This window comes from Triticum aestivum, chromosome 6A, assembly GCF_018294505.1.
Source record: "Triticum aestivum cultivar Chinese Spring chromosome 6A, IWGSC CS RefSeq v2.1, whole genome shotgun sequence".
Taxonomy (NCBI): domain Eukaryota; kingdom Viridiplantae; phylum Streptophyta; class Magnoliopsida; order Poales; family Poaceae; genus Triticum; species Triticum aestivum.
Window position 1 is genome coordinate 296,498,074 of NC_057809.1, and position 144,179 is coordinate 296,642,252.

Sequence of the window (144,179 nt, forward strand, 5' to 3'; positions counted from 1 at the left end):
GAGATGGTGGCTATCGTTTTTGTGGGAGTCGACCTTGACGATCCGACTACGAATGTGCGAGACGTCGCGCCTTAGCAATCGCTAAACCAACTTCCGAGGGGTTATTGACCACGCCGGAGCACGATCAACCTGGCCACGAGGGTTTTTTTCCTGCAAGCAAACGAAGAACAAGTAAGAAACTGAGATTGCAATCTGGATATTGTGAATATAAGATGATAGCTTTATTGATCAAGGTGGGGTTCTCTGACGTCTTGGTCTGGTCGTTGGACACAAACGAAGTACGAGAAGTTTCTGCTATGGCGAACTTTTAATCTAAACAAAACCCAAAGTCTAAACGATACCCTAAGGGCTGTATATATGGAGGAGAGAGGGGGAATTTCGTGGCCCTTGGTGGAGGGGTCCTAAACCAACCCTAATTCTTATTTCCCCACACATACGGACTCTAAAAACAGCCAATACTTAAGTACTTCGAAAATACATGGGCCTAGCCCAATAATAAGGTGACGCAGCACCTAGAATAGCCTCTGGACGAAATTTATGAAGTGGCATCTTGTATATTTCGTCCCATGCTTCATGCACTCATTATGGTGGCTTCGGAGTCCTGGAATCATCACTTGTAACTCCGTTCTTGTTCCCCTTGCGCATGCCATCATCTCCATGCTTGAACTTGCTCGAAGGTTCATCTTTCTTGTCCAAGCTAGGCCCTTCATTTGTAAGCAAAACAAATGTATCCAATTTAGGCAGCATCATATTCTCATGAACATTAGAATCGTTACCAAGAAACGAAAGTACCTGATAATTCAATTAGCGTGCGCGAGCTCTAGTAATTGGTCCAGTATCTATAGCAGCAGGGGCTGTGGGTGTAACAATGGTATTGATGTCCTCATCACATAGCATCCACCACATTGCATAAGATTGTCATATCCGATCATCTTGGATCAAACACTGGGAACCATACATACATAGCATACTTGGGATAGAAAGTTTATCCATTTTGCATCTTATAGGTTGTGCACAAGTGTCGTATCCGCCTAGTGAGCAATCATGCTATCGCCTCTCTTGAGTTGTGCAACACGAGCGTTTTCCATGGATTCCACATTTTGTGCTCATCCTTGGTTGCACGACCCCATTTATCTATCCGTTTGTGTGTTTCCGTGTGCCACATATTGCTATTGGTCTATTTGTTACACTTGCGAATTTGTGAATCTCTTTCAACATTATTGACTCTTGCTAACATTTTACATCAAATTTTTGTGCCACTATCATCATCGAGCTCCACCATAAGCCTTATTTGTGTAGATGTGAGAAACCGGCAAGAATTGGTACCAATTGTGCTATTTCCTTGTCCACATTGGAGTGATCATTGATCCACTTTCAACTTCGGTCAAGGTACATTTGGTATTCGTTCTTCTCTTTCTACCACTCACATTTTTCTCTTGGAGTGATGGATAGGCAAGGCATTTCATCTTCGGTCTACAACAACAACGACGAGTTCGATGCCGCGATCAACTCCACCGACGCCAAGATGCAAGCTCAAATGGAGGAGATCAAAGCCCTCATCAAGTCCTACAAGCGATCTTCCTCATATTCGAGAAGACGCTCAAGAGCACATGCCTCCAAGTTACCATCTCCAGCAAGGTCACATCGGCATCGACACCATCACCACCACGAACGTGAAGGTCACGAGCTCAACACCAACAACCGCTCAACGACTTCACCATCTCCCTTGGCATCTTCGCCAAGTGCTATCAAGGCATCTTCGCCTTTGGATATACGGCATCTTCGCCAACAAGCACCTCAAGACTACGCTCAAGAGAAGCTCCCCAAGCTCAAGTCCGCGACTTCCACAAGCTACTACGACCTCGACACCGACCATGAGATTCCTTTCTATGGGACTCTAGAACCCGAGGAGTATCTCGAGTGGGAGCGTTTGATGGACGACTACCTCAAGCTACATCAAGTTCCTCCCGAAGATCAAGTGACGTGCGCTACAAGGAACTTCCACGACTACGCGTCCACATGGTGGTTTCACGCATCTTCGGAGACCTACAACATGAGTTGGCCCAAGACAAAGAGAGCTTTGCGGCGCGAGTTTGTGCCTCCAACCTACACGGAACAACTTCAATGCCAATTGGAGAACACCATCCAAGGATCCAAGTCCATCGATGAGTACTTCAAGGAGATGAAGAAAGCCTTGCGACGAGCCAGCGTGGACGACCCCATTTCGATGAAGTTCCACTTCAAGATGGCATTACACAATGACATCTCCAAGACAATCTTCCTTGAGAACTACAAGTCCCTCGACGACAACTACATTGGTGCTCTCAAGGCGGAACAAGAACTCAGGAAGGCCAAAGCTTCTCCACCCCAAGCTCACTTCACGATGATGAAGCTCCATGAGAACGAGCATGAGGCTAGTACCACCAAGATGTCCAAGCCCGACGAGCTCCAAGACGATGCTCCCAAGTCCGACTTCACCGCCATCCCTCTTTGTGGCATTGATGATGCCGAGTCCTCCATGACTATTTTTCAAGACGGTGCGGCGACGAGTACGACTACGGAGACACTCAAGGACCAAGCTTTGGAGGCGAGCGACATGGTGACGAGCAAGGATGATGCTTCCATCTTAGGAGGCGAGAGTGATGATGTGCCATCTTCGGCCTTCATCCACGGCGACAACAACGGGATGGTTGAGCATGGGATTTTCCCTTCGACCACGGCGACGTTTGATGACTTGAGTGACTTCTGCCACCATATTGAGAGTGAGAGTGACTTCACCACTAGCCCCATATATGATGTGTTGCATCAATTCCCATGTGAGGAAAGCCACAATCTCCACCACTTGAGTGACATGAGTGACTCCACCATACGTGAGATTGAGTGCACCTATTTTGAGGGAGTGCGTGAACCACCACATAGAGAGAGTGAGATAGTTGATAGGTCATGCGAGGCCACTTTCAACACTAAAGACTTGACCTTTACCTCTATTGTGTCTTCTCATTTCGTGCTAGGTCCCATCTATGATGACGCGCTGATTCACGACGACTACATCCTACCTTTGGACAAGATGATGGCCATGGTGGAATATGATGCACCCCCACATGGTTCCATCAAGATGAAGATGACCACCATTTGGTCTTTCCCACCTCACCTACACCACTTGAGTGGAATGAGAACGGTAACATAGGTGATGGTGATGCTCTAGTCCCACTAGTGGATATTCTTGGCAATGATTGCTTGCATGATAATGATCCACCTAGTACCATGATTCATGCTAATGCGACTTCCTCATGTGATGATTTCTTGCCCATTTATGATGAGTATGATGATTTCCATGTGGAGTCTATTAGTTGTGATGCCATGTTGCATAGGATCTCTTGTGACAATTCCTTAGGTCACATCATGTTTGCCAATCCGCTTGACTTGTCATATGCTATGCATGAGATCAATCATATGTCATATTTGCAATCTCTTCATAGTGACTATGCATATGCCATTCAAATTAACCCAATTTGCACTTATGGCATAAATGACAAGCCCATGGTTATTGGCATTTGTTTCTCTTGTGATGATATTGATATGCTCCCTTTGCATCATTTATCTCATATGCCATGCCATGACCACCTAGCTTCGGATATGCATTGTTTTGGGTGTTGCCCATTTTCTCCGTATGATGTTTCAAATATTGCACATGAGGACACCCCCATGGTTTCCTCATACATTTTAGGAGATTGTGATCACTCCCATCCATTGCATGATCCTTATACTTGTATGCTCAATTTGCATCTCCATCGTGTCATACACAATAACTATTCTTTCATGATGGATGACATGTTCTTATACCATGCATCAAATTTCTTTGAGCAACGCTTATCTTGTGCTAACTTTCATATGCACATACACATCATGATGGATGAGGTGTACATTTACCATGCGCACAATTTCTTTGGTTTGTGTCTCTTTTGTGTAGGTACCCATGAACACTTGTCAACCTCGCAATCCCACGAGTTGACAAAACGAGCTCTAGAGAGCAATGATGACTTGGGATCCCATGGATTGCATTTCCCACTGCTCTCTTCACGCGAAGTCTTCGCGCATTTATTCTACATAACCCTCACTTGGCTATGGGTTATTGTCCATTACATATTATATGCCTATCTTGCCATGTTCACTATGCATGATATGCTTATTACTATGCCTTTACCATGCATTTCTGACCCACGCTTTGCATTACAGATGATGATTGATTCTCATACTTGTATGTGTATTTGCAAGCTTGGTGGAGATATTTCTTGTTCTTGCCATATTTGCTTTGTGCCCCATGCCTATGATTATACTATGATCTTGCTTTGTCTTCGTGCTTGCGATATGTCATGTGCATTGCCTATGCCTATTATTTGCTCACATGACATGATTGCCATGATTTCCTCTAGTATGTTGCATCTTCGCACTACTAGCTTACACGACTTGTTTCCTATGATTGCTTGCCTTGTTGCATCACTGATGACTCATACTTGCTCACTTCATGCGGTTGATGACAACCATCTACATGCTTTGCACATGATTATTATTGCTTCTTGTCATATCTTTTGGTGTTGTGAATGATTCCTATGCCTACCATAGACCTTTCATTGAGCGCTTTGCTCATGTTTGCTATGAACTTTAGGTAGATGCTTCTTCTCTTGCCACACATATTTGCATCACTACCTCACATTCACATGCTTGTTCCCATGATATATTTACTTGTGCTCAGTTTATGTTCTTACATGCCATGTCACTATCCTTTGTCAAACCATATGCTTCGCATGATGACGACACTTGTTTGGTGAATCACCTCTTGAATGCTTGGTTTTGCACTAACGCTAACCACATTTTTTTCCAAGTGTTTGTTGTCTTTGCTCCTTTTGAAGGAATCCAAAGATGGTGCGACATTGGAGAGTGCCCACGTCAAGCTTGAAGATGATGACTACTTGGTGAACGTCCACTCCTACACGGCGAAGCCATCTCTTTCCCGTGGTGATTTGGTTTTCGATCCGAGGCCGGATCTTTCCCAAGGGAGGGGAGATGATGTGGAGCATCCTACAGACATCACCATGTCAATAGTCCATTTGGCAAGTGACACGTTCAACATCCACTTCACATACACAAAGGTGAATCATCTCCTTTACGCGTGTTCACTTGACCCCTTTGAGGATTGTATACTACTTGACACTCCACTCGCGTACATGCATAGGTATTGTCGGAACACTACGGATGATGAGGATGAGTGCAAGTGCCAAGGAACACCTACACTATCCGCGAGGGAAGCGTGGAAACAAAGACGCAAGAAGAAGCGCTATCGAAGAAGCTCCAGCCACCGGATGACCAGTCGGGCTCGGACGTTCGGCGCATGAAGATCCACCGGACGACCAGTCCCGACCAGACGACCGGTGTCCCTGCACCCGAGCCAAACGAGCGGACGTCCGACGCCACCAGACGACCGGCGACCGGACGACCGGTCCAGACCGGAAACCGCTACACCAGCATCCAAGCCAGAACGAGCGGACAATCGGCCCCTACCGGACGTCCGGCCGCCCACGAGCCACCGGACGACCGATCCCTAGTGGACGTCCGGTACCTGGCTGTGTCCAGTTGCGGGTTGAGGCCCATGTACCCCTTCACTTCACCCCCATTTGCACTAAGACTATAAATAGACCTCTCCCTCCTCCTTTCCAGGGTTAGCATTGTGATAGCTCATTTGAGAGATAGAGCTACGCTCATCCATATTGGATCTCCTCCTTGCGAGAGACCCCGGCCTCTTCGGAGAAGATCCCTTGGATTCAAGCCCCCTTTCTAAGGGAAGATCCCCCCGTGGATTCAAGACCTCCTCACGGAGAAGACCGGCTACCCTTGTATCGTCCTTAGTTGTCCGTGGATCGTGTATCTTCTCTTATGTATTCGAGGATCTAGCACATGTGTGACTATTTCTTGTTGGTTGAGTGATTCTCTCATGTTTCCCCCCATGATTTCCCTCGTTTTCCCCTCGTGTTCCTCGTGTTCTTCGCGGGATTCGCTCCTTTCGTGAAACATCGGGCGATTAGGGTTCTACCCTACATCATTTTCCCTCCGTTCTTCCCCGCGTTCTTCATGATTTCCCCGGGATCCGCTCCTTTCGTGAAAGATCGGGCGATTCGGGTCTCTACCCTACATCAGTTGTGGATTAGTAGAAATACTTGTGTTGAGGTTTGTGATTCCCGTAGCATTCACGTATGGTGAACCGTTATGTGATGAAGTTGGAGCATGATTTATTTGTTGATTGTCTTCCTTATGAGTGGCGGTCGGGGACAAGCGATGGTCTTTTCCTACCAATCTATCCCCCTAGGAGCATGCGCTTAGTACTTTGTTTCGATAGCTAATGGACGTTTGCAATAAGTATGTGAGTTCTTTATGACTAATGTTGAGTCCATGGACTATACTCACTCTCACCCTTCCATCATTGGTAGCCCCTCTAGTATCGCGCAACTTTCGCCGGTACCATAAACCCACCATATATCTTCCTCAAAACAGCCACCATACCTACCTATCATGGCATTTCCATAGCCATTAAGAGATATATTTCCATGCAACTTTAATCATCATCATATACATGACTTGAGCATTCATTGTCATATTGCTTTGCATGATCATAAGATAGCTAGCATGATGTTTTCATGGCTTGTCCGTTTTTTGATGTTAATGCTACGCTAGATCATTGCACATCCCGGTACACCGCCGGAGGCATTCATATAGAGTCATATCTTTGTTCTAGTATCGAGTTGTAATATTGAGTTGTAAGTAAATAAAAGTGTGATGATCATCATTATTAGAGCATTGCCCCAGTGAGGAAAGGATTATGGAGACTATGATTCCCCCATAAGTCGGGATGAGACTCCGGACTTTACAAAAAAATAAAAGAGGCCAAAGAAGCCCAAATAAATAAAATAAAAAAGAGTCCAAAGAAGCCCACCAAAAAAACAAAAAAATGAGAGAAAAAGAGATAAGGGGCAGTGCTACTATCCTTTTTCCACACTTGTGCTTCAAAGTAGCACCATGTTCTTCATATAGAGAGTCTCTTGAGTTATCACTTTCATATACTAGTGGGAATTTTCATTATAGAACTTGGCTTGTATATTCTGATGATGGGCTTCCTCAAATGCCCGAGGTCTTCATGAGCAAGCAAGTTGGACGCACACCCACTTAGTTTCAGTTGGAGCTTTCATACACTTATAGCTCTAGTGTATCCGTTGCATGACAATCCCTATTCACTCACATTGATATTTATTGATGGGCATCTCCATAGCCCGTTGATACGCCTAGTTGATGTGAGACTATCTTCTCCTTTTTGTCTTCTCTACAACCACCATTCTATTCCACCCATAGTTCTATATCCATGGCTCATGCTCATGTATTCTGTGAAAGTTGAAAAGTTTTGAGAACGTCAAAAGTATGAAACAATTGCTTGGCTTGTCATCAGGGTTGTGCATGATGTGAATATTTTGTGTGGTGAAGATGGAGCATAGCCAAATTATATGATTTTGTATGGATAACTTTCTTTGGCCATGTTATTTTGAAAAGACATGATTGCTTTATTAGTAGGCTTGAAGTATTATTGTTTTTATGTCAAATGATAGACTATTGCTTTAAATCACTCATATCTTAATATTCATGCCATGATTAGACTACATGCTCAAGATTATGCTAGGTAGCATTCCACATCAATTTTTTTATCATTTACCTACTCGAGGACGAGCAGGAATTAAGCTTGGGGATGCTGATACGTCTCCGTCGTATCTATAATTTTTGATTGTTCCATGCCAATATTCTACAACTTTCATATACTTTTGGCAACTTTTTATACTATTTTTGGGACTAACATATTGATCCAGTGCCCAGTGCCAGTTCCTATTTGTTGCATGTTTCTTGTTTCGCAGAATATCCATATCAAACGGAGTCCAAACGGGATAAAAACTGACTGAGATTTCTTTCGAATATATATGATTTTTGGGAAGAAAAATCCACGCGAGACAGTGCCCGAGGTGGCCACGAGGCAGGCGGCGCGCCTGCCACCCCCCCTTGGCGCGCCCCTGACCCTCGTGGGCCACCCGTAAGGAGGTCGATGCCCTCCTTTCGCCACAAGAAATCTAATATCCGGATAGAGATTGTGTTAAAATTTCAGCCCAATCGGAGTTACGGATCTCCGGGAATATAAGAAACGGGGAAAGGGAAGAATCAGAGAACGCAAAAACAGAGAGAATCAGAGAGACAGATCCAATCTCGGAGGGGCTCTCGCCCCTCCCATGCCATGGAGGCCAAGGACCAGAGGGGAAACCCTTCTCCCATCTAGGGAGGAGGTTAAGGAAGAAGACGACGAAGGGGCCCCCTCTCCCCTTCTCTTCTGGTGACGCCAGAACGTTGTCGTGGCCATCATCATCATCACCGCGATCTGCACCAACACCTCCACCATCTTCACCAACATCTCCATCACCTTCCCCCCTCTATCTACAACGGTCCACTCTCCCGCAACCCGCTGTACCCTCTACTTGAACATGGTGCTTTATGCTTCATATTATTATCCAATGATGTGTTGCCATCCTATGATATTTGAGTAGATTTTCGTTGTCCTATCGGTGGTTGATGAATTGCTATGATTGACTTAACTTGCTTGTGGTTATGTTGTTGTCCTTTGGTGCCCATCATATGATTGCGCACGTGGATCACACCCTAGGGTTAGTTGTATGTTGATGTGACTATGTATTGGAGGGCAAGAGTGACAGAAGTTTCAACCTAGCATAGAAATTGATGCATACATGATTGAAGGGGGACCAATATACCTTAATGCTATGGTTGGTTTTAACTTAATGAACATTAGTAGTTGCGGATGCTTGCTAATAGTTCCAATCATAAGTGCATAGAATTCCAAGTCAGGGATGACATGCTAGCGGTGGCCTCTGCCACATAATACTTGTTATCGGTCTAGTAAAGTAGTCAATTGCTTAGGGGCAATTTCACAACTCCTACCACCACTTTTCCACACTCACTATATTTACTTTATTGCTTCTTTACTTAAAACAGCCCCTACTTTTTATTTACGTAATCTTTATTACCTTGCAAACCTATCCAACAACACCTACAAAGTACTTCTAGTTTCATACTTGTTCTAGGTAAAGCGAACGTCAAGCGTGTGTAGAGTTGTATCGATGGTCGATAGAACTTGAGGGAATATTTGTTCTACCTTTAGCTCCTCGTTGGGTTCGACACTCTTACATATCGAAAACTGTTGCGATCCCCTATACTTGTGGGTTATCAGGGCCTCTATATCGGGCCGTATTGTGACGCAACTTTGATAGTCCGTCTGCGGTGTTCGGCCCCCGCATGACTGGGTTTGTCATGTCTGAATAGGTGGCCGTGGTCACATGTCAAGGTGCGTCCTCGCAATCCGTAGATTGATCTTGTATGTCTTGCTTTATTATTCAGGTTCTGCCGGAGGTCATATGTATGGTCGTGGGCTAATTTACCTCTGCCTGAGTGATGAGGCAGGGCGGGCTGGTGTTCGGCATGAGTTGCCGTTTTGTCTCGACCACGTGGTTGTCGGTCGGCCGTATTGTGCGATGGTGGTATGTACTCTGGCGCCTCCTCGTCGAACTGAGGTAGTAATTTGCGCTTTGGGTAGCTTTTGGTTGGGCGCTTGAGGACGTATTCTTCGGCTGCTAGGAAATCAGTCCATTTATTATTGAGCAGATCTTGGTCAGTTTGAAGCTGATGCTGCTTCTTTTTCAGGCTCCTTGTCGTGGCTATTAGCTGGCGCTTGAAGTGCTCCTGCTCAAGAGGTTCCTCGGGCATGATGAAATCTTCGGTGCCGAGGCTCACATCATCTTCGGAGAGCAGGAGGTAATTATCATCCTCGTAATATTCGTGTGTGGCTTGTTTAACATGGCTAACCTGCTCATCTTCCCGTTCATCTTGTTTGTTTGCTTTATCGACGGGGTCTTCGTTGTCTTCGGCACCTTCCGGAGTGTCATCTTCTCCTGTGCCGGTGTTGTTGTCTTTACTACGGCGTGACTTAGAGCGGCGCCGCTGACGCCGGTGCTTGGACTGTATTTCGGAAGGTTTATCCTCAACTGGGTCTTCCTTATCGTCGCCGATTTTCCCCTTTGGTGCATCCACCATGTATACGTCATACGAGGAAGTGGCCGTCCAGCGTCCGGTGAACAGCGGGTACTGGGCCTCTTCTTCTCCGGCATCGTCGTCCATACCGTCGATGTCCACGGAGTCGTAATCAAGTTCGTCGGTCAAATCCTGGATCATGGCTATAAAGTGGGTGGCGGGTGGGAAGTAAAATTCTCCATCTTCAGCCCCTAGTTCGAGCCGGATATAGTTCGGCTGAGAGTCCTCCGCCAAGGACAGGTTTTTTAATGAGTTTAGCACATTGCCCAAAGGCGACTGCTGGAAGATGTCGGCGGCACTGAATTTGAAGACTGATGAACGATCAAGCTCGGCATCCACGGGATCGCGTGGTTCGGAACCTACGGCCGGAGACGAGTCCGACATTCCGGTGGCATAGGCCTCGTGTGAGACTAGGTCCATGAGACCAGGTGGGGTTAATCCTCCCGTCTTTGGATGTCGTGGCCTGCTCCAGCTCTAGGGCCAGAGCGGTTACAGGAGCGATCTCCCGGATGCGGCCCGATGACAGATTTAGGTCATGATCATCGGGGTGACCAGGAGCGGCCACCGCTGTATCGAATCCGGCGAAGATCAAGTCTCCATGGAGGTCCACGATGTAGTTCAAGCTCCCGAATCTGACCTGATGGCCGGGGGCATAGCTTTCGATCTGCTCTAGATGGCCAAATGAGTTGGCCCGTAGTGCGAAGCCACCAAACACGGAGATCTGCCCGGGGAGGAAAGTTTCTCCGCAGACAGCGTCATTATTGACGATTGAAGGGGCCATCAAACCTTTCAGCGATAGCACAGAGGAACTCTCAATGAAAGCACCAATGTCGGTGTCAAAACCGGCGGATCTCGAGTAGGGGGTCCCGAACTGTGCGTCTAAGGTTGATGGTAACAGGAGATAGGGAACACGATGTTTACCCAGGTTCGGGCCCTCTATATGGAGGTAATACCCTGCTTCCTGCTTGATTGATATTGATGAATATGAGTATTAAAAGAGTTGATCTACCACGAGATCGTAATGGCTAAACCCTAGAGGTCTAGACTGTTTGACTAAGGTATTGAGTATATCCTTTCCAGACTACACCCTCTGGTTTATATAGACACCGAGGGGATCTAGGGTTACATAGAGTCGGTTACATAAGATGGAATCTTCATTGTTGTTCACCAAGCTTGCCTTCCACACCAAGGAGAGTCTCATCCAGACACGGGTGCAGTCTTCGGTCTTCATATCTTCACAGCCCATTAGTCCGGCCCATAGATAATAGGCCTGACGCCCGAGGACACCTTAGTCCAGGACTCCCTCAGATGACCCAGTCTATCGTGTGTACCGGGAGCGTCTAGCAGACTCAGTGTGTGAGTATCACGCAGTGGTTACTCTGCGCACCAGTTCCGATTCCAGCACTTACACTCGTACATCCAGGAGCGGTTTTGCTTCTACCGCTTCTCAGGCTCTCCAGTTTGCTACATTCGAGGTCCTTGTCGAGCTTCGTTATAACGAGGTCCGGATGGAGAACCACCTAGGTTTCTACTACTATCCCTCTTTGCACGACAATGGTCGTGTCCATTTCCCTATCATTGATCTGGAGTCTGATAGTCTTGCTAGCCAGCTTTCCCATTATATCACTGCTAGCTATCTTATGATCCACGAGCTGGCTCGAGAGCTGACTCGTGCTCGTACTAATTTAGCCTCTACTAGATCTATCACTGCTCCATCCTCTACGGCATTTACTCCTTATATTCCAGCCAGTTCTAGTTCCCCTATTTCCCCGGTTACTCCTCCGAGTAGCTCGGGCACCTCGACCGTGAATCCTCTCAGTGCTCCTGCCGAGTGGGTTTCACTTCTCACTACTCCTGTAGCCCCGATGCTTCACCATGCACCTGCCCCAGAGGGAGAGCCCTCGAGGCAGCGTCATCGTGTTACCTTTAACCCGGAGGTTTCAGTTAACCTCGTCAGTTCAGGATCCGAGTCCGCTTCAGGAGAGGACCCCGTAGCACCAGCAGAGCAGTAGAGCTTCTGAGTATCCATAGTTGTCAGGATGATGTACGGATATAGTCATGGTGTTCTGTTTCCTGTATGAGAGTAGTTGTACCTGGCATGATGTTTATCTTTCATGTATGAGTCTATGTATAATTATGTTCGAACTTTATTTTATTCGTCGTATTTTTCTTCGTTATTTCGTTTTCTCTCGGGATTTGTTGCTGGCTTTTCCATAATTTAGTTTTGGATGTTTCTCATCTCGGTTGCGTTGTATTGGGAAAAATCCACAATAGGATGACGCGGAGAGGCAGCAGTAGCGACGCTCATGAGGATGTTCTTGTTCGTCGTTCTGCACGACAGGCAGGACACTCCCCCCAAGCCGTACGTTCCACCATCGCCTCCACCGAGAAAATCCTGTGTATGTTTGAGGAAAGAAGGAATAATGATCTGATTGAAATATTAAGTAGTGTGCAAGCTATGGTTGGACAAAATGGAAATCAGAACGGTCATCACTCCAAGCTGTCAGATTTTCAGAGAACCAAGCCTCCCAGTTTTAGTCAGGTTATTGATCCCTTGGATGCAGATGATTGGTTGTGAACTATTGAGAGGAAGCTCGAGATTGTTCGTACTGAAGAAGATGACAAAGTTCCATTTGCAACCCATTATCTTGAAGGCGCTGCTGCCATATGGTGGGAAAACGCAAAAGCCATGTGGCCTGCTGATGAAGAAATCATCTGGGCAAAATTCAAGGATCGGTTCTGGAAATATCATATTCCTACTGGAATTATGAATGTTAAGCAGCGTGAATTTATCACGCCCCTTCAAGGAAATCAGTCTATGGGCGAATATTTGCAAAAGTTCAATCATTTGGCCCCTTACTCCCTTTATGACGTGGCCACCAAAGAGAGAAAGATTGACGGATTTCTTGGGGCATTAAACCCGCAACTTCGATGTACCCTTAGTATGTTTGATTTCCCAGATTTCCAAACTCTAGTAAACAAGGCTTTCATTGCTGAAAGGGAGCACAAGCTCGTATTAGACAATAGGCCTACCAATAACGATCACAAGCGCAAGTTTGAGCCAAGGAAGGAAGGGCAGCCAGTGCAAAAGGCTCGTACCTGGCAGCATACTCAGGTGGAATACAAGCCCAATTGGCAATAGAATGTTATAAAGACCACCACACAAGTCAAGAATGTCGTGACCAACCTGGTGCGAGAGGAGTACTAGGGCAACAATTCTTGCTTCAGTTGTGGCCAAACCGGACATTATGACAGACAGTGTCCCAAGAACAGTAAGGCAAGTGCGCTAATCAGGCCACAAGTAAACTTTATGGAGTCATGCCCTACCCAGCAAAACATCACTAGGCACGTTCATCACCTCTCTGCAGATGAAGCCCAAGAGAACCCCAAAGTTGTCATTGGTATGTTTTCTGTTAATAGCATACCTGCCGTAATTTTATTTGACTCTGGGGCTTCCCACTCTTTTATTTCGCGGAGTTTTGTTGCCCAAAACAAATTTCCTTGTTTGCTATTGGGCAAGAATATGCTAGTACAAACCCCGGGATCCTTAATCAGGATCAATCTGGTCAGCCGTAATCTGGAAATCAATATCAACGAAGCTCGTTTTCCATCTTCCTTGATAATCATTGAGTCTGTAAAGTTGGATGTTATCTTGGTTATGAATTGGTTGACCCAATATCAAGTATGCATAAATTGCGCGACCCGAGAAGTCACTTTGACCAGTCAAGAGGGACAGACTACCAAATTCTATGCTCGCAGAAGGATACCCAAGAAATAAATGGTTTTCATCGCTAGGGTTTGGTGAGTTGGAATTAATTCCTGTGGTCAGTGAGTTTCCTGATGTGTTTCCAGAAAAAATTCCAGGCATGCCACCCGATCGAGAGCTTGAGTTTGCAATAGATCCTGTGCTTGGAACCGCACCGTTATACAAGAAGTATTACCGGAAGCCCTCATCAGAATTAGTGGAGCTAAAGAAACAGCTTGATGAAATTCTCTAGAAAGGATATATCTGTCGCAGCTCTTCACCATGGGGATCGCCTGCTATCTTCGTGGATAAGAAGGATGGCAGCCTCCGCATGTGTGTGGATTACCGTCAACTGAATGATGTCACCATCAAAAATAAATATCCACTGCACCAAATTGATGACTTGTTTGATTAGCTCAGTGGGGCCAAGGTATTCTCCAAGATTTATTTAAGGACATCATATCATCAACTCAAGATTAAAAAGGAAGATATTCCTAAGACCACATTCACTACTCGGTACAGTCTTTATGAGTACACAGTTATGTCCTTTGGTCTCACCAATGCCCCTGCCTTCTTCATGCACATGATGAACAAAGTATTCATGGACTTCCTTGATAAATTCATGGTAGTCTTTATCGATGACATACTTATATACTCAAAAAGTGAAGAAGAGCACAAAGAACACCTCCGAGCAGTGCTACGACGACTCCGCGACCATCAGCTATATGCCAAATTCAGAAAATGCGAGTTTTGGCTCAAGCAAGTTGGATTTCTCTGACATGTGCTATCCGCCGAAGGTATAGCCGTGGACCCGAGCAAAGTAAAGGATGTGCTCGATTGGTTGCCACCCACAACCATATCACAGATCCGGAGTTTTCTTGGATTAGTCGGATATTATCGTTGTTTTATTCAAGGGTTTTCCAAGATTGCCAAGCCCATGACGGAGCTGCTCAAGAAGGATAAGAAGTTTGAATGGACTAAGGACCGTGAGAAAAGTTTCAATGAGCTAAAGACACGGCTGGCGACTGCACACGTGTTGACTCTTCCAGATATCTACTACAGCTTTGATGTGTACTGCAATGCCTCCAGACAAGGACTTGGATGCGTACTTATGCAAGACGGCAAGGTGGTAGAATATGCATCGCGACAGCTATGACCCCACGAGGTAAATTATCCTACTCATGATCTAGAATTGGCCGCGGTGGTTCATGCTCTAAAAATTTGGAGACACTACCTCATCGGGAAGAGGTGCCAAATTTTTACCGACCACAAAAGTCTCAAGTATATATTTACTCAGCCAGATTTAAATCTCCGTCAACAAAGGTGGCTTGAGTTAGTCAAGGATTATGATCTTGGAATAAAATACCACCCGGGTAAGGCCAACGTGGTTGCCGATGCACTCAGTCGAAAGCCTGTCAGCCTGAATGTAATACTGAAATCCTTGCCTCCTGAACTTCAAGACGAGATTGCTCGGCTCAACCTAGTCATAGTTGATGCTGGTCTTGCTAATATTTTGGAAATTGCACCTACACTTGAGGAAGAGATCCGCAAGGCCGAGCTAGCTGACACCGTCCTGCAGAAACATGTCAAGCGTATGATAGCAGGACAAACTTCAAATTTTTCTAAGGATCAACTTGGTACTCTCTGATTCCATGGAAGGATTTCTATACCCAGTCAGGCAGATTTAAAGAGGAAAAACCTGTCGGAAGCACACGAATCTTCATACTCTATTCACCCTGGAGGTACTAAAATGTATGAAGACCTTCGACAAATATTCTGGTGGGATGGAATGAAGAAAGACATTGCCTATTTTCTGGCTTGTTGCGACATATGCAACAAGGTGAAGGCAGAGCATCAGAAGCCAACCAGACTTCTCCAACCACTGCCAGTTTCACAATGTAAATGGGATGACATCTGCATGGATTTTGTCACAGGGCTACTTAAGACTCAGCGAGGCAATGATGAAATCTGGGTCATGGCGGACACCTTAACCAAGGTAGCTCACTTTATCCCGATCAGAACCACATATCGAGTAGATCACCTTGCACAACTGTATGTATCCAGGATAGTCAGTCTGCATGGAGTACCCCGAACAATCACTTCTGAACGGGGGTCACTTTTTACCTCCGCTTTCTGGTCACGTCTCCATCAGGCCTTGGGGACAGTGCTAAAATATAGTACCGCTTATCATCCTCGGACTGATGCACAGACTGAGCAGGTAAACCAAATACTCAAAGATATGCTAGAAGCATGTGCTTTGGCCCAAGGATCTAAATGGTAAGACTGCGTGCCATATGCCGAGTTCTCATACAACAAGATCTTCCAGACCAGTCTAAAGATGTCACCATATAATGCTTTGTATGGCCGTAAGTGCTGCACTCCTTTGAATTAGTCTCAAACTGGAGATAGCCGTATTTTTGGAACGGATCTCATGATGGAAGCTGAGAAGAAAGTCAAGGAAATCCGAGAAAGATTGCAATTGGCCAAATCGCGACAAAAGAGTTATTATGATGCAAAGCACCGACAGATCAGTTTTGAACACGGAGAACATGTATACCTCCGAGTCACTCCTATGAAAGGAGTCAAGAGATTCCAGACTCGTGGAAAGTTGGCACCCAGATTTATTGGTCCATTTCCAGTTATGTCTAGAGTGGGTACTATTGCATATCAACTGGAACTACCCCCTGAACTGTCAGAAGTGCACAGTGTGTTTCATGTTTCACAGTTGAGTCGATGCATATCGCCACCAGAGAAAAAGACTGCTATGACTGAAATAGAGTTGGCAAAGGATTTATCATATGAAGAGAGACCGGTCTGAATTTTGGATCAGATGGAAAGGGTCACTCGTAGTAAAGCAAGGAAGTTTTACAAAGTTCAGTGGGAGCATCACACAGAGGCAGAATCGACTTGGGAACGAGAAGATTTCTAAAGGCATAATATCCAGAATGGTTTTCCCAAACAACCGAATCTCGAGGACGAGATTCATCCTAAGTGGGGGAGATTTTCTGACAGTCTGGTTTTTGCCCTTTTCTCCTTGCCTGATTTTCAGTTGGTTTGGTTTTGAAATTTGAAGTTTTGAATCTTTTCAGATGGACTTAAACACTTGGGTACCCCTTGACTTTCACCCAAGTGTATCATTTCCCTCTCTACCTATCATTTCCTCTCTGTTTCACCTCAAAATAATATTTTGAATACTTTTCTTAAAAGGAAAATATTCATTTCCCTCTCTAAAACCCTAACTAGCTCAATGTGATCTAAAGCAACCCCAATTTTTGTTCCCCACAATAATCTGAGAAAATTCCCAAATATTCTTTGAACCCAAGGGCACCTTCCTGAGCAATAATATTTCATCACTTTTTGGAATATTTTTGCTATATTTCGGAAGGTTTATCCTTAACTGGGTCTTCCTTATCGTCGCCGCTGTGCTCCTTTGGTGCATCCACCATGTATACGTCGTACGAGGAAGTGGCCGTCCAACGTCCAGTGAACGGCGGGTTCTGGGCCTCCTCTTCTCTGGCATCATCGTCCATACCGTCGATGTCCTCGGAGTCATAATCAAGTTCATCGGTCAAATCCTCGATCGCGGCTATAAAGTGGGTGGCGGGTCAGACATAAAATTCTCTGTCAGCCCCTAGTTCGATCCGCATATCGTTCGGCTGTGGGTCCTCCGCCAAGGACAGGTTTTTTAATGAGTTCAGCATATCGCCCAAAGGCGAGTGCTAGAAGATGTCTATGGCACTAAATTTGAAGATCGATAAACAATCAAGCTCGGCGTCCATGGGCTCGCGCGGTCCGGAACCTGCGGCCGGAGACGAGTCCGGCGTTCCGGTGGCATAGGCCTCGTGTGAGACCAGGTCCCTGTACGGCTATAACACCGTGGAATCTGCGGTCTCCGAGGTGGGGTTAATCCTTTCATCTCCGGATGGCGCGACCTGCTCCGGCTCTAGGGCCGGAGTGGTTACAGGAGCGATCTCCTAGATGCGGCCTGGTGACAGATTTAGGTCATGATCATCGTGGTGACCGGGAGCGGCCACCGCGAAATCGAATCCGGCGAAGATCAAGTCTCCACGGATGTTCACGACGTAGTTCAAGCTCCCGAATCTGACCTGATGGCAAGGGGCGTAGCTTTCGATCTGCTCCAGATGGCCAAACGAGTTGGCGCACAGTGTGAAGCCGCCGAACATGAAGATCTTCCTGGGGAGGAAAGTTTCTCCGCAGACAGCGTCATTATTGACGATTGAAGGGGCCATCGAACCTGTCATCGACAGCACAGAGGAACTCTTAATGAAAACACCAATGTCGGTGTCAAAACCGGCGGATCTCGGGTAGGGGGTCCCGAACTGTGCATCTAAGGTTGATGGTAACAGGAGATAGGGGACACAAAGTTTTACCAAGGTTCGGGCCCTCTTGATGGAGGTAATACCCTACGTCCTGCTTGATTGATATTGATGAATGTGAGTATTACAAGAGTTGATCTACCACGAGATAGTAATGGCTAAACCCTAGAAGTCTAGCCTGTATGACTAAGGTATTGAGTATATCCTTTCCGGACTACACCCTCCGGTTTATATAGACACCGGGGGGATCTAGGGTTACATAGAGTCGGTTACATAAGAGGGAATCTCCATAGTTGTTCGCCAAGCTTGCCTTCCACGGCAAGGAGAGTCCCATCTAGATACGGGTACAGTCTTTGGTCTTCATATCCTCACAGCCCATCAGTTCGGCCCATAGATAACAGGTCGGACGCCCAAGGACCCCTTAGTCCAGGACTCCCTCAGCAAGGCGCGGCTCATTTACTAAGTGGACTCGGGTCGTGGCCATCATGGAGACCGCGCCCCATGATCATGGGGCGGGAAATGGCCGTTCCACTTGCCTCTTGAATCCTGGCTCTCTCGCCATGTGTCCCCCATGCCTCAGGGAGGGTAGGTGGTGGACACGAAGGGCACAGGCTATAATGCCGAGGCGGGAGGCCGGGCGCCGCTGATTGGAGCAGCGGGTCGGTCTTGTTTCCTCGCGCCTCTAGCGGCTGGATTGGTCGATTGGGGCGGCCGCCCTCGGGTTGGGGGGCCGAGCCCGGGCCCCGCCCCTATATAAAGAGGGGAGAGGGACGGTGTCCTTCTGCATTCGTCTACTCCTCGCCTTGTCTCTTTCTTCCCTTCGCCATGGTGAGAGGGTGCGTCAGTGCTCCAGCAGCAGCGACGAGAGCTTCTTCTCGACAGCGTGTCCCACTCCTCCGGAGCACATGGCAGAGGAGCCCGCTGCGAGAGGAGGAGGAGGTAGGGGGCGAGACCGGGGCCACCGTGGCGCTCGGGGGAGAGGAGGACGGGGGAGCGCACCGGCCGCGCTTCCGCCAGCGACCCCTCCCCCAATGGAGGGCCATGCCGGAGACCAGCCCCGCAAGTTCTTCATCAGGCTGTACAAGCCGGTGTGTGGTCACCTCTGCCTCCCCACGCCGTTTGCTCGGGTAATGGAGCTTAACCCGCCGCAGGCTTTGAAGCTGCATATGAGGGGCTACGGGAATGGCAGCATGCGGGTCGACATTGAATTCCCCACCCATCATGTCATGTATCTCCGTCGTGGGTGGAAAACCTTCACCCATGCCCTTAACCTGTCGGAGGGGCTCGTCCTCCACTTCAAATTGACGGAGAACGGCCTGCTCTCCGTCAAGGTCTTCGAGCACTTGGGAACTCGCCTAAGGTGTTGCGCACAGAGCTCCACCGACAATGAAACCTCCTCCTCGGGCGAGAGTGACGAGGAGGACAGCGACGCCGAGGGTATCAAGCGAGAGGATGATGATTCCGACTCCTGTTGACCATTGGCGGCAGCTCCATCATCTGAGTCACCCTCCTCCGTCGGCCACGCGCCCCGCCGAGGGTCATTCCATCCATGCTCTCCATTGGCGCGTTCCCCATCGCCCCTTCTTGGCCTTCACCTGCCGCACCTGGGAGGAAAGGGGCAAGAACACAGATCACGGGGCAGTTATCTTTTTTCTAAGCTTGTAGGCATTTGCCGAATTTTAATTTCTAAGTAATGTAATCTCTCGAGCCCATGCTTATGTTCCGCAACATCCGTACTTATATCAGCATGTTAATGAAAAAGACTAGCCTTGCTGGGAACTCGTGCACGGATTCGCTCGTGCAGAGGCAAAATGCCTCTTTAACACAAATAAACGAGTTCTCCCGGCAAGCCGTCCTTTCGATGCCCTCTACGCCTGCCGAAGAATCACATCTGCTGGGTTACAAACAAAGGGTCAAGCCCCCCATCCATCTCCTTTTAGCAAGGTCTACTACGACCACTCCGACCGAAGCAGTGCTCGGGCGGAATGGGAGCACCAGAGTTTTTCAAAAGAGAGTGGCGAGGTTTTCTAATACACAAGTGACATGTTATGAACATGGATGGGCAAGAGGTAAACTTTATCTGTTTGGTTTGCCGGGGATCGTCGTGCTGGGCGGTCTTCTCAACTTCTTGCCGGAGCCGGGTCCTTGGCGGGACCATGCGTCCTTCCCGTGGCCGGAAGGAAGAGAGGGCAAGAGCATGGACCCTTGGCAGTCCGTTAATATTTGTTGGAATCAAAAAGCAGTACAATACCCTTGATAAGCATGCATATACGTATACACATAATCATGGAAATCAATAGGAAACTGTACATACTAAGGGTTTCTTTCCCTGACTGCACGCAGGGTTTGTGCCTGGCTTTGTACATAGGGTTATATGCCTTGCCGACAAGCCTAGTACAAAAAGGGGGTTGCCAGGGCTCCTGGGAACCGCGCCTTAGGGGTTAAACTTGCGAAGATGTTCGATGTTCCAGGAATTGCTCACTGGAATGCCATCCTCGGTCTCCAGGCGGACTGCGCCAGGCTTGGTGACTCGTATTACCCGATAAGGGCCTTACCACTTTGGTGTCAACTTGTTTGAATTCTTGGCGGATTGAATTCGCTGAAGAATAAGGTCGCCTTCCTCAAGGCTTCGGGCATGAACCTTGCGGCTATGGTAGCGGTGCAAGGCTTGCTGGTAATGAGCGGCTTGCATAGCATCCTGAAGACGATCTTCCTTAAGGAGTGCCGCATCATCTTGGCGCAACCGCTCTTGCTCAAGCTCATCGTAAGCGAGCACTTGAGGTGACCCGTATATGAGTTCTGTGGGGACAACTGCTTCTGCCACGTACACCAGGGCAAAAGGTGTCTAGCCAGTGGCTCGATTTGGTGTCGTTCTGATTGACCAAAGAACCGTTGGCAACTCTTCAATCCAGTGCCTTCCGCACTTGTGCAGCTTGTCAAAAGTTCTGGTTTTGAGGCCTCGCAGCACTTCCGCTTTCGCCCTTGCAGGCTGGTCGTTGCTTCTGGTATGAGCAACAGAAACAAAACAAACCTTGCCACCGAGGTCTTGAATGTACTATATGAAGGTGTGGCTCGTGAACTGCGTGTCGTTGTCAGTGATGAATCTATTTGGCACACTGGAACGGCAAACTAGTCCATTAAAGACCTTGATGGCTGATTGTGTTGTCACCTTTCTCACCAGTTCCACTTTGTGAACTTGTCGATTGCGATGTACAAGTACTCAAAGCCCCCGACAGCACGTGGAAAGGGGCCCAGTATGTTGAGCCCCCAGACCGAAAAGGGCCAGGAAAGAGGGATTGTTTGAAGGGCTCGGGCTGGCTAATGAAGCTTCTTTGAATGGAACTGGCACGCTTCACACTTGGTTACTAGGGCAGACGCATCCTGGAGAGCGGTGGGCCAGAAGAAACATTGCCGGAACACTTTGCCGGCAAGGGCACTTGACCCTATGTGGGAGCCACACATGCCCCCATGTATCTCTGCCAATAGCTCCAGTCCGTCCTCCTGAGGAATGCACTTCAGTTTCACGTTGTTCGATCTCCTTCTGTATAGGGCATCATCCACAAACCGGTACATGCTGGACCGACGGGCTACTTTCTCTGCCTCTTCCTGTTCCACAGGGAGTTCCCCTGTTTGGAGGAAACGTACGGTGCATTGCACCCATGCCGGAGACTGGAGCTCAACGGCAAGGAATAAAAGCTCATCTTCGGCCGTAGGGGCAGCTGCCTCTACGGTCGGGGCTTGGGGCCCCGCCGAAGGTTTGGTGTAGGGTAGAACCCTAGTAGCCCGATCTTTCATGAAAGGAGTGGATCCCGCGATGAACACGAAGAACACAAGGATGGAAACGAGGGAAAAACACGAGAGGAACACGAGAAACCAACAAATATGATCACACATGCACTAGATCCATGAACACAAAGGAAGATACAAGATCCAAAGTCAACAACGGACAATACAAGAGGTAACGGGTCTTCTCCGTGAGGAGGTCTTGAGTTCTTCTCCAAAAGGAGGTCTTGAATCCAAAGGGATATTCTCCGTAGAGGCCGCGGTCTCTCTCGTGGAGTAGATCCGATGTGGATGAGTGTAGTTCTATCTCTAAATATGAGCTAAACCAACACTAACCCTAAACTGGTGAAGGTGGAGAAGTATATATAGTCTAAGCCACGAAGGGGTAAGTGGGAAAGGGATACATGGGCTTTGGCCCGAGTCTTTGCACGCAGGTAGGCCAGAAGTTCTGGGTGGGGCTAGAAGTTCCGGGCTCCAGAAGTTCCGGGCAGGTTCTGGCCTAGTTCCGGGCTATCCAGAGAGTTGGCGCGCTCGGGGCTGGTCTGGACTCCGGGGGTCGGAGGTTCCGGGCTGGCCGGAAGTTCTGGGCTTTCCAGAAGCTTGCCCCTGCTTCTTCTTCCTTCTCCTCTTGCATGCTTGGCCTTGGTCCTTGGATCTTCCATGGTCGTCTCGGTTGTACCTAAGTATATGAAAGGTCCATGCATGAGGTAGTAGCCATGTCTCATATGTGGAAAGTGACGGTTCGAATAGGAGTGAGTTCACCTTGTGTCCAATGGCATATGGTCGAGGTCTCATTGTATGTCCTCTTGGGACTTGGGGAGTAGTCGAAGTGTACATGGGGATGATCGTAGGATGCTCCGCATCATCTCCCCTCCCTTGGAAAAGATCCGACCTCGGATCGTGATCCTCATCACCATGGAAACGGTTGTTGTGGATGGACTTGTAGTTGGAAGGAGTTGAAGACATTGCGCAATCCAAGTACTCCAAGGTGTCACCGGAGTGGTATACATGCAAAAAGAGAAAACACAAACGACACTCGGAAAAACAATGGTTAGAGCACACAAAGTGTCCATCATGTAAGAATGAGTCCGTGCAACAAGATTGAGCATGACAAGGGGCATGAAGCTTATCCAAAAGAGATGGAATGGTATGCAAAGCATTCATGGGAGCAAAAGCATTCATTGCGCATAGAAATGTGTTGTGAATATGATCAATGCAACCACGGTGCAAAATTATGTCATAGTGAGACGGTTTAGCAATAGCATGAATATGGAAATGGATGCTCAATATGAATGAGTTATCATGCAATTGATGGTAGGCAATATGATCATGATGTATGAATATGCCATCAAGAAAGATCACAACAAATTTGCTAAGGAAGTGCACAAGCTCATATATCATGGATGACATCGAAATACAAGATGCAACAAGGCAATCATAATGTGAGTCAATCCATGCATAAGATGCAAATTTGTCATGTGTATGATATGTCCATCGAGCATGACATGGGTGAGCACAATCAACAAGTATGGAGGTGTTGGCGTACCAATGCTCGATGTCGTTGCATGAGTGGAGGTTCGAAGGTGCTTCCGATAAGTCCGAGCACTCAATGTGAAGGTCCATAGAGTCAATCTTCAATGTCGCTCCTCCATTCGCGAGATGTACCATGTAGACAACTAGAAGGAAACAACAATGAATGAGTGACCCATCCAATATGCATATTTGAGGATGGCTCAAAGGGAAGGAGTTCACCGTTAGGAGATTCTCGCAAATGTTGGTGTTGCACATCGGGTATGCCTTCACATGAACAAATTGTCTCATGATGGTAGCGCCTTATGAATCCTTCAAAATGAAAGAACATGGCAAACACTCGGAAAAACAAATGAGGTTAGCGGAGATGCAAAACCTATCATTCATGTGGTAAAATACCCAACAAGTGGATGTATCATAGTCATCATAAGAAAGGACAAGGGAGAATTTCATAGTATGGAGGCATATGATGCGAGAACAACCAAATAGAATAGGTGCAATCAAGCAAGCATGCATCACAAGTAAAGTGTCCAAGTCTCCAAGATTAATAATCATAGATACAACAATTGGAGGCAAGCGACAATGAACAAAATATATCATGTGAGAGGCATGAACATATACGTCATCAACCCAAGAAAGAAAGTAAGAATGGAACATGGGTGACGAGACAAAGCAAGCAATCATAGTGATCAAGTCAAGCAAGCTAGTAGTGCGAAGATGCAACGTACTAGAAGGAATCATGTCAAGTATGTCATGTGTGCAAATAGTAGTCATGATTAATGCACAAGACACATCACAAGCATGAAGGCAAGATATGAGCAAAATAGCATCAATAGCATGAGGCACATGATAAACATGGCAATAGTAACAATGATCTCCAACAAGCATGCAAATACACATAGGAGTAGCATAATGGTGAATCATGGGTAGATGCAAGCAAGGGTCACAATTGCATGGCAAAGACATAGAAACAAGCATAGCATGCAAAGTGAACACGGGAAAATGGGCATAACGTAACAAGTGATATATAGCCCATAGCCGTGTGAGAGACAAGTAGAATAGATGCACGTAGTCATTGCGCGAAGAGAATGGTGGGAAGGGTAGTTCACGGGATCCCAAGTCATCTATGCTCTCAAGAGCTTGTTTCGTCAACTCTTGGGATTGAGAGGTTGATGAGTATACATGAGTACCTACACAAAACAAAGACAAAGGGAAAATTGTGTGTGTGTGGTAGATGTACACGTCATCCATCATGATGCGCATGTGCTTGTGTTGGTTAGCACAAAATATCCAATGCTCGAATAAATGAGATGCCTGATATAGAAACATGTCATCCATCATGATAGGTTTGTTGTTATGTATAGCATAATGGAGACTCAAATTGTGTAATGCATCACAAGAAATATGTAGAGCATTGTTATTCATGGAATGCATATGGTGCAAGCAATTATGGGAATCATGCCAAATACGGAATGAATCAAAATCTCCTAATATGAATGAGGAAACTACGGGGGTCTCCTCATGAGCATTAATGGAAACATCTTGTCAGGACCCCGACTCAATGCCACATCGATCTAGCATGTAACACCTCATATCACTTTGCGGCCTCACGCACGGTATTCCCACGGGTGTCGCCTTACCTTTGCCCGGGACCGTTTGCGTCTTTTGGCACACGTATATGATAGTGTCGCTAGCATCCATATGATAAGGAGCCCGGGCTGACATGGCTAGTCGTAAACCCAAAGTGGCACAAACTTACAGGGACAGGCATCCATGACCCAACATCGAACGTGTCGGTCATCAGCGAGTGAATCCGGGCTGTAGCACTGGGCTAGCAGGACTCCGGTGAACCGGGCTGTAGCGGGCTAACAGGACTCCGGTATTCATCGCGTGACATTTCCCCGAAGGGACAGACACAGGAACGAAGAAGGACACATGCCGGCCAGCCTGAGTGTTCCGGAGCAGTAGCAAGCTACCATGGCTCAGTGGAAACACTAGGAGACATTTCCCGGTAAGAGAGGCTACCAAGGATAAACAACTAGGTTGTCAGATCCCACACATACCAAGCATTTCAATAACATACACACAATATGCTCGATATGTGCAAATACAACATGGCATCACAACATGACTCTACAACTCAATTATTTATTCAATAGGCTCCGAGGAGCGAGATATTACAAACATGGGTCTCATGACCCAACACTCAGAGCATACAAGTCAAAGCACATGCGGAAGCTATGATGTCTGAGTACAGACATCTATAAATGAAAAGGCTGAGAAGCCTGACTATCTACCAGATCCTGCCGAGGGCACAAGATCGTAGCTGAGGTAACAAGCTAAACGTCGAAGTCCACGAGGTACTACTAGCGAGACTGAAGTCTCTCTGCAAAAACATAGATTAAGCAACGTGAGTACAAATGTACCCAGCAAGACTTACATCAGAACTACCTACATATGCATCATTATCAACAAAGGGGATGGTGGAGTTTGACTGCAGCAAGCCAGCTTTGACTCGGTGGCTATCCTAAACTACGACTGCAAGTAACTCTTTTGAGGTGGCGCACACGAGTCCACATATTCACCATATCAATACACCACTATGGATCCGCTCCCGTCTCCCTACGAGAACGCCATCCATAGCACTCACGCTTATCTTGAGTAATTTTGAGTATCCACTTCCACTTGTCTATGAACTATGCAAGGGGTCCAAGTTTCCATATCCGAGGAATCCGGCTATTCGAATAGATAATGATAACCCTGCAGGGGTGTACTTCTTCACACACGCTTTCGCCACTTATCGCCCTGTACACGTCATGTACCTCGGCAACCTTCAAGCGGAAGCCGGGCGAGGGAGTCGGCCACGACCTGACTAACCGAACAAGTCTCTAGTCCAGGTTTATCGCCTATTCGGGTTCCATCCACAAGGAGATCCGGCCGGGGTGTCGCTCACGGCCCCAAACGATGTGAGCAGGGTTCCCAAGCCCACCATCTGGGTGCTACTTGGTACACCGGGCCACTGTGCCTAGTCTGTCCCAAGCCCACCTGTACCGGGTGCCACTTGGTAGACTACTAACACTACCTACAAACACCAGAAACTAGTTGCAACTCCTGGACAGAGATCATGTTGATTAATAAGTCGAGAGGGGTCGAGTTACCGGAACCCAATGTGTGGTAGTAACTGGTCATGGATCACAAACACAGAACTCAGTTCCTGAGGACGGCTGCAATGAGACAACCCACCATGTATTCCTACATGGCCTCTCTGTTGGGGTTATGTACCTAGGGTAGGGTCACGGACCTGTCCCAAGTAACTTACCCTAGGACATCCCTAGAAGAGGTCGCCTTCCAGTCGACCAACGAGGATCCAGTCGACTAACGAGGACACACTCGACTGGCCTGAAGGACTCGACCACGAAGACGCACTCGACCACCAGGAGGTCAAGAGGCACTCTGCACCGCAACGGCCTGTAATTAAGTAGACTTTATGATAGTAAAGGCACTTTATGTGGGGCGTTACCAGTAACGCCCCAGACTTAACTCACCTTAAACCTTCTCCTACGTGGGCTGGCTGGGGTCCTGGCGCACTCTATATAAGCCACCCCCCTCCACAGGCAGAAGGGTTCGGCACCTTGTAATCCATACATTCATAATCCACTCGACCGCCTCCGGGCTCCGAGACGTAGGGCTGTTACTTCTTCCGAGAAGGGCCTGAACTCGTACATCCTTTGTGCTTACAACCTCTCCATAGCTAGGACCTTGCCTCTCAATACCTACCCCCCACTCTACTGTCAGGCTTAGAACCACGACAGTTGGCGCCCACCGTGGGGCAGGTGTTTTAGCGATTTTGTGGAGAAGTTGCGATTCTTCCGAGTATTTTCATCATGGTGTCTGCTGGAGTTTTGATCGAGGGTCAAGAGATCCGTCTCGGCACTCTCACCTTCATCGCCGACGACTCCGCATGGCTCCAAGAGGCTCCGCTCGACGTTGATGCGCTCCCCGTCCGCGGTGCGACGCATTTCCGCGCATGTGTCCGCGGCGTTCTGCTGCGGCAACCGTCGACCCAGTATCGGTCGGTTCCTTCCACCCTCTCGATCTCTCGCCAGCGCAAGCGCTCGGGCCGGTCGAGGCTTCAGCGATGGGTGAGTCACGCGGTGGCTCGCCAGTCGACCACTACGCAAGTTGCGGCAATCGAGCCCAACGAATCTCTCTACGGCTTGTTCGATCAGTCGACTGGCTCCGGAGAGACTGCATCCGAGTGCGGAAGCAGTGATCCAGCGGCGGAAATCCTGATGGTCAACGGGCCTCATAGCCCTCCCGGCTTCGCCCGCGGTGGTGGAGCAGGCGACGGCGGCGACCCTGCTCGAGGTTACGAAGAGTACCAGCCCGAGCCACTCGACTCTCTGCAAAGAGAAGAGCTTCGCCGCAGGAACGAGGATCCCCTGCGTATTCCTATCGCAGGAGAAACCCCCGAGGCTCGCGCCTTGGAGGAGGCGCGTCTGGCCAATTTGGCCGAGCGCACTCGACTGGAGAACCTTCAGCGAGCACTCGACGAGCGCGCGCGGCAACGAGTTCCCGACACCAGTCAACGTCAACTCTTCCCGCCGACTCAGGTATATCGAACCCCAATTCAGAATTTAGCAGCTGCGACCCGTATAGCAGAGTCCATTCAGCCTTCGCAGTCAGAAGCTGGCAGAGGTTTGCTGCAGATCAGAGATCTGCTCCGGGCAGCAGGAGATCAGAATTCAGCCGTGTCTCAGTCGCGCAACAGGATTCACAGTCGATCTGTCACTGTGAATACGGTACAGTCGGCTCACAGCCCCAGATCGCCTCCGCGGCGCGAAGGGCATGAGCATCGGTGAGATCAATATGGCGACAGGCTCGACCGAGATGATAGGCGTCGAGTGCCCTATTCCCCTCCGAGGGGTGGGTCTTACGCTCCTCGGCAGCCAGATGATAGGCGTCAGTACAGTACAGGGCGTAGAGTTCCAGTTGACCCCAGGGAGCCAGGCTTCGACGCGCGATCCATTATCGTGCAAGGGTTGGTCGACCGGAACAGAGCCCATCGTGGTGCACTCGACAGAGAAGTGCCCACGAGCAGTCGAGTACATGTTTCTGGTCCTGAATGTTTCAGCAGGGCTATCAGAGCCGCTGTTATTCCCCCCAATTTCAGGTTGGCAACAGGAGTCAGCAAGTTCACTGGTGAGTCTAAGCCTGAAACTTGGCTTGAAGACTACCGAGTGGCAGTTCAGATCGGTGGTGGGAACGACGAGGTGGCCATGAAGCATTTGCCCCTCATGTTGGAAGGTTCTGCCAGGGCATGGTTGACCCAATTACCTCCTAGCAGTATCTACACTTGGGAAGATCTGTCCCGAGTGTTCGTCAGAACGTTCGAAGGGACTTGCAAGCGACCAGCGGGATTGACAGAGTTGCAAGTCTGCGTGCAGAAAACCAATGAGACTCTCAGAGAGTATATTCAGAGGTGGATCACTTTGCATCACACAGTGGAAAATGTCTCTGATCATCAGGCAGTGTGCGCCTTCAAAGATGGTGTCAAGAACAGAGAACTCAGCTTGAAATTTGGTCGAACCGGTGACATGACCTTGAGTCGGATGATGGAGATTGCTACCAAGTACGCCAACGGCGAAGAAGAAGACCGACTCCGAAGCGGCAAGCACAAGCCGAGTCAGTCGGAAAAAGGGAATTCCAGTCGGAAACAGAAGCGGAAGGCTGAACCGGCAGCTCCTGGAGAGGCTCTGGCCGTGACTCAAGGAAAGTCTAAGGGGAAACCAAAAGGATCCTGGAACCCCAAGAAGGTGAAGGATAAAGAAGGGAACGACGTGATGGATATGCCGTGTCATATTCACACGAAGAAAGATGAAGAGGGCAATATCATTTACCCAAAGCACACCACTCGCCAATGTCGACTCCTGATCCAGCAGTTTCAGGGAAAACAGTCTAAGGACAAGGAGAAGGAGTCGGACAAAGCCGAAGACAAAGAGGACAGTGAGGGAGGATACCCGCATATCAACTCCACTCTGATGATCTTCGCAGATGTGGAAAGCAGAAGTCGACTGAAAGTAATTAACCGAGAGGTTAACATGGTTGCCCCAGCGAAGGCAAATTATCTGAAGTGGTCTCAAACACCCATCACATTCGACCAATCTGATCACCCGACTCATATTGCCACCCCTGGGAGGCAAGCGTTGGTGGTCGATCCAGTTGTCGAAGGCACTCGACTGACAAAGGTGCTGATGGACGGTGGAAGTGGGCTGAATCTGTTATATGCAGACACGCTGAAAGGTATGGGCATTCCGATGTCCCGATTGAGCACGAGTAACATGAGCTTCCATGGAGTTATACCAGGGAAGAAGGCTGAGTCTCTCGGCCAGATAGCTTTGGACGTAGTATTTGGCGATTCAAAGCATTTCCGCAAAGAAAAGTTGACATTTGAGGTCGTGGATTTTCAAAGTGCATATCATGCCATTTTGGGGAGGCCAGCCTATGCACGGTTCATGGCTCGACCATGTTACGTGTACCTCAAATTGAAGATGCCCGGTCCCAAAGGTGTGATCACTGTCACCGGAGATAGGAAAAAGGCAGAGGAGTGCTTTCAGAAGGGCTCCAAAATTGCCGATTCCCAAGTGACAGCGGTCGAGTTCGAAGAGTACAAGCAAAACGCAGATCCGAGTGACTTGCTGCGATCCAAGAAGCCCGCCACAGAATCTGCATTCCAGTCGTCCGGTGAGACGAAGCCTGTTCACATCCACCCGACCGACCCCGAAGCAGCTCCGACCCGCATCTCCACAACACTCGACCCAAAATAGGAAGAAGCGCTCATCCAGTTCCTCCGTGAGAACTGGGACATTTTTGCATGGAAGCCCGCTGACATGCCAGGTGTTCCCAGGGGACTGGCTGAGCATCGCCTAAGAGTCGACAAGTCTGCAAAGCCAGTAAAAGAACATCTTCGGCGGTCCGCCGTCCAGAAGAGAAAGGCCATCGGTGAAGAAGTGGCTCGACTGTTGGCGGCAGGATTTATCCGAGAGATATTCCACTCCGAGTGGCTCGCTAACGTCGTCATGGTTCCTAAGAAGGACAAGTCGCTCCGAATGTGCATTGATTTCAAGCACATAAACCGGGCCTGCCCGAAAGATCACTTTCCTCTCCCTCGCATAGATCAAATTGTTGACTCGACCGCGGGATGCGAGAGGTTGTCTTTTTTAGATGCTTACTCCGGGTACCACCAGATCCGTCTGTATGGACCCGATGAAGTAAAAACAGCTTTCATCACTCCATTCGGGTGCTTCTGCTATATCACCATGCCGTTCGGCCTCAAGAATGCCGGAGCCACGTTTATGCGAATGATTCAGAAGTGTCTGCTCACTCAAATCAATCGGAATGTGGAAGCTTATATGGATGATATTGTTGTCAAGTCACGAAAAGGTTCCGACCTGCTCGCTGACCTCGCCGAAACATTTGCCAACCTCAGAAGGTATGATATCAAGCTCAATCCATCAAAGTGCACATTTGGAGTTCCTGGTGGCAAGTTACTCGGTTTTCTCGTTTCCGAACGGGGAATCGACGCCAACCCAGAAAAGATTGGCACTATTCTCCGAATGAAACGCCCTGTGCGAGTGCACGATGTCCAGAAGCTTACTGGATGCTTGGCCGCATTAAGTCGATTCATCTCACGACTCGGTGAAAAGGCATTGCCTCTTTACCGACTGATGAAGAAGGCTGACAAGTTCGAGTGGACTCCAGAAGCTGATGCAGCGTTTGCCGAGCTAAAAGCTCTGCTCTCCACCCAGCCGGTGCTTGCTGCTCCAATCAGCAAAGAGCCTCTGTTGCTCTACATCGCAGCCACAGGACAAGTCGTCAGTACTGTGCTAACGGTCGAGCGGGAAGAAGAAGGAAAAGCTCTCAAAGTTCAGCGCCCAGTGTATTATTTGTCTGAAGTCTTGACTCCATCCAAGCAGAGATATCCTCATTATCAGAAGCTTGTATATGGAATATACATGACCACAAAGAAGGTTGCTCATTATTTCTCTGACCATTCAATCACAGTCGTCAGCGACGCTCCACTATCAGAGATTTTGCACAACAGAGATGCAACTGGTCGAGTGGCCAAATGGGCGATTGAACTTCTTCCCCTTGATATCAAGTTTGAGGCAAAGAAAGCCATTAAGTCCCAGGCAATAGCAGATTTCCTAGCCGAGTGGGTCGAACAGCAACAGCCGACTGAAGTTCACTCGGAGCATTGGACCATGTTTTTCGATGGTTCTAAGATGTTGAATGGTTCCGGTGCTGGGGTTGTCCTGGTTTCCCCCAGAGGAGATAAGCTCAGATATGTGCTCCAGATTCACTTTGATTCCTCCAACAATGAGGCAGAATATGAGGCCCTCCTATATGGGTTGCGCATGGCCATTTCACTCGGCGTCCGTCGCCTAATGGTTTATGGTGACTCGGATTTAGTGGTCAATCAAGTGATGAAAGAGTGGGACGTAAGAAGCCCAGCCATGACTGGATACTGCAGTGCAGTGAGGAAGCTGGAGAAAAAGTTCGAGGGGTTGGAGCTCCATCATATACCCCGACTGAAGAATCAAGCAGCTGATGATCTAGCAAAGATAGGTTCCAAGAGAGAAGCCATTCCGAGTGGTGTGTTCTTGGAGCATATACATACTCCATCAGTCAAAGAAGATCCTTTCACCGAAGAAACTCCGCAGCCCAAGAGTGCCACAGATCCGACTGAAGTTGAAGTCCCAGCGGTGGTCGACTTGATCATGGAGGTTTTGGTAGTCATTCCCGACTGGACGATTCCATATGTTGCATATATCTTGAGGAAAGAACTTCCGGAGGATGAGGAAGAGGCTCGACAGATCGTCCGTCGATCTAAGGCTTTTACCGTCATCAAAGGACAATTATACAGAGAGAGCGCGACTGGAGTCGGACAGAAGTGCATTACGCCAGAAGAAGGTCGACTCATCCTCAACGATATTCACTCGGGAACCTGTGGTCATCATGCGTCCTCTCGGACCATCGTGGCCAAAGCATACCGAGCCGGATTTTACTGGCCCAAGGCGAATGAGATGGCAAAGGAGATAGTAGATAAGTGCGAAGGATGTCAGTTCTACTCGAATATGTCGCACAAGCCTGCGTCAGCTTTGAAGACCATCCCACTCGTCTGGCCTTTTGCAGTTTGGGGGCTGGACATGATCGGTCCTTTGAGAACAGGACGAAGTGGATTCACGCATGTACTGGTGGCAGTCGACAAGTTCACCAAGTGGATCGAAGCTAAACCAATCAAGAGCCTCGACACCGGTACTGCTGTTAGCTTCATCAGGGAACTAGTATTCAGATATGGAGTCCCGCACAGCATCATCACGGATAATGGGTCGAACTTTGACTCAGAGGAATTCAGAACCTTCTGCAACTCCCAAGGCACGCGGGTCGACTACGCGTCAGTCGCCCATCCGCAGTCGAATGGACAAGCAGAGCGAGCTAATGGACTGATTCTCAAGGGACTGAAACCGCGACTGATGCGTGATCTCAAACACGCGGCTGGAGCTTGGGTCGATGAACTTCCATCTGTGCTCTGGGGACTGCGGACCACGCCCAATCGGTCGACCGGAAGAACTCCATTCTTCTTGGTCTATGGAGCCGAAGCAGTCTTGCCAAGTGATCTTCTCCACAATGCTCCTCGAGTCGAAACCTACAACGAAGCAGAAGCTGAACAAGCGCGGCAGGACGCAGTCGACCTTTTAGAGGAAGAAAGGGAGATGGCTCTGATCCGGTCGACCATCTACCAACAAGATCTGCGCCGTTTCCACGCTCGAAATGTGAGAGGTCGAGCCTTCCAGGAAGGGGATCTGGTTCTCCGAGTGGATCAGCACAAACCACATAAGCTTGCTCCTTCTTGGGAAGGCCCTTTCATCGTCACCAAGGTTCTCCACAACGGGGCATACCGTCTTTACAACGTCGAGCATAATATCGACGAGCCCCGAGCTTGGAACGCGGAGCTACTCCGCCCGTTTTACACTTAAGTTGTATCACTCGGATGAGTTGCAATAAAGAGCTTCTGTAATTCATGGGTTTAGAAATAATTGTGTCAGCACTTTTTCTTTTTGTCCACATAAAAACTCCCCCTCAGTGGGTGGCTTAGCTGCGAATCCGTTTCGCCTAAGTTTGGAAAAATCCTGTCGAGTGGTGAGCCAGACCCTCACTCGGAGGCTTAGCTGCGAATCCGTTTCGCCTAAGTTATAAAAATCCTACCGAGTGGTGAGCAATCCTCTCGCTCGGAGGCTTAGCTGCGAATCCGTTTCGCCTAAGTTATGAAAATCCTACCGAGTGGCAAGCCAGCCTTCCACTCGGAGGCTTAGCTGCAGCCTCGTGCTCGCCTAAGTTATAAAAATCCTACCGAGTGGTGAGCAATCCTCTCACTCGGGGGCTTAGCTGCAGTCCAAGCACTCGCCTAAGTTTATCAAAATCCTACCGAGTGGTAAGCCAGCCTTCCACTCGGAGGCTTAGCTGCAGCCTCGTGCTCGCCTAAGTTATAAAAATCCTACCGAGTGGTGAGCAATCCTCCCACTCGGGGGCTTAGCTGCAGTCCAAGCACTCGCCTAAGTTTATCAAAATCCTACCGAGTGGTAAGCCAGCCTTCCACTCGGAGGCTTAGCTGCAGCCTCGTGCTCGCCTAAGTTATAAAAATCCTACCGAGTGGTGAGCAATCCTCCCACTCGGGGGCTTAGCTGCAGTCCAAGCACTCGCCTAAGTTTATCAAAATCCTACCGAGTGGTAAGCCAGCCTTCCACTCGGAGGCTTAGCTGCAGCCTCGTGCTCGCCTAAGTTATAAAAATCCTACCGAGTGGTGAGCAATCCTCCCACTCGGGGCTTAGCTGCAGTCCAATCACTCGCCTAAGTTTATCAAAATCCTACCGAGTGGTGAGCAATCCTTCCACTCGGAGGCTTAGCTGCAGCCTCGTGCTCGCCTAAGTTATAAAAATCCTACCGAGTGGTGAGCAATCCTCCCACTCGGGGGCTTAGCTGCAGTCCAAGCACTCGCCTAAGTTTATCAAAATCCTACCGAGTGGTAAGCCAACCTTCCACTCGGAGGCTTAGCTGCGAATCCGTTTCGCCTAAGTTATAAAAATCCTACCGAGTGGTGAGCAATCCTCTCGCTCGGAGGCTTAGCTGCGAATCCGTTTCGCCTAAGTTATCAAAATCTTACCGAGTGGTAAGCCAGCCTTCCACTCGGAGGCTTAGCTGCAGCCTCGTGCTCGCCTAAGTTATAAAAATCCTACCGAGTGGTGAGCAATCCTCCCACTCGGGGGCTTAGCTGCAGTCCAAGCACTCGCCTAAGTTTATCAAAATCCTACCGAGTGGTGAGCAATCCTTCCACTCGGAGGCTTAGCTGCAGCCTCGTGCTCGCCTAAGTTATAAAAATCCTACCGAGTGGTGAGCAATCCTCCCACTCGGGGGCTTAGCTGCAGTCCAAGCACTCGCCTAAGTTTATCAAAATCCTACCGAGTGGTAAGCCAACCTTCCACTCGGAGGCTTAGCTGCGAATCCGTTTCGCCTAAGTTATAAAAATCCTACCGAGTGGTGAGCAATCCTCTCGCTCGGAGGCTTAGCTGCGAATCCGTTTCGCCTAAGTTATCAAAATCTTACCGAGTGGTAAGCCAGCCTTCCACTCGGAGGCTTAGCTGCAGCCTCGTGCTCGCCTAAGTTATAAAAATCCTACCGAGTGGTGAGCAATCCTCTCACTCGGGGGCTTAGCTGCAGTCCAAGCACTCGCCTAAGTTTATCAAAATCCTACCGAGTGGTAAGCCAGCCTTCCACTCGGAGGCTTAGCTGCAGCCTCGTGCTCGCCTAAGTTATAAAAACCCTACCGAGTGAAGAGCGATCCTCACGCTCGAAGGCTTAGCTGCAGTCCAAGCGCTCGCCTAAGCACAGGCACCTTGCTTTGAACCTGCAAAGGACATTTTGAGCCGAAGGCAATCATATTCAAGCGCCAAATTCAAGTTTGAATCGATGTCTAAAGGAACCAAAAGTGCTCAGGCGTCAAGCCTGTTAAAGTTTGTCGGATACAATTCCACTCGGCATACCGAGGCAAATTTAAAAGAGTCGAGCCATAAGAAGTTTTTTACCCCTCCTGTGGAGGGCTGGAAGGTGCGACGAATTCATCAAGGTCAATTCCGTCGGCGATCCGAGTGGCAGCTGCAAGGAAAGTCTCCATGAAGGACCTGAAGTCGTGCTTCTTGGTATTGGCCACCCGAAGAGCCGCCAGCTTCTCCTCTCGTGCATCTTTGCAGTGGACTCGGGCCAGACACAGAGCAACATCTGCACCACACCGAGCTGAGGACTTCTTCCATTCCTGCACTCGACCAGGGATCGTGTTCAAGCGGGCCATTAATGACTCAAGGTCATTCTGAAGTGTCTCCTCAGGCCAGAGCGTCGAGTCGATGCGAGATGTGGCGGCCTTCAGCCTTGCGAGATAATCCACGACGGATGCAACGCGAGATTCCAGTCGGAAGATATCCATGGCAACCTCGTCATTTACCGGAGAATTGACAGGGTCAAGGTTTGGCTCCAGTCGGCTGGTTTCTTCTTCAAAGTTTTGACAAAATTCTGCAAGAGTGATCACTAAGTCAAGGGGATAGTCGAATGGAAGAAGCCACAGTCAGAAATATTTGCCAAACATGGAGGTTTACCTTCGAGCATAAGAAACAGCTTCTTGGCAAAGCCACCCAGGAAGGCCTCCAGCGCAGTCTTCTTCTCAGTCAATTTGCTGACTTGATCGGTCAGGGCAGCTTTGTCAGTTCTCAGTCGACTGACTTCTTTGTTGGCAATCCCAAGAGCAGTTTTCAGGTTGGTATTGTCTTGTTCAAGCTTGGTGACTGAAGCTAACTTCTCATCAGCAAGCTTGATCTTCTCAGCTAGCTCAAGGTCTTTCTTCTGCTGGGCCTCCTTTACCTTACCTGCAAGACACAGCAAGATCAGATGTTGAAACAAGCAAGAGGAAAAGCAGTCGTCAAGGTCTCACCAAACATACCTTCAGTCTCCTCCTTCGCCTTTGTCAGCTTCTCCTGAACCAGCTTCAAGCTCAGCTCGACTTGAGTATGTTTCTGTTCTAGCTCTGAGTAGCGAGCCACAAGATCACAGGAGTTCTGCGAAGAACCAATCGACCAAACGTCAAAAATAATTCACTTCCGAAGTGAGAAAGGGAAAAACACACGTTTCTTAGACTACAGCCGAATACAAGTATTCGACCGTAGTCTCGGGGACTACACCCAGTGGGTGCACTCAGCGTGCCCCCACTAATCCTGTCGAAGACAAAGTCGACCAGTCGACCTCAAAAAAAAAAAAACAGTGTGCGAGACGCATTATCTAAGACTGTGATCAACTGCAAGCAGTCGACCACAGTCTCGGGGACTACACCCAGTGGGTGCACTCAGCGTGCCCCCACCGGTTTGCGAAATCCAGTCGATCAGTCGACTGATAGAAAGATCGACATTATAAAGCCTAAGGCCGACTGCCAGCAGTCGACCCTAGCCTTGGGGACTACACCCAGCGGGTGCACTCAGCGTGCCCCCGCTAACACGGAGTTTATTCGACACTCCCAGTGGGTGACCAATATAAATCCCGGAAAAGAAAAGTTTTTGGGAGCATATCCAACAGAACAAACAGCAGTCGACTGACCTGGACATTGCTTTGGAGGGCAGAGCTGGCGTCATAGGCTGCTTGACTCGCATCCCGGATGGTCTTCAGCTGCTCCATCATGAGTCCCGCCTGGCGTATCGCCTCCTTCGCCGCACCAGCTTGGTCCTCTGGGACGTGGTGAGTCGTGAAGAGGGAAGGCTGCTGAGCACTCGTCAGTGGGGTCGCGAAGGTCACCGTGTGTCGAGTGGTGTTCTCTCCCTCCACAGTCAGAATTTCAGGCGCTGACACATCCTGAGACACCTTGCCGGCAGGCGCTTTCCGACTCCTCCTGTGCTTCAGCGGCTCTTCATCCTCATCATCATCAGGTAGATCGATAACAGTGTTGGGCGGAGCTGCAGAGAAGTGTCAGGATCAGAGATCGCGAGTCAGTCGACTAAGAATGGTATTAAGAACACGGCACCTGGATTCGAAGTTGCGGCATCCTCCATCTCGTGGTCATCGGCCCGGGCCGAGGTCTCAGAAGTAGCAGCACTGCAGCTCCAAAGGATCAATCGACTAACATCAGTGTCGACCAGAGATAAAGTTCGCATAAGAATAAGAAAATATGAACAACACAATTACCCTGAAATGGTGGGGATGGACACCTTCATCTTCGGCAGAAGCTTGGTCGGCTTCGATGAGGCCGCCCTGGGCTGCTTCGGCGCCTTTTCAGTCGGCGCCGGAGAGGTGGTCCGAGGGCGCTTGGTCGACTGGGCAGCGGTCGCTACCCCCTTACCACGTTCGGTCGAGGGGTCGTGGACAAGTTTCGACCGCCTTTCTGAGCGCGGTGGAACGACCTCCTCCTCCTCTTCTTCCTCGTCCTCGAGGTCATCTTCATCACCTTCATCATCATCATCGTCGTCGTCATCCCCTGCAGCATCCGAGTCCCATTCCTCCTCTCCCTGGCTCTCGCCCCCGCTCGCCTCACCTCCGCTCGCCTCGCCCCCGCTCGCCTCGCCTTCTTCAGTCGAAGCTTGTGCCCCATTGGGCATCGAGTACAGCTCGGTGAAGGCCTAGCAGTCGCCCAAACAACGATCAGTCGACCAGTCGACAGGATCGGCAGAAATGAATACAACAAAGACACGACTGAAAGCAGAGCAAGTGTACCTTGTTTGGGACGCTGTCGTGGTCGAGTGGAGGAATCCTTCTGGCTCCGCGCGGGTTGTCCCTGTTCCCGGTAACGGCTACCATCCACCTTTCCAGAGTGACGTCGTCGACTTCTTCTGGATGGACTCTGGTCTCGTCCGCGGGCCCACAGTACAACCACATGCAGTGGCTCCGGAACTGGAGAGGTTGGATGCGGCGCTTGAGGAAAACCTCCAAGAGGTCCATGCCTGTCACTCCGTCCCGAACCAGCTGCACCACTCGCTCCATCAACATCTTCACGTCGGCTTTCTCCTCCGGAATCAGCTTCAGAGGGGAGGGCTTGTTCACTCGGTCCATGGTAAACTGAGGGAGTCCACTCGACTGCCCTGGCGTCGACTGGACCTGGCAGTAGAACCAAGTCGACTGCCAGCCCCTGACGGACTCGGGAAAAGACATGGGCGGGAAGGTGCTATTGTTCCTCACCTGAATCCCCAGGCCCCCACACATTTGGACGACTCGGGTCTTCTCGTCACCTGGGCTCGCCTTCTTCACGGTCTGAGAGCGACACGTGAAGATACGTTTGAACAAACCCCAGTGCGGTCGACAGCCCAAGAAACCCTCGCACATGGACACGAACGCAGCAAGGTAGGCAATGGAGTTTGGGGTAAAGTGGTGGAGCTGCGCTCCAAAGAAATTCAGGAAACCCCGGAAGAAAATGCTCGGTGGCAAGGAAAACCCCCGATCGACATGAGTGGCCAGGAGCACACACTCACCCTCTTCTGGCTGTGGCTGCCACTCCTTCCCCGGCAACCTCGCAGCTCCGTGAGGGATCAAGCCCTCGTCGGCCATGTCGAGGAGGTCCTTCTCCGTGATGGTCGACTGGATCCAGTCTCCTTGGACCCAGCCTTTCGGCAGACGGGATCTGGACGAGGATCCTCGGCGGCTGGTGGATCTCCCCTTCGCCTTCTCCGATGCCGACGCCTTCTTGGCACGCTCCAGCGCCGCCGTCTTCTCCTTGGCCATGGTCGCCGGTGGGATGCACGAAGGGGAGCGGTGCGGAGGCAAGAGCAGGCACGCTGAGCAGGGAGGAAGGGAGCAGAGAGAGAGAGGGAGAATGCGGAGGCGCAGCACAGAAATCTTCGCCGGGCACATTTATAAGATCCCTTCCGAGTGGCTGACGTGTGGGCCCGGTCGATCTAATCATATCTGTGAGCAGTTATGGAGACTGGATACGTGGCGAAAAAGGCGGCGCGGAGATCGAGGCGTCTACGCCCCGTCCCATCCGAACGCCGCGGTCCGCCCCGCTTCGCGCGCGCCCCCGAATTTCGCACCCCGCAGAATCCGCGAACAACAAATCTGCCTGTCAGACGCGGCGATTCCGGCGATCCGTCGCTCGGAGATCGACGAAGCTCGAAAGATCACTCGACGCAAAAATAGAATGGATCGAGTCGACCGAAGGCGAATTGCTCCTTGTCAACGAAGAGATTCTTTGATCCAGAACAGCGCACAACTAGAGCGCAAAGGTTAATCGGAAACGACGTCAACTCCTTCTTCACTCGAAGCCTCAATCCATTCGGGGGCTAATGTTGGGGTTATGTACCTAGGGTAGGGTCACGGACCTGTCCCAAGTAACTTACCCTAGGACATCCCTAGAAGAGGTCGCCTTCCAGTCGACCAACGAGGATCCAGTCGACTAACGAGGACACACTCGACTGGCCTGAAGGACTCGACCACGAAGACGCACTCGACCACCAGGAGGTCAAGAGGCACTCTGCACCGCAACGGCCTGTAATTAAGTAGACTTTATGATAGTAAAGGCACTTTATGTGGGGCGTTACCAGTAACGCCCCAGACTTAACTCACCTTAAACCTTCTCCTACGTGGGCTGGCTGGGGTCCTGGCGCACTCTATATAAGCCACCCCCCTCCACAGGCAGAGGGGTTCGGCACCTTGTAATCCATACATTCATAATCCACTCGACCACCTCCGGGCTCCGAGACGTAGGGCTGTTACTTCTTCCGAGAAGGGCCTGAACTCGTACATCCTTTGTGCTTACAACCTCTCCATAGCTAGGACCTTGCCTCTCAATACCTACCCCCCACTCTACTGTCAGGCTTAGAACCACGACACTCTCACCGCTACCTTTACCAAATCGTGTTCACACACTTAGCTCACACACAGTAGGACATGTTCACACGCCTCTGATTCATCCTCGATGAATCAGACCTGACTCAACTCTAAGCAGTAGCAGGCATGACAAACAAACATGAATGAGTAGGCACAACAGGGCTCAAACAACTCCTACTCATGCTAGTGGGTTTCATCTATTTACTGTGGAATGACAGGTCATGCAAAGGATAAAGGGGTTCAGCTACCGCAGCAAGTAACAGTTGAATCGTTGTTGTCTTAATGCAGTAATAGAGAGCAGGAGCGAGAGAGTGGGATTTTATCGGAATGAACAAGGGGGTTTTGCTTGCCTGGCACTTCTGAAGATAGTATAGCTCTTCATCGGTGTCATCGAACTCATCGTCGAACCACGTCTATCGAGAGGGGACAATTACCGGCAAACAAGGAAGAACACAATCAATGCAATGCGACAATATGATGCATGAATGTGACATGGCAATATGATGTGATTTGAGCTAATGCAATTAGCAACAGATTAAATGAAGTTGGTTTGAATACAAGATTCAAATTCAAACTCCATATGTGATTATTTAAATGCCATTTAATTGAATTGTCCTAAACAGTGGTCATAAGTTGTTCTAACATGCATGAAAATGGTACAGATGGATAGATTGGATTTTTCTGATGATTTTTCATATATAAATTATTTAATTTGGAGTTACGGTTGAATTTCTATGAATTTTAGAAGTTTGGGGTATTTTCTGAAAATAATAAATCATTTAAGATTTATTTAAATTCCAGAAAGGAATTATTGCGTCATCATGACCTCACCCTGACGTCATCAGGTCAACAGGGCGGGTCCAGGTCAAACCTGACGTGTGGGGGCCACACGTCAGTGTCACAGGGTTTCTTAGCTCACTGACAGGTGGGACCAAGTCAACGGCCACGTCAGTGTAGTCAACACCGACGCGTGGGCCCACCGGGGTTAGTTAAATTAACTAGAAGATGTAATTTGTGTTAATTAGGGCGTGGGGCCCATTAGTCAGTGGCCTAGGGGGTTGGTTAGTGCGTCATTAGCGTTTAATGACGTCGCCACGTCACCAGCCACCGGAGTGTCGCCGACGACGACCATGGCCGATAGCGGAGGTGCACCGTGCGCTCGCTACGGAGCACCATTTGACGTGCGGTTTGCTCCTACGGGTTCCTGGGAGGAAGGCGCATCTAAAGAGATAAGCGACAGCAGCTGGGGTGGCCGGAGCTGCCGACGGCGAGCTCTTTTGCGGCTGCCGGAGTTCGGCTATCGACGGAAACCATGCCACAGAGCACGGGAGGAGCAGCAGTTGGGTGATTTGAGCTCCTTCGAATGCACTGAGCGCGTTGGCGGGCTCATAAGCAAGCGGCGACGGCTGTGGCCGCGACGGCGCCATGGCCGGCGGCGAGGGATTCTCGGGCAAGGTGGTGGGGCTAGCTAGAGTGCGCAAACAGGAAAAGGATGAGAAGGGGGAGATGCGGTAGCTCAAAGGGAGGCCGAAGAGCGGTTCAGCGGGCTCGGGGACGCGTCGGAGACGGCGAATCGGCGTGCGGCATCCGGCGGCCGTGCGTGAAGAAGACGGCTCGATGACGGTGATGCAGGGCGTCCGAGGTCGCTTGACTCGGCGGAGAGGATGAGGGCAAGGTAGCCGAGCTACTGGGCATGCCGAGGGGTCGAGGGGGAGGCTCTAGGTGCGGCAATGGCGAGCGGCGGCGATGAGCTCTGCTCGGGCTGCGCGAGAGAGAGAGCAGAGGAGGGGGAAGGGATCGAGAGAGAGCAGAGAGCGAGGGGAGAGACAGAGGGGGCTACGGGCGTATCCAGACGCGTCGGGGCGCCTCGGTGGCAAGCAGGAGGTGGCCAGGGCGGCGTCGGCGCTCGCCACCGAGCTGCTTCGGTGCGAGGGGAGGAAGACGACAGGAAAAGGGTGGGCTGGGCCGCGCTGGGCCGGTCCTGTTGGGCCACCAGGTGGGCTTCACAGGTAAGTCGCCAGGTATGTGCTCTTTTTTATATTTCTGTTCTGTTTTCTTTTATTTAATCTTTTGCCACTGTTTTGAATTTAAAATAATTCAAACAATGCCAAAAACTCCTCTGAATATTTTTATTTTGCTAGATGGACTTTTCCAAAAGCTCATAAAATATTTCAGGGGTATTTGAAATTATATTCTAATTATATGAATATAATTCAAATTCAAATAGCTAATGAATTAAATTCAAAGTCCCAAAAATAAATCCTTAAAAACGTTCAATATTTTGGTTGGGACCAGAACCCTTGCCAAAAATTATCAAACATTTAAGAAGAGCATTTTGGAACAATGAATGAGATTTTAGGGTTTTTGCCCTTCTTTTATTTAGGGTTTTGAGGCTTCCAATTTCCCTCAGTTCAAGTTTCAGAATTTAAACATGATGCAAACACCAGGCAGCACCAGAGGCTAGGGATGTGACACATCTCTTGGAGAATATTGACAACATCCAAAACAAAGCATATTTGGTTCTATGTGATCATGGCATGGCATAGTAGATGAATTGCTGAAATCATGTAAAGGAAGCATGGCAATATCATCACATGAAAAACAAAAGCCAATGAGCATCATCTCGTCATCTATGCCATAAGTGCAAATGGGATTTATGTTAATGGGGCAGCATAGTCACTATGTTGAGATTTAAATGATGCGATTTGGGAGATCTCACTCATAGCATATGACAAGTTCAAAGGATTGGCAAACATGATGTGACCAATAGAATTTTCACATGATATCCTATGGAGCATAGCATCACAACTAGGCAAATCAACATGCTCATCATCATATTCATCATAAATAGGTAAGTGATGACATGAAGAAGTCGCACTAGCATGAAGCATGGGAATAGGTGTGTCAACATCATGCAAGCAATCATTCGTAAAATAGTCCACTAGTGGGACAAGAGAAGCACCATCACCTATGTTACCTTTGGAGCATCGCTCATGTGATGTAGGTGAGGTGTCAAAGACCAAGTCGTTGTCATCTTCATCTTGATTGAACCATGTGGGGGGTGCATCTTCTTCCACCATGGCCATCATTGTCTCCATTAGAGGTATGGACTCGTCGAGGATAGGCATGTCATCATGTGGGAGACCTAGCACCAAGGAAGAAAACACACTCGTAGTAGAGGTTAAGTCGTTAGAAATCATAGTGGCCTCACATGCCGTCTCAACTACCTCACTCACTAAGTGTTGTGGCTCAGTCACTCCCTCTTGGATGCTCTCACTCATATGGTTGGTAGAGTCACTCAAATGGCTCTCAACCTCACATAGGATGTGTGGCATGCTCTCAAGTGTGGGGCTAGGTGTGGTCACACTCATCCTCTTATAGGAAATGCTCTCAATGTCATGTAGGATGGAGTCACTCATGTCATGCTCTCAAGTGTGGGGCTAGGTGTGGTCACACTCATCCTCTTATAGGAAATGCTCTCAATGTCATGTAGGATGGAGTCACTCATGTCACTCATGTGGTGGTGGCTCTCCTCACATGGCAATTGGGGCATCTCGTCACATGTCGTTGTCGGAGAGATGTTGGCGCAAATGTCTCCATGCTCAATCATGTCGTGGTCATAGCCATGGATGAAGGCCGAAGATGGCACATCATTACTCTCCTCGAAGACCAAAGATAAGGTCTCATGAGCGGTCTCGAAGCTTGACTCAGAGTATGAGTCCAATATGGGCGCCGTCTTCATGTTGTTGAAGAGGTTCGTGCTCATCGCCGTTGTCGAAGGGGATGGCCCTAGCTCGACTGTCTTGTTACCGTCTTGTTGTTGTAGGAGGTCCATATGATGTGGCACCTCGTAGCTCATCTCCATGACCGAAGGGAATGTCCCATGCTCGGCCATCTTCCTTGAGGGGCTTCCAAAGATGGAACTGCCCCCCTCGCTCGTAGGTGGTCGCCTCGTTGGTGAAGATGTCGATGTAGGCGAACTCATGGGAAGTAGGCAAATATGTCATACGTCTGAAGGCGAAGTGATGAGGACATCAATACCATTGTTACACCCACAGCCCCTGCTGCTAGAGCTCGCGCACGCCAATTGAATTATCAGGTACTTTCGTTTCTTGGTAACGATTCTAATGTTCATGAGAATATGATGCTGCCTAAATTGGATACATTTGTATTGCTTACAAATGAAGGGCCTAGCTTGGACAAGAAAGATGAACATCGGAACAAGTTCAAGCATGGAGATGATGGCATGTGCAAGGGGATCCAGAATGGAGTTACAAGCGATGATTTCAGGACATTGAAGCCACCATAAGGAGTGCATGAAGCCTTGGACGAAATATACAAGATGCCACTTCATAAATTTCGTCCAGAGGCTATTTTAGGTGCTGTGTCACCTTATTATTGGGCCAGGCCCATGTATTTTCGAAATACTTAAGTATAGGCTGTTTTCAGAGTCGTATGTGTGGGGAAACCAGAGTTAGGGTTGGTTTCGGACCCCTCCTCCAAGGGCCACGAAATTCCTCCCTCTTCCTCCATATATACATCCCTTAGGGCATCGCTTAGACTTTGGGTTTTGTTTAGATTAAATGTTTGCCGTAGCTGCAACTTCGCGTACTTCGTTTGTGTCGAACGACCAGACCAAGACGTCACAGAACCCCACCTTGATCAATAAAGCTTTCATCTTATATTCACAATATCTAGATTGAAATCTCAATTTCTTGCTTGTTCTTCGTTTGCTCGCAGGAAACAGGCCCTCGTGGTCAGGTTGATCGTGCTCCGGCATGGTCAATAACCCCTCGGAGTTGGTTTAGCGATTGCTAAGGCGCGACGTCCTCGCACGTTCGTAGTTGGATCGTTAAAGTCGACTTCCTCTAAAACGATAGCCACTATATCATTGAAAGACGGGACACCTTTGCCTCTATCAAGTGGTATCACATTTCCAGGTTGCTCGGTGAGATTTTACAGTTTTTCGTAGTTTAGGTCGAATCTGTTCTTCATACCTATAGTCCACAAAAAAGCCAAAAAAATTAGGGTTAGGTCATCATATCCGAACCAATCTGAGCCTTTGCATAGTCTTTTTAGAGTTTGCTTTGTTGAATTTGTGGTTGCATCGTCGTGTCGAGTTGCTGGTCTTAGCGTCTAGTCCCTTAGAGTTTCGAGTTCTGTTCATAGGTTGTCACGCCGCCGCCGCACCATCATCACCATCATTACCATATACCACCACCCCACCATATACATCGCCGCTGCCATATACCACCACCAATCCGAGTCCAGATATACCATCACCATATACCACCACCAATCCGAGTCCAGATATACCACCACAGTCCGAGTTCCACCAGATTCATCTCCGCCACCAGTCCTAGTCCGAGTCCAGTATTTGCTGCTTCGTTTTTGAGTTCCAGATCACACCATACTCCAAGTCATGACAGAGTAGGACTCCCGAGATTACGTGCTACCCGCAGAAGAAAAATAGTTCCAAACTAAAAGAAAAACTAAGTCTGGAAAATTCTGGCTAGGCAGTTTTTAGACCATTTGTAGACTTTTTCGAAAAAAAATTTGTTGCGGAGCAAAAAAAAGAGGAAAAAAAGTGCAAAAAAAGTGAAAGAAAAGAAAAAAAATTCAGAGCGTGCTCCTCCATTGTTTACGTGCAGCGCTGTGATTTTGTGTAACATCCCAAATTTGCAATTTGGAATGTTATACATTAGATCATCATGCATATCATATTTTCTTGCATTTTGGTCGATCCTAGAAATTTCACGCAACTCAAGGACCCACGGAGAGAGTTGGAGATTTCGTTATTTTCATATTTGAGTTTTCTCAAATTTTGAAAAAGAGGATCATTTGATTTATTTATTTCATCTTCAATTATTTTTCCAATATCAAAAAATGAGAGAGGGAATAATATGACTTTCCCAAAGTTAGGAAAAATGAAGATCTAATGAATAAATCAAATTTTGCTTTTGCCAGAGTTTTGTTTGCTTTTTATTTGGATAGGGAAAAATGCGTGTTTTGAAAATTGCATTCTAGGTCCGGAGTAAAGTTCATTTTGTTCGGCTCATTTTTAGGAGTCGGGGAAAATTTACTTTAGGAATTTTGGAGTTCGTTTAGCTTTTCTTTCTTTTGTTTTTCTGCGCGCGTAACCGTTTCAAAAAAAAGAAGGGACGCAGGCCCAGCCGCCTGGGCCAAGGCCGGCCCAGCCGCGCGCGCCAGCCGCCAGCCGCGCCACCAGGCCGAGTCCCAGCGGGACTCCAAGCCGCCGCCGCCTCCCCTTGCCCCTTCCCCAAGCAAGAGACCCCCCCCATCCTATATAAATACCAACACCCCCCTCTCCACCCCAAGCCGCAGCCACCGCCGCCTCCCGCCCCCGAGCCGCGCGCCAGCCCCACCGCCCCTAGCTGCTGCCGCCGCCGCCTAAGCCGCCGAGGTAGCCGCGCCGCCTCTTCTTTTCCTCGGTTCGGTTTTTCTTAAAAGAACCGTTCCGTTTCTTTTCCGTTTTCTTTTCGGTTTTTCTTTTCGGTTTCTTTTCCGAAAACCCTAGATCGGTTTTCATTCTTCTTTCGGACCGTTCGTCTCAATGAACGTGATCACCGATTTTTCCCGGTTAACGACGCCCGTTCGTTTAACCGTTCATCTCTTTCTTTTCGTCGGATTTATTCCGCGATTCTGATCTCAGATCCGATCTTCGTTCTAGTCTTTCTTCTCGCGCGTTTATCGGAATCAGGTGATTCAAGCGCCTAGAGTTTCGTGTCGAAACAGCCGTTCCGTCTAATCAACTTGAACAAGTTTTTGCCACAATAAAATTTTACCTAGTTTCAACCTGCTAGAACCGAGTTGTTTTCTTCCGCCGTTTGTTTTCCGTTTCTTTGTTCGGTTCTTTCTTTCTTTGCAACCGGAGTTCTTAAGTTGAACTTTCTGGTTCGTTCTCTTGTTCAAGTTTTACCTGTGCATTAGATGAGTACTTATTGTGTGCTTGTTGTTTGTCTGCGATAGATCACCCGGATTGCGCCGCTTGTTACTTCGAAACCCTAGGTCTCGCGGATCATCAGCAAGGCAAGTAACACTTTGTTCATACCTTTTCTACAACCCAGTTTTATTGCATTAGATCAATCCTCTCACATTGCATGATTAGCATCTAATTAAATTGTGGGATGGGAAGTAGATGAGGTAGTACCTATTACCTGTTTATTATGAAACCTTTGGGAGTTACTTCTACGTTTGCTTATTATGCCATGCTATGCTAGTAGACGTGGATTGGGTGAGTGATATCCATGACAGATGTGAGTTTGATAATTTAATGGTTTATCTAAGGTGGCAACTTAAATACACATCTGGGTGGATTGAGGCACCTGATGTCTATCAGGACTTGCCTGTTTTTATTTCGGACCGCCACCCAGGCTCAAAGGGATCATAAGATCATTCATGCTAGTAACTTCCGTGTGCAGCCACAAGCCATTATGGGCTCTGGCATAGTTGACTAAGTCGTGCGAACTCTTACAGTGGTAGACTAGCAGATGTAGGGGATGTAGGTGGTACGGTCTACCCAATCGTAAGGTGCTAGCGCTTCTGAAAGACTGTGTCTCGGTCATCCGTTTCTCAAACACCATGTAGTGCGAGAAATCCAACGGAGGCGATCGAGTCTTGTGGGGAAAAGTGCGCAAACCTCTGCAGAGTGTACAAACTAATCATGATTAGCCGTGTCCCCGGTTATGGACAACTTGAGTATCTAGTACTTGAATATCATGTGAATCTCATCATGTTACTTCTAATTAATGTTGTTGGGTTTTAATTACTTAATTGGGATCGGAATGCTGTCAACCATTCTCGATGTTTAACAACTACCATGATAGTTAAATAAATTTATTCCTTTGCAGTAGGGAAAAACTGGCTTTACGCAAAACTGTAACCATAGAGCTTTCCACCAGCCATATATGCATATAGTATAGCTGTTTCATTCCATTACTCTCTATGTGTTACATTGCCAGCATATTCCATGTGCTGACCCGTTTTCGGGCTGCAACTTTCATGTTGCAGACTTTTCAGACGACGAGTAAGGTGCTTTTAGGTCGTGGTTCTATACTCAGTGATGCCGTTGGAGTTGATGGACCCATTTTATCTTCCGAGTCTTCCGCTGTTATCTTATTATATGGCCTTAAGCCATATTTATTGTAATAAGTTCTCTTTGAGACAACGATGTAATAAGTGTGTGATTGCCACTCTGCTATAAATCCTTCGATGTACTGTGTGGTGTCAGCATTACTGATCCAGGGATGACACCGGAGCACAGTAGACTTGATCCATTCGGGTCGGGTCGCTACAGAGATGGTATCAGAGCACACGCTGACTGTAGGACACGACCACTAAGTTAAAGCCATAGATCACCATTCTCTTCTCATTTTCTAACTCCTCATCTTTTCTACTCTTTTAGGATGACGAACGCGAAGATTAAGTACGCTCAACCGGATGAAGGCACACCATTTGGATTTCACCTGAAGGAAGTCACCAAGTACCTGAACATTGGATTACCAAGCTTCACGGGAACCTTCAACGCCACTCTGCCTGAAGAGGAGCGCTGGAAGATTCAAGCTCACGTTCCGGGAAGGACATTCGCGCCAATCACGAAGCCCATAGATAGTGTTTTCAATGCACCAACCTGGAGTCTGGGAAGGAGCATGGCAGCTCATATCACCATGGGACGCATTGGAGAAGTTTATCAAGAAGACCTCAAGGACACTATCTACCAGATTTGCGGACGCCGAGATGAACAATGGGAGTTAGTCAGCACCAAGAAGGATAGATCCATTGCATCTTTCATCCAGGAGTTAAACCAGCACATTCGACGCCACGAGAACCAGATGTGCAATGATATGATAGAGTTGAAGAATGCGAAGGCAAGGATCATCGAGCTAGAAGGAGAACTGAAGTCTACACGCAAGGACTACATGGACGAGATCGTAGCTCTAGCAAGACACAATGGCGATCTTAAGCAGGAGATTGAAGAACTCAAGAGGAAGTTAGCATCCAAGGAGGAAGACGAGTACGTCGCATGTCCGGACAACTACATCATCATCGACGACACCGATTCGGATCCAAGTGAACCCGACTTTGAAGACGAAGCTGGAGCAGATATCATGGAGTCTTCCACCGGTTCAAATTTCTAGATGACCACCAGATAGTAGTAGTATTTCCCCCATGTAAACACAATAGTTCGAGCACTTTTGCGATAGTTTAGACCGTTTGTAAGCCCTTGTTTGATTGAATGAAGTGATTTTGTGTGCATTTGCTCATGTGCATTGGGGTAGTGTTTTCCCTTTAGACCTCACTCTATTCTTAATTCTCGTCTTTTCTAAACCCTCAGATGCCTCCGAGACGTGACAATGGATTCCCACCGGAGCTCACTCAGTTGATCCAGCAGCAGAATCAATTGATGCAGATGTTAGTCCAGAACCAGCAGAACAACAACAACAACCCACCACCACCACCACCACCTGTTGACCACTTAGCCCGTTTCCTTAGGCTGAATCCGCCGGTGTTTTCCAGTAGCACCGAGCCAATAGTAGCAGACGATTGGCTCCGCAAGATAGGAAGGGAGTTAACCACTGCAGGATGCACAGATGGTGAGAAAGTGAAGTTTGCCGCACATCAGCTTGACGGACCCGCGGCAGCATGGTGGGAGAATTTCACAGCCACTTACCCAGTTGACACTGTCACATGGGATCAGTTTCAGCAAGCTTTCCGCACTGCCCATGTTTCAGCAGGAGCTATGGCCATGAAGAAGCGTGAGTTTCGCAACTTACGCCAAGGAGGAAGGACAGTTGGCCAGTACGTTGACGACTTCAGCAAGTTAGCACGTTATGCCCCAGATGACGTTGCTACGGATGCAGCTAAGCAGGAGAAGTTTCTGGAAGGACTGAATGATGAACTAAGCATGCAGTTGATGGTAGCGAGTTTCAACAACTACCAGGAGTTGGTAGATCGTGCCATCATGATTGAAGGAAAGCAACAGCAGATTGAGAACCGTAAGAGGAAGTATGGACAGGGGAAGTATAACTCTGGAGCCCAGCAGAAGCCCCGTTTTACCCCTAAACCGGGATTTCAGTTTCAGCATACCCATGGAGGAGGTAGTTCGCACAACCATAATGGCCACAAGAATGGTAATGGGAATGGAGGAAGCAACGGCCAGAACCGTACCACCCCATCGACCCCAACCAAGAGAGATCTGAGTCAAGTCACCTGTTTCAAGTGTTCCAAGACCGGACATTATGCCAATGAATGTCCTGAAGGCCAGAATGGAAATGGCAATGGAAGCTCTGGGAAGAAGCCGAACCCTTTCAATAGGGGACAGGTGAACCACGTTAATGTGGAGGAGGTTGAAGATCAGCCTGATGCAGTAATCGGTAAGTTTCTGGTTAAGTCATTTACCGCACTCGTTCTTTTTGATACTGGTGCATCGCATTCATACATATCAAGGGGATTTGTGGATAAATATAACCTGCCAACCCAAGCCCTTAGGTCACCCATGTTAGTAAGCTCACCAGGAGCGGAGTATATGGCTAGACGATGGTGTGATCGGTTACCATTAAGGATTGGTAACTATGTGTTTCCCTCAGACCTAATAGTATTGGAATCTCAAGGATTGGATGTGATATTAGGCATGGATTGGTTATCAAAGTATGAAGGAACATTGATGTGCTAGTAAGTCAATTTTGCTTACCACACCAGAAGGAAGAAGGATCAAGTATGTATCCCGGCATGTGCCAAACAGGACACAAGTAAACTGCCTAACAGGAGTTGTGCAAGAAGAAGTACCAGTGGTAAAGGATTTTCCTGATGTATTTCCTGAGGAATTACCAGGCATGCCACCGGATAGAGACATTGAGTTTTTGATTGAGTTATTGCCAGGTACAGGCCCAATATCGAAGCAACCATACCGGATGCCAGCAAAGGATTTGGTGGAAATTAAGAATCAGATTAAGGAGTTATTGGATAAAGGTTACATTCGCCCAAGTTCTTCGCCTTGGGGATCACCCGTACTTCTAGTGGAAAAGAAGGATGGATCATTAAGGATGGTTGTTGATTATCGAGGATTGAATGAAGTAACCATCAAGAATAAGTACCCACTGCCAATGATTAATGATCTGTTTGATCGTTTGCAAGGAGCTAAAGTGTTTTCCAAGATCGATTTGCGATCAGGGTACCATCAATTGAAGATTCGGGAGCAGGACATACCTAAGACAGCATTCACCACGAGATATGGACTGTATGAGTATACCGTTATGTCATTTGGATTGACTAACGCACCTGCCTATTTTATGAACCTGATGAACAAAGTGTTTATGGAGTTTTTGGATAAGTTCGTCGTAGTGTTCATTGATGACATCCTGGTTTATTCAAAGAATGAAGAGGAGCATAAGGAACATTTGCGTTTGGTTTTGGAGAAACTAAGGGAACATCAGTTATACGCCAAATTCAGCAAATGTGAGTTTTGGTTGAAGGAAGTTGGATTCCTCGGACACGTTATATCCGGAGAAGGTATAGCAGTTGACCCCACTAAGGTTGAGACCGTAACCGAATGGGAATCACCAACGACAGTTGGAGAGATCCGGAGTTTTCTTGGACTCGCAGGATACTACCGGAGATTCATTGAGAACTTTTCAAAGATTGCAAAGCCTATGACTGAATTGTTGAAGAAGGATACTAAGTTCAATTGGACTGAGGAATGTGAGGCTAGTTTCCAGGAATTGAAGAAACGCTTGGTTACCTCACCAGTATTGATTTTGCCAGATCAGACCAAGGATTATGAGGTGTATTGCGACGCTTCACGTCGAGGACTTGGAGCAGTGCTTATGCAGGAAGGGAGAGTTGTTTCATATGCTTCACGACAACTGAAGCCTCATGAATTGAATTATGCCACGCATGATTTGGAGTTAGCAGCCGTAGTGCATGCATTGAAAACGTGGAGACATTTCCTCATTGGAAATCATTGTGAGGTGTACACGGATCACAAGAGTTTGAAGTACATTTTCACGCAGAAGGAGTTGAACCTCAGACAAAGGAGATGGTTGGAGCTCATCAAGGATTATGACATGAGATTGCATTACCATCCCGGAAAAGCTAATGTGGTAGCTGACGCATTGAGCCGTAAGAGCCATGTCAATATGGTAATGACAGGAGAAGTACCAAAGGAGTTAGCAGAAAACCTTCGTGAGCTATGTTTGGAAATAGTTCCGAGAGGCTATGTAGCAACATTGGAGATTCAGTCAACATTGATGGATAAGATCAGAGAAGCTCAGAAATCTGACAAGGAGATTGCTGCTATAAAAGAGAAATTGAGCGAAGGAAAAGCAAAGGGATTTCGTGAGGATGAGCACGATACCTTACGGTTTGAGGACCGTGTTTATGTGCCCAATGACCCGGAGATCAGGAAGTTGATTTTGCACGAGGCACATGATTCACCGTATTCGATTCACCTAGGGAATACCAAGATGTATTTGGATTTGAAGGAAACATTCAGGTGGACCGGAATGAAGAAGGATATTGCAGCATATGTACCAGTTTGTGACGTATGTCAGAGAGTAAAGGCAGAGCATCAGAAGCCAACAAGATTGTTACAACCATTGCCGATACCCGAATGGAAGTGGGATAAGATAGGCATGGATTTTATCACAGGACTACCCAGGACGAAAGCAGGCTATGACTCGATATGGGTAGTAGTGGATCGTCTGACAAAGGTAGCACATTTCATTCCAGTTAAGACCACTTACACCAGTGCTAAGTTGGCAAAGATATACATGACTAGGATCATTTGTTTGCATGGAGTTCCGAGGAGTATCGTATCAGATAGAGGAACCCAATTTACCTCAAAGTTTTGGAATCAGTTGCATGAAACTTTAGGAACCAGACTGGAGTTCAGCACAGCTTTTCACCCATAGACAGATGGACAGACCGAGAGAGTCAATCAGATTTTGGAAGATATGCTGAGAGCTTGTGCACTAGATTATGGATCTAGTTGGGATGATAACTTGCCGTATGCGGAGTTTTCTTATAACAACAGTTACCAAACCAGTTTGAAGATGGCACCTTTCGAAGCTTTATACGGAAGGAGGTGCAGGACACCGTTGTCATGGGACGAAGTTGGAGACCGTCAATTCTTTGGACCAGATTTGATTAAGGAGTCTGAACGGAAAGTTAAGTTGATTCGCGATAGGCTCAAGGTAGCCCAGTCCAGGCAGAAGAGCTACGCAGATTCTAAACGCAAGGAGACAGTTTACGAAACCGGAGACAGGGTTTATCTTCGAGTATCCCCACTTCGAGGAGTTAAGCGCTTTGGAGTTAAGGGAAAGTTAGCACCGCGTTTCGTTGGACCGTACAAGATCTTGCAACGTATGGGAGAAGTCGCTTATAAGTTGGAATTACCAGAGGGACTCTCAGGAGTTCATGATGTATTCCATGTTTCTCAGCTGAAGAAATGTCACGCCGAGATGGCGGAGGTACCGCTAAGAGATACCGTGCCACTCGAAGCGATTCAGTTGAAGGACGACTTAACGTATGAGGAGAAGCCAGTCAAGATTCTCGATTATGCCAGCAGAGTTACCCATAGCAAGGTTATCAAGTTTTGCAAAGTTCAGTGGAACCACCACTCAGAGGATGAAGCCACCTGGGAAAGAGAAGAAGATTTGCTCAAGGACCACCCTCACCTATTTTCTAGCCAACCCGACTCTCGAGGGCGAGATTCATTTTAAGGGGGGTAGGTTTGTAACATCCCAAATTTGCAATTTGGAATGTTATACATTAGATCATCATGTATATCATATTTTCTTGCATTTTGGTCGATCCTAGAAATTTCACGCAACTCAAGGACCCACGGAGAGAGTTGGAGATTTTGTTATTTTCATATTTCAGTTTTCTCAAATTTTAAAAAGAGGATCATTTGATTTATTTATTTCATCTTCAATTATTTTTCCAATATCAAAAAAAATGAGAGAGGGAATAATATGACTTTCCCAAAGTTAGGAAAAATGAAGATCTAATGAATAAATCAAATTTTGGTTTTGCCGGAGTTTTGTTTGCTTTTTATTTGGATAGGGAAAAATGCGTGTTTCGAAAATTGCATTCTAGGTCCGGAGTAAAGTTCATTTTGTTCGGCTCATTTTTAGGAGTTGGGGAAAATTTACTTTAGGAATTTTGGAGTTCGTTTAGCTTTTCTTTCTTTTGTTTTTCTGCGCGCGTAACCGTTTCAAAAAAAAAGATAGGACGCAGGCCCAGCCGCCTGGGCCAAGGCCGGCCCAGCCGCGCGCGCGAGCCGCCAGCCCCGCCGCCAGGCCGAGTCCCAGTGGGACTCCAAGCCGCCGCCGCCTCCCCTTGCCCCTTCCCCAAGCAAGAGACCCCCCCATCCTATATAAATACCAACACCCCCCCTCTCCACCCCAAGCCGCAGCCACCACCGCCTCCCGCCCCAAGCCGCGCGCCAGCCCCGCCGCCTAAGCCGCCGAGGTAGCCGCGCCGCCTCTTCTTTTCCTCGGTTCAGTTTTTCTTAAAAGAACCGTTCCATTTCTTTTCTGTTTTCTTTCCGGTTTTTCTTTTCGGTTTCTTTTCCGAAAACCCTAGATCGGTTTTCGTTCTTCTTTCGGACCGTTCGTCTCAACGAACGTGATCACCGATTTTTCCCAGTTAACGACGCCCGTTCGTTTAACCGTTCGCCTCTTTCTTTTCGTAGGATTTATTCCGCGATCGTGATCTCAGATCCGATCTTCGTTCTGGTCTTTCTTCTCGCTCGTTTATTGGAATCAGGTGATTCAAGCGCCTGGAGTTTCATTTTGAAACAGCCGTTCCGTCTAATCAACTTCAACAAGTTTTTGCCACAATAAAATTTGACCTAGTTTCAACCTGCTAGAACCGAGTTGTTTTCTTCCGCCGTTTGTTTTCCGTTTCTTTGTTCGGTTCTTTCTTTCTTTGCAACCGGAGTTCTTAAGTTGAACTTTCTGGTTCGTTCTCTTGTTCGAGTTTTACCTGTGCATTAGATGAGTACTTATTGTGTGCTTGTTGTTTGTCTGCGATAGATCACCTGGATTGCGCCGCTTGTTACTTCGAAACCCTAGGTCTCGCGGATCATCAGCAAGGCAAGTAACACTTTGATCATACCTTTTCTACAACCCAGTTTTATTGCATTAGATCAATCCTCTCACGTTGCATGATTAGGATCTAATTAAATTGTGGGATGGGAAGTAGATGAGGTAGTACCTATTACCTGTTTATTATGAAACCTTTGGGAGTTACTTCTACGTTTGCTTATTATGCCATGCTATGCTAGTAGACGTGGATTGGGTGAGTGATATCCATGACATATGTGAGTTTGATAATTTAATGGTTTACCTAAGGTGGCAACTTAAATACACATCTGGGTGGATTGAGGCACCTGATGTCTATCAGGACTTGCCTGTTTTTATTTCGGACCGCCACCCAGGCTCAAAGGGATCATAAGATCATTCATGCTAGTAACTTCCGTGTGCAACCACAAGCCATTATGGGCTCTGGCATAGTTGACTAAGTCGTGCGAACTCTTACAGTGGTAGACTAGCAGATGTAGGGGATGTAGGTGGTACGGTCTACCCAATCGTAAGGTGCTAGCGCTTCTGAAAGACTGTGCCTCGGTCATCCGTTTCTCAAACACCATGTAGTGCGAGAAATCCAACGGAGGCGATCGAGTCTTGTGGGGAAAAGTGCGCAAACCTCTGCAGAGTGTAACAAACTAATCATGATTAGCCGTGTCCCCGGTTATGGACAACTTGAGTATCTAGTACTTGAATATCATGTGAATCTCATCATGTTACTTCTAATTAATGTTGTTGGGTTTTAATTACTTAATTGGGATCGGAATGCTGTCAACCATTCTCGATGTTTAACAACTACCATGATAGTTAAATAAATTTATTCCTTTGCAGTAGGGAAAAACTGGCTTTACGCAAAACTGTAACCATAGAGATTTCCACCAGCCATGTATGCATATAGTATAGCTGTTTCATTCCATTACTCTCTATGTGTTACATTGCCAGCATATTCCATGTGCTGACCCGTTTTCGGGCTGCAACTTTCATGTTGCAGACTTTTCAGACGACGAGTAAGGTGTTTTTAGGTCGTGGTTCTATACTCAGTGATGCCGTTGGAGTTGATGGACCCATTTTATCTTCCGAGTCTTCCGCTGTTATCTTATTATATGGCCTTAAGCCATATTTATTGTAATAAGTTCTCTTTGAGACAACGATGTAATAAGTGTGTGATTGCCACTCTGCTATAAATCCTTCGATGTATTGTGTGGTGTCAGCATTACTGATCCAGGGATGACACCGGAGCACAGTAGACTTGATCCATTCAGGTCGGGTCGCTACATTTTGTTAGTGTTCTAGGCTCGCGTCTCTAGCATGGTCTAGCCTAGGACCAGCACAGTACCATCGTTGAGCGTTTATTCAACTTTGCATCTCTGAATTGATTATTGCTGACCCTTTTTGCTACCATATTATAAGCCTTCCCAGCTCCACATACATCTACGTCATGCGTTTGACTCTCCCTGGTAATCGCTCTATCCAAGCTTTGAGAGTTTTGACTACGACAGTTGCCGATCACCACCTGCTATTGGGTAAGAAGTGGTAAGAATTTGAGATTTGCTTGACGGATTTGTGAAACCACCACCACCTCTTGTTAGTAGTCTATAGGATCATATTCTTGTGTGTTTCTACTGTTGCTAGCCATGGCAGGATCACAAGCCGACGAGACTGACTGGGAAAACATGACGAATAAGGAGTTGCATGATAAATTTCAGCAAATGATGAGTGGACAGGTGCAAGATGTGCTAAACAGATTTGAAGAGGCCATGGAGAAGATAGATGGCATGGAGAAGACGTTCGAAACAAAGCTCAATAACATGTTTAATGAATTGCTCACGCGTCTTCCACCACCACCACCGGCTGCACCTAACACACCTCTACAACAACAACAACAATGACTACCTCCACATCGTGAAACAGCCCTCCGCTGAGCGAGCCATCTCCCTCTTGCACCTGGCCAAACTGTTGGTGCTGCTACTGATACTTTTGTGGCTCCTGCTGCTGATGTGGAGGATGATGATTTTGCAGGAGATTACGAGGATGAGGTTGATCAAAATCAGAACTACGTGCCACCACCAGCACAGCAACCACCAGGTCGTCCACATGCAAATAATGGCAATGGTAGGGCTCACCCTCAGGTACGAGATGATGACCATCTCCCTAAACTAAAATTGAATATTCCTCCATTTGAGGATAGATATGTTCCTGATATATAAATTACATGGGAGTTAGAAACTGAACAATGATTTACATGTTTACAATATCCCGATGAGAGACGTGTTCCTGCTGCTGTTTGTGCATTCACTAGTTTTGCATGTGTTTGGTGGTCTGAGCATTGTAGATTATATCCTATTCTAGCTACTTGGGCTGCTTTTAAAACTGCTATGCGTACTCGTTGGGTTCCACCATATTATCAACGTAAATTACTTCAAAAATTGCAGCGTTTAAGACAATGAAAAAACTCTGTAGAAGAATATTATCAGGAATTACAAACTGGCATGATTAGATGTGGTATTGTTGAGGAGAATGAAGCTATGCTTGCACGTTTTATGGGTGGATTAAATAGAGAGATTCAGACCATTCTAGAGTATAAGGAGTATACTAATATCACTCATTTATTCCATCTTGCTTGTAAAGCTGAACGAGAAGTGCAGGATCGACAGACATTGGCGCGAACTAACTTTTCTGCAGGTCGATCTTCATCATGGATACCACGTGCATCATCTACTTCCACTACACCAGCACCTCCATCAGGTGCCACCTCCAGCCGTGATACAAGAAAGCAGGCACAACCACCACTATCTGCCAAGAGCACACCTCCATGGCATCAACAGGGCACACAAGTTATATTATTTGTCGTCGTTGTAAGGGAAGAGGACATTTTGCGAGAGAATGCAAATCTCAGCGTGTGATGATTGCTACTGAGGATGGTGGGTATGAGTCCGCTAGTGACTATGATGAGGAGACTTTGGCTCTTATTACACGTGAAGAACACGGTGGAGATGATTATGATCATGAGACACAATACATGGCTCCTGAAGATGCTGACAAGTATGAGTTTAGTTGTTCAACGTGTTTTGAGTGTGCAGGTCACACAAGATGAGCAAAATCAGAGGCATAATTTGTTCCATACAAAGGGAGTTGTGAAGGAACGTTCTGTTCGCGTCATCATAGATGGAGGGAGCTGCAATAACTTGGCTAGCATGGAGAAGGTGGAGAAGCTATCACTCACCACAAGACCACATCCACATCCTTACTACCTCCAATGGTTCAACAACAGTGGCAAGGTTAAGGTCACACGTATTGTTCGTGTGCATTTTAGTATCTCTACATATGCTGATTATGTTGATTGTGATGTGGTACCTATGCAAGCATGTTCCTTATTACTTGGTAGACCATGGCAATTTGATAAAAATTATGTACACCATGGTAGAAACAATCAGTATACTCTTGTTCATAAGGATAAAAATATTACTTTGCTTCCTATGACTCTTGATTCCATTTGAAAGATGATGTTAATAAAGCTCATAAAGCAAAACAGGAGAAAAATAAAAGTGAAAATCAGATTGTGGTAAAAGACTTTGAGCAACAAATGCAGCCTAATAATAAACCATCTAGTGTTGCCTCTGAAATTAAATTGAAAAGTGCATGTTTAATTGCCACCAAATCTAATATTGATGATTTAGATTTTAGCAAATCTGTTTGCTATGCTTTTGTGTGCAAAGAGGCATTATTTTCATTCGAGGACGTGCCTTCCTCTTTGCCTCCTGCTGTCACTAACATTTTGCAGGAGTTCACTTATGTCTTTCCACAAGACGGGCCACTGGGATTACCACCTATTCGAGGGATTGAGCATCAAATTGACTTAATTCCCGGTGCATCATTACCCAACTGTGCACCATATCGTACCAATCCAGAGGAGACGAATGAGATTATGCGTCAAGTACAAGAACTGCTCGACAAAGGTTATATATGCGAATCCCTTAGTCCTTGTGTTGTTCCTATCATTTTAGTGCCGAAAAAGGATGGTACGTCATGTATGTGCGTTGATTGTAGAGGCATTAATAATATTACTATTCGTTATCATCATCCTATTCCTAGGCTAGATTATATGCTTGATGAATTGAGTGGCTCTATAATATTCTCCAAAGTTGATTTGCGTAGTGGATACCATCAAATTCGTATGAAATTGGGAGATGAATGGAAAACAGCATTTAAAACTAAGTTTGGATTATATGAGTGGTTAGTCATGCCTTTTGGGTTAACTAATGCACCTAGTACTTTCATCAGGTTAATGAACGAAGTCTTACGTGCTTTCATCGGACGATTTGTGGTAGTTTACTTTGATGACATATTGATTTATAGAAAATCTCTGGAGGAACATTTGGAACATTTACGTGTTGTTTTTATTGCTCTACGTGATGCACGTTTGTTTGGTAACCTTGGAAAGTGCAATTTTTGCACCGACCGAGTATCTTTTCTTGGCTATGTTGTTACTCCACAGGGAATTGAAGTTGATAAAGCCAAGATTGAAGCTATTGAGAGTTGGCCGCAGCCCAAAACGGTGACACAAGCGAGGAGTTTCCTTGGCCTCGCTGGTTTCTATAGGCGTTTTGTGAGAGATTTCAGCACCATTGCTGCACCTTCAACGAGCTTACAAAGAAGGATGTGCCTTTTGTTTGGGGTACCGCACAGGAAGAAGCCTTCACGATATTGAAAGATAAGTTGACACATGCTCCTTTACTCCAACTTCCTGATTTTAGTAAGGCTTTTGAGGTTGAATGTGATGCTAGTGGAATTGGATTAGGAGGTGTGTTATTACAAGATGGCAAACCAGTTGCATACTTTTCTGAAAAATTGACTCAGCCTAGTCTGAACTATTCGACTTATGACAAAGAATTATATGCTTTTGTTCGGACCTTAGAAACATGGCAACATTATTTATGGCCCAAGGAATTTGTTATACATTCTGATCATGAATCTTTGAAACACATTAAAAGTCAAGCAAAATTGAACCGTAGACATGCTAAATGGGTTGAATTCATTGAGACTTTTCCTTATGTCATTAAACACAAGAAGGGTAAAGAAAATGTTATTGCTGATGCATTGTCTCATCGTTTGTAACATCCCAAATTTTCAATTTGGATTGTTATACATTAGAGCATCATGCATATCATATTTTATTTTGCATTTTGGTGGATCCTAGAAATTCTACGCAACTCAATGACCCACGGAGAGAGTTGGGGATTTCGTTATTTTCATATTTGAGTTTTCTCAAATCTTGAGATTAGGATCATTTGATTTTATTTATTTTATGATCAATTATTTCTATTACAAAAATATGAGAGAGGGAATAACATGACTTTCCCAAAATAATGAAATATTGAGGATTTAATAATAAAATCAAATAAGTTTTTATTTCGGAGTTTTTCGGTGTTTTATTTGAATTTAGGAAAAATGTGCGTTTTTCAAAATTGCATTTAGGGCCCAAATAAATGTTCACCTTGTGCGGCTTGATTTTAGAAGCCTGTGAAAATTTATTTCGGAATTTTTGGAGTCCGTTTAGTATTTATTTTTATTTTTCTTCCGAGCAGAATAATTAAAAAAAACGAACCGACTTCGGGCCGTACCCGAGTGGGACACCGCCCCGAGCCGCCCCAGCCCATCAGCCCTGTCTCGATCCGTGCGCGCCGCCGGAGCCGCCGCCGCCGCCGACGACGATCCCGCCGCCCGAGGTTTGTCGTGCCTCGTTTTCCATGCCGAAAAAAAGAGAAAAATAAAAAATTCGGCGTTCGTCGTTTTTCTTTTTCTCGGATTAAATCCGCGATTTTTCTGATCGCGATTCCTAATCCGATTTTCGTTTTAGTTTAACTTTTCGCTCGTTTATCGGAATCAGGCGATTCAAGCGCCTAGGGATTCGTCTCGAAACCCTCTATCCGTTTAACCAACTTAAACAAGATTTTGCTACTGTAAAATTTGCCCTATATCCAGATTACTAGAACGAAGTTGTTTTCTTTCGCCGTTTGTCTTTCGTTGCTTCGTTCGATTTGGTTTTTTTGCCAACCGGAGTTCTTAAGTTGAGCCTTCTAGTTAGATCTCTTATTTGAGTTTTACCTGTGCATTAGATGAGTTCTTATTGTATGCTTGTTTGATTGTCTGCGATAGAATACCCGGAGTGCACCGCCTGTTACTTCGAATCGTTAGGTTTCGTGGATCATCAGCAAGGCAAGTAACACTTTGATCATACCTTTTCTACTACCCAGTTTTATTGCATTAGATCAATCGTCACACATTGCATGATTAGGATCTAATTAAATTTTGGGATGGGAAGTAGATGAGGTAGTACCTATTACCTGTTATTATCAAACCTTTGGGAGTTACTTCTACGTTTGCTTATAATGCCATGCTATGCTAGTAGACGTGGATTGGGTGAGTGATATCCATGATAGATGTGAGATTGTTAATTAATGGTTTATCTAAGGTGGCAACTTAAACACACATCTGGGTGGATTGAGGCACCTGGGTATTCCAGGACTTGCCTGTTTTCTTTTGGACCGCCACCCAGGCTCAAAGGGATCATGAGACTATTCATACTAGAAACTTTCGTGTGCAGCCACAAGCTATTATGGGCTCTAGCATAGTTGACTAAGTTGTGTGAACTCTGCTATAAATCCTCTGAGTACTGTGTGGTGTCAGCATTACTGATCCAGGGATGACACCGGAGCACAGAGATCAGACTGTTTGAGGTCTGGTCGCTACATCGTTATACTATGCTTTCACAACTTGACTTTAAAATATTTGGTTTGGAGACCATCAAAGATCAATATGTGCATGATGCTGAATTTAAAGATGTATTGCAGAATTGTAAAGAAGGGAGAACTTGGAACAAGTTCGTTCTTAACGATGGATTTGGGTTTCGTGCTAACAAGCTATGCATTCCAGCTAGCTATGTTCGTCTTTTGTTGTTGCAGGAGGCGCATGGAGGAGGATTAATGGGACACTTTGGCGTCAAGAAGATAGAGGATATACTTGCTACACATTTCTTTTGGCCAAAGATGAGACGGGATGTTGAGCGTTTTGTTGCTCGCTGCACTACATGTCAAAAAGCTAAGTCACGACTCAATCCTCATGGTTTATATATGCCTTTGCCTCTACCTAGTGTTCCTTGGGAGGATATATCTATGGACTTTGTTTTTACCTCGAACAAAGAAGGGGAGGGATAGCATATTCGTTGTCGTGGATAGGTTCTCGAAAATGGCACACTTTATACCATGTCATAAAAGCGATGATGTTGTTAATGTTGCTGATTTGTTCTTTCATGAAATTATTCGCTTGCATGGTGTGCCAAATACTATTGTTTCAGATCGTGATACTAAATTTCTTAGCCACTTTTGGAGATGTTTATGGGCTAAGTTGGGGACTAAACTGCTTTTTAGTACTACTTGTCACCCCCAAACTGATGGACAAACTGAAGTAGTCAATAGAACATTGTCTACTATGCTTAGGGCTGTTTTGAAGAATAACAAGAAAATGTGGGAAGAATGCTTGCCTCATATTGAATTTGCTTATAATCGTTCATTGCATTCTACTACTAAGATGTGCCCTTTTGAAATTGTGTATGGTTTCCTACCTCATGCACCTATTGATTTGTTGCCTGTTCCATCTTCGGAGAAGGTTAATTTTGATGCTAAAGAACGTGTTGAATTGATTTTAAAAATGCACGAGTTAACTAAGGAAAACATTGAGTGTATGAATGCTAAATATAAACTTGCTGGAGATAAGGGTAGAAAACATGTTGTGTTTGCACCTGGAGATCTTGTTTGGTTACATTTGTGTAAGGATAGATTTCCTAATTTGCGCAAATCAAAGCTAATGCCACATGTTGATGGTCCTTTTAAGGTGTTAGAGAAAATAAATGATAATGCATATAAACTTGAGCTGCCTGCAGATTTTGGGGTTAGTCCCACTTTTAACATTGTAGATTTGAAGCCTTATTTGGGTGAGGACGATGAACTTTCGTCGAGGATGACTTCATTTCAAGAAGGGGAGGATGATGAGGAAATCAATACCATTGTTACACCCATATCCCCTGCTGCTATACATACTGGACCAATTACTAGAGCTCGCACACGCCAATTGAATTATCAGGTACTTTTGTTTCTTGGTAACGATTCCAGTGTTCATAAGAATATGATGCTGCCTAAATTGGATACATTTGTCTTGCTTACAAATGGAGGGCCTAGCTATGACAAGAAAGATGAACCTTGGAAGAAGTTCAAGCGTGGAGATGATGGCATGCGCAAGGGGATCCAGAACGGAGTTACAAGTGATGATTTCAGGACTTTGAAGCCACCATAAGGAGTGCATGAAGCCTTGGACGAAATATACAAGTTGCCACTTCATAAATTTCGTCCAGAGGCTACTTTAGGTGCTGCGTCACCTTATTATTGGGCCAGGCCCATGTATTTTCGAAATACTTAAGTATAGGTTGTTTTTAGAGTCCGTATGTGTGGGGAAACCAGAGTTAGGGTTGGTTTCGGACCCCTCCTCCAAGGGCCATGAAATTCCCCCCTCTTCCTCCATATATACAGCCCTTAGGGCGTCGTTTAGACTTTGGGTTTTGTTTAGATTAAAAGTTCGTTGTAGATGCAACTTCGCGTACTTCGTTTGTGTCCAACGACTAGACCAAGACGTCACAGAACCCCACCTTGATCAATAAATCTTTCATCTTATATTCGCAATATCCAGATTGCAATTTCAGTTTCTTGCTTGTTCTTTGTTTGCTCGCAGGAAACATGCCCTCGTGGTCAGGTTGATCGTGCTCCGGCGTGGTCAATAACCCCTCGGAGTTGGTTTAGCGATTGCTAAGGCGCGACGTCCTCACATGTTCGTAGTCAGATCGTCAAAGTCAACTTCCTCTAAAACGATAGCCACTATCTCATCGAAAGACGGGAGACCTTTGCCTCTATCACGAAGATGCCTTGAGAACACATGGCGAAGATGCAGAAGTGGCTGGTGCAGCCGTAGCTCCGTCTTGGTGGTGCTCATCTCGCGGTCTTCTCTTGTGCTCATGAAGTTGGGACTTGGCGTGAAGTAGGGCTTGTTGGGACTTGTGCATTTGCGCTTGGGGAGCATCATCATGATGATGTTGGCGTTGTCGCACTTGAGCTCGTAGTAGATGTTGTTCATCCTCGTCGTGCACATGTTGCTTGGAGGTGACTTGCCCTTCATGACGAGGTGGATCACGAACGTGATGGTGGTCGCCATGGAGATGTGGACGTGGACAACTTGCGCTTGCATCATCTTTGCACTCCGAAGACTTGTGACTTGAACGTCGCCGCCATGAGGATGATGAAGGGGAAGAACGGTTTACCAACAAGGTCCGAATCTCCTCCATCCTTACATCTTGCTCCTCCTTTTGTGCGGAAAGCTTGTTGTTGATGTAGTCCCTTTTCCTTGCTTTGGAGTGACGAATGTCGATGGAGAGGTTCTCGATGCACTCTCGCAATCTTCATTGTGCGCCTTGCATTTGTCGTTGTAGATCGAAGATTGACGCTTTGGTGATGTAGTTGTTCACGTCGTCGTCGTTGTCGAAGACCAAAGATGAAATGCCTTGCCTATCCATCACTCCAAGAGAAAAATGTGAGTGGTAGAAAGAGAAGAAAGAATACCAAATGTACCTTGACCAAAGTTGAAAGTGGATCAATGATCACTCCAACGTGGACAAGGAAATAGCACAATTGGTGCCAATTCTTGTCGGTTTCTCACACCTACACAAATAAGGCTTATGGTGGAGCTCGGTGAGGATAGTGGCACCAAAATTTGATGCAAAATTTTAGAATGAGTCATTAATGTTGAAAGACATTCACAAATTTGCAAGTGTAACAAGTAGACCAATAGCAATATGTGGCACACAGAAACACACACACGGATAGATAAATGGGGTCGTGCAACCAGGGAATGAGCTCAAAATGTGGAATCCATGGAAAATGCTCTTGTTGCACAATTCTAGAGAGACGGTAGCATGATTGCTCAATAGGCGGATACGACACTTGTGCACAACCTATAGGAGACAAAAATGCAACGACTTCTATCCCAAGTTTGCTATGTATATGATGTTCCGGTGGTATGATCCAAGATGATCGGATATGACAATCTTATGCAATGTGGTATGATGCTATGGCACTTGCTTGTGTGCTCACTCTTTTTCTTTGCTTAAAAGCTTATTCTTTTTTCTTATTTTTGTATGACCACTTTTGCACAAATGCACAAACCAAGATAGTTATTGCGTATATGCGGGAACAAACTTGAGGCACAAGGCATGATATGATACCAATATGATATGGTATGTATGGAATGTATGGTGTAGATCACTAATGTGCACAAGTAACGTTGCTGGCAATACTCAAATGGCTAGTCTCGATAGGCAAGTAACGCAAAGTAGGCTAGGGGTTATAAAAGCAATGGCAAGGGAATATACAATGGAGGGATACCACGATACCAAGATGATATGGAGGTTACCGTCCGCGGTGATGATGAGTGGCGGTGATCTTGATGGAGATACCAAGATGATGGAGACTCGTCCCTAAGTAGCCGAAACACCTTAGGAAACGGAAAAACCGCGAACTCAAAATCTCAAATGTCAAAATGGTGGTAGCGGGATGCGGTGGTGGTGTTGCGGAAGCTCAATGGGATTGTGGCAATGCAATGATGGGTTATGCGAGTAGGAAATGCGGAAGTGGAGGGTTATTGGGTTATGTGAGTCGGAGTTGGAAGCATGGTCCCTAAGTACCCGAAACACCTTAGGAGACACAAGTCACAACACAAACAAAATTGGGTTAGGTTGGGGTGGCGGAAGTGTATGGTGGGTAAGCCTATGCGGAAGTGGTGGTGGTTGATGAGGAAGCAACCGTCCTTAAGTAGCCGAAACACCTTATGAGACTCAAGTCACAACTCAAAAACAACGTATGCAATGGGGAACAAAATTGGTTAGGTTGCGGAAGTCGGTGGTGGTGTAGTGGATGATATGGTGGAAGGCCTAGGCAAAGATGCCCAAATTCCAAAAATTTGATGGCGTCAAAAGGTGGTAAACCAAGGTGAGGTCCTCGGGCACGTCGATACCTTCAAAACGAGCAAAAAACACTCAAATCGGAGTTTGGAGTGAAAAGTTGTGATGAAAACGGTGAAGAAGGCTGATGCTGAAATTCTGTGTAATGTTTCGGGTTAGGCCGGAAGTTCCGGGCATAGGGCCCGAAGTTCCGGGCTCCGGAAGTTCCGAGGGGTGGCCGGGGAAGCCGGGGGATTTTGGGTAAACTCTCTGTTAAGCCCGGAAGCTCCGGGGTAAGGACGGAAGTTCCGGGGGACGGAAGTTCCGGGGGAGTCCGGAAGTTCCGGGGATCGTGGAATTTCTTCCGGGACAAACCCTAAATTTCAGATCTGAGAATGGGGGCGGAAAAACTCGATTTCCAAGGTCAAAATTAGGAAGATTTTGTGATAGAAATGGGGGAAAAGATGGGGAATGCTAAATCCACTTGAGACACAACGAATCCATGGATCAAAATCAACAAAACATCGTCAAACCAACAAATCACAAAATAAATTGGGGCTATTTTTGGTGGGGATTTTCAAAATTGGGGAAGAACACAACAAAATTAGGCTAGAAAACAGAGGGGAGGCTCCGAAATCGTGATTAACGTGGCTCTAGATACCAAGATGATGTAGGGTAGAACCCTAGTGGCCCGATCTTTCATGAAAGGAGCGGATCCCGCAATGAACACAAAGAACACAAGGATGGAAACGTGGGGAAAACACAAGAGGAACACGAGAAACCAACAAATATGATCACATATGCGCTAGATCCATGAACACAAAGAAAGATACAAGATCTGAGGTCAACAACGGGCGATACAAGAGGTAACCGGTCTTCTCCGTGAGGAGGTCTTGAGTTCTTCTCCAAAAGGAGGTCTTGAATCCAAAGGGATCTTCTCCGTAGAGGCCGCGGTATCTCTCGTGGAGTAGATCCGATGTCGATGAGCGTAGCTCTATCTCTAAATATAAGCTAAACCAACGCTAACCCTAAGCTGGTGAAGGTGGAGAAGTATATATAGTCTAAGCCACGAAGGGGTAAGTGGGAAAGGGATACATGGGCTTCGGCCCGAGTCTTTGCACGCAGGCAGGCCGGAAGTTCCATGTGGGGCCGGAAGTTCCGGGCAGGTTCCGGCCGGGTTCCGGGCTATCCAGAGAGTTGGCGCGCTCGGGGCTGGTCTGGACTCCGGGGGTCGGAGGTTCCGGGACGGCCGGAAGGTCTGGGGGCCGGAAGTTCCAGGCAGAGGCTGGAAGTTCCGGGCTTTCCAGAAGCTTGTCCCTGCTTCTTCTTCCTTCTCCTCGTCCATGCTTGGCCTTGGTCCTTGGATCCTCCATGGTTGTCTCGGTTGTACCTGAGTATATGCAAGGTCCATGCATGAGGTAGTAGCCATGTCTCATATGTGGAAAGTAACGGTTTGAAGAGGAGTGAGTTCACCTTGTGTCCAATGGCGTATGGTTGAGGTCTCATTGTATGTCCTCTTGGGGCTTGGGGAGTAGTTGAAGTGTACATGGGGATGATCGTAGGATGCTCCGCATCAAGGTTGCTGCTCCCCAGCAAGCTTGGGGAACCCGGCAACGTCCTTGCCAGTGGCTCCTGGGAGCTCAGCGGGAAAGTACTTGTCGGGGCCTACCTTCCTGTCCTGTTGATGGCTCAACGGGATGGCTGGGTCAATTGAAGCACAAAGGTACCTACTTCCACAGGCAACATGAGAGCAAGGCATTTCGACAAGTCGTTGGCAATGTTGTTCTCCGCTCGGGGAACATGCTCTGCTTGCAGACTGTCAAAACACTCTTCCAACTTCCTCACCTCATCCACATAAGCCTCCATCAACGGGATCTGAGAATCCTTGTTGACTTGCTTGACGACGAGCTTCGAATCACCTCTGATGATGAGCTTCCTGATTCTGAGGTCTGCCGTGATCCTGAGACCGGCAAGCAATCCCTCATACTCCGCCGTGTTGTTCATTGAATTTTCCTGGGGAAAGTGCATCTGGACTACGTACTTGAGGCGCTCTCCGGTGGGTGCGACGAGCAGCACGCCGGCACCAGCATCTTGCAGCGAGAAAGCTCCGTCAAAGTACATGATCCAATCACAGCTCGTCTCCTTGCCGGGAAGGGCAGTCTCTCAAACTTCTTCGTATGGCATTGAGGTCCATTTTGCTATGAACTCTGCCAGGGCTCATCTCTTGATTGTTGAAGTGCTTTCAAATTTGAGGCCGAAGCTTGATAGTTCCAACGCCCACTCCACAATCCTCCAAGTGGCATCTGGATTGTGCAAGATTCGTTGCAAAGGGAGGCGGGTGACGACGGTGATCTCATACGCTTGGAAATAGTGACGTCGCTTTCTCGAGGCTATAAGAAGGCCGAAAAGTAGCTTCTCTATGCTAGAATATCTTGATCTAGCCCCCTGCAAGAGGGAACTGACAAAATAAACCGGGTGCTGCACCACCTTCTTCTTCTGTTCGACTTCGCCCACTTGCGAGGACCCCATCTTACTAGGACCAGGCTCTGCCGGGGGTTCTTCCTTGCCGACATCAGGCCCTGCCGGGGAGAGCTCCAACTCATCATCCGACGGCTCTGCTGCTACCGCTGCTTCTTCCTCAAATTCTCTCTGTGCCACTAGCGCAGCACTAACACTTGATTCGTTGCCGCTAGATATAGCAGCAACGGCTCTTGCGGTTTAGGTGTGCCTAGTATTGGCGTGGAGCAGAGGTACTTTTTCAAATGTTGCAGCGCTGCCTTTGCCTCCGGAGTCCATTTCATTGGACCTGCCTTCTTCAAAACTTTGAAGAAAGGGAGGACACTCTCAGCAGATTTGGAGATGAACCTACTTAGAGCAGCAACACAGCCGACATGCCTACGAACGTCTTTAACTCGTGTTGGCGCCTCAATCAGCTCAATTGCTTTGATCTTGTTGGGATTTGCTTCGGTTCCATGTTGAGACACAAAGAACCCAAGAAGTTTGCCAGATGGGACGCCGAACACGCACTTCTTTGGGTTGAGCTTGACGGTTATCTTGTGTAGGTTGGCAAATGTTTCCTCCAAATCCTGCACGAGCGTGGCCTTGTCCTTGGTTTTGACTACTATATCATCCATATAGGCTTCCATATTTCTATGTACCTGGGGCTCAAAACCAATTTGGACCGCTCGATAAAATGTCGAACCCATGCTTTTCAACCCGAAAGGCATCCGTATGAAACAGTATGTACCACATGGGGTGATGAACGCAGTTTTCTCTTCGTCTTCCTTCATCATGAAGATCTGGTGGTATCCCGAGTAGGCATCGAGGAATGATAGCAGGTCACACCTGACAGTGGAGTCCACTATCTAGTCAATGCGTGGCAAAGGGAAAGGATCCTTTGGATAGGCCTTATTGATATCTGTGTAGTCAATACACAGCCTCCACTTCCCATTTGCCTTACGCACTACAACTGGATTGGCCAACCATGTCAGGTGGAGCACTCCTCTGACCAAGCGTGCCGCCTCAAACTTCTTGATCTCTTCGATGATGAAGTCTTGTCGCTCTAAAGCTTGCTTTCTGACCTTCTGCTTGACGGGCCGCGCATGGGGACAGACAGCAAGGTGGTGCTCAATCACCTCCCTGGGAACGCCGGGGATGTCAGATGCTTGCCATGCAAACACGTCGACATTCGCCTGCAGGAAGGCAATGAGCGCGCTTTCCTATTTGCTATTGAGGGTGGAGCTTATGTTAAAGGCTCCACCCGTGCCATCCTCCTTGACGGGCACATTCTTGGTTCCTGGTGGGGCCACATTTGACCTCTTGCTCAATGCTGGCAGAGCTCTCTGGCACGTCCTCAACGATAACGCAGCGCTCCGAAGAAGCGCATTTGTTGGAGGAGGTGTAGGAGTCCTTGCCGGGGTCGGAAGTCTTGCCGGAAGGGGCCTTGCCGGTGGAGGCAGAGGCCTTGTCGGTTTTCTTCCCTCCTCGGGCCTCAGCGGCAGGAACAAGTGCCTTGGCGACAGCTGCTGCAACTGCCTCCCGCTAGAGTTGGTCGGCGTAGATGAGCGCATCCTTCTTGTCAGAGGAGACAGTGATGATGCTCATTGGCCCGGGCATCTTCAACGTGTTGTAAGCATAATGTGATGCTGCCATAAACTTGGCCAGCGCTTGGTGGCCGAGGATCCCATTATAGGGCAAGGGGATCTTGTCAGGACCCCGACTCGATGCCACATAGGTCTAGCATGTAACACCTCATATCACTTTGCGGCCTCACGCACGGTATTCCAACGGGTGTCGCCTTACCTTTGCCCGGGACCGTTTGCGTCTTTTGGCACACGTATATGATAGTGTCGCTAGCACCCATATGATAAGGAGCCCGGGCTGACATGGCTAGTCGTAAACCCAAAGTGGCACAGACTTACAGGGACAGGCATCCATGACCCAGCATCGAACGTGTCGGTCATCAGCGAGTGAATCCAGGCTGTAGCACTGGGCTAGCAGGACTCCGGTGAACCGGGCTGTAGCGGGCTAACAGGACTCCGGTATTCATCGCGTGACATTTCCCCGAAGGGACAGACACAGGAACGAAGAAGGACACATGCCGGCCAGCCTAAGTGCTCCGGAGCAGTAGCAAGCTACCATGGCTCGGTGGAAACACTAGGAGACATTTCCCGGTAAGAGAGGCTACCAAGGATAAACAACTAGGTTGTCAGATCCCACACATACCAAGCATTTCAATAACATACACACAATATGCTCGATATGTGCAAAAACAACATGGCATCACAACATGACTCTACAACTCAAGTATTTTAATCAATAGGCTCCGAGGAGCGAGATATTACAAACAGGGGTCTCACGACCCAACATTCAGAGCATACAAGTCAAAGCACAAACGGAAGCTATCATGTCTGAGTACAGACATCTATAAATGAAAAAGGCTGAGAAGCCTGACTATCTATCAGATCCTGCCGAGGGCACAAGATCGTAGCTGAGGTATCAAGCTAAACGTCAAAGTCCAAGCGGAACTACTATTGGGACTGAAGTCTCTCTGCAAAAACATAAAATAGGCAAACGTGAGTACAAATGTACCCAGCAAGACTTACATCAGAACTATCTACATATGCATCATTATCAACAAAGGGATGGTGGGGTTAAACTGCAGCAAGCCAGCTTTGACTCGGTGGCTAACCTGAACTACGACTGCAAGTAACTCTTTTGAGGTGGCGCACACGAGTCCACATATTCACCAACCAATACACCACTATGGATCCGCTCCCGTCTCCCTACGAGAACGCCATCCATAGCACTCACGCTTATCTTGCGTATTTTAGAGTATCCACTTTCACTTGTCTATGAACTGATATAAGCAACCCAGAAGTCCTTTTCCGCGGACACGGCTATTCGAATAGATGATGTTAACCCTGCAGGGGTGTACTTCTTCATACATGTTTCCACCACTTAGCGTCTGCACACGACATGTGCTCGGCAGACTTCAAGCGAAAGCCGACGTGGGTGTAGACCACGACCTACCTAAACACTCAAGTCTCTAGTCCAGGTTCATCGCCTATTCGGGTTCCATCCATGAGGAGATCCGGCCGGAGTTTCGCTCACAGCCCCAAACGATGTGAACAGGGTTCCGTGACACCAAACGGGCGCCCGGTTTACCCGGCCACGTGCCTACCGCATCACAGCCCACCCCTACGGTCAGCGTTGTCCACGGCCTCCAGCATACTACAAACACCAGAAACTACTTGCAACTCCTGGACAGAGGACAAGGATGAATAAGAAGTCGAGCGGGGTCATATTTCAGGGCCCAATGTATGGTAGTAGCTGAATCATGATCACAAACACAGAACTCAGTTCCTGAGGACGGCTGCAATGAGACAACCCACCATGTACTCCTACATGGCCTCTCACCGCTACCTTTACCAAATCGTGTTCACACACTTAGCTCACACACAGTAGGACATGTTCACACACCTCTGATTCATCCCTGATGAATCAGACCTGACTCAACTCTAAGCAGTAGCAGGCATGACAATCAAGCATGAATGAGTAGGCACAACAGGGCTCAAACAACTCCTACTCATGCTAGTGGGTTTCATCTATTTACTGTGGCAATGACAGGTCATGCAAAGGATAAAGGGGTTCAGCTACCGCAGCAAGTAACAAATATGTCGTTGTTGTCCTAATGCAGTAGAAGAGAGCAGGAGCGAGAGAGTAGGATTGTATCGGAATGAACAAGGGGGTTTTGCTTGCCTGGCACTTCTGAAGATAATATAGCTCTTCATCAGTGTCATCGATCACATCGCCGGTACATGTCTATCGAGAGGGGACAATTACCGGCAATACAGAAGAAACACAATCAATGCAATGCACAATATGGTGCATGCTATGACATGGCAATATGAATGTGTTTTGGGCTAATGCACCTAAAACCAGATTAAATGAAGTTGGTTTGAATCCAAGATTCAAATTCAAACTCCATATGTGGTTATTTAAATGTCATTCACTTCATTTTCCCTAAACAGTAGTGATAAGTTGTCCTAACATGCATGAAAATGGTACAGATGGATTCCTTGAATTTTTCTGATAATTTTTCATATATAAATTATTTAATTTGGAGTTACGGTTGAATTTCTATGATTTTTAGAAGTTTTAGGCATTTTCTGGAATTTCAGAATTAAATTAAATCCAGAAAACATTACTGCGTCAGCATGACGTTGGCATGACGTCAGCAAGTCAACAGGGGTCGGTCAGGGTCAAACCTGACGTGTGGGGTCCACACGTCAGTGTCACAGGGCTGCTTAGCTCACTGACAGGTGGGACCGGTCAACGGCCACATCAGCTAGGTCAACTCCGACGCGTGGGGCCACTGTGGTTAACTTAAACTAAACAGGGGTTAACCGTGGTTAGTTAAGGGCGTGGGGCCCATATGTCAGTGAGAGATAGGGCTGTTAACAGGGTCATTAGCGACTAAGTAAGTGCGCCACGTCGGCGTCACTGGAGACCAGCCGGCGGCGACCACAGGACATGGCGGGGCACGCCGGACTTGCGCTAGAGGCGTCAGCTTGGCGCGCTGAGGGCACCAGGGGATGGCCCTTGCTCTCGCGCATCCAGAGGACCAAGTGGGAGGTCGTGGGGTCGCCGGAACTCATGCCGGCGACGAGCTTTGGCGGCGATGGTGTTCGGTGGTGCTCGGGCGCGTCGCTACGGTGCATCAGTGAGCAAATGGAGAGGCTGGGCAGCACCTGCTAGTCATGGGGAGCGCTAAGAGCAGCTCAGTGAGGCCAGGGGAGCACAGAGGCTATGCGTGCAGCAGCAATGGCGGACGGTGGCTTCGGTGCTCGTGGGGAACGGCGCTACGGCACGGAGGGGAGCATGCTGAGTTAGGGGAGAGGGTCAGTGACTCACGGCGATGACGAGGGGACGCTCGGCGAGGTCGGGGACGATCCGGAGCCGGCAAATTTGACGAAGATGGCCGGCGGGTCCGAGGTAGAAGACGACGGCGATGGCGGCGATGCAGGTCTTCCGGAGGGCTGTGGATCGGTGGGGAGGGAGAGGGGGTCGAGGCGGAGCTCCTGGGTGCATCGGCGAGGCTAGGGGTGGCCGGTGGCCATGGGTACGGCGACGATGACGGCGAGCTCCGCTCGGTCGCGGGAGGGGAAACAGAGGAGCGAGGGGGAGGGAGGTCCAGAGAGCGAGGGAGAAGTGAGAGGGGGTCGGGAACGTCTCCGTGGCGTCGCGAGGAAGTCGGGGAGGCTGCCACGGCGAAGCAGGAGGTGGCCGGCGTCGGCGCGCGTGCGTCCAGCACGCAGCTGCTTCGGGGCGAGGGGGAGGAAGATGACTGGCAGCTGGGCTGCACAGTAACGGGCCGCGCAGAAGCTGGGCCGGCTACAGGTAAGTGGCCCAGGTACGGGTCTTTCTCTCTCTCTCTTTTCCTAATTATCTCAGTTTTCTATTATTCTGTAAATTTAGGGCTTTATTAAAAATACTCAGACACTTTCAAAAATCATGAAACTAATCATGGCTACTGTTTAGAATATATCCAACAGTAAACATTTTAGTTTATGATTATTTGAGCATTTGAATATTTAATAGCATTTAAATGCCCAAATGAAAATACTATATGATTTAATTCAGTGACCAAATATGTCCTGCAATAATATAAACCATTTTTGGTAGATGCTTCCACCTCAAACCAGAAATGTTGAACATTTTTAGAGGACATTTTGAGTTCAATGAAAAAGGTTTTATTTTGACCCTAGTTGAATTCATTTGGTGCTAGGGCTTAGTCAATCCCCATTTCAACTTTCTGTAAAAGTAAACATGATGCATCACCAAAGACTGGTACTAGTGCATTGCCAGAAGCTAGGGGTGTGACAGATCTTGGCAACATCAAAAACGATCTTCTCCGTCCGATAGTTCAGCTTGCCCCCAAATGTGACGGGCAACGTGACTTTGCCCTTCGGCTGACTCCTCCCCGGGTTGACCCCTTGAAACGTGCTCGTCTCCTCGAGATCTCCATCGGGGATCTACAGCCTTTCGATCACAGCGGGTGAGATCAAGTTCAGACCAGCCCGCCGTTAACTAGTATCTACATTACCTTGAGGTTGAGTATTGTTGGGGAAACCAACAACAGCAAACACCCCACCGTAGTTGTGCGGTCAGGGTGATCCATGGTGTCAAAAATGATAGGCGTGCTGGACCACTTCAGTGGCCTCTGGGCACCGAACGATGGCTCCGTCGCAGTGGCTTCACGCGCCCACTGCTTCAGTTGGCGGTGAGAAGTGTGCAGCGAGGTGCCATTGTAGATGCACATGGCCTCAGTAGCTTTCTGTTACTCGTGCTCGCCGGAATCGTTGTCCTCATCATGACCATCATCTTCCTCCTTCTTGTCGCGCCAACGAGCCGGCCTCTCTTGTTGATTATCCTTGTTGCGGCGGCCTCCTCGACCGCCATGCTTCTTGCCAGCCCCTCAGCACCATCCTGGACCTTCTAATTTTCGCGCCTCTCATATTCAGCTTTCTGCTTCTCTGCAAGTGGCTCAACCTGCCGGCAATTCTGGAGGTCACGGCCTTTGGTGCGGTGGATCTTGCAGTACTGCTTGTCGGAGCCTCCTGGCTTTCGACAGCCGCCAAGGCCCGGTAGGCGGCGCACCCGGCAACTTCCTTGTTGGGGTCGTCATCCTTAGCCTTCTTGGCGGCGCCGGCGGTGCTGGATCCCTCAATGGCAAGCATGGTCTTGCCCTTGCGCTTCCTGTTGTGGCATCGGCCTTTCTTTGCCGGGGCGACGGTGTCTTCATCTGTGGAGTTGGTTTCCGCGTCAGCATCTTCACCGGGGTACTTCCTTCCTTCTTCAGCCCGAGCGCACCTATCGGCCAGAACATATAGCTCGGCTACATCCTTAACCTTGTTCATCGCCAGCTCCTCGCGCATCTTGTGGTTGCGCACATTCTGATGGAATGCACTGATGACATCGGCGGGATGAACATCTAGGATGTTATACTACACACGGCTGAACCTTTGTATGTACTTGCGTAGGGACTCGCCGTCCTTCTGGGGGATAACATGCAAATCACTCGCCTGTCCAGGAGCTTGGCGGCCTTCGGTAAAGGCGCCAACAAACTCGTGGCACAGATCCGACCAAGAAGAGATGGAATCCACTGGCAGGTGCATCAACCATGACATAACATTGGGCCTAAGTGCCAACGGGAAATAATTGGCAAGAACCTTATCATCGTGAGCCCCAGCAGCTTGCCTCGCGATGATGTAGATGCTGAGGAACTCCGACGAGTGAGTCTTGCCGTTGTATTTTTCTCCGACCTCAGGCTTGAACGTGCGGTGGGTGGGCCACTGGAACTACCGCAGCTCACGGGTAAAGGTCGGGCATCCCACCTCATAAGGTAGGTCACCGGCACCACCCGATGCTGGGTGCTCCATAGTGGGCCCCGCGTGATAGAGGCAAAGGTGTCCCGTCTTTCGATGAGATAGTGGCTATCGTGTTAGAGGAAGTCGACTTTGACGATCCGACTACGAACGTGCGAGGACGTCGCGCCTTAGCAATCGCTAAACCAACTCCGAGGGGTTATTGACCACGACGGAGCATGATCAACCTGACCACGAGGGCCTATTTCCTGCAAGCAAACGAAGAACAGGCAAGAAACTGAGATTGCAATCTGGATATTGCAAATATAAGATGAAAGCTTTATTGATCAAGGTGGGGTTCTGTGACGTCTTGGTCTTGTCGTTGGACACAAACGAAGTACGTGAAGTTGCAGCTACGGCGAACTTTTAATCTAAACAAAACCCGAAGTCTAAACGACGCCCTAAGGGCTGTATATATGGAGGAAGAGGGGGGAATTTCGTGGCCCTTGGAGGAGGGGTCCCAAACCAACCCTAACTCTTGTTTCCCCACACATACGGACTCTAAAAATAGCCTATACTTAAGTATTTCGAAAATACATGGGCCTGGCCCAATAATAAGGTGACGCAGCACCTAAAATAGCCTCTAGACGAAATTTATGAAGTGGCATCTTGTATATTTCGTCCAAGGCTTCATGCACTCCTTATGGTGGCTTCAAAATCCTGAAATCATCATTTGTAACTCCGTTCTGGATCCCCTTGCGCATGCCATCATCTCCACGCTTGAACTTGTTCCAAGGTTCATCTTTCTTGTCCAAGCTAGGCCCTTCATTTGTAAGCAAGACAAATGTATCCAAATTAGGCAACATCATATTCTCATGAACATTAGAATCGTTACCAAGAAACGGAAGTACCTGATAATTCAATTGGCATGCACGAGCTCTAGTAATTGGTCCAGTATGTATAGCAGCAGGGGATATGGTTGTAACAATGGTATTGATGTCCTCATCATCCTCCCCTTCTTGAAATGAATTCGTCCTTGACGAAAGTTCATCGTCCTCACCCAAATAAGGCTTCAAATGTGCAATGTTAAAAGTGGGACTAACCCCAAAATCTGCAGGCAGCTCAAGTTTATATGCATTATCATTTATTTTCTCTAACACCTTAAAAGGACCACCAGCACATGGCATTAGCTTTGATTTGCGCAAATTAGGAAATCTATCCTTACGCAAATGTAACCAAACAAGATCTCCAGGTGCAAACACAACATGTTTTCTACCCTTATCTCCAGCAAGTTTATATTTAGCATTCATACGCTCAATGTTTTCCTTAGTAAACTCATGCATTTTTTAAATCAATTCAGCACGTTCTTTAGCATCAAAATTAACCTTCTCCGAAGATGGAAGAGGCAACAAATCAATAGGTGCACAAGATAGGAAACCATACACAATTTCAAAAGGGCACATCTTAGTAGTAGAATGCAATGAACGATTATAAGCAAATTCAATATGAGGCAAGCATTCTTCCCACATTTTCTTGTTATTCTTCAAAACAGCCCTAAGCATAGTAGACAATGTTCTATTGACTAATTCAGTTTGTCCATCAGTTTGGGGGTGACAAGTAGTACTAGAAAGCAGCTTAGTCCCCAACTTAGCCCATAAACATCTCCAAAAGTGGCTAAGAAATTTAGTATCACGATCTGAAACAATAGTGATAGAGGCGAGGGTGTCCCGATCTTTCGATGAGATGATAACTATCGATTTGGTGGAGTTGACTTTGAGGATCCGACTACAAACGTGCACGATGTTGCGCCTTAGCAACCGCTAAATCAATCTCCTGAGGTTACTAACAATGCCGGAAGCACGGTCAGCCTGACCACGAAGGTCTATTCATGCAAGCAATCGAAGAACGAGCAAGAATATGATAAAGCAATCTGAATATTGCGAATATATATGAAGCATTGATAATGGTGGGGATCCGTAAGCGGTCTTGGTCTGGTCGTTGGACACAAACGAAGTACACGAAGTTGCTATGGCTAACTTTTAACTAAACAAATCCCAAGGAAATAGCTACTAGATGGATCTACTTATATAGGAGCAAGGGGTGGCGGCCAAGGAGGTGGGAGGACGTCCCAAGGCATCCTAAAACTAACCCTAGGTCGTACAAGGCTCGTGGGCCCAAGTGGAGGTGGTGCAACACCTTTGGACTTGTTGTTTGACTCAGATTCTGCTGTAGCGTTAGATTGTTTCGTTGATATCTCAATGCTTCGGACGAATTTGAAGGTGATTCCAATTGGGTTGGAAAGAGCATGAAATATAATTTCCAATAAAAAAAGAATCACCCAATTTGGAGTCCGTATGAAAACGTTGTTGACGTTTTGAGTCAGGTATGTCTGTGCAGTCCAAATCCGAATCCAGAACGTGAGAGACTTGGACTCTACCTTCTTTTGGCCCAAAAGTGACGTGAGATAACTTTTTGAATAGAACCTAAACTTCTTATTTTCCCTTATCTTCATATGTGGATTGTACAAATGTCCCATACACCTACAATTAGACAAAACATAAAAGTGTGTGAAGTATTTTTGTTCTGGATAACATAAATAGATTATTGAATAGTTTGCACTAGAAATCACCTGACAAATATGCATGTATGCAATATTTTTGGTCGTATCCAAGGTAGTCATGTCCTTATCATCCTCCCTTTTTTGAAAACAAAGCCGCCCTCGGCGTTGCTTAATATGAAATGTGGCTAACAAAAGAGACAAGGTGTACATGTTGTATATGTATATGTCATCAATTTTTACTTCCCTTGATTTTTGCACATATGACACATGTATACATGAGTAACTTTCATAGTTCATAAAATCTAAAGCCAAAAAATTATCACAAGAAGTAGAAAGCATGAGAATATTGCAACTCAGTTTGCACATATAAGTGAAGCTCTTATTCATTTCAAAAGAATGACAATGTTCATCATTAAACCATCCCAACATTGGTGAATAAACCTTACTTGCATCAAATTTAACCAAACAAGATCTCCAGGTGCAAACACAACATGTGCATGTTTTCTACCCTTATCTCCAGCAAGTTTATATTTAGCATTCATACGCTCAATGTTTTCCTTAGTTAACTCATGCATTTTTAAAATCAATTCGGCACGTTCTTTAGCATCAAAATTAACCTTCTCCGAAGATGGAAGAGGCACCAAATCAATAGGTGCACGAGGTAGGAAACCATACACAATTTCAAAAGGGCACATCTTAGTAGTAGAATGCAATGAACGATTATAAGCAAATTCAATATGAGGCAAGCATTCTTCCCACATTTTCTTGTTATTCTTCAAAACAGCCCTAAGCATAGTAGACAATGTTCTATTGACTACTTCAGTTTGTCCATCAGTTTGGGGGTGACAAGTAGTACTAAAAAGCAGCTTAGTCCCCAACTTAGCCCATAAACATCTCCAAAAGTGGCTAAGAAATTTAGTATCACGATCTGAAACAATAGTATTTGGCACACCATGCAAGCGAATAATTTCACGAAAGAACAAATCAGCAACATTAAATGCATCATCGCTTTTATGACATGGTATAAGGTATGCCATTTTCGAGAACCTATCCACGACAACAAATATGCTATCCCTCTTCTTCTTTGTTCGAGGTAAACCTAAAACAAAGTCCATAGATATATCCTCCCAAGGAACACTAGGTACATGCAAAGGCATATATACACCATGAGGATTGAGTCGTGACTTAGCTTTTTGACATGTAGTGCAGCGAGCAACAAAACGATCAACATCCCGTCTCATTTTTGGCCAAAAGAAATGTGTAGAAAGTATATCCTCCGTCTTCTTGACGCTAAAGTGTCCCATTAATCCTCCTCCATGCGCCTCCCGCAACAACAAAAGACGAACGGAGCTAGCTAGAATGCATAGCTTGTTAGCACGGAACACAAATCCATCGTTAAGAACAAACTTGTTCCAAGTTCTCCCTTCCTTACAATTCTGCAATACATCTTTAAATTCAGCATCATGCACATATTGATCTTTGATGGTCTCCAAACCAAATATTTTAAAGTCAAGTTGTGAAAGCATAGTATAACGACGAGACAATGCATCAGCAATAACATTTTGTTTACCCTTCTTGTGTTTAATGACATAAGGGAAAGTCTCAATGAATTCAACCCATTTAGCATGTCGACGGTTCAGTTTTGCTTGACTTTTAATGTGTTTCAAAGATTCATGATCAGAATGTATAAAAAATTCCTTTGGCCATAAATAATGTTTCCATGTTTCTAAGGTCCGAACAAGAGCATATAATTCTTTATCATAAGTAGAATAGTTCAGACTAGGCCCACTCAATTTTTCAGAAAAGTATGCAACAGGTTTGCCATCTTGTAATAACACACCTCTTAATCCAATTCCACTAGCATCACATTCAAGCTCAAAAGTCTTATTAAAATCAGGAAGTTGGAGTAAAGGAGCATGTGTCAACTTATCTTTCAATATCGTGAAGGCTTCTTCCTGTGCGGTACCCCAAACAAAAGGCACATCCTTCTTTGTAAGCTCGTTGAGAGGTGCAGCAATGGTGCTGAAATCTCTCACAAAACGCCTATAGAAACCAGCGAGGCCAAGGAAACTCCTCACTTGTGTGACCGTTTTGGGCTGCCGCCAACTCTCAATAGCTTCAATCTTGGCTTTATCAACTTCAATTCCCTGTAGAGTAACAACATAGCCAAGAAAAGATACTCGGTCGGTGCAAAAGGTGCACTTTCCAAGGTTACCAAACAAACGTGAATCACGTAGAGCAATAAAAACAGCACGTAAATGTTCCAAATGTTCCTCCAAAGATTATCTATAAATCAATATGTCATCAAAGCAAACTACCACAAATCGTCCAATGAAAGCACATAAAACTTTGTTCATTAACCTCATGAAAGTACTAGGTGCATTAGTTAACCCAAAAGGCATGACTAAGCACTCGTATAATCCAAACTTAGTTTTAAATGTTGTTTTCCATTCATCTCCCAATTTCATACGAATTTGATGGTATCCACTACGCAAATCAATTTTGGAGAATATTGTAGAGCCACTCAATTCATCAAGCATGTCGTCTAGCCTAGGAATAGGATGACGATAACGAATAGTAATATTATTAATGCCTCTACAATCAACACACATACGCGGCGTACCATCCTTTTTCGGCACTAAAATGATAGGAACAGCACAAGGACTAAGGCATTCACGTATATAACCTTTGTCAAGCAGTTCTTGTACTTGACGCATAATCTCCTTCGTCTCCTTTGGATTGGTACGGTATGGTGTACGGTTGGGTAATGATGCGCCGGGAATTAAGTTAATTTGATGCTCAATCCCTCGAATAGGTGGTAATCCTGGTGGCACGTCTTGTGGAAAGACGTCAGCGAACTCCTGCAAAATGTTAGTGACAACAGGAGGCAAAGAGGAAAGGCACGTCCTCGAATGAAAATAATGCCTCTTTGCACACAAAAGCATAGCAAACAAGATTTGCTAAAATCCTAAATCATCAATATCAGATTTGGTGGCAAGTAAACATGCACTTTTCAATTTAATTTAAGAAGCAACACTAGATGGTTTATTATTAGGCTAGCATTTCGTTTGCTCAAATTCTTTTGCCACAATCTGATTTTCACTTTTATTTTTCTCCTGTTTTGCCTATTAGCTCTATTCAATATCATTCTCAAAATGGAATCAAGGAGTCATAGGAAGCAAAGTAATAATTTTTATCCCTTATGAACAAGAGTATACTGATAGTTTCTACCATGGTGTATAGAATTTTTATCAAAATTGCCATGGTCTACCAAGTAATAGGAACATGCTTTGCATAGGTACCACATCACAATCAACTAATCAGCATATGTAGAGATACTAAAATGCACATGAACAGTACGTGTTACCTTAACCTTGCCGCTGTTGTTAAACCATTGGATGTAGTAAGGATGTGGATGTGGTCTTGTGGTGAGAGATAGCTTCTCCACCAATCTCCATGCTAGCCAAGTTATTGCAGCTCCCTCCATCAATGATGACACGAACAGAACGTTCCTTCACAACTCCCTTTGTATGGAACAGATTATGCCTCTGATTTTGCTCAGCTTGTGCAACCTGCACACTTAAAACACGTTGAGAAACTAAACATTCATACCTGTCAGCATCTTCAGTAGCCATGTATTGTGTTTCATGATCAGAATCCTCTCCACCGTGTTCTTCATGTGTAATAAGTGCCAAAGTCTCCTCATCATAGTCACTAGCGGACTCATACCCACCATCCTCAGTAGCAATCATCACACGCTAAGATTGGCATTCTCTCACAAAATGTCCTCTTCCCTTACAACGACGACAAGTAATATCACTTGTGTGCCCTTTGATGCCATGGAAGAAGAAGAGCTCTGCGCAGGTCCGGTAGGTGTGCTCTTGGCAGATAGTGGTGGTTGTGCCTGCTTTCTTGTATTACGGCTGGAGGTGGCACCTGATGGAGGTGCTGGTGGAGTGGAAGTAGAGGATGCACGTGGTGTCCATGATGAAGATCGACCAACAGAAAAGTTAGTTCACGCCAATGCCCTCTCGATCCTGCACTTCACGTTCAGCTTTATAAGCAAGATGGAATAAACGAGTGATATTAGTATACTCCTTATACTCTAGAATGGTCTGAATCTCTCTACTTAATCCACCCATAAAACGTGCAAGCATAGCTTCATTCTCCTCAACAATACCACATCTAATCATGCCAGTTTGTAATTCCTGATAATATTCTTCTACAGAATTTTTTCCTTGTCTTAAACGCTGCAATTTTTGAAGTAATTCACATTGATAATATGGTGGAACCCAACGAGTATGCATAGCAGTTTTCAAAGCAGCCCAAGTAGCTGGAATAGGATATAATCTACAATGTTCAGACCACCAAACACATGCAAAGCTAGTGAAAGCACAAACAGCAGCAGGAACACGTCTTTCCTCAGGATATTGTAAACATGTAAATCGTTGTTCAGTTTCTAACTCCCAAGTAAGATATATATCAGGAACATATCTACCCTCAAATGGTGAAATATTCAATTTTAGTTTAGGAAGATGGTCATGTACCTCTGGTGGTGGTGCAGCCCTACCGTTGCGATGATATGCATGAGGACGACCTGGTGGTGGTGGTGCTGGTGGTTGCACGTAGTTCTGATTTTGGTCAACCTCATCCTTGTAATGGTCCTCCACCTCTGCAGTAGCAGCAGGAGCGGCAGAAGCATCAACATCGGCACCATAATTTTACCCAGGGTCAATGGGAATGCGCTGTGCTCGTCCCACTTGATTTGGAAAGCGACGTTGTTGTTGTTTTTGTTGTTGTTGTTGTTGTTGTTGTTGTTATTGTTGTTGTTGTTGTTGTTGTTGTTGTTGTTGTTGTTGTTGTTGTTGTTGTTGTTGTTGTTGTTGTAGAGGTGCGTTAGGGCAGCCGGTGGTTGTTGTGGAAGATGCGAGAGCAATTCATTAAACCTATTATCGAGCTTTGTTTCGAAGGTATTCTCCATGCCATCTATCTTCTCCATGTCCTCTTCAAATCTGTTTAGCACATCTTGCATCTGTCCACTCATCATTTGCTGAAATTTATCATGCAACTCCTTATTCGTCAGGTTATCCCAGTCAGTCTCGTCGGCTTGTGATCCTGCCATGGTTAGCAGCAATAGAAACACATAAGAATATGATCCTACAGACTGCTAACAAGAGGTGGTGGTGGATGTCACAAATCCGTCAAGCAAATCACAAATTCTTACCAGTTCTTACCCAGCAGCAGGCGGTGATCGGCAACCGTCATAGTCAAAACTCTCAAAGCTTGGATAGAGCGATTACTAGGGAGAGTCAAACACACGAGTAGATGTATGTGGAGCTAGGAAGGCTTATAATATGGTAGCAAAAAGGGTCAGCAATAATCAATTCAGAGATGCAAAGTTGAATAAACGCTCAACGACGGTACTGTGCTGGTCCTAGGCTAGACCGTGCTAGAGACGCGAGCCTAGAACACTAACAAAATCACGGCGCTGCACGTAAACAAGGGAAAAACACACTCTGGAACTTTTTTCGCTCTATTTTTTTGTGCTCCTCTTTTTTTTGTGCTCTTTTTTTTGCAAAAATCACTATAATGGCGAGTGTCTCAAAACTCTTCCCTCGTTAAACTGATAGGATGGGCACGATTTTTTTTTTTTTGACTTTTTCAGAAATCAGGGCAGCGACGATGAAAAAGTGCGACAAAAAATCACTATGATGGCACGTGGATCAAAAGACTCGGAAAAGCCTAAAAATAGGAAAGGGAAAAATATTTTTGCCTATGAATTTTTTTTTCCGAGACCTACTCAGGCAAGGAAACACGAATCGGAAATTAGACGGACCTCGAAAACAAACCTAATATGAAAGGAACTCGAATTGGTAGTGGATATATGATGGTAGGCTATGGCAGCGGTGGTGGTATATGGATACGGATTGGTGGTGGTATATGGATACGGATTGGTGATGGTATATGGAGACGGATTGGTGGTGGTATATGGATACAGATCGATGGCGGATAAGCGGTGGTGGTAGATGGTAGGAGCGATGATGATGGTGTGGCGGCGGCGTGACAACTTATGACCAGAACTCGAAACTCTAAAAGACTAGACTCTAAGACTAGCAACTAGACACGATGATGCAACCGCAAATTCAACAAAGCAAAATACTCAAAAGACTATGCAAAGGCTCAGATTCGTTCGGATATGAGGAACTAACCCTAAGTTTTTTTGGCTTTTTTCGTGGACTGTAAGTATGAAGAACAGACTCGATCTAAACTATGAAAAACTAGAAAATCTCACTGAGCAACCTGAAATTCTGATACCACTTGATAGACGCAAAGGTGTCCCGATGTTTCGATGAGATGGTGGCTATCGTTTCTGTGGGAGTCGACCTTGACGATCCGACTACGAACGTGCGAGACATCGCGCCTTAGCAATCGCTAAACCAACTTCCGAGGGGTTATTGACCACGCCGGAGCATGATCAACCTGGCCACGAGGGTCTGTTTCCTGCAAGCAAACGAAGAACAAGCAGGAAACCGAGATTGCAATCTGGATATTGCGAGTATAAGATGAAAGCTTTATTGATCAAGGTGGGGTTCTGTGACGTCTTGGTCTGGTCGTTGGACACAAACGAAGTACGAGAAGTTACTGCTATGGCGAACTTTTAAACTAAACAAAACCCAAAGTCTAAACGATGCCCTAAGGGCAGAACCAGCGAACGTCCGGAGGACACCGGACGACCGGCCGCTCCTGAGACACCGGACGACCGTCGACCAACGCACGTCCGGTACCTGGCTGTGTCCAGATTCAGGCCCGAGGCCCATGTACCCCTACTTTCGCCCCCATTTGCACTTAGACTATAAATAGACCTCTCCCACCTCCTTTCTAGGGTTAGCAAATGTTTAGCTCATATTTTTGAGAGAGAGCTTTGCTCATCCACTTGGTTACCTTCTCCTCGGAGATTCGAGCCTCCATCGGAGAAGATCCCCCAAGCGGATTCAAGCCCCCTTTATGGGAAGATCCCCTTGTGGATTCAAGACCTCCCCACGGAGAAGAACCGGTTACCGTGTATCGTCCTTAGTTGTCCGTGGATTCATGTATCTCTACCTATGTACTCGAGGATCTAGCCCATGTGTGACTTATTCGTGTCGGTTTAGTGATTTCCTCTTGTGTTTTCCCTCCGTTCTTCCCTGTGTTCTTCGTGATTTCCCCGGGATCCGCTCCTTTCGTGAAAGATCGGGCGATTAGGGTCTCTACCCTACATCATCTTTGTATCTAGAGCAAGGTTGATCACGATTTCGGAGCCCCCTCTTTGTTTTCTAGCTTGATTTTGTTGTTTTTCGTCCTAATCCGAAAATCCCCACAAAAATAACCCCAAAAAAATTTCTTGTGTTTTCTGAGTTTTGATGATGTTTTGTTGGTTTTGATCCATGACTTTGTTGTGTTGCAAGTGGATCTAGCCATCCCCCACTATCTCCACCTCGAAATCCATCCAAAATCCACGAAATCCTATCAATTTTGACACCGACCCACCGGACGACCGCAACTTACCGGACGTCCGACCTTACCGGACGACCGGTACCTCTAAACCGAGCGGAAATTAGCGGATTTCCGACCCTACCGGACGTCCGGTGACCGGACATCCGTCCATTTCCGGACGACCGCTCCTCTAAAAATGGATTCCGCTCAAAAAAATTTAGGCTTCCATCACATCATCCGCTACACCACCACCGACTTCCGCAAACCTTTCCAATACCCCAACCCACACCACCACTTACCCGCTACCTACTTCGACGCTTTTTGTCGCACTTGGTTTTGAGAATTTGAGTTGCGGTACCGTATCCTTTTGTGTTTCGGCTATCTAGGTACGGTTCGACATCGACATCACCGCCGCTCATTTTCGCCACGGACGCGTCATCAACAACGACCACCTCGACTACGACTTGGTATTCGTGCCACCATTTTGAAACCAAGACCGGTAACCTCATCTTGGTATTGGACTTATCAATCTTGCCATTACAGTGATAGCCATCATAGCCTTACTCCTTTGCGTTGCTTACCCATCGAGACTAGCCATTGAGTATTGCCGGCAACGAGACTTGTGCACATTAGTGATTGTACTTCCCATAGCATACATACATACATCATTGTTGCCTATATTGGTATCATCTCTTGTGTCACAAAGTTGTCACTGCATACTCACTTGCTATCTTGGTTCGTCACGCATTGCATGAGAAAAGAGCTCAAACATCAAAGAGCCAAACAAGATTTTAAGCAAAGAGGAAAGATAAGCAAAGAGCTTTCAAGGAAGAACCATAGCATCATACAACATTAAGATTATCATACTCGATCATCTTGGATCATATCATAGCAACACCTTGCATAAAACATATTTCGGATAGAAGTCATTGCATTTTTGCTAAGTAGGTTGTGCACAAGTTCTTGTATCCCCCTATCGTGCAATCGTGCTAGCGTCTCTCCAGTGTTGTGAAACAAGAGCATTTTTGTGGCTTCCACATTTTGGCTCACCCTTGGTTGCACAACCCCACTTATCTTTTTGTGCGTGTGTTTCCGTGTACCATATATGCTTGGTCTACTTGTTACATTACATCTTGCGAATCTTTTCCAACATTATTGAATCTTGCTTACATTCACATTAAAAATTGTGCCACCATCCTAACCAAGCTCCACCATAAGCTTTTACTTGTGTAGGTGTGAGAAACCGACGAGAATTCGTACCAATTGGGCTATTTCCTTGTCCTACATTGGAGTGATCATTGATTCACTTTCAACTTCGGTCAAGGTACATTTGGTATTCGTTCTTCTCTTTCTACAACTCACATTTGTATTGGAATGATGGATAGGCCAAGTACTTCTACCAACCCACTCTTCATGGAGCAAGACAACGACATGAACTCCTTTGTCAACAAGAGTCACCTCTTTGGTGCACAACATGATTTGCATCAAGAGCAACAAGCTATGAGTGAACGCATCGACAACCTTGCTGCCGACTTGCAACTTTCCGAGCAACGTACAAGGGACTACTTCGACCACAAGCTCGACGATCACAAGCAAGAGAATGACGCAAGGATGGACGAGATTCGCGCTTTGTTGCTCAACCGCTCTTCTTCCACTTCAAGAAGGAGCCGTTCAAGTCACCATTCCGACTTTGCCCTCTCCGGCTCAAGTACACCGACATCTAAAACTCTTCATCGAGCCGCGTGCACCGACCGTCAAGCAAACCTCAATCCACTTCGAGACACCGACTCTCAAGAGCGCCGACAACGTCAAACTCAACAGGCCTTTGCGCTAGCTCGTGAACGGCAACAACAACACCAACATGAAGAGGAAGAACGTGCACGTCTCCACCAACTTGCACAAGATGCCGAGACACAACATCAAGAACAACAACTCCGTGACGCTCAAGCTCTTGCGGCGCAAGAAGCTCTACGCGATTCGAGTCGAGCCATTGCCGAACGAGGCCGACAAGACCATGAACAAGAGGAAGCACCTCGCGAAGAAATTCAAGAACGACGATGTCAAGCTCGCATGCATCGTCTAGTTCCTCCTCGAGCTCGATGCGCTCCTCCACAAGCTCGCCAAGACCATCAAGTTCATCAAGATCATGAAGACAATGGGAATCCTCCGCGACAAGAGCAACACGAGGTTGACAACCCTCCACATCAAGAGCACCTCGAGTTGAACAATCATCTACAACATGGGCGTCATCATCCCCGACCCCAACACAATGAATAGCAACGCTACGGCAAGCTCAAGTTCACCATGCCCAAGTTCAACGGAAGCAACGATCCCGAAGAATACCTTTCATGGGCATTGAAAGTTGACAAGATCTTCCGTTTGCACAATTATGAAGAAGAGAAGAAGATCGCGATGGCGTCCCTTGAGTTCCAAGACTATGTCCTCATTTGGTGGGAACAAATCATAGAGCGCCGCGAGGCAAGAGGTGAACCACCCATCACTACTTGGGCACAAATGAAGGATGTCATGAGAGCACGCTTCGTGCCTAACTACTACAAGCGCGGCCTCTTCAAGAAACTCCAACAACTCAAGCAAGGAACCAAGAGCGTTGAAGAATACTACAAGGAGATGGAGATTGCTATGATAAGAGCCAATGTGATGGAAGATGATGAGCAAACAATGGCACGTTTCTTGAATGGACTCAATCATCCTATCAAGAAGATCGCCGACTTCCAACCATACTCAAATCTCATCGAGCTCGTGCACCAAGGTACCAAAGTGGAACGCCAAGTGCAAGATGATTTCAAGTATGCCAAGTTCTCATCCAAGTCCTACGGCTTCTCCAATAACCAAGCTTCAACGACTCCAACACCGACTACAAGACACTCTACTTCCAACATCGACAAGTCGACTTCCAAGAAAGCTTCGCCAACGATAAGCAATCCTTATACGAGCAACTCCAAGCCAAGAGCTTCATCATCATCAACCCCTACCGATGAAACCGTCAAGATGAGTTCCTTCAAGTGTTTCACTTGCGGTGGCCGAGGCCACAAGTCCTATGAGTGCACTTATGATTCCATGAGCGAAGGAGAAATGGAAGTCCTTGAGCAAGTCGTCATGCACCACCAAGTGAACAATGATGAAGAACAAGTCTTTTGTGATGAAGACTCAAGTCCCGCACTTGTTGTCTCCAAAGTCTTGACTCTCCAACATCACCAAGAAGAAGACCAATGATGCCACATATTCCACACCAAGGCCGGCATCAATGGACGACACGTCAAGGTCATCATCGATGGAGGGAGTTGTCATAATCTCGCAAGTGAAGAACTGTGCTCCAAGCTCCAATTGCCCAAGACAAAGCATCCACATCCATACAAAGTGCAATGGCTTAGTGACTCCGGTACCATCCAAGTCGAGCACTGAGTGCAAGTCTCCTTCAAGATCGGCGCCTACAAAGACACCTTGGAGTGCGACCGTTTGTCATCTTCTCCTTGGACGGCCATGGAAATTCGATAGGGGAGTCATCCACAATGGGCGTACAAACCACTATAGCTTCAAGATGCAAGGAAAGGAGTTTGTGTTACGACCAATCTCTCCAAGCCAAGTAATCGCCGATAAGCAACCACCCATCATGGAGAGAATGGTGAGAGAGTGAGCCACCAAAAAGAGAGTGAGCGCCACAAGCCCAAATTGAGTTCCTCCACAATGAGCGAAAACAAGAACCTAGTTCTATTTGCCACCAAACGTGAGATGAGAGAAGTGTGTGAGAACCCATCTAGTGTCCTACACTACGTCCTCGTGTGCAAGGACAATGCACCACAAACTAACACTTCTCACACTCTTCCTCTAGTGTTGTCTTCTCTTTTGCAGGAATTTCAAGATGTTTCCCCGATGAGCTACCTCCGGGACTACCTCCACTCCGAGGCATTGAGCACCACATCGACCTCATCCCCGGAGCACCGCTTCCGAACAAAGCTCCCTCCGCGTCAACCCCGAATAATCCAAAGAAATTCAAAGGTAAGTAAAGCATCTCATAGACCATGGTCATGTGCGTGAAAGTTTGAGCCCTTGTGTCGTACCGGTCATTCTTGTGCCAAAACGTGATGGTAGCTTTCGCATGTGCTCTGATTGTAGACCTATCAATACTATCACCGTTCGCTATAGGTACCCCATTCCACGCCTAGATGATATGCTTGATGAACTTAGCGGTGCCACTATATTTTCCAAAATTGATCTTAAGAGTGGTTACTATCAAATCATCATACAAGAGGGCGATGAATGGAAAACCGCCTTCAAAACCAAGTTTGGTTTGTATGAGTGGTTAGTCATGCCTATGGGTCTCTCAGAAGCACCGGGCACTTTTATGTGCCTTATGAATCATGCCTTTCGCCCTTACATTGGTATATTGTTGTGGTTTACTTCGATGACATTCTTGTGTTTAGCAAATCTATCAAAGAGCATGTCACCCATGTCCGCACCGTTTTGCAAACTCTTAGGAAAGAGCGTCTCTATGCTAATATGGAGAAATGCCTTTTTGGTGTTGATAAGCTCGTTTTCTTGGGTTTTGTTGTCTCTTCTAAGGGTGTTCATGTAGATGAGTCCAAGATCAATGCTATTAAGACTTGGCCGTAACCAACCAACTTGCATCAAGTGCGTAGTTTCCTTGGTCTTGCGGGTTTCTATCGTCACTTTGTGAAGGATTTTAGCACCATTGCTTCGCCTTTGCATGCTTTGAGCAAGAAGAATGTGCCGTTTGTTTGGGGACCATCCCAAGATACCGCATTCAATGAGCTTAAGAATTTGCTTACTCATGCTCCCGTGCTTGCTTTACCCAACTTCGACAAGCCTTTTGAGATTCATTGCGATGCTAGCGGTAATGGCATAGGAGGTGTGTTAACGCAAGAGAAGTGCCCCATAGCTTACTTTAGTGAGAAACTTTCCGGAGCGCAACTCAACTATCCCATCTATGACAAAGAGCTATATGCTTTAGTTCATGTTTTACCTGAATGGGAACATTACCTTCGTCCCCATGAGTTTATCATTCATATCGATCATGAGACTCTCAAGTATCTTAAGGGTCAAACTAAGTTGAACAAGTGCCATGCTAAATGGAGTGAATTCATTGAGTCTTTTCCCTATGTCATCAAGTACATCAAGGGTAAAGAAAACATCGTAGCGGATGCTCTTTCCTGCATATGCATGCTAGTCACGCAACTTGAGTTAGATGTCATTGGCTTTGAGCATATCAAAGAATTATATGAGCATGATGAAACTTTTGCCACTCCTTATGCCAAGTGTTTGTCGAATACATCTTGGGAACGCTATTACATCAAAGACGGCTATCTTATGAGAGCTAACAAACTTTGCATCCCCAAGTCGTCCCTTCGTTTGTTGCTTTTGCAGGAATCGCATGGAGGAGGCTTAATGGGACATTTCGGACGCGACAAGACGTTCGCCACGCTCTCGAAGAGCTACTTTTGGCCAAAGATGTTTCGGGACGTCAATCGCTTCACCAACCGATGTTCGACATGCCGCAAAGCTAAGTCCAAAGCTCAATCTCATGGCCTCTATATGCCTCTACCGATTCCATACCAACCATGGGAAGACAGTAGCATGGGCTTCGTACTTGGTTTGCCTAGGACTTGCAATGGGAAAGATTCTATATTTTTCATTGTGGACCGTTTCCCAAAAATGGCACATTTTATTCCTTGTAACAAGATAGACGATGCTTCACATGTTGCTAATCTCTTTTGTAGGGAAATATTGCGTCTACATGGTGTGCCAAAGAATATCGTCTCGGACCGCGGCGTCAAGTTCTTGAGTTACTCTTGGAAGACCTTATGTGCCAAGCTCGGAATCAAGCTTCTATTCTCCATGGCCTATCATCCACAAACCGATGGCCAAACGGAGGTGACAAACCGTACGCTCTCCACCCTTCTTCGCATGCTAGTTAAGAAGAAAATCAAGGAGTGGGAGGAGTGCCTACCCATCGCCGAGTATGCCTACAACCACGCAAGACATTTGACTACCGACAAGTCCCCCTTCGAGGTTGTCTACGGTTTCAACCTGTTATCCCCATTGAACATCCTACCTCTACCACTCCACGAGCGCACAAACATGGACGCGAGTGACCGAGCCAACCACCTCAAGAAGATGCATGAAGCTACAAGGCACACCATTGAACTCCAAGTACAACGACTCGCGACCAAGCTCAACGTCAACAAGAATCACATGATATTCAACATCGGAGATCTTGTATGGCTACAGCTTTGCAAGGAATGCTTCCCTGACGAACGCAAGTCTAATCTACGACCACGAGCCCATTGACTATTCAAGGTGCTTGCACGCTACAACAACAACGCATACAAGATCGACATCCCACGTGACAAGTACTCCGTGAGCGACATCTTCAACGTCAAAGATCTCTCCCCGTACCATGGTGATGAGGATTTCGATCCGAGGTTGGATCTTCCCCAAGGGAGGGGAGATGATGCGGAGCATCCCAAGGTCATCCCCATGGACCTACCATCGTCTCCTCAAGTGCCTAGTGGACCCACGACTCGATCACGTGCAAGAGCTCTTGAAACTGAGGTGACATCTCTCCTCTCACAATTCCACCTCGATGCACATGAACCATGGCTACTACCTCATATGGACACTTTGTGCATACTTAGGTACCATGGAGAAGGTAAGGAGCAAGGACAAGAAGAAGAGGAAGATGGACGAGAAGACGGAGAAGGAGGGCTGAAGGAAAAGTCCCAGCCACCGGATGACCGGCCGGGACCGGACGTCCGGTGGCTGAAGCCTTAGCCGAGGCCCAGCGAGCGGCCGTCTGGTCCAGACCGGACGACCGGTGCCCCTGCACCCGAAGCAAACGAGCGGACGCCCGGTCCGGACCGGACGACTGGCGCACCTGCATCCGAGCCGACATCAGCGGAAGTCCGACGTTTCCGGACGTCCGGCACCCCCATCATAGAGCAGAACCAGCGGATGTCCGGAGGACACCGGACGACCGGCCGCTCCTGAGACACCGGACGACCGGCCACCAGCGGACGTCCGGTACCTAGTTGCGTCCAGATTCGGGCCCGAGGCCCATGTACCCCTACTTTCGCCCCCATTTGCACTTAGACTATAAATAGACCTCTCCCACCTTTCCACGGTTAGCAAATGTTTAGCTCATATTTGTGAGAGAGAGCTTTTCTCATCCACTTTGATAGAGGCGAGGGTCCCGATCTTTCGATGAGATGATAACTATCGATTTGGTGGAGACGACTTTGACGATCCGACTACAAACGTGCACGACGTTGCGCCTTAGCAATCGCTAAACCAATCTCCCGAGGTTACTGACGATGCTGGAAGCACGGTCAGCCTGACCACGAAGGTCTATTCCTGCAAGCAATTGAAGAACGAGCAAGAATATGATAAAGCAATCTGAATATTGCAAATAAATATGAAGTATTGATAATGGTGGGGATCCAGAAGCGGTCTTGGTCTGGTCGTTGGACACAAACGAAGTACACGAAGTTGCAATGGCTAACTTTTAACTAAACAAATCCCAAGGAAAAGCTACTAGATGGATCTACTTATATAGGAGCAAGGGGTGGCGGCCAAGGAGGTGGGAGGATGTCCCAAGGCATCCTAAAACTAAATCTAGGTCGTACAAGGCCAATGGGCCCAAGTGGAGGTGATGTAACACCTTTGGACTTGTAGTTTGACTCGGATTCTGCTGCAGCATCAGATTGTTTCGTCCACAACTCAACGCTCCGGACGAATTTGAAGGTGATTCCAATTGGGTTGGAAAGTGCACGAAATCTAGTTTCCAACAAAAAAAGAATCACTCAATTCGGAGTCCGTATGAAAAACTTGTGTGCGTTTTGAGTCAGGTGTGTCTGTGCAGTCCGAATCTGAATCCAGAACGTGAGAGACTTGGACTCTATCTTCTCTTGGGCCAAAAGTGACGTGAGAGAACTTTTTGGACAGCAAATAAACATCTCTTTCTTCCTTATCTTCATATGTGGATTGTACAAATGTCCCATACACCTGCAATTAGACAAAACACAAAAGTGTGTGAAGTATTTTTGTTCTGGATAACATAAATAGATTATTGAATAGTTTGCACTAGAAATCACCTGACAAATATGCATATATGCAATATTTTTGGTCATATCCAAGGTAGTCATGTCCTCATCATCCTCCCCTTCTTGAAAATAAAGCCGTCCTCGGTGTTGCTTAATCTGAAATGTGGCTAACAAAAGAGACAAGGTGTACATGTTGTATATGTATATGTCATCCATTTTTACTTCCCTAGATTTTTGCATATATGACACATGAATAGATGAGTAACTTGCATAGTTCATAAAATCTAAAGCCAAAAAATTAGCACAAGAAGTAGAAGGCATGAAAATATTGCAACTCAGTTTGCACATATAAGTGAAGCTCTTATTCATTTCAAAAGATTGACAATGTTCATCATTAAACCATCCCAACATTGGTGAATAAACCTTACTTGCATCAAATTTACATGCTACAACATGCTTAAATAAGCAAACATGCAATAAGTCATTCAACACAGAATCATCACCAAGATTAGAGGTCATATCAAAATGATTAAACATTGGTTCTTTTGCATCAATAGTTAATTCAATGGGTGCACTCAAAATTGTTGGTATTTCAGTTGTTTGATCACATGGCAAAGTCAAATTATCAACGTAGTCCTCTAAAATAGGTGGTGTGATCAAAGTAGTGGGTAGCTCATCAGATGGTGCATTCAAATTGACAAGGCATTCATCATTCTCATGTAGAGATGGAAGATCAGTACCTTTGTCATTACCTCTTATGATCAACTCAGATGATGTAGCCACTCTCGGGGGCGATGTGTCACATGGTGGAGGTGATGTAGTCCTGACAACAACGGATGTGGTTGTCATAGTATGCCTAGTAGTTGAAGGAACAATCATATCAACTCTTGGAATGTGCACCGTGCGCTTGTTCTCCTCGTGGCCAACACGTCGTTTTATTTCCTGTTCAGCTTTGCAAGCAAGATGAAACAAATGGTCCATAGGATAACACTCTTCATGAATTAGTATCTCTTGAATATCACGGTTTAATCCTCCCCAAAACATATCCATAAAATCATCTTCACTTTCTTCTAAAGAGGAATGCAACAAGGTAGTTTGTAAATCATCATAATATTTTGTTACAGTTTCACTACCTTGTTTTAAGTGTTGCAACTTCTTAATCATGTCACGAGTATAATAAGCAGGGACGAAAGTATGTCGCATGGCAAGTTTCAAATCATCCCAAGTAGTAGGTATATAATCAGGGTGTAACCGACAATATTCACTCCACCAAACCAAAGCATAACCAGTGAAAGAACCAACCGCAACCTTAACCTTTTTATGTTCATCGAAATTATGGGAAGCAAATATATTTTTTATGTCGAACTCCCATTCAATATATAAAGCAGGTTTAAAACGGCCATTAAATGGTGGTATAGATACATTAACCTGATCATGTGCATTTGGATGTTTGTGCACCTCTCGTGACGGTTGTGGTATTTGCAAAGGTGGTGGCACGTCTCCCGCGATCGACAAAGCCCATGAATTGACTCTGGATCCTGTCATGATTAGTAGAACAAGAAACAAAACCCAAAAATAATGTTCCTATAACTACTAGGATGTGGTGGTAAAACACTCACAGTAAAGCAAATATCAATGTCTTACAAGTTCTTACCATGCAGCAGGCGGTGATCGGCAACCAGCGGTGTCAAGTAACTCCGAATATTGAGTAAAGCGATTGCCAGGGGAGCGTACGTATACACGGTGTAGAAATATGTGGAGCTGGGTTGGCTATATATGGTAGCAAAAGATTAGCAATAATCAATTCAAAGATGCAATGTTGAATAAACGCTCAACGACGGTACTGTGCTGGTCCTAGGCTAGACCGGACTAGAGACGCGAGCCTAGAACACTAATGAGGTCACGTCGTAGCACAACTAGCATCAATGAAGGATACTAAGTAGCTCTGGACAGCAAGATATAAGTGAAGATCACAACGGCAGTAAAGATAATGAGGTGAAACAACAGCCAAGCAGGATATATCAACAACTTTGTCTCCAACTTTCCTCTGAAAAAGTTTGTGCCGATTTTTTGTTTTTTTTCTTCTCTTTTTTTTTCCTCACACTTTTTTTCTTTCTCTCCTTTTTTTCTCTCTGACTTTTTTTCTCCTTTTTTTTCTCGTTTTTTTCTCTCTTTTTTTCTCCCTCCTTCCAAAACAAACTAGATAAGATGCAGATTGGATCAAGTGAAGATGTGAACGATCTCAACTATTATTATGACAATGAAGGGTGGGTAGCACGTGGTGGAAATTGATGGATGGGTGGTGGACAGCGGAAGAGATAATGATGCAGCGGTGGCGTGACTAATGTGAACAGAACTCGAAACTCTAAACGAACTAGACACTAAGACCAGCAACTCGACACGACGATGCAACCGATAATTCAACTATGCAAGCAATGAAAAGAAAATTGCAAAGGCTCAGACTGGCTTGGACCAAGGATGAATAGATCTAACTCTTTTTTGTGGCTTTTTCTTGGACAATAGGTAAGAAAATAAATCTAATCTAGGAAAACTGGAATTTCTCACCGAGCAACCTGAAAACTGATACCACTTGATAGAGGCGAGGGTCCCGATCTTTCGATGAGATGATAACTATCGATTTGGTGGAGACGACTTTGACGATCCGACTACAAACGTGCACGACGTTGCGCCTTAGCAATCGCTAAACCAATCTCCTGAGGTTACTGACGATGCTGGAAGCACGGTCAGCCTGACCACGAAGGTCTATTCCTGCAAGCAATCGAAGAACGAGCAAGAATATGATAAAGCAATCTGAATATTGCAAATAAATATGAAGTATTGATAATGGTGGGGATCCAGAAGCGGTCTTGGTCTGGTCGTTGGACACAAACGAAGTACACGAAGTTGCAATGGCTAACTTTTAACTAAACAAATCCCAAGGAAAAGCTACTAGATGGATCTACTTATATAGGAGCAAGGGGTGGCGGCCAAGGAGGTGGGAGGATGTCCCAAGGCATCCTAAAACTAAATCTAGGTCGTACAAGGCCAATGGGCCCAAGTGGAGGTGATGTAACACCTTTGGACTTGTAGTTTGACTCGGATTCTGCTGCAGCATCAGATTGTTTCGTCCACAACTCAACGCTCCGGACGAATTTGAAGGTGATTCCAATTGGGTTGGAAAGTGCACGAAATCTAGTTTCCAACAAAAAACGAATCACTCAATTCGGGGTCCGTATGAAAAACTTGTGTGCGTTTTGAGTCAGGTGTGTCTGTGCAGTCCGAATCTGAATCCAGAACGTGAGAGACTTGGACTCTATCTTCTCTTGGGCCAAAAGTGACGTGATAGAACTTTTTGGACAGCAAATAAACATCTCTTTCTTCCTTATCTTCATATGTGGATTGTACAAATGTCCCATACACCTGCAATTAGACAAAACACAAAAGTGTGTGAAGTATTTTTGTTCTGGATAACATAAATAGATTATTGAATAGTTTGCACTAGAAATCACCTGACAAATATGCATATATGCAATATTTTTGGTCATATCCAAGGTAGTCATGTCCTCATCACACTTGGTTACCTTCTCCTCGGAGATTCGAGCCTCCACCGGAGAAGATCCCCCAAACGGATTCAAGCCCCCTTTACGGGAAGACCCCTTGTGGATTCAAGTCCTCCCCACAGAGAAGAACCAGTTACCGTGTATCGTCCTTAGTTGTCCGTGGATTCGTGTATCTCTACCTATGTACTCGAGGATCTAGCCCATGTGTGACTTATTCGTGTCGGTTTAGTGATTTCCTCTTGTGTTTTCCCTCCGTTCTTCCCTGTGTTCTTCGTGATTTCCTCGGGATCCGTTCCTTTCGTGAAAGATCGGGCGATTAGGGTCTCTACCCTATATCACATCCTAACCAAGCTCCACCATAAGCTTTTACTTGTGTAGGTGTGAGAAACCGACGAGAATTCATACCAATTGGGCTATTTCCTTGTCCTACATTGGAGTGATCATCGATTCACTTTCAACTTCGGTCAAGGTACATTTGGTATTCGTTCTTCTCTTTCTACCACTCACATTTGTCTTGGAATGATGGATAGGCCAAGTACTTCTACAAACCCACTCTTCATGGAGCAAGACAATGATATGAACTCCTTCATCACCAAGAGTCATATCTTTGGTGCACAACGTGCTTTGCATCAAGAGCAACAAGCTATGAGTGAACGCATCGACAACCTTGCTGCCGACTTGCGAATTTCTGAGCAACGTACAAGGGACTACTTCGCCCACAAGCTCGACGATCACAAGCAAGAGAATGACGCAAGGATGGACGAGATTCGCGCTTTGTTGCTCAACTGCTCTTCTTCCACTTCAAGAAGGAGCCGTTCTACCCGCCATTCCGACTTTACCCTCTCCGGCTAAAGTACACCATTGTCAAACACTCTTCGACGTGCCGCGCGCAACGAGCGTCAATCAAACCTCAATCCACTTCGAGACACTGACTCGCAAGAACATCGACGACGTCAAGCCGAAGAAGCCTTTGCGCTAGCTCGAGAACGGCAACAACAACGCCAACATGAAGAGGAAGAATGTGCGCGTCTCCACCAACTTGCACAGGATGCCGAGACACAACGTCAAGAACAACAACTCCGTGACGCTCAAGATCTTGCGGCGCAACAAGCTCTATGCAATGCGAGTCGAGCCATTGCCGACTGAGGCCGACAAGCCCGTGAACAAGAGGAAGCACTTCGCGAAGAATTTCAAGAACGACGATTTCAAGCTCGCATGCATCGTCTAGTTCCTCCTCGAGCTCGACGCGCTCCTCCACAAGCTCGCCAAGACCATCAAGTTCATCAAGAGCATGACGACAATGGGAATCCTCCGTGACAAGAGCAACACGAGGTTGACAACCCTCTGCGTCAAGAGCACCACGAGTTGAACAATCATCTACAACATGGGCGTCATCATCCCCGACCACAACACAATGAAGAGCAACGCTACGGCAAGCTCAAGTTCACCATGCCCAAGTTCAACGGAAGCAACGATCCCGAAGAATACCTTTCATGGGCATTGGAAGTTGACAAGATCTTCCGTTTGCACAATTATGAAGAAGAGAAGAAGACCGCGAGGCAAGAGGTGAACCACCCATCACTTCTTGGGCACAAATGAAGGATGTCATGAGAGCACGCTTCGTGCCTAACTACTACAACCGCGACCTCTTCAAGAAACTCCAACAACTCAAGCAAGGAACCAAGAGCGTTGAAGAATACTACAAGGAGATGGAGATTGCAATGATAAGAGCCAATGTGACGGAAGATAATGAGCAAACAATGGCACGTTTCTTGAATGGACTCAATCATCCTATCAAGAAGATCGCCGACTTCCAACCATACTCAAATCTCATCGAGCTCGTGCACCAAGCTACCAAAGCGGAACGCCAAGTGCTAGATGATTTCAAGTATGCCAAGTTCTCATACGAGTCCTACGGCTTCTCTAATAACCAAGCTTCAACGACTCCAACACCGACTACAAGACCCTCTACTTCCAACATCGACAAGTTGACTTCCAAGAAAGCTTCGCCAACTACAAGCAATCCTAATACGAGCAACTTCAAACCGAGAGCTTCATCATCATCAACCCCTACCGATGAGACCGTCAAGTCGAGTTCCTTCAAGTGTTTCACTTGCGGCGGTCGAGGCCACAAGTCCTATGAGTGCACCAATAAGCGCACCATGATCTTCAACGGCGATGGCACTTATGATTCCATGAGCGAAGGAGAAATGGAAGCCCTTGAGCAAGTCGCCATGCACCACCAAGTGAACAATGAAGACGAACAAGTCTTTTGTGATGAAGACTCAAGTCCCGCACTTGTTGTCTCCAAAGTCTTGACTCTCCAACATCACCAAGAAGAAGACCAACGATGCCACATATTCCACACCAAGGCCGGCATCAATGGACGATCCGTCAAGGTCATAATCGATGGAGGGAGTTGTCACAATCTCGCAAGTGAAGAAGTTTGCTCCAAGCTTCAATTGCCCAAGACGAAGCACACACATCCATACAAAGTGCAATGGCTTAGTGACTCAGGCACTATCCAAGTCAAGCACCGAGTGCAAGTATCCTTCAAAATCGGAGCCCACGAAGACACCTTGGAGTCCGATGTCATTGCAATGACCGTTTGTCATCTTCTCCTTGGACGGCCATGGCAATTCGATAGAAGAGTCATCCACAATGGGCGTACAAACCACTATAGCTTCAAGATGCAAGGAAAGGAGTTCGTGTTACGCCCTATGTCTCCAAGCCAAGTGATTGCCGATAAGAAAGCCACACATCATCGAGAGAATGGTGAGAGAGTGAGCCACCAAAAAGAGAGTGAGCGCCACAAGCCCAAATTGAGTGCCCCCATGATGAGCGAAAACAAGAACCTAGTCCTATTTGCCACCAAACATAAGATGAGAGAACTGTGTGAGAACCCATCTAGTGTCCTACACTACGTCCTCGTGTCCAAGGACAATGCACCACAAACTAACACTTCTCACACTCTTCCTCTAGTGTTGTCTTCTATTTTGCCGGAATTTCAAGATGTTTTCCCCGATGAGCTACCTCCGGTACTACTTCCACTCTGAGGCATTGAGAACCGCGTCGACCTCATCCCCGAAGCACCACTTCCGAACAAAGCTCCCTACCGCGTCAACCCCGAAGAAACCAAGAAAATTCAAAGGCAAGTAAAGCATCTCATAGACCATGGACATGTGCGTGAAAGTTTGAGCCCTTGTGCCGTACCGGTCATTCTTGTGCCAAAACGTGACGGTAGTTTTCGCATGTGCTCCGATTGTAGACCTATCAATGATATCACCGTTCGTTATAGGTATCCCATTCCACGCCTAGATGATACGCTAGATGAGCTTAGTGGTGCCACTATATTTTCCAAAATTGATCTTAAGAGTGGTTACTATCAAATCCGCATACAAGAGGGCGATGAATGGAAAACCGCCTTCAAAACCAAGTTTGGTTTGTATGAGTGGTTAGCCATGCCTATGGGTCTCTCAGAAGCACCGGGCACTTTTATGCACCTTATGAATCATGTCTTTCGCCCTTATATTGGTATATTTGTTGTGGTTTACTTCGATGACATTCTTGTGTTTAACAAATCTATCAAAGAGCATGTCACCCATGTCCGCACCGTTTTGCAAACACTTAGGAAAGAGCGTCTCTATGCTAATATGGAGAAATGCCTTTTTGGTGTTGATAAGCTCGTTTTCCTGGGTTTTGTTGTCTCTTCTATGGGTGTTCATGTAGATGAGTCCAAGATCAATGCTATTAAGACTTGGCCGCAACCAACCAACTTGCATCAAGTGCGTAGTTTCCTTGGTCTTGCGAGTTTCTATCATTGCTTTGTGAAGGATTTTAGCACCATTGCTTCGCCTTTGCATGCTTTGAGCAAGAAGAATGCTCCGTGTGTTTGCGGACCATCCCAAGATACCGCATTCAATGAGCTTATGAATTTGCTTACTCATGCTCCCGTGCTTGCTTTACCCAACTTCGACAAGCCTTTTGAGATTCATTGCGATGCTAGCGGTAATGGCATAGGAAGTGTGTTAACGCAAGAGAAGCGCCCCATAGCTTACTTTAGTGAGAAAACTTTCCGGAGGGCAACTCAACTATCCCATCTATGACAAAGAGTTATATGCTTTAGTCCGCGTTTTACATGAATGGGATCATTACCTTCGTCCCCATGAGCTTATCATTCATACCGATCATGAGACTCTCAAGTATCTTAAGGGTTAAACTAAGTTGAACAAGTGTCAAGCTAAATGGAGTGAATTCATTGAGTCTTTTCCCTATGCCATCAAGTACATCAAGGGTAAAGAAAACATCGTAGCGGATGCTCTTTCCTGCATATGCATGCTAGTCACGCAACTTGAGTTAGATGTCATTGGCTTCGAGCATATCAAAGAATTGTATGAGCATGATGAAACTTTTGCCACTCCTTATGCCAAGTGTTTGTCGAATACATCTTGGGAACGCTATTACATCAAAGAAGGCTATCTTATGAGAGCTAACAAACTTTGCATCCCCAAGTCGTCCCTTCGTTTGTTGCTTTTGCAGGAATCGCATGGAGGAGGCTTAATGGGAAATTTCGGACGCGACAAGACGTTCGCCACGCTCTCGAAGAGCTACTTTTGGCCAAAGATGTTTCGGGATGTCAATCGCTTCACCAACCGATGTTCGACATGCCGCAAAGCTAAGTACAAAGCTCAATCTCATGGCCTCTATATGCCTCTACCGATTCCATACCAACCATGGGAAGACATTAGCATGGACTTCGTACTTGGTTTGCCTAGGACTCGCAATGGGAAAGATTCTATATTTGTCATTGTGGACCATTTCTCAAAAATGGCACATTTTATTCATTGTAACAAGATAGACGATGCTTCACATGTTGCTAATCTCTTTTGTAGGGAAATATTGTGTCTACATGGTGTGCCAAAGACTATCGTCTCGGACCGCGACGTCAAGTTCTTGAGTTACTACAGGAAGACCTTATGCGCCAAGCTCAGGATCAAGCTTCTATTCTCCACGGCCTATCATCCACAAACCGATGGCCAAACGGAGGTGACAAACCACACGCTCTCCACCCTTCTTCGCGTGCTAATTAAGAAGAACATCAAGGAGTGGGACGAGTGCCTACCCATCGCCGAGTACACCTACAACTGTGCAAGACATTCAACTACCGGCAAGTCCCCCTTCGAGGTTGTCTACGGTTTCAACCTGTTGTCCCCATTGGACATCCTAACTCTACCACTCCACGAGCGCACAAACATGGACGCGAGTCACCGAGCCAACCACCTAAAGAAGATGCACGAAGATACAAGGCACACCATTGAACTGCAAGTACAACGACTCGCGACCAAGCTCAACGTCAACAAGAATCACGTGATATTCAACATCGGAGATCTTGTATGGCTACAGCTTTGCAAGGAACGCTTCCCCAACGAACGCAAGTCCAAGCTACGAACATGAGCCGATGGACCATTCAAGGTGCTTGCACGCTACAACAACAACGCATACAAGATCAACATCCCACGTGACAAGTACTCCATGAGCGACATCTTCAACGTCAAAGATCTCTCCCCGTTCCATGGTGATGAGTATTTTGATCCGAGGTTGGATCTTCCCCAAGGGAGGGGAGATGATGCGGAGCATCCCAAGGTCATCCCCATGGACCTACCATCGTCTCATCAAGTGCCTAGTGGACCCATGACTCGATCACGTGCAAGAGCTCTTGAAACCGAGGTTACATCTCTCCTCTCACAATTCCACCTTGATGCACATGAAGCATGGCTACTACCTCATATGGACACTTTGTGCATACTCAGGTACCATGGAGAAGCTAAGGAGCAAGGACAAGAAGAAGAGGAAGATGGACAAAAAGACGGAGAAGAAGGAGGGCTGAAGGAAAAGTCCCAGCCACCGGATGACTGGCCGGGACCGGACGTCCGGCGCCTGAAGCCTCAGCCGAGCCCCAGCGAGCGGACGTCCGGTCCAGACCGGACGACCAGTGCCCCTGCACCCGAAGCAAACGAGCGGACGTCCGGTCCGGACCGGACGACCGGCGCACCTGCATCCGAGCCGACATCAGCGGAAGTCCAACGTTTCCGGACGTCCGGCACCCCCATCACAAAGCAGAACCAGCAGACGTCCTGAGTACACCGGACAACAGGCCACTCCTGAGACACCGGACGACCGGCCACCAGCGGACGTCCGGTACCTGGCTGCGTCCAGATTCGGGCCCGAGGCCCATGTACCCCTACTTTCGCCCCCATTTGCACTCATACTATAAATACACCTCTCCCACCTCCTTTCTAGGGTTAGCAAATGTTTAGCTCATATTTGTGAGAGAGCTTTGCTCATCCACTTGGTTACCTTCTCCTCGGAGATTCGAGCCTCCACCGGAGAAGATCCCCGAAGCGGATTCAAGCCCCCTTTACGGGAAGATCCCCTTGTGGATTCAAGACGTCCTCACGGAGAAGAACCGGTTACCATGTATCATCCTTAGTTATCCGTGGATTCGTGTATCTCTACCTATGTACTCGAGGATCTAGCCCATGTCTGACTTATTCGTGTCGATTTAGTGATTTCCTCTTGTGTTTTCTGATGCGGAGCGTCCTACGGACATCACCATGTCAAGAGTCCATTTGGCAAGTGACACGTTCAACATCCACTTCACATACACAAAGGTGAATCATCTCCTTTACGCGTGTTCACTTGACCCCTTTGAGGATGGTATACTACTTGACACTCCACTCGCGTACATGCATCGGTATTGTCGGAACACTACGGACGACGGGGAGTGCAAGCGCCAAGGAACACCTACACCATCCGCGAGGGAAGCGTGGAAACAAAGACGCAAGAAGAAGAGTTTTCGAAGAAGCTCCAGCCACCGGACAACCGGTAGGGTCCGGACGTCCGGCGCCTGAAGATCCACCGGACGACCGGTCCAGACTGGACGACCGGTGTCCCTGCACCCGAGCCAAACGAGCGGACGTTCGACGCCACCGGACGACCGGCGACCGGACGACCGGTCCATACCAGAAATTCGCTACACCAGCATCCGAGCCAGAACGAGCGGACGACAGGCCCCTACCGGACGTCCGGCCACCCATGAGCCACCGGACGACCGGTCCCCGCGGATGTCCGGTACCTGGCTGTGTCCAGTTGCGGGATGAGGCCCATGTACCCGTTCACTTCACCCCCATTTGCACTAAGACTATAAATAGACCTCTCCCTCCTCCTTTCCAGGGTTAGCATTGTGATAGGTCATCTGAGAGATAGAGCTACGCTCATCCATATCGGATCTCCTCCTTGCGAGAGACCGCGGCCTCTTCGGAGAAGATCCCCTTGGATTCAAGCCCCCTTTCTAAGGAAAGATCCCCCCATGGATTCAAGACCTCCTCACAGAGAAGACCGGCTACCCTTGTATCGTCCTTAGTTGTCCGTGGATCGTGTATCTTCTCTTATGTATTCAAGGATCTAGCACATGTGTGACTATTTCTTGTTGGTTGAGTGATTCTCTCGTGTTTCCCCCCATGATTTCCCTCATTTTCCCCTCGTGTTCCTCGTGTTCTTTGCGGGATCCGTTCTTTTCGTGAAATATCGGGCGATTAGGGTTCTACCCTACATCATCTTGGTATCATGAGCCACGTTGATCACGATTTCGGAGCCTCCCCCACTGTTTTCTAGCCTTCTTTTGCTTGATTTCGTACTAAATTCGAAAATCCCCAACAAAAATAGCCCCAATTTTTTTTGTGATTTGTTGGTTTGATGATGTTTTGTTGATTTTGATCCATGGATTTGCTTGGTTTCGAGTGGATCTAGCATCTCCCCAAGTTTCCCCATCTTTCATCCACAAAATCTCATCAATTTTGACCCCAAAATCCCCAAATTTCGCCCAAAATCGCGTCCCAAATCTCGGATCTGGAGTTGACCCCGATACACCGGACGACCGTCACCTTACCGGACGTCCGGAGCCGCAGGAACCACTGGACGTCCGACCTTACCGGACGACCGGAACCCCCTAACCCGAGCAGAATCAGCGGATTTCCAACCAGACCGGACGTCCGGCGACCGGACGACCGTTTTTTCCGGACATCCGCTACCTGTAGATATTAACTTCGGCTGATTTTTGTTTCGGCCATAACTAATTCATCCGGAGTCCGATTTTCGCGTTCTTTAGCTCGTTGGAAAGCTCTTGACATCCCCCTTCCCACAAAAATACTACCATCACCATTTGAATCCATCAAATTTTGAAAATTTTGGCATCTTTGCCTAGGGCTTCCACCACATCATCTGCTACACCAGCACCGACTTCCGCAACTTAACACATCTTGATCCCCATTGTATATGTGGTTGTTTGAGTTATGACTTGAGTCTCCTAAGGTGTTTCGGCTACTTAGGGACGGTTGCTTCTTCATCGACCACCACCACAACTTTCGCATAACCTTGCCCACCATACACTTCCGCCACCTCAACTTAACCCAATTTTGTTTGTGTTGTGAGTTGTGTCTCCTAAGGTGTTTAGGCTACTTAGGGACCGTGCTTTCAACTCCGACACTGTGTATAGTCCACCACCATAACCTCCACTTCCGCATTGCCTAGTGCAACACCACCGCATTCCGCTACCGCCATTTGACGTTTGAGATTTTGAGTTCGCGGTTTTTCCGTTTCCTAAGGTGTTTCGGCTACTTAGGGACGAGTCTCCATCATCTTGGTATCTACTTCAAGAATACTGCTACTCATCATCGCCAAGGACGGTAACCTCCATTGTACATTTCCCTTGCCATTGCATTGATAACCCCTAGCCCATTTTGCGTTACTTGCCTATCGATACTAGCCATTTGAGTATTGCCGGCAATCTTACTTGTGCACATTAGTGATCTACACCATACATTGCATACATACCATATCATATTGGTATCATATCATCTCATGAGCCTCAAGTTTGTTCCCACATATACACAATTACTATCTTGGTTTGTGCATTTCGCAAAGTGGATATATATATAAAAAAGAATAAGCTTTTAAGCAAAAGAGAAAGAGCAAAGAAGCTTGTAAGCAATAGCCATAGTGATAGAGGCAAAGGTGTCCCGATGTTTCGATGAGATGGTGGCTATCGTTTTTGTGGGAGACGACCTTGACAATCCGACTACGAATGTGCGAGACATCGCGCCTTAGCAATCGCTAAACCAACTTCTGAGGGGTTATTGATCACGCCGGAGCACGATCAACCTGGCCACGAGGGTCTGTTTCCTGCAAGCAAACGAAGAACAAGCAAGAAACTGAGATTGCAATCTGGATATTGTGAATATAAGATGAAAGCTTTATTGATCAAGGTGGGGTTCTGTGACATCTTGGTCTGGTCGTTGGACACAAACAAAGTACGAGAAGTTGCAGCTATGGCAAACTTTTAATCTAAACAAAACCCAAAGTCTAGACGATGCCCTAAGGGCTGTATATATGGAGGAGAGAGGGGGAATTTCGTGGCCCTTGGTGGAGGGGTCCGAAACCAACCCTAACTCTTGTTTCCCCACACATACGGACTCTAAAAACAGCCTATACTTAAGTACTTCAAAAATACATGGGCCTAGCCCAATAATAAGGTGACGCAGCACCTAGAATAGCCTCTGGACGAAATTTATGAAGTGGCGTCTTGTATATTTCGTCCCATGCTTCATGCACTCATTATGGTGGCTTTAGAGTCCTGGAATTATCACTTGTAACTCCGTTCTTGTTCCCCATGCGCATGCCATCATCTCCATGCTTGAACTTGCTCCAAGGTTCATCTTTCTTGTCCAAGCTAGGCCCTTCATTTGTAAGCAAAACAAATGTATCCAATTTAGGCAGCATCATATTCTCATGAACATTAGAATCGTTACCAAGAAATGAAAGTACCTGATAATTCAATTGGCGTGCGCGAGCTCTAGTAATTATTCCAGTATGTATAGCAGCAGGGCTGTGGGTGTAACAATGGTATTGATGTCCTCATCACCGCACGCCTATCTGACTGATGGCGCGCGTCCCGCCGCCGCTTGATAGTGGTTCCAGTGTCTTCTTGAGCTCACTCCCATAGGACTTGATGTTGGTCGCGGCGGGCTCGCGGGTCGGACAACATCGTAGAAAAGTTGTCGCGGGCGTCCGCCCGACGAGCTGGCGGCTGCTGTCGCGGCCATGGGGGAGGAGAGTGCATCATGGTTGCAGCATCGCTGGTCCTCCCACCGCCGGCATGCTCCAGCTCGACAGAACGCCGACACGAGGGTCCTGCTGGGTGCGGCTCATCTTTGTTGGCGAAGCTAATGAGGCTTCGAATGGCGGCCCTCCACTCGTCGAGCCTCTCCACAGTTGGAGGGAAGTCGAGGAGTAGTTGCACACGTGCCAATGCTTCCTCTGGCGAGGGTGGCGGCGAAACCTGCATGGAGCTGGACGTGCTCTGACTTCTAACCACGTTAGAAGGGGCTCTATCATGGTCTCGCTGTCGCGCACCGTTTCTGCCAGCGTTTGGGCGCGCATGCCAGCCCAGTGCATCTTGAGTGTGATGCAAAGCGTTGTTCCAGCGGTGGTGTCCAGAGGCACCGACGTTGCGGCATTGCTCGTCACGCGCGACCTAGGAAGGTCATGGCGCGAGTGCCGGCTGGGGCATCCAGGAGGTTGTCGCGCCGCCCGTGGGCAGCACGGCCCCGCCCCTGGGCCTAGCAGCGCGCGGCTCGTCGTGTCGGTTATGCATGACGCCGCTCACTTGGCTTGGATTGCTAGAGTGTCGTGGATGCTCGCAGGCCATGCCTCTGCCACCATCCGTGACCGCTCTGTCGCCCGCTCATGCTGGGACGGGTGGTTCGGCCCCAGACAAGTCGATCGCCGTGATCGCCTTCTTCTTGGGAGCCATCGCGGCGAAGGAGTCGATGAGTTGACTTCAAAACCAGATTTTCACAGCCTCAGCGCCCCTACCTGGCGCGCCAAAGATGTCAGGGATCTTGCATGCCACTAAGCAAGGCACTCCCGAATTTTGGTCTTGACGCTGTCGATGGTGTCGAAGTTCTCACGTTCAGGGGTGGTGGCCTTGCTGGCGTTGGGCAAATTGCCCCGGCAAGGCTTTTACCGAGGCCACATAGGCCGCTCCAGCAAGGGTCTTGCCGGGGAAAGCTCACCTTGTCCCTTCGCTCTTCATGCTTCTGGTTCAAGCGCTGCCTTGACAGCCTTTTATCTTTCCTTCCTCTGCCACGCCAAGCATGGCCGCAGGTGTGGCTACGACTGCCCGTGCACAAGTAAAGGGGTATAGAAAGGCCCCTACTTTTGTACACCGACATGAACTTTTCCAGAGCTGATCGTCCAAGTATCCCATTGTACAGGAATAGAAGCTCAACCACATCGAATACAATCTTCTTAGTCCGGTAGTTCAATTCACCTCCAAACGTCAGTAGCAACGTGATCTTCCCCTTCGGACGACTCCTATCGAGGTTGATCCCATGAAAGGTGCCAGTAACCTTGAGCTCTTCTTGTGCTATCTGCAACTTGCTGATGACCTTGGGAGAAACCAGATTCAACCCGGCCCCACCATCAACCAACATCTTTGTGACCTTGATGTTGCGGATCGTTGGTGAAACCAACAATGGCAAGCACCCTACCGCAGTGGTGTGGTCAGGGTGATCCTCTTCATCAAAGGTGATGGACGTGTGGGACCACTTGAGTGGTTTATGAGAATCTGCAGCTGGCTCCACAACATTGACCTCACGTGCCCACTATTTAAGCTGGCGGTGAGAGGAGTGCAAGGATGCACCTCCGTCAATGCATAGGGCGACAGTGGCCTTCTGAAATTCCTGCTCGTTGATTTCCTCTTCATCCCCTTCATCGCTCTCGTAATCTCGTTCCTTCTTCCCATGGCCTCTGATAGGCTTCCCTTGATGCTGAGGGACCTTGCCGTGGCGACCTCCTCTGCCACCTCGGCCCTTCCCGCCAATGCCATATTGGTCTCTCTCTTTGTCGTGCTTCTCGTACTTAGGCTTCTGCTTCTTGACGAGTTGCTCAACTTGATGACACTCTTGGAGATCATGGCCCTTGGTTCGATGGATCTTGCAGTACAGCCCATCAGCCTTCCCAGCCTTCTCGGCCGCCGCACCTTCTCGGCGGTCAGTGTACGCGGCAACTTCCTTGCCGGGGGCTTCGGTCTTGGCCTTCTTACCGTACTAGGAACGCTAGATCCCTCAACAACCAGAACTATTTCCTCTGTGCTTCTTGTTGCGTTTCTTGTTCTTCTTCTTCTGATTGGCAGCATCATCGTCATCTTCGGAGTCAATGTCGACACCATCTTCTTCTCTGGGGAGTCGCCTCCCCTCCTCTATCCGAGCACACTTATCTGCAAAAGTGTACAGTTCATTCACAGTCTTGGGCAACCGGACGTTCATCTTGGAATGTATCATGTGGCTCCGTACGTTGGACTAGAACGCACCTATCACAGCTGCCGGGTGGATGTCCGGAATGTTCCTATGTAACTGACAGAATCTCTGCATATATTTCCGCAAACTCTCTCCTTCCTTCTATGGGAGGAGCTGCAAGTCCCTGGGCCACCCTAGTTCTTGATGGCCGCCCGTGAAAGCGCCAACAAACTCATTGCACAAATCAGCCCAGGTCGAGATGGAGTTCTCCTGTAAGTGCATCAACCACGACCTCACATTTGGCTTGAGTGCCAAAGGAAAGTAGTTGGCAAATACCTTCTCATCCCTTCCTCCGGCGGCTTGAAAAACGATGGTATAGCTGCTCAAGAACTCTGTCGGGTTCGGTCTTCCATCGTACTTCTCTCGTATCTCTGAAAAAAAGTACGAGTCCTTCTGACGGTGTCGGTAGTGGTGGCACCGTGTGTCGGCAATGACTCAAGAGTGACATGTATAAAAAATTATGAAAGGTGGCTTTGCTACAAATACGATGCCAACACATGATCATGCAAAGCAATATGACAATGATGGTATGTGTTATAATAAATGGAACGGTGGAAGTTGCATGGCAATATATCTCAGAATGGCTATGGAAATGCCATCATATGTAGGTATGGTGGCTGTTTTGAGGAAGGTAATAGGTGGGTGTATGGCACCGGCGAAAGTTGTGCGGTACAATGGTGGAAGGGTGAGAGTGCGTATAATCCATGGACTCAATATTAGTCATAAATAACTCACATACTTATTGCAAAAATCTATTAGTCATCGAAACAAAGTAGTACGTGCATGCTCCTAGGGGGATATATTGGTAGGAAAAGACCATCACTCGTCCCCGACCGCCACTCATAAGGAAGAGAATCAATAAATAAATCATGCTCCAACTTCGTTACATAACGGTTCACTGTACATGCATGCTACGGGAATCACAAACCTTAACACAAGTATTTCTCCAATCCACAATTACTCACTATCATGACTCTAATATCACCATCTTTATATCTCAAAACAATCATAAGGAATCAAACTTCTCATAGTATTCAATGCAGTTTATATGAAAGTTTTTATTATATGCCTCTTGGATGCCTATCATATTAGGACTAAATTCATAACCAAAGCAAATTACCACATTGTTTAGAGAGACTCTCAAAATAATATAATTGAAGCATGAGAGTTCAATAATTTCTAAAAAGTAAAGCCACCGCCATGCTCTAAAAAGATATAAGTGAAGCACTAGAGCAAAATTGCCTAGATCAAAATATATAAGTGAAGCACATAGAGTATTTTAATAAATGACGATTCATGCGTGTGCCTCTCAAAAGGTGTGTATAGCAAGGATGATTGCGGCAAATAAAAAGCAAAGACTCATATCATACAAGACGTTCCAAGCAAAAGACATATCATGTGGTGAATAAAAGTATAGCCTCAAGTAAAGTTGTCGATAGACGCAGATGAAAGAGGGGATGCCTTCTAGGGCATCCCAAGCTTAGGCACTTGGTTGTCCTTGAATATTACCTTGGGGTACCTTGGGCATCCCCAAGCTTAGGCTCTTGCCACTGCTTATTCCATAGTCCATCAAATCTTTACCCAAAACTTGAAAACTTCACAACACAAAACTCAACAGAAAATCTCATAAGCTCTATTAGTATAAGAAAATAAATCACCACTTTTGGTACTGTTATGAACTCATTCTTTATATATATTGGTGTAATATCTACTGTATTCCAACTTTTCCATGGTTCATACCCCCTGATACAACCCATATGTTCATCAAAATAAGCAAACTACACATAGAAACCAGAATCTGCCAAAAACAGAACAGTCTGTAGCAATCTTTAACTCTCGAATACTTCTGTAACCCCACAAATTCTGAACAATTAGGAAATCCTGGGAAATTTGTGTGCCAATCTTTTGGAATAAGAATTATTATTTTATCATGGCTCTGTTAAAAATGAAAATTATTTTCCTGGGTGCAAAAGTTTCTGTTTTTCAGCAAGATCAAAACAACTATCACCGTTAGTCATCGCAAAGGTCTTACTTGGCACAAACACTAACTAAAACACAAAAACACATCTAACCAGAGGCTAGATGAATTATTTATTCAAAAATAGAAAGGGAATATATTGGGTTGCCTCCCACCAAGCGCTTTTCTTTAAAGCCTTTTAGCTAGGCGTTGTGATTTCAATGATGCTCACATGAAAGACAAGAATTGAAGCACAAAGAGAGCATCATAAAACATGTGAAAAACACATCTAATTCTAACATAATTCCTATGCATAGGCATTTTATAAGCAAACAAATTATCAAGGCAAGCAAAAACTAGGATATGCATGGAAGAAGAAAGAAACAATAGCAATCTCAACATGAGGAGAGGTAATTTACTAACATGGAAATTTACAAAACTATATTTTCCTCTCTCATAATAATTACATGTAGGATCATATTCAAATTCAACAATATATCTATCACATAAATTATTCTCTGCATGATCCACATGCATGCAAAGTTGACACTCTTCCAAAATAGTGGGATTATCATTAACTCAAGTCATGAACTTTCCAAACCCACTTTCATCAAAAATTTCTCAAGATTGAATATTCACCAAATATGTGGGATATAAAGTTGACTCTCTTCCAAACCCACTTTCAATATTATTGCAAACATTATTATCGATCTCATATTCATCATGGGGCTTAAATATATTTTCAAGATCATAAGAAAAATCACCCCAATCCTGATCATTGCAACAAGTAGTAGACATAGCAAAATTAGCATCCCCAAGCTTAGGGTTTAGCATATCATTAACATAATTGACATCAATAGAATTTATAATAACATCATTGCAATCATGCTTTTCACTCAAATATCTATCATGAATCACTTCATAAAGCATTTCATCACAATGTTCAGATTCACGGATTTCAAGCTAAACATGATAAATATAATCTTGTGCACTCAACTCACTAGCAATTGGTTCATCATAGTTGGATATTTTAAAAATATTAGCAAGTGGATGAGGATCCATAAACTCTTTGCGTCTGATTTTCAATAAACACACAATTATACTAAGCAAACGAGCAAATACACCAAGTAAGACATAAGGGAAAATGAAAAGACAAATGAAAGAAGGGCGAAAAGGGGCAAATCTTTCTGAAAATCGTTTTAGAAGTGGGGGAGAGGAAAACGAGAGGCAAATGGTGAATAATGTAATGCAAGAGATGAGAGTTTATGATAGGTAATTGGTATGTCTGGACTTGGCATAGATCTCCCCGGCAACTATGCTAGAAATTCTTCCTACTACTTCTTGAGCTTGTGTTGGTTTTTCCCTTGAAGAGGAAAGGGTGATGCAGCAAAGTAGAGATAAGTATTTCCCTCAGTTAAGAACCAAGGTATCAATCCAGTAGGAGAATGTAACACCCTCGATGCGGCTATATCTCCCACGTGTCAGAGCACGACTTAGAGGCATAACCGCATTGAAGGCAATATCGCAAGTGGGGTAATCTTCACACAATCCATGTATTGAATAAAGGAAAGAGATACATAGTTGGCTTACAATCGCCATGTCACACAATAGCATAAATAACATTACATTCATCCAGATACAATCAAGGTCCGACTATGGAACCAAAATAAAAAAAGACTACCCCTAATGCAAAAGATCCCCGATCGCCCCAACTGGGCTCCACTACTGATCAACTGGAAACGGAACAACATAATGAACACGATCTTCGTCGAGCTCCTCCTTGAGCTCGGTTGCGTCACCTGCACGGACATCATCGGCACCTGCAACTGGTTTTGGAAGTAAACTGTGAGTCACAGGGACTCAGCAATCTCACACCCTCGCGATCAAGACTATTTAAGCTTAGGGGTAGGAAAAGGTAGTGAGGTGGAGCTGCAGCAAGCACTAGCATATATGGTGGCTAACTTACGCAAATGAGAGTGAGAAGAGAAGGCAAAGCACGGTTGTGAGCTAGAAGTGATCAAGAAGTGATCCTAAAACAACCTACGTTCAAGCATAACACGAGACCATGTTCTCTTCCCGGACTCCGCCGAAAAGAGACCATCACGGCCACACACTCTGTTGATTCATTTTAATTAAGTTAAGTTTAAGGTTTTCTACAACCGGACATCAACAAATTCCCATCTGCCCATAACCGCGGGCACGGCTTTTGAAAGTTCAAATCCCTGCAGCAATGTCCCAACTTAGCCCATCACAAGCTCTCACGGTCAACGAAGGATATTCCTTCTCCCAGGACGACCCGATCAGACTCGGAATCCCGATTACAAGACATTTTGACAATGCTAAAACAAGACCAGCAAAGCCGCCCGAATGTGCTGACAAATCCCGATAGGAGCTGCATATATCTCGTTCTCAGGGCACACTCAGATGAGACATCCTACGAGGAAAACCAACCCTCAAGTTGCCCCGAGGTGGCCCCGCAGTATACTTGGTTCGGACCAACACTCAGAGGAGCACTGGCCCAGGGGGGTTTAAAATAAAGATGACCCTTGAGTCCACGGAACCCAAGGGGAAAAGAGGCTAGGTGGCAAATGGTAAAACCAAGGTTGGGCCATGCTGGAGGAGTTTTATTCAAGGCGAACTATCAAGGGGTTCCCATTATAATCCAACCGTGTAAGGAATGCAAAATCAAGAACATAACACCGGTATGATGGAAACTAGGGCGGCAAGAGTGGAACAAAACACCAGGCATAAGGCCAAGCCTTCCACCCTTTACCAAGTATATAGATGCATTAAAATAGACAAGATATAATAATGATATCCCAATAAATAAACATGTTCCAACAAGGAACAAACTCCAATCTTCACCTGCATCTAGCAACGCTATAAGAGGGGCTGAGCAAAGCGGTAACATAGCCAAACAATGGTTTGCTAGGACAAGGTGGGTTAGAGGTTTGACATGGCAATATGGGAGGCATGATAAGCAAGTGGTAGGTATCATAGCATAGGCATAGCAAAAGAGCGAGCATCTAGCAAGCAAAGATAGAAGTGATTTCGAGGGTATGGTCATCTTGCCTGAGATCCCGCAAGGAAGAAGAACGAGTCCATGAAGAAGAAAAATGGTCGTAGTCGAACAGATCCTCACAAACGCGATGTTATCAGAACTAAACCGAAGAAGCAACACCGGAAAGAAGCAAACAACATAGTAAACAACCACCACATAGACATGGCATGATGCACAATCAAGTATGATGCATGTCCGGTTTAAAAATGCATGGCATGGCAAAGTGCACAAACAAAACTACAAGTTAAGTGGAGCCCAATATGCAACAGGTTGCATATTAATGGAACACCACATCAATTATTTAGTTCACTACCGGTTATGTACTCAACAATATTAAATGTTGATTAACATGACAAGAGCTGAAGCATAACAAAACTATACTATCTAATCAATTTAAATGGGGACGGATATAACAAACAACAAATCCGGTAAATCCCCATATGCATTTAGCAAATTAATGCAAACAACAATTTAAACCATATTTAAATGTTGTTATCATGATGCGGATGACATATGCAAGTTTATGCAAGTTTTATGAAAAAGTTGATAAGAACATTATGAAGCATTTGCCACCGTGGTGGAAAGAAAGGGTGCCACAGCGATGAATCCGAAAATGATGCCACAGTAACATATCGGTTCCGGTAGCTCATGGAGATACCGGTGCAAAAGGTAAAGTGACGGGTGCGTGTCATGCAAGGATGGTGGCGTACTCCCGGATATCGGGTTCCCACTTGTCGGTGCCAAGACAAGAGAGGGGCAACATGCACCGACAATACAGACTCGAGGCGAACAAGGGTGCATCTCATACAACATGCATTCATTCGTTCACGGGCGTCGTCTCGAGGTTATACCTTCGAAGCATGCAAACGGGATGGTTCTCGTTCAGTGCAAAGTAGAGGAAGTAGATGTTCTCAGGACGTCCGTAGCGGGAGTAGTCGTACACGGCGACGGTAGTTGTACACGGGTCTTCGGCCACGGAAGTAGTCGTACAACGTTTTCGTAGATGTTCGGGGTCACGACACAAATCTTGACGTCCACGGAGTCTTCGCGATTCGATGGTAGTGGTACACTTTCGTAACCGTTCGAGTCATCGGTATAGGAAACTTGACGGAATTTGGAATCACTTCGGAGCTGTCGTGGTACTTGGGGTCTTCGGACTTGCCGGTCTCGGTTCATGCAACGGTAGTGGTACATCTTGTAGTGGAACTTGGCGCATCCAATGTCTCCGGCGTAGTGGTACACACACGTAGATGAACTTGACGGGTCGTCGTCATCCTGGTACTTGGCGTCCTCTTGGTCTCGACAGAGATGAAACGGAATGCAACGATTGTGGTACATGGCGTCCAGGGGGCTTCGCGGGTCATCCCGTACATGGCGATCTTGATCGGGGCAGCAAAACGTAATCAAACTTGGCGGACGCAAGCAGCAACATGGGGCTGGCAGAGGCGACACGGGGCCCATGCAGAGGGTTGAATCAACCAACGGGCGAAGCGGGTCTTGGCGCTGGCTCGCGGCTCCGCGTAGGCGAAGAAAGGGCGTGGAAGCAGCGAAGGTCGGCGTGTGCGGGCAGCGTGTGGAGGTGCAGGACGACGGGGCAGCGGGCATCCATGGCCTCAACAAGGAGAAGCAGGGCCAGGGGCGGCTGAACGGAGCAGAGGAGCAGTGCTCGTGCTCAGTGGCAGGGCGGCGGCTTCGCGGGCCTTAGGCGGTGGCAAAGTGGTGGTCGTCGACGGCGGCCGTACGGCGAAGCAGCACGGTGGCAAACTCACAGCACGCTTCTACAGCCATGGAAGAGGACGAGGCAAGGGGCGGCCTTGCAGGAAAAGGGAGCCGCGTGGGAGGAAGAAGGAGAGGTCGAAGGAGACTGGGTGTTGGGCAGCGGCGTTCGACAGAGGGAGACGGGGATCAGGCGAGGTGAGGTCGAGGGAGCTTCTGGCGGCGCGAGGGAAAAGGGACGAAGGAGGAGGAGGGGGTTAGAGGGAGATGGGGTGAGGGAGCGAGAGGGGTGTTTGATCAGGCTAGGGTTGGGAGAGTTAGGTGGGCCGGTGCTGGATGGGCCTATAGGCCGGCTGTCTGCTGGCTTAAGAGGCCGGCTGGACTTACTCTCTCTCTCACTCTAAAGAACAAAAGAAAAAACAAAACAGAGATATGAAAGAAAAAGAAAGAGAGGTTAGGGGGAAAAGTTGGACATGTGGATAATTTTCTTGGACTCGTAAAAATGTGCATGGTCCACGGAAAATAGGAGAGGCATGATTGCAAGAATTTAATTCAAAGTCATTTGAATTTAATTCAAATGGTTTGAACAAGTACTAGGAATTAGAGGTGTCCAAATATGTTCCGATTTTTGGTGGAGCTGCGGAATATGATGAAAGAATGTATGGCAATGTTGGAGACCAAGAATTAAGATAACAAAGGCATTGGGATATTTTGCAAGTGTGTTTATGGGTGAATCCAAAATATTGGAATATTTAATATAGCTCCCTAATATCGGGAGGATATGTTATAAAGAGAATCACCATGTGAATTTCCTGGGTTTAAATGGATCAAAGATCCATGCAATTTATTTAGTGAGTTTTAAAACGGGTTGCATGATGACATGATGCAATGCACATGATGCAAAGATGAAATGCAACGGACCAAACAAATCACACGACGAAACCCGGAAATCAAGGAAGGCACCCGACGCTCCGGTCTTGGGGCGTTATAGAGAAGAACGCGCAAATCACCAATACATGCACAAACAATCAAACACTTACACCCAACATGATAAAGGGGTTGTCAATCGCTTCAGGGTCAGTTGCAAAGGTGAGATCTGATAGAGATAGATAAATAAAACTAAACAAAAGATAAAATATTTTTGGGTTTTTTGGTTTGTAGATCTGAAAATCAAGATTGCAAAATAGTAGATCTGAAACTAATATGATGGAAAATTGACCTGTGGGCCATAGGTTACACTAGAGGCTTCTCTCATGATAGCAAATAATATGGTGCATGAACAAATTACTGTCGAGCAATTGATAGAAAAGCGCAAAGTTATGATGATATCCAAGGTAATGATTATGTAATATAGGCATCATGTCCATGTCAAGTAGACCGACTCCTGCTTGCATCTACTACTATTACACCACACATCCACCGACTCCTGCCTGCATCTATTGTATTAAGTTCATGAAGAACATAGTAATGCTTTAAGTAAGATGACATGATGTAGATGACATAAACTCAAGCAATATCATGTAAACCCCATATTTTATCCTTGATGGCAACAATACAATGCGTGCCTCGCTACCCCAACTATGTCACTGGGTGAGGACACCAAAAGATTGAACCCAAAGCTAAGCACCTCTCCCATTGCAAGAAAAACCAATCTAGTTGGCCAAACCAAACCGATAGTTCGATGAGAAATACAAATATATCAAATTATGCATCTAAGAGTTTAGACAAGATTCAAATAATATCCATAGATAAGCTGATCATAAATCCACAATTCATCAGATCTCGACAAACACACCGCAAAATAAGATTACATCTAATAGATCTCCAAGAACATCGAGGAGAACATAGTATTGAGAATCAAAGAGAGAGAAGAAGCCATCTAGCTACTAGCTATGGACCCGTAGGTCTATGGTAAACTACTCATGCTTCATCGGAAGGGCAATAGAGGTGATGTAGATGCCCTCCGTGATCGAATCCCCCTCCGGCAGGATGGCAGAAAAGGCCCCAAGATGGGATCTCACGGGAAGAGAAGGTTGCGGCGATGGAAAAGTGTTTTCATGGATGCTTCGGGTGGTTTGGGAATATATGCGAATATATAGGAGGCAGAACTAGGTCAGGGGGTCACGAGGGGCCCACAAGGCAGGGGCACCCTCCTAGGGCGCGCCCTCCCCCCTTGTCGTTGCCTCGTGGCTCTTCCGACTTGATCTCCAAGTCTCTCGGGTGTCTTCTGGTCCAAGAAAAATCATCGCGAAAGTTTTATTCCGTTTGGTATTCCCTTTCTGCGAAGCTCAAAAACAAGGAAAAATAAGAAAGTTGCACTAGGCTCTAGCTTAATAAGTTAGTCCCAAAAATAATATAAAATAGCATATTAATGCATATAAAACATCCAAAACAGATAATATCATAGCATGGAACAATCAAAAATTATAGATATGTTGGAGACGTGTCAAGCATCCCCAAGCTTAATTCCTGCTCGTCCTCGAGTAGGTAAATGATAAAAACAGAATTTTTGATGTGGAATGCTACCTAACATATTTATCCATGTAATTTTCTTCATTGTGGCATGAATGTTCAGATCCATAAGATTCAAAACAAAAGTTTAATATTGACATAAAAATAATAATACTTCAAGCATACTAACAAGTCAATTATGTCTTCTCAAAATAACATGGCACAAGAAATTTATCCCTACAAAATCATATAGTCTGGCTATGCTCCATCTTCATCACACAAAATATTCAAATCATGCACAACCCCAATGACAAGCCAAGCAATTGTTTCATACTTTTAATGTTCTCAAACCTTTTCAGCTTTCACTCAATACATGATAAGCATTGTCAATCTTTTGATATGAATAAGAGCTTCACTTATATGTGCAAACTAAGTTGCAATATTTTCATGCCTTTCACTTCTTGTGATAATATATTGGATTTATATTTCACGACTTTTGAAGGGTGCTCTTGTATAACTGTGTCACATGTGCCCCAACTGAGATCAGTAAAAATGGATGACATATACATATACAACGTGTACACCTTGTCTCTTTTGTTAGCCAGATTTCAGATTAAGCAACGCCGAGGACGGCTTTGTTTTCAAGAAGGGGAGGATGATGAGGACATGGCTACCATAGTTACACCCATATCCCCTGTTGTTTTACCTCTTGGAACAGTTGCTAGAGCTCACATACGCCAATTAGATTATTAGGTACTTTCGTTTCTTGGTAATGTTTCTAGTGTTCATGAGAATATGATGCTGCCTAACTTAGATACATTTGTGTTGCTTGCAATTGAAGGGCTTAGCACGGATAAGAAGGTTGAGCATTGGAGCATGGTCAAGCACAGAGATGAAGGTGCGTGCGAAGAGAACAAGAACGAAGGTACAAGTGGAGATTTCCGGACTTTGAAGCCACCATGATGACATACAAGAAGATGGACGAAATATACAAGATGGCCTTTCAGAAATTTCGTCCATAGCTTATTATTGGTGTTGCGCCACCTTATTTTGGGACAGGTCCATGTAATCTATTTTTAGAGTCCATATTGTAGGGGAAACGACTTAGGAGGTGTTTTAGTCCCACCTTGCCAAGGGTGGACAAAATCCCCTCTCTTTTCCCTATAAATATAGCCCTTACGGCATCGTTTAGACTTGGGTTTTATTTAGTTGAAAGTTAGCCATTGTTGTAACTTTGTGTACTTCGTTTGTGTCCAATGACCAGACCAAGACCGCTTATTATGAAACCCCACTTTTATCAATACTTCATCCATACTCGCAATATTCAGATTGCTTAATCATATTCTTGCTTTTTCTTTGATTGCTTGCAGAATAGACCTTCGTGGTCAGGTTGATCATGCTCCAGCGTGGTCAATAACCTCTCGGAGTTGGTTTAGTGATTGCTAAGGCGCAATGTCTTGCACGTTTGTAGTCGGATCGTCAAAGTCGTCTCCACCAAATCGATAGTTATCATCTCATCGAAAGATCGGGACCCTTGCCTCTATCACTCTCCCGGCCACTCCGACCAACTCCCCCTTGGTCTAAGTCATGGGTGGCCCCGATGTCACCTCGTGACATCCAACGGCCACCGTTGTGGCAAAACAAAATATTTCCAAATGGGGACAACCCGGGTACAACAACAACAACGGGCACACAAGGCTATCACCGCCAGGGCAGCGCACGTGCATAACCTTCCCTAGTTGGTGGCACCAGCGAGAGGCATGAAAATAGACCACATTAGGGCCTCCCCATAAAGGCAAATGTGGTTGCACTGGAAAAGCCTGGTTCGGTGGTGATGGAGGCGGGGTGTCCCGATCTTTCGATGAGATGATAACTATCGATTTGGTGGAGACGACTTTGACGATTCGACTACAAACGTGCACGACGTTGCGCCTTAGCAATCGCTAAACCAACTCCGAGAGGTTATTGACCACGCCAAAGCACAATCAACCTGACCACGAAGGTCTATTCCTGCAAGCAATCGAAGAACAAGCAAGAATATGATAAAGCAATCTGAATATTGCGAATATAGATGAAGTATTGATAAAGGTGGGGATCCGTAAACGGTCTTGGTCTGGTCGTTGGACACAAACAAAGTACACGAAGTTGCAATGGCTAACTTTTAACTAAACAAATCCCAAGGAAAAGCTACTAGATGGATCTACTTATATAGGAGCAAGGGGTGGCGGCCAAGGAAGTGGGAGGACGTCCCAAGGCAGCCTAAAACTAAATCTAGGTCGTACAAGGCCAATGGGCCCAAGTGGAGGTGATGTAACACCTTTGGACTTGTAGTTTGACTCGGATTCTGCTGCAACATCAGATTGTTTCGTCCACAACTCAACGCTCCAGACGAATTTGAAGGTGATTCCAATTGGGTTGGAAAGTGCACGAAATCTAGTTTCCAACAAAAAAAGAATCACCCAATTCGGAGTCCGTATGAAAAACTTGTGTGCGTTTTGAGTCAGGTATGTCTGTGCAGTCCGAATCTGAATCCAGAACGTGAGAGACTTGGACTCTATCTTCTCTTGGGCCAAAAGTGACGTGAGAGAACTTTTTGGACAGCAAATAAACATCTCTTTCTTCCTTATCTTCATATGTGGATTGTACAAATGTCCCATACACCTGCAATTAGACAAAACACAAAAGTGTGTGAAGTATTTTTGTTCTGGATAACATAAATAGATTATTGAATAGTTTGCACTAGAAATCACCTGAAAAATATGCATATATGCAATATCTTTGGTCATATCCAAGGTAGTCATGTCCTCATCATCCTCCCCTTCTTGAAAATAAAGCCGTCCTCGGCGTTGCTTAATCTGAAATGTGGCTAACAAAAGAGACAAGGTGTACATGTTGTATATGTATATGTCATCCATTTTTACTTCCCTTGATTTTTGCATATATGACACATGAATAGATGAGTAACTTGCATAGTTCATAAAATCTAAAGCCAAAAAATTAGCACAAGAAGTAGAAGGCATGAAAATATTGCAACTCAGTTTGCACATATAAGTGAAGCTCTTATTCATTTCAAAAGATTGACAATGTTCATCATTAAACCATCCCAACATTGGTGAATAAACCTTACTTGCATCAAATTTACATGCTACAACATGCTTAAATAAGCAAACATGCAATAAGTCATTCAACACAGAATCATCACCAAGATTAGAGGTCATATCAAAATGATTAAACATTGGTTCTTTTGCATCAATAGTTAATTCAATGGGTGCACTCAAAATTGTTGGTATTTCAGTTGTTTGATCACATGGCAAAGTCAAATTATCAACGTAGTCCTTTAAAATAGGTGGTGTGATCAAAGTAGTGGGTAGCTCATCAGATGGTGCATTCAAATTGACAAGGCATTCATCATTCTCATGTAGAGATGGAAGATCAGTACCTTTGTCATTACCTCTTATGATCAACTCAGATGATGTAGCCACTCTCGGGGGTGATGTGTCACATGGTGGAGGTGATGTAGTCTTGACAACAACGGATGTGGTTGTCATAGTATGCCTAGTAGTTGAAGGAACAATCATATCAACTCTTGGAATGTGCACCGTGCTCTTGTTCTCCTCGTGGCCAACACGTCGTTTTATTTCCTGTTCAGCTTTGCAAGCAAGATGAAACAAATGGTCCATAGGATAACACTCTTCATGAATTAGTATCTCTTGAATATCACGGTTTAATCCTCCCCAAAATCTATCCATAAAATCATCTTCACTTTCTTCTAAAGAGGAATGCAACAAGGTAGTTTGTAAATCATCATAATATTTTGTTACAGTTTCACTACCTTGTTTTAAGTGTTGCAACTTCTTAATCATGTCACGAGTATAATAAGCAGGGACGAAAGTATGTCGCATGGCAAGTTTCAAATCATCCCAAGTAGTAGGTATATAATCAGGGTGTAACCGACAATATTCACTCCACCAAACCAAAGCATAACCAGTGAAAGAACCAACCGCAACCTTAACTTTTTTATGTTCATTGAAATTATGGGAAGCAAATATATTTTTTATGTCGAACTCCCATTCAATATATAAAGCAGGTTTAAAACGACCATTAAATGGTGGTATAGATACATTAACCTGATCATGTGCATTTGGATGTTTGTGCACCTCTCGTGACGGTTGTGGTATTTGCAAAGGTGGTGGCACGTCTCCCGCGATCGACAAAGCCCATGAATTGACTCTGGATCCTGTCATGATTAGTAGAACAAGAAACAAAACCCAAAAATAATGTTCCTATAACTACTAGGATGTGGTGGTAAAACGCTCACAGTAAAGCAAATATCAATGTCTTACAAGTTCTTACCATGCAGCAGGCGGTGATCGGCAACCAGCGGTGTCAAGTAACTCCGAATATTGAGTAAAGCGATTGCCAGGGGAGCGTACGTATACACGGTGTAGAAATATGTGGAGCTGGGTTGGCTATATATGGTAGCAAAAGATTAGCAATAATCAATTCAAAGATGCAATGTTGAATAAACGCTCAACGACGGTACTGTGCTGGTCCTAGGCTAGACCGGACTAGAGACGCGAGCCTAGAACACTAATGAGGTCACGTCGTAGCACAACTAGCATCAATGAAGGATACTAAGTAGCTCTGGACAGCAAGATATAAGTGAAGATCACAACGGCAGTAAAGATAATGAGGTGAAACAACAGCCAAGTAGGATATATCAACAACTTTGTCTCCAACTTTCCTCTGAAAAAGTTTGTGCCGATTTTTTTTTCTTCTTTTTTTTTCCTCACACTTTTTTTTTCTTTCTCTCCTTTTTTTCTCTCTGACTTTTTTTTCTCCTTTTTTTTCTCGTTTTTTTCTCTCTTTTTTTCTCCCTCTTTCCAAAACAAACTAGATAAGATGTAGATTGGATCAAGTGAAGATGTGAACGATCTCAACTATTATTATGACAATGAATGGTGGGTAGCACGTGGTGGAAATTGATGGATGGGTGGTGGACAGCGGAAGAGATAATGATGCAGCGGTGGCGTGACTAATGTGAACAGAACTCGAAACTCTAAACGAACTAGACACTAAGACCAGCAACTCGACACGACGATGCAACCGATAATTCAACTATGCAAGCAATGAAAAGAAAATTGCAAAGGCTCAGACTGGCTTGGACCAAGGATGAATAGATCTAACTCTTTTTTGTGGCTTTTTCTTGGACAATAGGTAAGAAAATAAATCTAATCTAGGAAAACTGGAAATTCTCACCGAGCAACCTGAAAACTGATACCACTTGATGGAGGCGGGGTGTCCCGATCTTTCGATGAGATGATAACTATCGATTTGGTGGAGACGACTTTGACGATTCGACTACAAACGTGCACGACGTTGCGCCTTAGCAATCGCTAAACCAACTCCGAGAGGTTATTGACCACGCCAAAGCACAATCAACCTGACCACGAAGGTCTATTCCTGCAAGCAATCGAAGAACAAGCAAGAATATGATAAAGCAATCTGAATATTGCGAATATAGATGAAGTATTGATAAAGGTGGGGATCCGTAAACGGTCTTGGTCTGGTCGTTGGACACAAACAAAGTACACGAAGTTGCAATGGCTAACTTTTAACTAAACAAATCCCAAGGAAAAGCTACTAGATGGATCTACTTATATAGGAGCAAGGGGTGGCGGCCAAGGAAGTGGGAGGACGTCCCAAGGCAGCCTAAAACTAAATCTAGGTCGTACAAGGCCAATGGGCCCAAGTGGAGGTGATGTAACACCTTTGGACTTGTAGTTTGACTCGGATTCTGCTGCAACATCAGATTGTTTCGTCCACAACTCAACGCTCCAGACGAATTTGAAGGTGATTCCAATTGGGTTGGAAAGTGCACGAAATCTAGTTTCCAACAAAAAAAGAATCACCCAATTCGGAGTCCGTATGAAAAACTTGTGTGCGTTTTGAGTCAGGTATGTCTGTGCAGTCCGAATCTGAATCCAGAACGTGAGAGACTTGGACTCTATCTTCTCTTGGGCCAAAAGTGACGTGAGAGAACTTTTTGGACAGCAAATAAACATCTCTTTCTTCCTTATCTTCATATGTGGATTGTACAAATGTCCCATACACCTGCAATTAGACAAAACACAAAAGTGTGTGAAGTATTTTTGTTCTGGATAACATAAATAGATTATTGAATAGTTTGCACTAGAAATCACCTGAAAAATATGCATATATGCAATATCTTTGGTCATATCCAAGGTAGTCATGTCCTCATCAGGTGGCACCTGACAAACGAAATGACGGAATTTATCCCAAAGATAGACCTGTGATACTGATACTCCAATATCATCTGTCAACCTGTAATCCAAGTCATAGCAATATCCAACACATAATCCATAGAATAATATAGTCATAACATAATACTCCGAGGGTAGCATAGCAATACTATCATAATGAATCCAAGTACCAAGATACTACTAATTCAATAACAAGAGTAAGCTAGCTAACCATAAACCCACATGATGACATCATATCCAAAGTAATACTCCAAAGCATAATATCAAATACCATCAAGAAAATAATCGTAATAGCCACTAATAATCCAATAGCAACAGGTCATCCTCATCATCTACAAAATATTAGTCCTAGGAATCCAATCAACATCATGACACTAGCAAGATCAACACAACTCCGAGAATGCCATGAACAAATCATACATAGCTAATGCAATATTTTAAATAAGTTTAAATGATTTAAACCATGGCATTGCATTGCAATCATGCAAATGGAGGGTGTGGCTTGCCTGGGGTGGAGGGATTCGCCGGGAAGAAGTGCGAGAAGCTCGCGGAAAGAATCACCCGAAACCTTTCTCTCCCGGAGGGGGCTGATTAAGTGCAAGGGCAAAGTGGTCATTTTCAGAATGTTGTCACATGGTCAAAATGAGCCCATCGTAACTGGCTTGACGATATGAAGAAATAATCTTTGGAACCACCAAAATCGGAGTTGTGAGCAAAAAGATATTGGTAGATAAAGTAAAGGGACCAATCTGCAAAAGAATCTTCACAAAGAGGCCCTTAGCTAGAAAACAGAAAGAACAAACACTTAGAATACGCCTTCCAGCGAATAGAACCTATTTTAGGCCGACACAGAGGCAAAGTGCGCTTACATTGTAGTAAAAATGTATTCCGTGGAATACGTTTCCACTTGAATGACGAGGCGAGGCAGGGTTAACAGCGGAGGGGCTGACTAGCGGGGTCCGCGGGGTGGGGCCCGCTAGGCTTGGGCTCTTTCTTCTCCAACCTCCCGCTCGCTCATGCGGAACAGAGGGCAGGACCGGCGCTGGTGGCCGTCCCGGCAGCTCCGGCCATCCCCGGTGGAGCTCAGCCCACCGGCGGAATCGGCAGGACGAGGCGCATCTGAGAGTACCATGCACGGGCGGCGGGGTGGACTGAGCCGGCGGCGGCTTCGACGTCGGCGGAGGGGGGCGTCGGTGAAGAAAGGGCACGACACTCCAGTGCATTGGAGGAGAGGATGAAGAGTGGAGGAGAGTCAGGGGGCTTCCCTGAGCTTGCTGGTGGAGTTAATTTGGGCAAAGGTGGACCGGAGAGGTGGGGTGAGGCAGAGGGTCGAGCGGCGAACGCCTCGCCTGAGACGGGGAAGGAAGACCTCCTGGCTCATTTTAGTGGTGTTGGGGGTCGATTGAGAGTGAGGAAGGCCTAGTGGGGAGGAGAACCGAGGCTGGGCAGCTTAAATAGCCGAGGGGAGAGGTGACCGAGCTGGACGACGCCGCAGACATGTGTCCGGAGCTGCGGATGCATGGGCACGCTCACAAGCTGATGCGGAGCATCCCAAGGTCATCCCCATGGACCTACCATCGTCTCATCAAGTGCCTAGTGGACCCATGACTTGATCACGTGCAAGAGCTCTTGAAACCGAGGTGACATCTCTCCTCTCACAATTCCACTTCGATGCACATGAAGCATGGCTACTACCTCATATGGATACTTTGTGCATACTCAGGTACAATGGAGAAGCTAAGGAGCAAGGACAAGAAGAAGAGGAAGATGGACGAGAAGACGGAGAAGAAGGAGGGTTGAAGGAAAAGTCCCAGCCACCGGACGACCGGCCGGGACCGGACGTCCGGCGCCTGAAGCATCAGCCGAGCCCCAGCCAGCGGACGTCCGGTCCAGACCGGACGACTGGTGCCCCGGCACCCGAAGCAAATGAGCGGACGTCCGGTCCAGACCAGACGACCGGTGCACCTACACCCGAACTGAATTCAGCGGAAGTCCGACATTTCCGAACGTCCGGCACCCCCATCACAGAGCAGAACCAGCGGACGTCCGGTACCTGGCTGCGTCCAAATTCGGGCCCGAGGCCCATGTACCCCTACTTTCGCCCCCATTTGCACTTAGACTATATATAGACCTCTCTCACATCCTTTCGGGGGTTAGCAAATGTTTAGCTCAGATTTGTGAGAGGGTTTTGCTCATCCACTTGGTTACCTTCTCCTCGGAGATTCGAGCCTCCACCGGAGAAGATCCCCCAAGAGGATTCAAGACCTCCTTTCGGAGAAGATCATCAAGACCCCCTCTTGGGTGGCCCCATCAAGACCTCCTCATGGAGAAGAACCGGTTACCGTGTATTGTCCCTAGTTGTCCGTGGATTCGTGTATCGTTCTATGTACTCGAGGATCTAGCCCATGTTTGACTTATTCGTGTCGGTTTAGTGATTTTCCTCTTCTGTTCTCCTTCCGTTCTTCCCCGTGCTCTTCGTGTTTTCCCCGGGATCCGCTCCTTCCGTGAAAGATCGGGCGATTAGGGTCTCTACCCTACATCATCTTGGTATCTAGAGCAAGGTTTATCACGATTTCGGAGCCCCCCTCTTTGTTTTATAGCTTGGTTTTGTTGTTTTTCATCCTAATCCGAAAATCCCCACAAAAATAGCCCCAAAATTTTTTCTTGTGCTTTGTGAGTTTTGATGATGTTTTGCTGGTTTTGATCCGTGAATTTGTTGTGTTGCAAGTGGATCTAGCCTTCCCCCCACCATCTCCCGGATCTGAAATTTCGCGTTGACCCCGACCACCGGATGACCGTCAGTTCACCGGACGTCCGGCGACCCAGGAAGCACCGGACGTCCGACCTTACCAGACGACCGGTGACCGGACATCCGTCCATTTCCAGAGGACCGCTACTCTGAAACTGATTTCGCACAAATTGTTGTTTGAGGCTTCCACCACATCATCCGCTATACCACCACCGACTTCCACAAACCTTTCCAATACCCCAACCCACACCACCACTTACCCGATACCTACTCCGACACAATTGCTACTTTGAGGTTTGAGAATTTGAGTTGTGGTATCGTATCCTTTTGTGTTTCGGCTATTTAGGTACGGTTCGACATCGACATCACCGCTGCTCATCTTTGCCCTGGACGCGTCATCAACAACGACCACCTCGACTACAACTTGGTATTCGTGCCACCATTTTGACACCATATCGGAAGCAAGACCGGTAACCTCATCTTGGTATCGGACATATCAATCTTGGCATTACATTGATAGCCATCATCGCCTTACTCCTTTGCGTTGCCTACCCATCGAGACTAGCCATTGAGTATTGCTGGGAACGAGACTTGTGCACATTAGTGATCATACTTCCCATAGCATACATACATCATTGTGCCTATATTGGTATCATCTCTTGTGTCACAAAGTTGTCATCGCATACTCACTTGCTATCTTGGTTCGTCAAGCATTGCATGAGAAAAGAGCTCAAACCTCATCTTGGTATCGGACATATCACTCTTGGCATTACATTGATAGCCATCATCGCCTTACTCCTTTGCGTTGCTTACCAATCGAGACCAGCCATTGAGTATTGCCGGCAACGAGACTTGTGCACATTAGTGATCATACTTCCCATAGCATACATACATCATTGTTGCCTATATTGGTATCATCTCTTGTGTCACAAAGTTGACATTGCATACTCACTTGCTATCTTGGTTCGTCAAGCATTGCATGAGAAAAGAGCTCAAACATCAAAGAGCCAACCAAGCTTTTAAGCAAAGAGGAAAGATAAGCAAAGAGCTTTTAAGCAACAACCATAGCATCATACAACATTAAGATTGTCATACTCGATCATCTTGGATCATATCATAGCAACACCTTGCATAAAACATATTTGGGATAGAAGTCGTTGCATTTTTGCTAAGTAGGTTGTGCATAAGTTCTTGTATCCGCCTATCGTGCAATCGTGCTAGCGTCTCTCTAGTGTTGTGCAACAAGAGCATTTTTGTGGATTCCACATTTTGGCTCACCCTTAGTTGCAAAACCCCACTTATCTTTTTGCGCATGTGTTTCCGTGTATCGTATATGCTTGGTCTACTTGTTACATTGCATCTTGCGACTCTTCTCCAACATTATTGAATCTTGCTTACATTCACATTAAAAATTGTGCCACCATCCTAACCAAGCTCCACCATAAGCTTTTACTTGTGTAGGTGTGAGAAACCGACAAGAATTCGTACCAATTGGGCAATTTCCTTGTCCTACATTGGAGTGATCATCGATTCACTTTCAACTTCGGTCAAGGTACATTTGGTATTCGTTCTTCTCTTTCTAGCACTCACATTTGTCTTGGAATGATGGATAGGCCTAGTACTTCTACCAACCCACTCTTCATGGAGCAAGACGACGACATGAACTCCTTCGTCACCAAGAGTCATCTCTTTGGTGCACAACGTGCTTTGCATCAAGAGCAACAAGCTATGAGTGAACGCATCGACAACCTTGCCGCCGACTTGCGACTTTCCGAGCAACGTACAAGGGACTACTTCGACCACAAGCTCGACAATCACAAGCAAGAGAATGATGCAAGGATGGACGAGATTCGTGCCTTGTTGCTCAACCGCTCTTCTTCCACTTCAAGAAGGAGCCGTTCAAGTCGCCATTCCGACTTTACCCCCTCCGGCTCAAGTACACCAACATCAAACACTCTTCGCCGAGCCGCGTGCAACGAGCGTCAAGCAAACCTGAATCCTCTTCGAGACACCGACTCGCAAGAACATTGACGACGTCAAGCCGAAGAAGCCTTTGCACTAGCTCGAGAATGGCAGCGACAACGCCAACATGAAGAGGAAGAATGCGCGCGTCTACACCAAAATGCACAAGATGCCGAGGCTCAACGTCAAGAAAAACAACTCCGGGATGCTCAGGCACTTGAGGCGCAACAAGCTCTACGCGATGCGTGTCGAGCCGTTGCCGACCGAGGCCAACAAGCCCGTGAACAAGAGGAAGCACTTCGCGAAGAAATTCAAGAATGACGATTTCAAGCTCGCATGCATCGTATAGTTCCTCCTCGAGCTCGACACGCTCCTCCACAAGCTCTCCAAGACCATCAAGTTCATCAAGAGCATGAAAATAGTGAGAATCCTCCACGACAAGAGCAACACGAGGTTGACAACCCTCCGCGTCAAGAGCACCACGAGTAGAACAATCGTCTACAACATGGGCGTCATCATCCTCGACCCCAACACAATGAAGAGAAACGCTACGGCAAGCTCGAGTTCACCATGCCCAAGTTCAACGGAAGCAATGATCCCGAAGAATACCTTTCATGGGCATTGAAAGTTGACAAGATCTTCCGTTTGCACAATTATGAAGAAGAGAAGAAGATCGCGATGGCATCCCTTTAATTCCAAGACTATGTCCTCATTTGGTGGGAACAAATCATAGAGCGCCGCGAGGCAAGAGGTGAACCACCCATCACTACTTGGGCACAAATGAAGGATGTCATGACAGCACGCTTCGTGCCTAACACTAAAACCTCGACCTCTTCAAGAAACTCCAACAACTCAAGCAAGGAACCAAGAGCATTGAAGAATACTACAAGGAGATGGAGATTGCTATGATAAGAGCCAATGTGACGGAAGATGATGAGCAAACAATGGCACGTTTCTTAAATGGACTCAATCATCCTATCAAGAAGATTGCCGACTTCCAACCATACTCAAATCTCATCGAGCTAGTGCACCAAGCTACCAAAGCGGAACGCCAAGTGCAAGATGATTTCAAGTGTGCCAAGTTCTCATCCAAGTCCTACGGCTTCTCCAATAACCATGCTTCAACGACTCCAACACCGACTATAAGACCTTCTACTTCCAACATCGACAAGTCGACTTCCAAGAAAGCTTCGCCAACTATAAGCAATCCTAATACGAGCAACTTCAAGCCGAGAGCTTCATCATCATCAACCCCTACCGATGAGACCGTCAAGACGGGTTCCCTCAAGTGTTTCACTTGCGGCAGCCGAGGCCACAAGTCCTATGAGTGCACCAACAAGCGCACCATGATCTTCAACGACGATGGCACTTATGATTCCATGAGCGAAGGAGAAATGGAAGCCCTTGGGCAAGTCGCCATGGTCCGCCAAGTGAACAATGAAGACGAACAAGTCTTTTGTGATGAAGACTCAAGTCCCGCACTTGTTGTCTCCAAAGTCTTGACTCTCCAACATCACCAAGAAGAAGACCAACGATGCCACATATTCCACTCCAAGGCCGGCATCAATTTATGATCCATCAAGGTCATCATCGATGGAGGGAGTTGTCACAATCTCGCAAGTGAAGAACTTTGCTCCAAGCTCCAATTGCCCAAGACGAAGCATCCACATCCATACAAAGTGCAATGGCTTAGTGACTCCCGTACCATCCAAGTCGAGCACCGAGTGCAAGTATCCTTCAAAATCGGCACCTACGAAGACACCTTGGAGTGCGATGTCATCCTAATGACCGTTTGTCATCTTCTCCTTGGACGGCCATGGCAATTCGATAGAGGAGTCGTCCACAATGGGCGTACAAACCACCATCGCTTCAAGATGCACGGAAAGCAGTTTGTGTTACGACCTATGTCTCCAAGCCAAGTGATCACTGATAAGCAAGCCACCCATCATGGAGAGAATGGTGAGAGAGTGAGCCACCAAAAAGAGAGTGAGCGCCACAAGACCAAATTGAGCGCCTCCACGATGAGCGAAAACAAGAACCTAGTTCTATTTGCCACCAAACGTGAGATGAGAGAAGTGTGTGAGAACCCATCTAGTGTCCTACACTACGTCCTCGTGTGCAAGGACAATGCACCACAAACTAACACTTCTCACACTCTTCCTCTAGTGTTGTCTTCTCTTTTGCAGGAATTTCAAGATGTTTTCCCCGATGAGCTACCTCCGGGACTACCTCCTCTATGAGGCATTGAGCACTGCATCGACCTCATCCCTGGAGCACCGCTTCCAAACAAAGCTCCCTACCGCGTCAACCCCGAAGAAACCAAAGAAATTCAAAGGCAAGTAAAGCATCTCACAGACCATGGTCATGTGCGTGAAAGTTTGAGCCCTTGTGTCGTATCGGTCATTCTTGTGCCCAAACGTGACGGTAGCTTTCGCATGTGCTCCGATTGTATACCTATCAATGCTATCACCGTTCGCTATAGGTACCCCATTCTGCGCCTAGATGATATGCTAGATGAGCTTAGTGGTGCCACTATATTTTCCAAAATTGGTCTTAAGAGTGGTTACTAGCAAATCTGCATACAAGAGGGCGATGAATGGAAAACCGCTTTCAAAACCAAATTTGGTTTGTATGAGGGGTTAGTCATGCCTATGGGTCTCTCAGAAGCACCGGGCACTTTTATGCGCCTTATGAATCATGTATTTCGCCCTTACATTGGTATATTTGTTGTGGTTTACTTTGATGACATTCTTGTGTTTAGCAAATCTATCCAAGAGCATGTCACCCATGTCCGCAGCATTTTGCAAACTCTTAGGAAAGAGCATCTCTATGCTAATATGGAGAAAGGCCTTTTTGGTGTTGATAAGCTCATTTTCTTAGGGTTTGTTGTCTCTTCTAAGGGTGTTCATGTAAATGAGTCAAAGATCAATGCTATTAAGACTTGGCCGCAACCAACCAACTTGCATCAAGTGCGTAGTTTCCTTGGTCTTGCGGGTTTCTATCGTCGCTTTGTGAAGGATTTTAGCACCATTGCTTCGCCTTTGCATGCTTTGAGCAAGAGGAATGCGCCGTTTGTTTGGGGACCATCCCAAGATAACGTATTCAATGAGCTTAAGAATTTGCTTACTCATGCTCCCGTGCTTGCTTTACCCAACTTCGACAAGCCTTTTGAGATTCATTGCGATGCTAGCGGTAATTGCATAGGAGGTGTGTTAACGCAAGAGAAGCGCCCCATAGCTTACTTTAGTGAGAAACTTTCCGGAGCGCAACTCAACTATCCCATCTATGACAAAGAGCTATATGCTTTAGTCCGCGTTTTACATGAATGGGAACATTACCTTCGTCCCCATGAGTTTATCATTCATACCTATCATGAGACTCTCAAGTATCTTAAGGGTCAAACTAAGTTGAACAAGCGTCATGCTAAATGGAGTGAATTCATTGAGTCTTTTCCCTATGTCATCAAGTACATCAAGGGTAAATAAAACATCGTAGTGGATGCTCTTTCCCGCATATGCATGCTAGTCACACAACTTAAGTTAGATGTCATTGGCTTCGAGCATATCAAAGAATTGTATGAGCATGATGAAACTTTTTGCCACTCCTTATGCCAAGTGTTTGTCGAACACATCTTGGGAATGCTATTACATCAAAGACGGCTATGTTATGAGAGCTAACAAACTTTGCATCCCCAAGTCGTCCCTTCGTTTGTTTCTTTTGCAGGAATCACATGGAGGAGGCTTAATGGGACATTTCGGACGCAACAAGATGTTCGCCACGCTCTCGAAGAGCTACTTTTGGCCAAAGATGTTTCGGGACGTCAATCGCTTCACCAACCGATGTTCGACATGCCACAAAGCTAAGTCCAAAGCTCAATCTCATGGCCTCTATATGCCTCTACCGATTCCATACCAACCATGGGAAGACATTAGCATGGACTTTGTACTTGGTTTGCCTAGAACTCGCAATGGGAAAGATTCCATATTTGTCGTTGTGGACCGTTTCTCCAAAATGGCACATTTTATTCCTTGTCACAAGATAGACGATGCTTCACATGTTGCTAATCTCTTTTGTAGGGAAATATTGGGTCTCCATGGTGTGCCAAAGACAATTGTCTTGGACCGCGACGTCAAGTTCCTTAGCTACATTTGGAAGACCTTATGCGCCAAGATCGGAATCAAGCTACTCTTCTCCACGGCGTACCATCCTCAAACCAACGGCCAAACTGAGGTGACAAACCGCACACTCTCCGCTCTACTTCGAGTACTCATCAAGAAGAACATCAAGGAGTGGGAGGAGTGCCTACCTATCACCGAGTTCGCCTACAACCGAGCAAGACACTCAACAACCGACAAGTCTCCTTTCGAGGTTGTTTACGGATTCAAGCCATTGTCACCATTGGACATTCTTCCTCTACCACTCCAAGAGCGCATCAATTTGGATGCAAGTGCGCGTGTGACACGTCTCAAGAAGATGCATGAAGATACAAGAAACACCATCAAGCGCCAAGTTTAACACCTTGTGACCAAGCTCAACTTCAACAAGCAACCTATGGTCTTCAATATCGGTGATCGAGTGTGGCTACACCTTCGCAAGGACCGTTTCCCACAAGAACGCAAATACAAGCTTCGACCACGAGCGGATGGACCCTTCAAGGTTCTTGCATGCTACAATGACAACGCTTACAAGATCGACCTTCCGCGTGACAAGTACAACGTGAGCGACATCTTCAACGTCAAAGATCTCTCTCCCTTCCAAGGTGATGAACAATTTGATCCGAGGACGGATCTTCCCCAAGGGAGGGGAGATGATGCGGAGCATCCCAAGGTCATCCCCATGGACCTACCATCGTCTCATCAAGTGCCTAGTGGACCCATGACTTGATCACGTGCAAGAGCTCTTGAAACCGAGGTGACATCTCTCCTCTCACAATTCCACTAAGATGCACATGAAGCATGGCTACTACCTCATATGGATACTTTGTGCATACTCAGGTACAATGGAGAAGCTAAGGAGCAAGGACAAGAAGAAGTGGAAGATGGACGAGAAGACAGAGAAGAAGGAGGGCTGAAGGAAAAGTCCCAGCCACCGGACGACCGGTCGGGACTGGACGTACGGCACCTGAAGCATCGGCCGAGCCCCAGCCAGTAGACGTCCGGTCCAGAACGGACGACCGGTGCCCCGGCACCCGAAGCAAACGAGCGGACGTCCGGTCCGGACCAGACGACCGACGCACCTACACCCGAACTGAAGTCAGTGGAAGTCCGACGTTTCCAGATGTCCGGCACCCCCATCACAGAGCAGAACCAGTGGACGTCCGGAGGACACCGGACGACCGGCCGCTCCTGAGACTCCGGACGTCCGGTCACCAGCGGATGTCTGGTACCTGGCTGCGTCAAGATTCGGGCCCGAGGCCCATGTACCCCTACTTTCGCCCCCATTTGCACTTAGACTATATATAGACGTCTCCCACCTCCTTTCGGGGGTCAGCAAATGTTTAGCTCAGATTTTTGAGAGAGCTTTGCTCATCCACTTGGTTACCTTCTCCTCAGAGATTCGAGCCTCCATCGGAGAAGATCCCCCAAGCGGATTCAAGACCTCCTTTCGGAGAAGATCATCAAGACCCCCTCTTGGGTGGCCCCATCAAGACCTCCTCATGGAGAAGAACCGATTACCGTGTATCATCCCTAGTTTTCCGTGGATTCATGTATCGTTCATTGTACTCGAGGATCTAGCCCATGTGTGACTTATTCATGTCGGTTTAGTGATTTTCCTCTTGTGTTCTCCTTTCGTTCTTCCCCGTGCTTTTCATGTTTTCCCCGGGGTCCGCTCCTTTCGTGAAAGATCGGGTGATTAGGGTCTCTACCCTACATCACAAGCTCGACGGTAGGCGGCGGGAGCAGAATAGGGGGGGCTCACGGGGCAGAGGAGGCCAAGGGGCACGGGGAGGAAGATGCCAGGGCATGATCAGAGGCTGTCGGCACTGTTTGTCCATGGGCACGCGGCGGCGAGCGCTGATGAGTGAGCTACAGGAGGGGGAGAGGGGTCTAGGGTGATGATGGTGACGAGGGGTCCTCCTAGACATGCACGGGCACGAAGGAACGATGAGAGGGGGAGGGGCCGGAGCTAGGAGACGTCCTGGATGTGGCCAAAAGTTGTAGAGCGCGTGCACCGTCGCGCCAATAGCATGGTCACCGTGTGAACCAGCGCATCCAGTGCTCTCTGGCACCCAAAAAGTTGTCTAGCTGATAGTTCTTCCAAGTTAGATCATTAGGTTATGGCTTGATCTGGGGTACTGTGGTTAGATGGGAGTGATCACCTGAAGTTTTCTATAGCAAACTTGGCTGCAATGTTGTGCTCAACAGAGAGGGGTTATAGGCCAAATATGATGTCTGGGGTGATTAGATTAGGAAGGACTATAATCCTATTAAGTTTGAGGAGAAATTGACCAATATAAATCATGGTTGCTTTGAACGGCACAATTGGTCCAGAAAAGGGATTTGGATGATGCACTCACATGGAGTAGCCACTTGAGCTGAAATTTGGCAAGGCCTAAGGATATGGACATATGCATATGCTATAAAATTTTAATACCAAATGGACTTGCCAAAATGGTACTTCCTTCAAACCTATCCTCTCTATCCAGAAACTTGGAATAATATTGGAGAGAAAATGGATTCCTGAAATGATGCCAAATTTACTGGAGAGGGGTTATTTGGGTAGGAACATGATCTGGTAATGTTTTAAAATTAACGAAGCAATATAAATTATACTTGCTTCACAACCTGAAAATATTAACAGAATCAAAGATTTGATGTTGTGCACACATAGATGATTGGATGAGGCTGAAAATTTGAGGAGGGTGATAATATGTGCACATGAAGGAGTGTGCAAAATTTAAACTCATTTGGGTACTCCTAGCTAGTACTTCCTTCACAATGGCTTCTGTCTGACAGAAACTTTGAAAAATTGCTGAGGAAGATTCACTAGGCAAATGGAGCTAAATTTTGGCATGGAGCAATGATTTGGATGGGATAGCATGCCCAAAAAGTTTAGGAGCAATCAAGAAAAGATAGGTCGCACTTCCTTCACAGAAAACCACACTGGGCAGAAATGAAGAATAAAAATTGGGGAATTATTTTTGGTCTAGGAAAGGAAAGTTTGGGCATATTTGAGCAACATATGACCCAAAGCAATTACGAGAATTATTTGGGAATTTTGGGAGTGACAAAAATATAGGTTACTTCACAACCTAGGACAAATAGGGTTATTCCTTTAATAGAAAAAGGAATATTCCTAAGAAAAAGAATTTAGGGTTGGGCTAGAGTGGAAATTACATGGTCTTGGGAAAGATTTGAGGATGATGAGCCACTTGGGAGAAGAAATGATGATAATCTCCCAGGTTTTAGCTCCACAGAGCCACTCCAAGAAGAAAATTAGAGCAGAAACAAATAAATCAAAAAGAAAAAGAAAGGGCCAAAAACCAGGGTGTTACAAACCTTCCCCCTGAAAGAAATCTCGTCCTCGAGATTTGGTTGCTCGGGGATCAAGTATATGTTTAAATCGTTTCCAACTCGGGTATCCTTTGCCTTTATATATTCTTCCCCTTGATTTTCACATCATTTGATTACCTTGCTCTGGGGTTGGTTGCTTCACCTTTCCAAAATTCTGATAGGTCTTTGCTCAAACAAATTCATGTCTTCTGGGTTCAATCAATGCTGAGAATCATGGGCATTCTCCTGACGGGATCTGAGTGCTCACAGGTGGTACTGATTTATCTTGATTTATTTCTTTGGCTTGAGCATGAGATATGTACCAAAGATTCGATTGCCTTCTGTCAAGAGCAATATAAAGGGGTATGGATTTATAGTTGTAGCATACGTCAAACATTAGCATCATGAGACTGGCCTAACAGAGGTGCTGGCAGAAAGATACTTTTCATGACAGGTTGTCAGTGTACTAGGTTCCACCAGTGAATATACCTGATCTGAGCTGATGGTTCGGATTTTGACTTACCCATGCTGTCGGTATATCCGTCCATGGGGATAGGCTCGGATGTTCCACACTAACCATTTTAAGCGGGTCGGCAGGATATGAAGTCCTTGTAGAACAGAGTAGGCCTCTAAGGGTATGTTTTTGTGGATCCATATGGAATCATGGCCTCCAACTGACTTGGGTATCCGGACCCTGATGGTCACGCAAAATTCATCAGTCTCACCCTTTGATGGTCATGATTTTCTTTCTCAGGATACCTTGCTGAAACTAGGTTGGCCACATATGTCCTTGATTCTTTGTACAGCCATGAATGTGGTTAGTGCAATGTTTTTGGCATCATCCCTTGCACTTGTTTTCCGACCTGGGTCCACACGTATATGACATATACTCAAGGCTTGTAGCTGTACAGAGCTCGTTGTTGTGGTCAATCATGCAAGAATGTGACAAGAGTTTGGGATAACACCTTGTCGGGTGCGGGAATAATGACCTTGGTGACCAGTGTCAAGACTACTGATTATTTCTTAGGTATATCTGCTTGATCATTGCCGTATCTCGCATGAGTGACTGGTATGGGTGGGGATGCATGCTCAACATATATATAAGAATAATATGCAACCGAACACTCGATCCTTGCGGTACTCATATGTCTTGACTGAATTGTTCTTCTGACAGAATTATTGCGGATCTAATCCTTGAGTTGCACTGTCACATACTGCCAACTCATAGTGGAATAGCTGACAACGGGGCATAGTGTTGTACTAATGCGGCTTGGGTATCTTGCGTGGGAAGCCATCTGAGTATCTTGCTGAAGAAGACTCGATAGCTTATACTCAAAGCTTTTGCCACAGTGGCATGCTGGAGAAGACTGGGTTCCATACCTGAGAAGCTTGTTGAGAAGGATTAATTTCCTTATGTGAGAAGCCTTTATCGAGGTATCTTGCTTGTGAAAGACTGGTATCTTTGACAAGAATCTGTCCATATATTGTACTAAGGAAAATAGAGGAGCCTTGCACCATAAGCTTCTTCCGATAGCGTGTGGAGGAAGACTGAGTTTCTCATATCCAAAGCTTCATACTTTGACTGAAAATATACCGTTGATCTTGCACCTGACTTGTCTTCCCGCTGGCTTGACCATTACTATGTGAGGATTAAATACTAATGTAGACTTGATGTATTTAGCTGATCTTTTTTCCAAATATTTGAAATCCTTATTGCTTCTTCGAGTCTGGTGTCGGTTGATGAGCAACTTCCATAAGGGGAAATAACGTAACACCGAGGGCCCAAAAAGAAAGAAGCAAAAGAAACAACTCAACTAAACAAAAGCACACAAACAATCAAATCACACACAATCAAAGACACATATTACTACTATTCACACAATACGCATGCCTACTTAAGCACACAAATCTTGCTGGAATCTCCAGTTCTATGATCTAACATGCTATGATGGTGTGCACGCGAACGAATCAATGTGTGGAAGAACTGGTGTAAACACCGCAACACCAAGTGCTAGCTTAGCCAGGTAGCATCCTTGACTAACTGGGAGGCGAGGACGTACTTGGTAACCATGTAGCGGGACACGAATGTCGCGACCACATTATTATCAAGCAGACGGAAGGAATCCATACTTGTCCAAGGAATAGGATAGCGAGGAAAACTGAGTCGGCTGACATTGCCCTTTTATGATGATTGAGACCATTAAGGGTTGCCAACACAATGAGATAAAAAGGACGATCATGGATAGAAGCATGTCTATCACCGAAATGATAGGTGCAGCTGAAGAAAGGAAACTGGTGCGATACCTGGGCACCATCCCACAAATAGTGTCCGGAACACTTGGCATCATTCCGCTGGGACAGAAATTACGCCAAACACCGAAGAACATTGTTTACGTGCAGCGCCATGATTTTGTTAGTGTTCCAGGCTCGCGTCTCTAGCACGGTCCAGCCTAGGACCAGCACAGTACCGTCGTTGAGCATTTATTCAACTTTGCATCTCTGAATTTATTATTGCTGACCCTTTTTGCTACCATATTATAAGCCTTCCCAGCTCCACATACATCTACGTCGTGCATTTGCAGCTCCCTCCATCTATGATGACACGAACAGAACGTTCCTTCACAACTCCCTTTGTATGGAACAAATTATGCCTCTGATTTTGCTCAGCTTGTGTGACCTGCACACTCAAAACACGTTGAGCAACTAAACAATCATACCTGACAGCATCTTCAGGAGCCACGTATTGCGTCTCATGATCAGAATCATCCCCACCGTGTTCTTCACGTGTAATAAGAGCCAAAGTCTCCTCATCATAGTCACTAGCGGACTCATACCCACCATCCTCAGTAGCAATCATCACATGCTGAGATTTGCATTCTCTCGCAAAATGTCCTCTTCCCTTACAACGATGACAAATAATATCAGTTGTGTGCCATGTTGATGCCATGGAAGAAGAAGAACTCTGCGCAGGCCCGGGAGGTGTGCTCTTGGCAGATAGTGGTGGTTGTGCCTGCTTTCTTGTATCACGGCCTTTGGTGGCACCTGATGGAGGTGCTGGTGTAGTGGAAGTAGAGGATGCATGTGGTATCCATGATGAAGATCGACTTGCAGAAAAGTTAGTTCACGCCAATGCCTGTCGATCCTGCACTTCACGTTCAGCTTTACAAGCAAGATGGACCACTGAAGAACAGGCTCAAAAGGGAACTGAAGAGATGCAAAGGCTGGGTTGTAGTGGATCTGAACCGACGCCAACTACACTCACAAGATAAACCGTTAGCACAAAAATAATGAGTGTATAAGCATGCTATGCAACAAACAAATGCGGCAACCATATGCAGCAACCAAGCAAGACTCTATACTACCGATTTCTACCACTCGCGCTGACTAGGACGTCCTACAGCCAGACCTACTCTAATACCAAGCTCGGTGGCACCCCGGCTCAGAGTAACCGGAATGCCCCATGTTCCAGCCAAGAGATCGAGGTAAGTCTTCTAGAATACGACACTGCTCGGCATATAACAAAGAATCTCTTTATTACAAAAGGATAAGGTACAAGGGTATGATGTTACAAAGGATCACATCTGCATGACGACACTACGCCTACTAATGTAGCTCTATGCTAGCAGCGGATCAACTTATAGCAGTGGATCAACTTGTAACAGCGGAACAACGACGATAGTGGTGAACTCCACTCCACAGGGACTCTGGCTGGGACACGATCTAGCTCACACAAACAGAAATCTTGACAAACAATCAATCACGGCATCACCTGCAATCTGGCATGACACGCCAGGTCAGGACATTGAATGTACTTGCAAGCTCACAACAACCAAAAGCATCAAGGAAAAACAACAACATAGCATTTAACAGGTTAAGTTATTAATAACTACTATGAGGAAGCAACTACTAATCATGATATGGTACTACTAAAATTAATGTTGAACCATCATCTCAAGAACCATCTCGCTCTTGGCTATTCGGCCAAGCAATAAATCACCTCGATCACCTTGTGATCAATACCTCCACGTGATCAACGTGTGACCACATCACAAACTGAACGATAATCCTCGAGATCATACCAATATCCTCATCATCATCCTGCCAATCTGTACTGCTCAAATATATCAACATATAAGTCATCCCGTCATGTGAGTGTTGATCGAACGGTGTGAACTAGTACGAACTTGTGCCCATGACCAAGGACACGACTATAGATAGATTAAACACACACTCTATAGAGGTTAGCACACTGTACCCACATCACAGAACCCATGGCCTCTTGCTCCCATTCGGGTGGACCAACAGTGTTTCGACAAAACCAGTCTACTGCCATGACACTTTTCCGGCCACTTCGACCAACTCCCCTTTGGGCTAAGTCATGGGTGGCCCCGATGTCACGTCGTGACATCCAACGGCCACCATCGTGGAAAAACAAAATAGTCCCAAACGGGGACAACGTGGGTACAACAATAACGGGCGCACAAGGCTATCACCGCCTACCAGGCCAGGGCATAACCTTCCCTAGTTGGAGACACCAACGAGAGGCATGATGATGAGGACATCAATACCATTGTTACACCCACAACCCCTGCTACTATACATAGTGGACCAAATACTAGAGCTCGTGCACGCCAATTAAATGATCAGGTACTTCTGTTTCTTGGTATTGATTCTAATGTTCATGAGAATACGATGCTGCCTAAATTGGATACATTTGTTTTGCTTACAAATGAAGGGCCTAGCTTTGAGAAGGATGAACATTGGAGCAAGAACAAGCATGGAGATGATGGCATGAGCAAGGGAAACAAGAACGGAGTTTCAAGTGATGATTTCAGGACTTTGAAGCCACCGTAATGAGTCCATGAAGTCTTGGACAAAATATACAAGATGCCACTTCACAAATTTCGTACAGAGGATATTATAGGTGATGCGTCACCTTACTATTGGTCCAGGCCCATGTAATTTCGAAATACGTAAGTATATGTTATTTTTAGAGTCCGTATGTGTGGGGAAACAAGAGATAGGGTTGGTTTTGGACCCCTCCTCCAAGGGCCACGAAATTCCCCCCTCTTCCTCCATATATACAGGCCTTAGGGTGTCGTTTAGATTTTGGGTTTTGTTTAGATTAAAAGTTCGCCATAGCTGCAACTTCGTGTACTTCGTTTGTGTCCAACGACCAGACCAAGACGTCACAGAACCCCACCTTGATCAATATAGCGTTCATCTTATATTCGCAATATCCAGATTGCAATATCAGTTTCTTGCTTGTTCTCCATTTGCTCACAGGAAACAGGCCCTTGTGGTCAGGTTGATCATGCTCCGACGTGGTCAATAACCCCTCGGAGTTGGTTTAGCGATCGCTAAGGCACGACGTCCTCGCACGTTCGTAGTCGGATCGTCAAAGTCGACTTCCTCTAAAACGATAGCCACTATCTAGTCGAAAGATGGGACACCTTAGCCTCTATCAATTGGTATCAGATTTTCAGGTTGCTCAGTGAGATTTTACAGTTTTTCGTAGTTTAGGTCGAGTCTGTTCTTCATACCTATAGTCCATGAAAAAGCCAAAAAAATTAGGGTTAGGTCATCATATCCGAACCAATCTGAGCCTTTGCATAATCTTTTTAGAGTTTTGCTTTGTTGAATTTGCGGTTGCATCGTTGTGTCGAGCTGCTGGTCTTAGCGTCTAGTCCCTTAGAGTTTCGAGTTCTGTTCACAGGTTGTCACGCCGCCACCGCACCATCGTCATCATCATTACCATATACCACCACCAATCCGAGTCCAGATATACCATCGCCATATACCACCACCAATCCGAGTCCAGATATACCACCACAGTCGAGATTCCACCAGATTCATCTCCGCCACCAGTCCTAGTCCGAGTCCAGTAATTGTTGCTTTGTTTTCGATTTCTGGATCACAC